Raw genomic sequence first — 144,179 nt, 5'->3', positions numbered from 1 at the left:
GAGCTCAGCCTTAATCTCGGAATCAAGACTGGCAGTCTTTACCATTTCCGCTAGCCGCCCGAAACCAGACAGAATCTGCTCCGATCCAAAGCGACACACTTCATTGGTACCGACATGAGCCACCACCTGCAGTTGGCTGCACCCTGTACTCTTCATGGCATCCGGAAGCACCCTTTCCACATCCGGAATGTCTCCCCCCGGAATGCACACACAGTGCACACTGGCTTCCTTCCCCTCCTTGGCAGCCATGTTCCTAAGGGGCCCCGTTACGCGCCTAACTTTGGAGTTCCCAACTAGCAGCAAACCAACCCTCTGTGAATGCCCAGACCTTGCGGGCCGAGAAGCTTCCTCTGGAACAGGGTGGACGACTACATCCGGCTCAGAGACATCGTCAGCGACAGATAACGCCCGAAACCTGTTCGTCAAACGAACCGGGGAGGCCCTACGATCGGCCCCACGGAAAGTTTTTCGCTGCCTGCCAGACTTTAGAATGATCTCCCACTCGACCACGGGCGAGGGGTCAACCTCAGTGCAGGCAGTACCCGGGGAGGTCACAGCAGTGGATCGATCAGAGGACACGTGGGACGTGCTCGACGTCCCTCGCATCCCCGCGTCCGATCACCTACAGTGACGCCCCTTGGCAGCAGCCTCAAGCTGTGTGACGGAAGCCAACGCAGCCTGAAGCTGTGAGCGAAGGGTCGCCACCTCAGCTCGCATCTGTACACAACAATCACACTTCCTATCTATTACTGCTCGTAAAAATATATAACAAGCGAACAGAGTACTCGCCTTAGTAGTAGCAGGAACCAGCGATGCTCTCTCAGAACAAACAGAAATCTCAGTTTTTATAAAACAAAGTATAATTACCTCTGCTATTCCCTAAAGGTCTTCAGATTAGGCTCGACCATACTCGCTCGACCCGCCCGCGCTCGGCACGGCTTACCTGAGTGCGATTTCTTGAAGCAAGCAGGCTGTGGTACAACGGGGCAGAGGCCGCCAGCTTTGTGTGTGTGCAGCTGGTGTCGCTCGTGGCATACTCCTCCCACGTGGCGGAACTGGGTGCTGGTGTCATCACTCTGCTCCATAAGAGAAAGCAGCTCGCTTTATGCAATAACACAAGTTTTCAAATGGTTTGGAGCTTCTCAATCACAAATACACCATCTCCTACATTGATTCAAATGTACAATGTGCACTTGGCCACCTAAGAAATTAGAAATCTGCCAGGAACGAAATTGACTCTATTCGGGATGAAGTTAGCTTAATGCGTCCACGAAAATCTCTTTCCCTAGTCACGTTTGAGGACGAAACACAAAACATTATTCTCGCTAAATTACTTGTAGGTAGCTTGGGAAGGATAATACTGCCACCCTTCACCTTGCAAGCGGATAAACGTCGTCATCACTATTCACTCGGGCTGAATACAAGTTAACGTCATGGGTAGATTGAGTATGATATCTCCTACAGTCCAGTCACTCCGAAAACAGGGATTTCATTTTCCTGGCTGCTGAATGTGGATGACATTATCTCAGAGGTCCTAAATCCATATTTACAGAAAAAAAAACAAAGTAAAATATTACTGCCATGTCATAATTTCTTTCTGATATACCATAAACTGATGTTTCATCACATATTTGACGCACAGTACTCATCTCTGTCAGAAAGGAACACCACTTTCAATACTTGTAAGGGCACCACATTACAATTTTGTGCAACGATGGAATTTCCACTTTGTCTTATATGAGACGCAGACTGCACTCTTTCAGTGCTCGTAGTATCTACAGTTAATTACACGTCAGTTGCCCAGCACTGTCAAAATAACGATAACACTGAAACTGGCGTTTTGCAGTTAAGGGGAGTTTCCAGTATTTTGTTGGGCACGTAGCGTGTGTTAAAGAAGAAAACTGGGTCCACAGTGATGTAAAGGTATCTCTGCATTCTCGGGCCCCCTGTTACAGTGTGTTTTCAGTTTGTGCACCTATAATAAAACAAACTGAACTGTTGGAAACTAAACGCCATCCAGCTTTCTTATTGCATCTTTGAATGGCTCTAAAATGTGACGACTCCTTTTGCAGTGTTGTCGTAACCAGTTAGTTTTTCAGAGATACCTCTCCCTTATTTCACCGCACTGCCTAATTCACACTGTAGCACTCTAAACAAATTGTTCCACCAACTATCCCTTTCATGGATCATGCTCGTCTGCATCAAATTCACACCACAAGTTTTCTGTTATCTTTGACAGCGTAAGTCATTGAATAAACCTCTGCAGCCTCGTTCTTAACTAACAAAAATGTGTTTCAGGTCTGTTTTAAAACATGTCTACTGCATGCATGGTGCTGAAATTATAGCAATCCCTTGTATACATTAGCGCCTCGGCCAGAGATAAATGAAATCTTATTAAAATGATGGGGCATTCGTCCAAACAATTTGAGTAATGTTTCGTAGATATAGTTCTTAACAGAGTCAGCAGATTTTTTTACTCTCATAAAAGTGAGTTATTAGCAATAACGATTTCGCAGTGCCCAAACATGATAAATAAAGTACGCAGTAATAGATAAGTAGCACGTTTTCCGAAATGTAACGGTCCATATATCCACCGTACATCCACATGCATTCACGGCTATGCCCTGGAAATACTGCGCGTCTTACTCTCCCGTAATTCACCGATATGTCTTTCGATCTTTAAAGTCAGTACCGCCATTTGACTGTTGTTTATTTACAGTGCTACATTTAGACTTACACAATCATGATTCCGGCTTCAAAGTGCCATTATCAAGTGTTTTAAGTCTTATACAGTGCCTAAGATGACACACTGTCTTATTTAAAATACACTACTAGACACATTGTCTATGGGTCGATATTTCTGGCAAAGCCTACTGCTTTGTTTCATCACTGAGTATACTATCTTGAGTGAATGACAGTTGGCTAACTGAGTATACCATCTTGAGTGAATGACAGTTGGCTAACTGGAAGGAACCAAGAATCGGAAGGGGGAGCCACACTGACTGTGACAAGATGCTTCAGACCGCGCGGCTACCCTGTGCGGCAATGTAAATGGACAAAAATGTCTCGCACACATTTATGCACACCGATCTACTGCCACTGAATTTAGTAATGCTTCAGAACATACACTCTGTGATGTTCTGCAGATGCGTTCCTTCATTTGTATGGTGACGGATGTGTAAGACAGTACACTTAGCCCACATCCCTATTAGTCACTAATGAAATTCTCTCCTAACCATTGTTGCATTCACTGTCCTCCGCATTTAGGATACATTCTTTGGAAGGGAGTTCCGCTTTCACACTGTCCTTTGTCTCATATTCGCAAACCCTGACCCTACAGTGGGTGACTCAACAGTGCTCGGATAGCTATGGAAGGCAGTTGGGCAATTCAGGCTTGGAATGCTCAAAAAATGGTTCAGATGGCTCTGAGCACTATGCGACTTAACTTCTGAGGTCATCAGTCGCCAAGAACTTAGAACTAATTAAACCTAACTAACCTAAGGACAACACACACATCCATGCCCGAGGCAGGATTCGAAACTGCGACCGTAGCGGTCACGCCGTTCCAGACTGAAGCGCCTTTAACCGCACGGCCACACCGGCCGGCTTGGAATGCTCAAATGAGCGTGAAGGAAGTTGAATACTGTTGCTCCCTGTGTCCAAAGCAGCTGGTAAGGTGCAATATTTTGTGGTTTACTTATTCTAGGATTGATGACAACTTTGTAAGTTAAAATGGAATGTTTAATGTCGCAATATTAGCACAAAAATACACGCTTTTACACATTTTTCAATGTGACAACAAAAAACAGCTGTCAAGATAATGGATCTCGTCAAAAAGTTAAATAATCCTAAACACAACAGTATTAAATATTAACTCTCAGAAGGTTAAATTTTAACTAGAAGTTTCTTTACAAAATTGTTCCTACACTTACTTTATGGTGTTGGTCAGTACTACGAAAATCATCCGATTCCGGTTCAAAGTTCGGTACTATTTTTAGTATAACAATCAAGTGTACAGTGCATGGTTAGCTATGTGAGAAACTGAGCAAAAGAATACCCAAGGTCGCTCGAGGTTGCAGTGGACGCAGTTGGTGAATCAAGAAGTTTATGCCTCTGCACGTAGTATTTTCCTTCAGCTGTGATGAGCTGTCTGCTATGCCACTCTCATCCGCTGAAATTCCTATAAAACTAATTTCACCTTTGTTGAATTTTCCAACAGAAACTTTCCCTATGTTCACGTTATGCAAGAGAACATGTACTCATCCCTAGCCTTAGAAAGTGGCTGTATATACACACACGGCTCGAGCAGCGTGCATACTATAATGCCCTCTCAGTTCTTGCAAGAACAATTAACTAATTGGCTGGTTTATTTCTCCACAGTTGTAGCTAAACGATGCTACAGCTGCTAATTTGTAGCTGTATGCCAGCTGCTGTGAACGCAGTGTTCACACAAATTACTCCTCTGCATCGAACAGAGCATTATGCGCTCCGTTCTGCACCTGGCACCAGTTCCGAGAAGAGTCCCATGAAATTTCTGTCTTGTCTTACTCATAGCCGAACTGTCTCTTCACCTGGGTTCTTTCGTTCTTCACGTCACAGCTTTTTTCGACCAATAGTAGCGTTCCTCTCATTTTGTGGAAACTCTCTCTACCAATCGCAAGGTCCTTACCATTAAATTGCGTCGAAACTTTGGCTCTTTTCTCATTCCTAGCGCGTTTCCGCCAATCGGACGTTGTGTGCCCGTTCCAGACGCCTAAATGCGTACATTGACTCTCTCACTTGTGTAGCACTCGCTCGACGCATGATCGAAAATGCGTCACTGGTCATGTTTCGTATCTATTTGGAATTCCGAAACGCAGTTTTCTAAAAGCTTTCTTTCCTGTCCCCCCTCAGATGGGCCCCTATACTCGCTCTCCCCGTCTCAGTCACCTGGTCGATCGTTGACTGTGCGCCTGGGACTGCCATTTAAGTGGTTTCCGTTAGCATGGCCTTGCCTCTGCTCGTCCCTCTGAAATTCCGAACGAAAACGCCTCTCACTGTTTGCTGCACCTTCTGCGCAAAGACATGCATTACATAGGAACGGTGTGTTAACTACCGTCGACTGAGTGTTATCCCTGTTTTGCATTACATACTGATAGGCCAATTTGCTCATAACCGCCGAATTAAGATAGGTATCATATTCATCTTCCTGTCGCGATGTATAAAGCTCACATGTACGGTGCAAATCTGACCTTGATTTAGTATGACACCTTATAAACTGCATTCACATCTGTCAGACTTCCATGGAACTACATGCAGCGAGCAATTCGAACAAGCGAAAAAGTCGGATGCAGGCCTCGATCATGAATGTTGTTGTTTAGTGGAAGCTGGAAAACAGAGGTTTGTGTTGCCTGCTGGAGGCGGTGGTTGTTCCCCTCGTACCGCACAACGCAGTGTGTGTGCTCTGTCCGCTGATCGAAACCCCGCTTAGCCGGCCTGAGTGGCAGAGCGGTTCTAGGCGCTACAGTCTGGAACCGCGCGACCGCTACGGTCGCAGATTCGAATCCTGCCTCGGGCATGGATGTGTGTGATTGTTGCCTTACTGACGGCGATACAACAGATTCTGGCTGTACACCCTGCGTCGGCGGTACAACCGAATTACCGACAAGCCCGAAAAGTGCCGCTGACCAGCATACATACGTTCCTGCAATTTAACGACACAGAAGGGGAATGGTTCGAATACCTGATTTAGTTCCAAGCACATTGTTAAGTTCATCGTGTTGACAGTATTGTATTGTATTGTATGTTAACCGGAGACCCAGAAACGACGGAGAGGCTCCGCCCCCGCCGCAGCTGCAGTGGTCCACAACCCCACGACGACTACCGCAGTCCACTTCACCCCTCCGTCGCCCCACACCAAACCCAGGGTTATTGTGCGGTACAGCCCCCGGTGGACCCCCCAGGGAACGTCTCACACCAGACGAGTGTAACCCCGACGTTTGCGTGGTAGAGTAATGGTGGTGTACGCGTACGTGGAGAACTTGTTTGCGCAGCAATCGCCGACATAGTGTAACTGAGGCGGAATAAGGGGAACCAGCCCGCATTCGCCGAGGCAGATGGAAAACCGCCTAAAAACCATCCACAGACCGGCCGGTTCACCGGACCTCGACACAAATCCGCAGGGCGAATTCGTGCCGGGGACCGGGCGCTTCTTCCCTCCCGGAAAGTCGCGATTTAGACCGCACGACCAACCGGGCGGGCGTGTTGACGGTACTGTAAAGTTACAATACTTCCTTTGGATTGCGGGGTCCTCAGTGTTCAGGTTAATACAGAAACAATTCCCAACCGCGTCTCCCAACGAACTCAGCTATCACCAAGTAATCTAAGTAATCGCTTCATTAACTCAGTATTATGACCAGCAAGTCCAAGTAGCTGCAGCTAGATATCAGCTATTTCGCTTGCAGAAAAATCTGGAACACACGTACCGCCAGTGGTACACAGAATTAACAGGCATCAGTAGGAAGTGTAAATTTAAGTGTAACTGTGGCAACGGGAATAGATCCTAAAGTATTCTGATCCATCATTCTTCAAGTATTGCAAATCTTAGAGCAATATGATTCGGGTGCCATAGCTACCGATAACTTTGACCAGGCCCCGATTTGTTGGGTCGAGTCGGCCCTTGCTCGCGACCGCCACCAGCAGCCACAACAAGGAGCGTGTACACAGCCACGCGCACAGCCACGTGGACATGTAAACAAGCCTGTGAATCTATTGAAGCCTCGCCCTGGAGTGGCCGAGCGGTTCTAGGTGCTACAGTATGGAGCCGCGCTGCCACTACGGTCGTAGGTTCGAATTCTGCCTCGGGCATGGATGTGTGTGATGTCCTTAGGTTAGTTAGGTTTAACTAGTTCTAAGTTCTAGGGGACTGGTGACTTCAGAAGTTAAGTCCCATAATGCCCAGAGCCATTTTTGAAGTCTTTCCCTAGACGTTTTGCTCACCATAATGGACAGGATTGCCCACCACGTAATGCAACGTGTTACGCGTGTGCGAAAAAGGTAATATCAAAGCAGTTTGTTTGTAACGGCACAAAAACGCCAATTTTGTCCGCTCCCGGAAAAACAGGCTCGTGCAAATTCAGTGATTTCAAAACCTTCATCAGATTCTGACAAAATTAAGGTTAAGTTTGTTCCACCTTCTCGCCCTATTGCTGTGCAAAGATGTTCTGACAAACCATATGACTCATTAGGAATTGCTGGTCGTCGTGTGAACTTTCAGTTAGACACAGGTGCCTCAGTAACTTTGCTTATTCATGCCACGTACGAACAGTTAGGCTCACCACACCTTTCTAAATCTAGCAGGCACCTCCCTGCTTACAATGGATAGGAAATTCCGGTGCTTGAACTGTGTAGTTTGCCTGCCACTTAAAAATCTCACACCAGGACAGTGAATTTTCTGTGTTGAAATCAAGAGACAGTGAAACATACTCGGATTAGTTACCTTTGAATTGTTTGGACTTAGCATCCAAGAGCATGTACTTTCGGTATCGGCTTTTGCACCAAAAGACAGTGTCGCTAGCTTGCTTAAAGAATTTCCTGAACTATTTTCAGAAGGAATGGCTTGGTTCAAATGGTTCAAATGCCTCTGAGCACTATGGGACTTAACATATGAGGTCATCAGCCTCCGAGAACTTAGAACTACTTAAATCTAACTAACCTAATGGACATCACACACATCCATGCCCGAGGTACGATTCGAACCTGTGACCGTAGCAGTCGCGCGGTTCTGGACTGAAGCGTCTAGAACCACTCAGCCACAGTGGCTAGCGAAGGAATGGCGAAAGATAATAACTTTGAGGCGCATGTTGCATTGAAAGACAATGCACAGCCTAAGTTTTTCTGGACACATCCCGCTCCAATTGATTTAAGAGACGAACTAGCCAGTGAATTGTGAGACTTACAGGATAATTGTGTAATTACTCCCATTCAAGCTAGTCAATGGGCAAGTCCACTCGTTTTGTTGCCTAAGCCTTCTGGTGGCATTCGCCTTTGTGTTGACTTCAAGTCTACAGTCAACCCACAGACAGTCGGAAATGGAAATGAAGTCCCATGCTTCCTTACAGAGAGTAGGGGAAAAATGCGGGAGACCTGCACCGTCGTACTAGGCAAGGTCCTAATGGAGATTGTTTTCCGTTGCCTTCGTCCGACCGTAATGGGGATGAATGATGATGATGACACAACGACACCCAGTAATATCAGGCCAGGTGAAAATCCCTGACCCGCCAGGATTCTAACCGGGGACCCTGTGCTCGGGAAGGGAGAAGGTTACCGCGAGAGCACGAGGTGCGGACCCACAGACAGTGGTTGATAACTCATCCGTTACCTCACCCTGAGGAACTCATGGACAGGCTTCATGCAGGACGTTACTTTTCTAAGATAGATTTGCGTGACGCCTACTTGCAAATTCCATTGGATGAAAAATCTCAGAAAGTCTTTGTTGTAAGTACAGACTTAGGACTGTTCAGGTATTTGCGTTTGCCCTTCGGCAGTGCTTCTGCACCAGCCATTTTTCAACGTAACTTGGAACAGCTGACTGCAAAAGTGCTATTTTGTTCAAACTACCTTGATGATATTGTCGTACACCGGAGGAACACGTTTCCAATTTCCATATTCTTTTTCGAGTGTTGTCAGAAGCAGGACTCAAGTATCATCTCGAAAAGAGTGACTTTTTTTCAAACTGAACTACAGAACTTAGGTCATGTGATAAACAGTCAGGATGTGCAACCCCTCCTCATCATTTGCTTGCAATCCGTGACCTGCCTGTTCCTGAACTGCTGACAGCACTAGACAAGATGAAGTTCTACATTCGGTTCATACCGAATGCCGCTCAGATCGCGGCTCCATTGCATCGCTTGCGTTGCAAAAATGTACCTTTTGTGTGGACTAAAGACTTTCAAGGCGCGTTTCACAAATTAAAAAAAAAATGGCTCTGAGCACAATGGGACTTAACATCTATGGTCACCAGTCCCATAGAACTTAGAACTGCTTAAACCTAACTAACCTAAGGACATCGCACAACACCAAGTCATCACGCACAAATTCAAAAATGTTTTGCTTAATGACAGATGTTTAGTACATTCTGACCCTGCCAAGCTGGTAGTTTTACAAGTCGAGCCTTCTTCCTGTGGAATCGGCACTGTGCTTTCGCACAGAATTGATACACAAGGCAGAGCTGTTGCTTTTGCCTCGTGGTTGTTAAATCAAACACAGCGCAATTATTCTCAAATTAAAAAAGAAGCTCCCGCTTCTGTGTATGGTGTGGCAAAATTCCATCATCATCTGTATGGTCGCAAGCTCTATTTAGTGACAGATCACAAGCCTTTGCACTCCTCGTTTCATCCGTCAAAGCCGGTTCCTACACGCACTGCTCAAAAACTGCAACGAGGGCTTTGTTTCTTTCGCAATATTAGTATGAAATTTGTGCAGACTTACGGCAAAGCATGGCAATGCCGACCACATATCGCCTTCCGACTAGCCCTGATTTTGATTTTGATGCATCTGCCGCATCTTGGTGCAAATCTGTGCGCAGGACTGTGAACTGTTGGAATCTTTTCCCTTGCACTACAGAAAAATAGCACAGACCACGGAAGCAGACCCAGATCTCAAGATTTTGTTGCATTACATTAGCATGTCTTGGCCCCGTTCATTGGACAGTATCCATAACTCACTTGTGCGCCGATATTTGGCACGTCGGCATAACCTTCTAGTTCAACAGGGCGTGATTGTAGTTCAAAATGACAGTAAACAGTCGCGTATGGTTATTCCCAAAGTGTTGCAAAACGACATGTTGCGACTGTTCCATCAAAGACATTAGGGAGTTGTTCGCATTAAACAGTTAGTGCGTTGGCACTATACTTGGCAGGGCACTGACGCCCATATTGAACGGATGACGTCACAGTGTCGCGCATGCGCGGAAAATCAATCGACTCCGCCACAGATTTTCTCAATTTGGCCTAAGACCACGGCCGCCTGTATTAGAGGCCGGAGGACTGAAATGTGGCAACGTTACGTTAAGGCCTACCGCATGGCTGTGGCTATAAGGTAGCGAACGGAAGCAGTTGTTTACGTACTTACGCGGTGTCTGTTTTATCTGACATTACAGTGTAATTATGCTATACTGGACTCTGCAAAAATTATAGCAAGTAGTCTTGACTACAGTCGAAGATATAACACAATGTAAGTATACAATTCTGTGAAGTTCGTAGTGTTTTTACATGTATATGTGCAGGTGTGCTACGTGATCGACTTTCGTCTACACAATTGCAACAAAAGTTCTACTATATTCTAGATATAATTTGAAAATAAAGTTTTGAATTCATAAGTTTAGTATCAGAATCGTCTCCTAAGTGATTTTGTGTTAACATTATGAATATTTTTACACATTTGATTCTATTTGTAGATTTGTGTTTCGTGATGTCCAAGCAGTAGAAAAAACCAGTCCACTCAAATTCTCATTTGCTATTTTTATATAATAGTATTTTGGTTTAAGATGTTAGCAATTTGCTGATGCCAGAAAAATGTGTTCCTGGTTGCAACAGCAACTACAAATCCAGCAAGGAAGAGGGTTACATCTCAGTGTTCAGATTCCCTACTGATTCCCTAACAGATTCATGTCTCTGTGGAAGACCACTTACTGATATCTACAAAAAGCTAGTTTCCATTATGTGTAACATATTGTTAAATAATTATACCAAACTCCAAAATGATCATTTAATATGTTCCAAGAAGGAGGGAGTTAATAGAAAATTAAAAACATTACATAACTTTTGACACAAAATTATGAAACTTCTTTCTTACCTATAACCTCAGTCCTTAAATGCTCTGATTAGTACTGGCAAGGAAGAGGTGGCCACTATGAAATAAACTTTAATGCACTGATAAATTTCAGTCAAGCTTCTTATGCAAATCCTACAGCAAGGTCCCCAGTTCATTCTGACTCAGAAAGATGTGTAGACTGTGTATGACCTGTGATTTAAAAAAGAATCTAACATACTAATGAACAATACACAAAAAACGTTCGTTAAAATTATTGTTATTATGCCACCCCCATATATAAAGGTGTGAAAGATATGCTGCAGCTGTCAGAAACTTTTATATTAGTTTGTCATTTATATTGGAAGGAACATGATAATACATTTCAAATAACAGACTGAAATAATTGCAAGTCTGCAAATAATGTTAGTAGGCACCTCACAAAATTGTTTGCTGAACTTGTATCTCCAGATCTCAGGTAAGAAACGTCATAATATACTGCTATGAAGCACATGTGAGTTATTGAAAAGTTCATCGTTGCAAGGAAACGAGAATAAAATCCGTAATTCCGACATAAAGTCGGCGTAATACTACGAGAAATTAGCTTTTCTAGGTTACTGTGTTATTTATAGGGACCAAATCTACAAAAAAAGAAAGTAATTGCATATTTATATATGAGACGTCGTCTGCATTCGACGAAATCTAAACTTCAGTCTCGGCCTAGCGGGTCACGCTAGCCGGCCTACTGACGTCACAGGCTACGACGTTGTCAGCTTGACGATTCCGGCCTTTAATACAGGCGGCCGTGCTAAGACTCAATCACCTTGGCAACAAGTGCACATTGACTTTGGAGGCCCATTTTGGAACACTCGTTGGCTCATAGTGGTAGACTCTTTCCATTTGCAGTGCCTCTGAACTCTACCATATGACGAAGCACCATTCAAGCGTTGTCCTCCATGTTTTGCATACAAGGTTTGTCAGGTATACTGGTGTCGGACATTGGACCACAGTTCACTTCACGTGATTTTGAACAGTTCTGTGAACCAAATGGCATTCGTCATCTAACAAGTGCTCCGCTTCACCCACCAGATCTGTTATGTACTTGGTTGCAGGTCCCGATGGTTTGCAGCACCGCCAAACAGAAGCACATTCGTTCATGTCATTTGCCCAGAGATTCTTCTGTTTTTAATCCCCCAGATTCACGGCCTTCGCAGCCGCCCGCTGGTGCCACTAGGGCACCCCAGGAGGAGCGCATGGACGCTGCACCCTCGCCCCCGCTCGCAGGCCCAATGGACCAGGACACTCCATCACCAGCGGCGTCATCGCCCCAGGACACGTCCTCACGCCTGGACGTGTGCCCTGCCAGCAGTTTTCCAGAGGATGTTCCTGTTCCCTCGTCGTCCTCCACAGTCACAGCTCCCTGCTCATCTCAGCTTCCAGCGTCCTCCTGCCTCCCTCCCATTGGCGTTAGCATCCTCCATACACGACAACGGTGCGGCATCTCGTGGGGGTGCGGGGGGAGGAATTTGCTGGTGTAAGCTGTCGCCAGCACACTGGTCGACAAAGATGTAGCAAGAAGATCGATAGTAGGCGTCGGATCAAGGGGGTCTGTCACGAGAGAGGCCAAAGAGACACTCGCAAGCAACACGTCGTAAACACCCTTTCGACCGCAAATATTTACATCGCCACCGTGGACCGAGGGGCTCAGTCTCAGTCACTAGCTCCGTCGCAGTCACTAGCACAGTCGCTCAGTCACTGGCGCACTAACTCGCACTCCAAATTGACGTCTGTCAGTACATTGCGACCACATTAGCGTATGTAGTGGGACTTGTACTTCATCCATAACGACATTAAAGTTTGTAATAGCTAGAATACCGATATTGTCTACAAGGGGACTATTATGGGAGAGCTCGTACCACAACACACGGACTCTCTTAAGGATAAGTAGCTTCCTGTGTATGTAAATAAAGAACCCTGTTAATACATGTGTGCAGTTATGTTGTAAGAAGAGGATACCGGCCACCAAGCAACATCGTCTCCCTTAATCCCTATGGTAAAAGGCTCTACAGTGTCGATGAGGACACTACAATGGCAACGAGGATACTACATTTTACGTTTCCATTTCCTGATATAATTCTCTCAGCATTACCTGATTTAATTCGACTACATTCCGTTATTCTTGTTCTCCTTTTTTTGACACTGTCCAATCCGTTCACTAGTTCTTCCATGTCATTTGCTGTCGCTGACAGGATTACAGATGTCATCACCGAAACCCAAAGTCCTTATTTCTTCTCCCAGAACTTTTATTCATATTCCAAATTTGTCTTTGGTTTCCTTTACTGTTTGCTCAATGTACAGATTGAGTAATATCGTTGATAGGTCACAACCCTGTCTTAGTCCCTTAACAACCACTGATTTTTTTTTTGCACCTCAACTCCTGAAAATACCGTCTGATATCTGTCAAGTTGTAGACAGTCTTTCACTTCCTCTATTTTACCCCTGCTACCTTCAGAACTTCTAGGAGAGTATGCTAATTAACAGTATCAAAAGATTTCTCTAAGTCTGCAAATGATATAAATCTACGTTTACCGATCCTTAACCTATCTTCTAAATTAAGTTGCTGGGTCAATATCGTCTCATTTCTTCATACATTTCTACAGAATCCAAACTGATCTTCCCCAACGTTGAATTCAACCAATTTTTCCATTCTTCTGTAAGAAATTCGTGTTAGTATTTTGAAACTGTGACTAATTAAACTGTGAGTTCGGTAATTTGCACACCTGACAGAAACTCACATTTTCCACACCTGTGAGGATCGTCTCATTTTTGGGTCTAGGGACCGAAAATTGAATCTAATCTAATCTAATCTAGGAAAAATAAATACTACATTCTTCTTGTAGTATGAGAGTATTGCGCCAGTGTCATACACCTTGCACACCAGATCAGCGAATTTTTTAATGCCTGTCTCTCCCAAGGCTATCAGTAGGTCTGACAGAATGTTATCTACTCCCAGGGCCTGTTTTCCACTTAGATCTTTCGGAGATTTGTTAAATCCTTCTCACAGAATCGTATCTCTCATCTCATCTTCATGTATGTCAAATTCCCTTTGTATAACATTATTTTCAAGTTCATCTCTGTTGTATAGACTGCCTATATAATCATTCAACTTTTCAGCTTTCCCTTCGTTGTTTGGACCTGGTTTACCTTTTGAGCTCTTGATACTGATACAGCTACTTTGCTTTTCTCCAAAGGTCTCTTTGATTTTCCTGTAGTTGCTATCTATTTTTTTCATAGTGAAATATACTTCCAAATTCTTACATTTGTCTTCCAGCCATTCCTGCTTAGAAAAATTTGTACTTCCTGTCAATTGAATTTTCAAACATTTATATTTCCTTTCACTTCCTTCATTTGCTGTATTTTGAAATATTCTCTTTTCATCAATCAGATTCAATATTTCTTGTGTCATACGGGGATTTTTACTAGGCATTGTCTTTTTACCTATTTGCTGCCTTCACTTTTTGATCTCTTAAAGCTACCCTTTCGTCTTCTACTGTACCCCTTTCCCTTGTTCTAGTCAACTGTTTCCTAATGCTTGCTCTGAAACTCTCAACAACCTCTGGTGCTTTCAACTTATACAGGTCCCACATCAAAAATTTCCTACCTTATTCGACAGCTTGAAAAAAGATTTGTTAAATTTATTGTGGGTACAGAATGGAGTCAAATAATAAAGTTATGGTAAATGGGCATAAAATTAAAAGCTATAAAATTACTAGAGAAAAAGTTGTATCTACAAGACTGAAGAAAATAATATAAAATATTTTAACCCAAATTTCTAATTTCCAAATATTGGATCAGGAATGACATTACACTGAATTACTGGAATGCAGTGAGCAATTAACAGATATTTTCCATTGAGACTTTCATCTTATATTGAGTTTCCAGAAAAAATAAAGAAAAAGAAGCTTGTATTAATAAAAAATAATGTTTTCTGTGATCGTTTGCTTCAGAATTAAATCTAGTACATCGACAGAAATATAAAAATTTCAAATCGAACACGTAATCATAAAAGATTTGCTACTGAGCTTGAAGAAGGAATATTTTGTTTCATGTTCCAACTGATGAAAATCTAGTATATAATTAGTATATCTACTAATACTCATTCCTTTCATAAGAAATATAAAGTACATCTATTAAAATAATATAACCTAAAAAGGAAATATGTTAATTTATTATATTTCAAAGTAGAAATTAATTCACACTACTGCTGGGTAATGGATTCATCTAGAATTACTTCAATGCAGATGTCATATCAAAGTAACAAGAATAAAAATTTATTTGTGATTAATGTTTGCTACATTTCAATAACAAAGAAAAATTGGATGGTCACTGCAAAATTTTTTAATTAGCAATTTATTAAGAGTAGAACAACAAGATGAAATTTAAAAATTGTTATTATACACAAAAGTTTTTCTTTTATTCATAGAAATTTTCGAAGTTTGTTATTAAAATAATATAAAAATATCTTAAATTAACAGCAGATGCTATTGTTAATGATTTCTATAGACAAAAATTTATATATATATATATATATAATATTTAAATTAAATGACCAATCTCACACTATAAAATATCAAAAACAGGAACAAATCAATTGCTGTTATTATATTAAATATATAAATAGACAATATAAGGATTATGTAGCTTATAGAGTGTCAACCCACAAAAAGTTTATAGAATGTATGAAAAAAGGAGTTGGATGGATAGGAAAAATTTACTCTCAAGTAGAAGAAATCAAAACTTTAACTTCTGCAGGATAATCAAGATACAATAAATCTAAAATTTGTTCTCCATGTAGAACACATTATGCAAAAAATAATAAAAAACTTTGTCATAGAGTCATTCACCAGAATAATATATAAACCCATTATTTAATAATTGCAATCCAAAACTTAAAAATCCAAGTTTCATACAAATATATTTATATAATTTATCTGGCTATGATTATCATTTATTTGGTAAAGAAATGGATTCTGATGAAAAACAAAAAGTTTTGATACCAAATAATGGAAAAAGTTGGTAAAAAGAACTGAAAATTTTAAAAGGGGATTTGTTGATTTATTTAAATTTATAGCTTCAATCCTTGATTAACTTTCTTTGAATTAAAAAAAAAGAGAAATATTTAAAAAGTTCAGAGTGTATAATGAATTTAGTTTTTAAGAAAAGAGTTTATTGTAATGATTATATTGATAATTGGGGAAATTTCAAAGAAAAAGAACTTCCACTAAAAGAAGAGTTTTATAATAAAATAAATAAATGTGATAACAGTGAAGAAGATAAGAAACATACTAAGTTAACTTGGGAGAAAATTAATATAAAAAATTGGGGACTATCATGATTTCCATTTAAAAACTAATGTTTTTGAAAATTTTAGAGAAACTTTTGTTATTGGTTATGATTTAGACTTTTTTTGTATTTTACAACTCCAGTTTAATTGTAGATAACATGTTAAAGGTGTAGAGCAATTTGATTATTTTTGCTATAGTGTAGAATACACTTTTTAAATTTACATGAATATTTGTCCTTATATATCGGATTCGTATGGTTTCTTAGTTACTTTCATGTTCAATGGATCATTTTACATGAGAAATCGTCATGATGTGGTATGAGTCATTTCAAATTCACAATGCAAATTAATTTGTATATGTATTTGAAGTCTAAACATCACCATATATGTATTTTTTTTCTTCACCCCGCCCCTGCCCCCCCAAAATGAAAACAAGAAATACAGACTGACTTAGCAATTCCTACCCACCACCTCTTACACATTACACATGACAAACATAGAAATTCTCGTACAGAATAGAAGGAGTTGTCAAGGAGAAACTTTTCAATTTATTTTCAAATTTTACCTACCTCTCTGTTAGACATTTTATATCACAGAGTAAGTTCTCAAATATTTATGTTCCAGAATTCTGCAACCCTTTCTGTGCTAAATACAACGTTAATGTTGAGTAATGGATGTCATCTTTTCTTATAGTATTGTAATTATGTACCTCATTCTACAGTTCATGTAGTGGATTGTTTACAGCAAACTTCATGAGGGAACAATATACTGTGTAGCAGTGGTCAAAATACCCAACTCCTTGAACAGATACTTACAAGATGATCAAGGTTGAGCACCACATATTATTCTTACAGCACACTTTTGGGCAATGAAGACTTTCTTTCTTAAAGATGAGTTACCCCAGAGCATTATCCCATATTCCTGAATGAAAATAAGCAAAGTATGTCAACTTAATGATTTCTCTCTCCACAAAATTTGCTATGATTATAAGCGCCAGGGTAAAATTCTCATCAGGACACCTAAGAATTTTGAAGTTTCCACCCTATATTTGATGCCATCACCTTTTGTGTTACACTAATCACTGGTGCAGTACCGCTAAAGGTGCAGAACTGAATATGATGTGTCTTTGCAGAAAACCAGTCAATGATACTCTTGAGAACTCCATTCACCATTTCTGTATCTATACTGAGAGTGAGTGCAATACTGGTGTCATCTGCAAAAAGAACTAATTCTACTTGTTGTACATTAGATGGTAGAACATTTACATATATAAGAAACAATAGTGGACCTAAGATTGAGCGTCGGGGAACCCCATAGGTGATTTCTCGCCAGTCAGAACTATGTCTCTGGGTTCTGTTGATTGAATTACTACTAAGTACAACTTTCTGCATTCTTTTGGTGAGATATGACACGATCCATTTGTTGGTTGTACCATCACTCCAGCAACACTTCAATTTATCTAGGAGTATACTATGATTCATTCAATCAAATGCCTTTGGTAAGTCACAGAAAATACCTCCCCATGTTATTTTGTTATTTAACACTTGTAATAGCTGGTATGAACATGTAAATTGCATTCTCAGTAGAGCAATCCTTTTGATACCCAAATGGCGATTTGCTGAGGATATTATTGTTGTCAAGGTGATTCTAGAATACATCAACTTTTCAAAAATTTTGGAAAATGATATCAGCAGTGAAATAGGTCGGTAGTTACTGACGTCTCTCTTATCAGCTTTCTTAAAGAGGGATTTAACAAAGGCATACTTTAGTCTCTCTGGAAAAATGCCTTGAGTTACTGATGCATCACATATTTCAGACAACAAAAGAAAACTGTGTTTTTCTAAAGGCGCCCCCCACACAAAAACATATGTTATTGTTAAAGCAAACACAGACAAAACAGCTTCAAGCACAAGATGATTAAAAGTGAACTGCCTTTCAGCATTAATTCACAAGCACACACTTTATGTACTGATCACTACAAAATCTACGTGTGTCAATGCTTTGGAACTTATTTTCTGTCTTAATATATGCAACAATCCTTCTTTTCCGACATTAGTTCTGAAAGAGTAAGCAGCTAGATTGTAATCATTTATATGTAATGTATCAAACCCTGTGGTTATGTAGTTTTCAGACAGGCACAGGATGTCTATTTTTCCCTCTAAATTTTGCAAGCAGGCAAGAAGCTCTTCTACCTTATTACTCAGTCCTGTAATATTTTGTGGAATAAGCTCACCTTATTTCCCTGTGCATTCTTGTGGGGCTCTTCTGTTATTGTGACTTCTTTCAAACAGGGTGCTTCCAACTTGATTCTAACCGAAAAAAGGTGCCCCTCTGACACTAGTACCTACAACGATCTTGCATTGTTTGACGGTAGTCCCCTGTACATTTCCCACAAGACGTTCAGCCAACCTATCATTCCCTATCCTATTTAGGTGCAGGTCATATCTAGTATGACCCCATATCCCAATTGTAGCAACAGGCACTACACTTATATCAGAATTTATTTCAGTCAGCAGTAACCAGCTCAACTCAGAGTTAACACAGCTCACAGTGGTATTAACCCAGGGCTGGTCATGGCGCTGCAGGACCTCCGTGAAATTCACATTTGTGTGTGTATTTGCTACTCATATTTTATCCAGGTTCAAATTTAAATGTTTAATTTCCTTAAATCTTTAATTTCTTGGCAGTTTATAGATTTCTATAAATTTTTGTTTTCTTCAATTTCTTTCAATTTCTGGCCAACTACAGGCCATTAAAATTGTTACACCAAGAAGAAATGCAGATGATAAACGGGTATTCATTGGACAAATATATTATACTAGAACTTTTGAGTGATCTTTAGTCGCAATTAGTTTCAAATTTTCTTCATAATGATATTTAGGAACATATATTACACAAATACAAAGAATAGGAATTTTGTTATATAGTTTTTATGATATTCATTTAAACAATGTCTACACTTTGTTCTGTAACCATCTTTTGTATATTTCTGAGAAGTAGAATTATCTATTGATTTCTCAGCCCCACAATTTTTACAAACCTTAACTTCAATTTACTTAGAAAAAAATTTATAGAGAAAATAAATATGAAAAATAAATAATTCAATAGATTAAAATAAAAACAAAAGTAAAAAATTACATTTTTAAAAATCAAATAAAAAAGACTTTATGTTTTTAAAGTTTATGATTTTTAAAAGAAATTTGGGTTTATATTTCCACAGTTTGTTTTTCTAATTTTTTTCATGCACAATATTTTATTTTCCTTTATTCAGTACAATATTTATAGTTAACTGTTTTTCAGTCATTTTCATATCAAGTTAAAATTTATTATTAACTGATTTTCCAACTCTTTCATATTTGGTTAAACTTATAATTTATTTAATTTTAATTAATTGGATTCGCTTGAATTTTTTTTAGTAGTAGATGATATTTGGGCAACACTACTCATTATAAACCGTTAAAATCATAGATTTTTGACGATTATAACAAAAAGTGGGGCAGTAGCCAGAGATGTCATCTACCGTGGAACAATCGCCTGCAGCTGGAACATGGGCTATTGAAGGGAAATCACAAAGCCCTCCTATTGGACGTATAACAAACTAATATTGTAGAAGTCATTTTCAATATATTTTATATCAGCATATGTAGGGTAAACTGCCTGTTGGCTTTTGTCTCGAGTTCTTCGGCCACCGAGCGAGGTGGCGCAGTGGTTAGACACTGGACTCGCATTCGGAAGGACGACGGTTCAATCCCGCGTCCGGCCATCCTGATTTAGGTTTTCCGTGATTTCCCTAAATCACTCCAGGCAAATGCCGGGATGGTTCCTCTGAAAGGGCACGGCCGACTTCCTTCCCCATCCTTCCCTAATCCGATGAGACCGATGACCACGCTGTCTGGTCTCCTTCCCCAAACCCACCAACAACCAACAACCAACAACCAACAGTTCTTCGGCCGAAGTTTATCTAACGATTTTACTGACGTTTCGCCAGCACGAGTGACTGGCATTGTCAAAACTTCACCCTCCACTGCCGGTGTTAAACTGGAGCCAAGCTCGCTGCCGCAGACTAATATGTATCTGACACGCTAACGTCCGAGAGTTTCTCCGCCGTCATTTCCGGTGCGGTTCTCTTCTTGCTACCTGCGACGGTCGTTCGCTGCAGTACGGGAGCTAGGATCCGTTTACCTTAAGGCTTTCCTCTTTCTTGTTGAAGCTGTTCGCGTGTTTTTGTATTTCTTCAGCTTCTCTGAACAAGCGCATGCGATAGAGATTCTCTACAGCCAGAACTTCCGTGTCGGCGAATTTTATTACGTGGTCGGTCTCACTCAGCGCGTGCTCTACCACGGCCGATTTCTTCACCTGCCCTAACCTGTAATGTCGCTTATGTTCTTTGATCCTGGTATTGACTGATCGTCCAGTCATTCCGACATAAACTTTTCCGCATGCGCATGGTATACGGTATATTCCCGACATTGCAAGTGGGTCTCTTTTCTCCTTTGCCGATCTAAGCCACTCTTTGATCTTCCTTGTTGGTTTGAAGATCGTCTTCACGCCATGTTTGCGCAATATACGGCCGATTCTGTCCGTCACTCTCGGAATGTGTGGCAGAAAGGCCGTACCCGACATTTCTTTTTCTGATTCCTTACTTCGCCGAGTGTTTGGCTCTGTTACACTTCTAATATAATTTGTGGAGTACCCAATTCTCCTGAGAACACTGTCCTGGTGTTGCATTTCGCGTCTGCGGTGCTGCGGTTCACATATTCGTCCTGCTCGCGTTACGAGCGTATTAGCCATGCCTCTTTTCTGGCTCGGGTGGTGGTTTGATAGTTTGTGCAGGTATCGGTCCGTGTGTGTCGGTTGTCGGTACACGCTGTGCCTCAGGTTTTCGCCATCCCTTGAGACCAGCACATCTAGAAATGGCAGTTTTTTGTCCTTTTCTACTTCTATGGTAAATTGTATGTCGGCATGGAGACTGTTCAAGTGTTTTAGGAAGTCACCAAACTATTCATCACCATGGCACCACACAACGAAAGTATCATCTACGTATCTGTACCACACCTTAGTTACAAGCCATTAAGAATTCACCAGCGACAATGGAGGGTGAAGCTTTGACAATGCCAGCCACTCGTGCTGGCAAAACGTCAGTAAAATCATTAGATGAACGTCGGTCGAAGAACCCGAGACAGATCTAGTTACTGGATCGGGTCTGCAGCAGCAGCAACAGCATCGGGAACCATAACCGCAGCCTGGCTGTTCCCAATGGTCTGCAGCACCCTCCTCTGTCATCATCATCATTATCAGACCAGCCTTGTGAGAACCAGCGTAAACCAGGGCTTAACAACTGGCCGGTTTTGAGCGCGAGTACTCGCGTCTGCTCAGGCAAGTGCTCGCGAGCAGGTGCAAGGTCGTTGGGAAGGGAGGGAGGGGAGGGAGGGGAAATGCGCGCGCACGTTTGAATAGGGCCACAGAGCGCCTATTGAATTCGCGCCGACTGTGTAACGTTTAAAGTTCTAAGATCAGCTCTAACAGTCACTCCGCTGGTTAAGAATCATGTCAAGTCGCCGTTGTGTAAGCCCAACCATGCTTTCGCAGTTCAACCCCCATTGGAAGGAAATGTATCTGTTTACAGAAAAAGATGTTGTTGCAAAATGTTTAGTATGTCACAAAACGCTGATTTCTTTTAGGAAATTTAATTTGCAGCGACATTATATGTCGTACCACGCGAAAGACTACGGAAGTGGAAAATGTGATGGACCAGATCGTGCACAGGGAGTTATTAAACTTAAGAGGAAGCATCCGAAGAAGATCTGGACGACGAAGAAAAATCAACTGAGGCAGCTCTCAGAGTGAGTTACAAAATTGCTTTCTTTTAGCAAAATCCCGGCGCCCCTTCACTGATGGCGATTTAATAAAAGAATGTTTGGTAGTTGCAGCGGAACATTTGTGTCCATCTCAAGTTGAACAGTTTCGAGGCCGGCCGCGGTGGTCTAGCGGTTCTGGCGCTGCAGTCCGGAACCGCGGGACTGCTACGGTCGCAGGTTCGAATCCTGCCTCGGGCATGGGTGTGTGTGATGTCCTTAGGTTAGTTAGGTTTAAGTAGTTCTAAGTTCTAGGGGACTTATGACCTAAGATGTTGAGTCCCATAGTGCTCAGAGCCATTTGAACAGTTTCGAATTGTGCCATTATCTAACATGACCATTATGCGTCGGATACAGGACATGCCAGACGACGTCCAGAGCCAGCTTGCAAATATCTGTAAAGATTTTATGGCGTATTCTCTAGCTCTGGACAAAAGTGTTGATATCACTGGAACAGCGCTGCTTGCCATATTTATTAGAGATGTTAATAGAGATCTTCAGGTGAGGGAGGAGCTCCTCGGTGTAGTAGCCATGAAGCACACTACAACCCGAGGTGATATTTTAAGTAGTGTTGAAGAAAGTGTTGAAAATATAGGATTGTCGTGGAATTCTTTAGTTTCAGTGTCTACAGACGGTGCACCAGCGATAACAGGGAAAAAATCAGGTTTCGTTGCGCTGTTGAAGGAGAAAATCCAAAAACTGACCGTGCCGAATGAAATAAGGGGTGTTCACTGTGTGATCCACCTGGAAAACTTATGTGCAAAGAGTATCACTCTATAAAATGTGATGAGTGTTGTTGTTCGTACAACCAATTATATAAGGAAGCATGGGCTAGAACACAGACAATTTAAAAGCTTTCTTGAGGATGTAGAAAGCCAGTATGGTAGCCTGCCTTATTACAGCGAGATCCGCTGGCTTAGTCGTGGCGAATTATTAAATCGATTTTTTTGCCTATTAGATGAGATAAATATGTTCATGGAAATAAATAACATGTGTGTTCCTGAATTAAAAGAGCCTTCATGGAAATGTGATCTCGCGTTCTTAGCAGATTTAACTAGCCATCTGAATGCTTTGAACATTTCACCACAAGCTAAAGATCTGCTAATTACTCATTTCATAGATCGAATACGAGCTTTTAAAATGAAATTGACACTTTGGGTGAGTATGTTGGAAACAGGAAATCTAGCTCATTTTCCTAAATTATCATCCATGCAAGATGTTCACAAAGACTGTGAACGTTATTCACGTAGTTTAGTTACCCTTAAGGAAGAATCTGATTAACGCTTTCAAGATCTAACAGCACTAGACAGTGATTTTGATCTGTTCTCCTCTCCATATTCAGCGAATATTGAAGAGATTCGTCCTGAGCTACAACTAGAAATTATTGACCTGCAGTGTGACAGAGAATACAGAGACAAATTTCAGAACAAGAAACGCCCGCTTCTCGTGGTCGTGCGGTAGCGTTCTCACTTCCCACGCCCGGGTTCCCGGGTTCGATTCCCGGTGGGGTCAGGGATTTTCTCCGCCTCGTGATGGCTGGGTGTTGTGTGCTGTCCTTAGGTTAGTTAGGTTTAAGTAGTTTTAAGTTCTAGGGGACTTATGACCACAGCAGTTGAGTCCCATAGTGCTCAGAGCCATTTGAACCATTTTTGAGAACAAGAAAAACATTTTGGAATTCTACAGACACTTCCCTCAGGATAGATTTCCTCGTTTGCACAAACTGGCGTCTACAATAATATCAATGTTCGGTTCCACGTATGTTTGTGAACAACTGTTCTCTGCAATGAAATGTAACAAGACGCGCCTGAGAAACGTATTGTCTGACCGAAATTTAAACTGCACGCTGCGCTTACAATGCACAAGAACAATTACTCCGAACATAGACGCAGTTGTAAAGGGCAAAAAGTACAAGATAACCGAGAATCCCACACTTCAGTGACACCTTTTATTGTGTAACAGTTCACAAATTAATACGAATGTAGAGGCATACTCTAAGCTAATAAAATTATGTGGCACGTGTACAATCTCCTTTATTTGTTTCATTTGTCGCAGTAATAACCCGTGAGTGATATCCCTGCAGGTGGCCGCGGATTTACATTGACTGGCGGCAGCTGTTGTGTGCCCCACGTGACTCTCCCCACTCTCCCCTCTGGTCCTGTAGTGGGGGTAGCGTGCTCGCGCTGCTCCGTGCTCGCGCCTTGCTGCTCACAGCTTGCTCCGCGAGCACGTATGTTGTGAAGCCCTGGCGTAAACGCAAGATATGTGTGTCTCAGTGCATACCGATTTGCCGACGCTCACTTTGTAGTTGAGCACTTGGCTGATTTCGGCATGGAGAAAGATCAAGTCACTGTCCTACTTGAGAGTGTCGAGAAATACATTTCATTCTAGAAACGAATGACACAAAGAATTACGCTCTGCTTCCTTGATACGCTACGTTTTATGCAGTAGCCACTCCAGAAACTCGTTGAAACTCTACCTCGGAAGGATATGCATGTCACTTGAGCTGCATTCCTCGATGAGGAAAAGATTCAACTTGTGACTAGGAAGGGTGTTTTCCCATACGAGTATGTGGATAGCATTGCGAATCTCAATGGAACCAGCTACCTGACAGAACTGCATTCTCCAGAAACTTTACACGCGATGCCACAAAGGATGCTGAGACGAGTATGCCGTGAATGTCCGGTGGGAATTCAACACCTCCACTTTCAGAGAGTGCATATCGTTTTACATGGACACCGACGTGTGCTTGCTTTCGGACATTTTCGATAAATCCTGGAGTCCATGTGTGACCACATATTCTCTGGATCCCGCCCTTTATTACACGGCACCTGGGTTGTCTTGGGACACAATGCTCAAGGAAACGAAGTGCAGCATTGAATTATTGACCGATGCTGACATGCGTCTTTTCTTTGAGCGAGGGATCCATGGGGGTCTTTGCTAATGTGTCCACAGACACGCAAAGGCAAATAGCCTGCAGATGGATGACAGGTTCAACGCATCCCTTGATTCGACTTACATAATGTATCCGGATGTAAATAGCTTATATGGGTACACCATGCAGCATTCACTGCCGATTGGTGAGTTTTGATGGGTGCCCAAAGACGAATACAAGGGATTAGGTGGAAGAATCATGGGGGAAGGGGGAGGGCTGGTATGGCAGCTGATTCTGATGTAAGGTATGTGATGGAGATCGAGCTCACATACCCTGTTACTTGGCATGATGCGCACGCTCATTTGCCACTGTGTCCAGAGCAAATAGTTCCGTGAGGAGGCTCCTCGCCAGAACTGATGACAACGCTGGGGAATAAGCACAGATATTTACCATCGTAATCTCCAGCAGTGTCTCAGCTTGGGGATGGAGCTGGTTAGAAACACCCAGGCTACCTCCTTGTTGAAGGATTATATTGATTTGAATACGGGACAGAGAGCTTCCGCGATGTGTGACTTTGAGAAAGATTTTTGGAAATTAATGGATAACTCAATTTTCTGTAAAACAATGGAGCACTTGAAGGAACGACTTGAAATTTTGATTATAACCGAATGGGATGGGCGTTATGGCGTAAGAAAATGGATTGCCAAACCAAATTTTAAGTGGGGCACCATATTCAGTTAGAAATTTGTTGCTGTGCAGACGGCGAGGACTGCAGTAGAGTTTACGAAACCTATTGTGAGAATGTGCACACTAGACCTATCCAAACTCCACATGTACTACTTTCATTGTGAGTTTGCGAAAACTCATTTCGCAGATCCTAAATTACTTTATACTGATACAGAGAGCTTCATCTATTGTGTGAAGAACTGCAATCCACATGAAGTAATGAGGTACCATGGTAATTAATTTTACACGTCCTCATCCTTATGGTATTATTTCACAGAACACGAAGGCTATTGGTCTTACGAAGAACGAGGTGAATGGATTGCCGATTGCGGAGTTTGTAGGTCTGCAATCAAAAATAAATGCGTATCGCACAGAGGAGGGCTAGGGGTGTGCGTTGAATGGCATTGGAAACCCTCTCTTTCGAAGACTATTTTTGGTGCCTGTACAGCGGTGTTTGCGATGCTGCACTGCAGCCACCACATATGGTACGTCACACCAGTATTCAGTCGAGAGGACACAAGGGGAACACTGTGCTGCAGTCTAAATTCGGTCTCTCGCCTAATGACGATAAAACGGTCATTTGTGATGAGGAGATGGAAACTCCCCCACAATCACACTACTCACTTGTAGCGAGGGAAGGGGTGAGGGACTCCGATTGAGTGGGAGTGAGAGGAAGAGAGGGAGAGAGGGAGAGTGTGTCTGCAGAGTAGTAGTATGAACCTTTTATCATAGTGATGACTAATTGTGTGTGTGTGTGTGTGTGTGTGTGTGTGTGTGTGTGTGGTGTACACATTTGTGTGTACTACACAGGGTGAGTCACCTAACGTTACCGCTGGATATATCTCCTCAAGTACTGACGAACCGATTCCACAGACCGAACGTGAGGAGACTGCCTAGTGTAATTGGTTAATACAAACCATAAAAAAATGCACGGAAGTATGTTTTTTAACACAAACCTACGTTTTTTTAAATGGAACCCCGTTAGTTTTGTTAGCACATCTGAACATATAAACAAATACGTTGTAAGTAGGCTGTTTAGGTTCTTATATTGGTAACGCCGCCACCACGTAGCGCTCTCTGTATGAAAATCGCTGGCTGTGCTGTGTGCAGTCTGTAGCCAGTTTGCATTGTTGTCAGCCATTGTAATGTTGGGCAGCTGGATGTTAACAGCACATAGCATTGCGCAGTTGGAGGTGAGCCGCCAGCAGTGGTGGATGTGGGGAGATGGCAGAGTTTTGAAATTACATATATTATGACTATTAAGGTAAATACATTGTTTGTTCTCTATTAAAATCTTTCATTTGCTAACTATCCCTATCAGTAGTTAGTGCCTTCCGTAGATTGAATCTTTTATTTAGCTGGCAGTAGTGGCGCTCGCTGTATTGCAGTAGTTCCAGTAACGAAGATTTTTGTGAGGTAAGTGATTTATGAAAGGTATAGGTTAATGTTAGTCAGGGCCATTCTTTTGTAGGGATTATTGGAAGTCAGATTGCGTTGCGCTAAACATATTGTGTGTCAGTTTAAGCACAGTCATGTATAATTGTTCTAAGGGGACGTTACATATGTCGACCCTTAGCCGAGGATACCTCACTGGAATCTTCTGATTTTTTCTTGTAGTTTGTGTAATTAGTGTAGATTTTGTTTATTGCTATTGCGTAATTGTAGAGAGAATCTCCTTTGTAGTTGCAGTCTTTCATTGTTGTACAGTAAAACAGTTGTGGCCTGCATGTAGATTTGCACCAAGTATTTAGCAGCTGCAATTAACTAAATATTATTTTCAGTGCTATGTTAATGTGTTCTCTTATTTTTGCTCTTCAAATTGTGCTTTTCTGTGTTATCGTGTGAAATATTGTGACAATAATGGCGTGTGAAAAACGTAACACTAGGCTCCAAAGTAAACTGAGAAATGACAGTGAAGACGAAAGCAGTGTGTTAACGCCACCATGTAATGAATTAACTAATGTTCAACATAGTAATTTGGTAATTGTGCATAGGGAAATGGAGCGGGCGGCAAACAATGGCGTAGGCAGTGAAACAATTAGTGAACAGGGAAGCATTATCGATCGATCGCTCGGCAACAGCTCGCCTCAGGAATCCGAAATGATAGGACACAATTTTGCAAATACTGTAGATTCAGGTTTTGGGTCCTCACCGTTTTCTCAAATGAGTCAAGACACATTTTCTGCTTGTCAAAATGTGAATGTTGCCGGTGAAAATACACTGCCAAAAAGCATAGAGAAACAGATTCCAGACACTAATACATTATTATTGCAATTAATGCAACAAATAGAACAAAATCAGAGACAAATGGGATAAAGGCTTCAAACGTTAGACACAATGGAACAAAATCAGAGACAAACACAGCAAAAGCTTCAAAAGTTAGACACAATGGAACAAAATCAGAGACAAACACAGCAAAAGTTAGACACAATGGAACAAAATCTTCAAAAGTTAGACACAATGGAACAAAATCTTCAAAAGTTAGACACCACACTTGAACAAACACGTGAAGATTTAACCACTAAGTTACGTAACATCGAATCGAAATGTCAAAAGGTCTGTAATGACGTAAAACCTATTTTCCAACCTATTTTTTCGCGTCATGAAAATGCATTACAGAATCACGAAGCAGCCATAAAAGAACTGCAAACTATTGTTCATGAAAATCATGAGATCTTGCAAGCTAAAATTGACTGAGTTGCATCTACCGATTCGGTTACGCAACTTGCAAAAACTCAGGAAAACTTAAAGGACACAGTAGATACCCTGAAAATTGGTTCAGAAAGACACATGCAGGAAATAAGTACACTATCGGAGAAAGTATCCGAACTTTTGGATCAGGTCACTAACTTATCTACAAAGGTAGATGATGATCTGAATGACACAAGACCCGTAGCCTTCACTGACACAGAAGAGTATGAACAAATAAGAAAATTCAAACATAATCAAAATAAAATCCATACACAGTACAAAAGAGAAATCCGGGAAGTACAAGATCAGTTGACGCAGGTAATACAAGAATTACATATTTCAGAGGACACTCGCGCTCCAACATGGGAAGAGGAACTTAGAAATACGGAAAAGCCACAGAATAATAACACAGGGCATTTCGGTAATTATGAAAGAAATTGGCAAGGTACACCGAATTCTGAGATGGAACCGCTGACATGACGTAACAATGACCGATATGCTATTCGCCGACACGATGATTTTGACTATAAGCTGTTCATTACTACACGTAAATTCAAAACGTTTAAGAATTCTGCCAACGACATTCATCCACAAGCGTGGCTCCATCAATTCTCTTATTGTTTCCCTCCTAACTGGTCATTGGAGCACAGATTAGAATTTATGTGTGGCTACTTAGAGAATGAACCAGCTGTAAGAATGCGATTGGTCATTCACGATTGCCACAGTGAAGGAGAATTTTACCATGCCTTCCTCTCAGCATATTGGTCTCAAGCTACACAAGACCGAGTAAGACATAGCATCATTATGATGAAACATTTCGAACAATCTGAATTTTGCAGTCTTGTGAAATATTTTGAAGACATGTTGCACAAGAATCAGTACCTGTCAAACCCATACAGCCCCTCAGAACTCATCCGCATTTGCTTAATCAAACTGCCTGAACATTTACGACATATTATTTTAGCAGGACGTTGCAAAGACGACATTGAAGCTTTTCAGGGACTGTTAAAAGAATTAGAAATTGACACAGACAGTCGCGGGATGCGAAAACAGGAAAACAATCACTACAGGTCACATCCGTCACAATTCCGTGATGACAGAAACAATAACTGGACACAACAAGCCTACTCTTACAACGTAAATCGTGACCAAAACAGACACCACTCATATGACAACCACTGGCAGAATAATAGTTACAGAGAAGATCGCATTTCCGTAGTAAGGAATATGACAGAGACAATCATAGAAACAGTCAATTTGGCAACCAGAACATTTATTATCACGGGAGACAGAATAACTTCAGACGCAACGGTCCACCGTGCAGTGACAATTCAGGGAGAAATTCTCCACCACTTAACCGACAAGAAAGAAACTACAGGAACTACTGACATGACGACAGACGATGTGATCGTAACGACAGACGTGAATTGCATCAGAACTGGCGGGATTTAAACAGAGCAGAGCCCTCTCGACAAGGCGAATTTGTAGAAGTTAGGTCTCCTAATTCCAGTAACGACGAGCGCCAACAAAGAAACAGACAATGACTCACACCGCAGGCAGCCACTTGCGCCCGCTGGCTCAGGGAAAAATAACATTGACGCTAACCTTGAGCAAAATTCCAGTATTCTTTACGGACGAATACCGCATGATAATTCCATTCAAGTTGAAACTCTGCATACAAGGAAGAGTAAAGGTTTACACCTCATTTCACATGTAAAACCATTTATTCACAGATAATCTGCTTCTTAACTTTGTCTTTGCCATAAAACTTTTCACTTCACATTTCTAGTATGCTTTGTCAGACTTAGAATCTGTTAACATGCAACAATGTTTGAAGTTAAATATCCAGTCAAGAACCAAGAGAACTTATTCAAACAGAAATTACGAATGCATTGTTATTGCGAACAGACGACACAGTGTTATTGTGTGTGTACATTCTTGCTTGTTAGTTGCACGATTATGTAACGACTATAAGGCTCACATACTTAGAACATTTACCAGTACTGCTAATGAGATTTTAATGTAACATTTTGGTGTACTTGAAAATACATTCTGAATTAAAGTACTTTCTGGGAGATACCAGATGACACAGTGGTTAGTTAATGTGACAGCTACACGATTATATCATGACATTACTAATGTGTGACACAATTTACATTGTTGCATTTGCGGAGTATCTGTTTTATATCTGCACGGTTTTTCTGAATTCTTCTGGAAAGTAAAACATGTTTTAGTAGTAATTTTTGTGGTATAGCTACAATGTGACAGCCTTTTCCATAGCACAACAATACGTTACAGCACAGTACTTTCTTCATCATGGCAATAAGCGTAATAAGTAAGATATCTATACGCAAAGCATTTCACTTTTGTTTATCATGAGGTAAGTATATTGACTTCTGCAGAACTTAGCTTTCGGAGGACAATAACTACGACACTTCCACAGAGATTATCTTACAGCAAGACGCACATTTAGCGCTACAGGACACATATTTGAGTGATTAATTTCGTACTTAAAACATTTATTTTTAAAGATTTTTGAATTACAAAGAAAGTTTTCCGTGATACATTTCATTCCATTGCTGTAATCTGTAACACCTGAGGGTACAATTACAATAATCCTCAGCGGGTACACGCCTACTTTGTGTACCATGTGTTTGGCAAGCACAAGGAGCCCTAGCTAATATGGTATTTGCTTATACAACTTTACACATCGGTACCATATTTCTCCAACACATAAATTACACAGCTATCTGATCATTTAACTGAGAGAGACAAACATTCATTTTACTACATCAGTGACAGATGTTTACGTAATTACACCGTTGGATTACTTCACACTTACGAAATTGTATTTTGTCTGTACTGTGTGAACTGTTCATATTTTTTCAGAACCATTGTGATACTATGAGAGCTTTGAATGATGTATTTGGTATGAGATATAATGACTTTTCTGGAGACTAGAAATCTACTCTGTAGGAATCAGCATGGGTTTCGAAAAAGACGGTCATGTGAAACCCAGCTCGCACTATTCGTCCACGAGACTCAGAGGGCCATAGACACGGGTTCACAGGTAGATGCCGTGTTTCTTGACTTCCGCAAGGCGTTCGATACAGTTCCCCACAGTCGTTTATTGAACAAAGTAAGAGCATATGGACTATCAGACCAATTGTGTGATTGGATTGAGGAGTTCCTAGATAACAGGACGCAGCATGTTATTCTCAATGGAGAGAAGTCTTCCGAAGTAAGAGTAATTTCAGGTGTGCCGCAGGGGAGTGTCATAGGACCGTTGCTATTCACAATATACATAAATGACCTGGTGGATGACATCGGAAGTTCACTGAGGCTTTTTGCAGATGATGCTGTGGTGTATCGAGAGGTTGTAACAATGGAAAATTGTACTGAAATGCAGGAGGATCTGCAGCGAATTGACGCATGGTGCAGGGAATGGCAACTGAATCTCAATGTAGACAAGTGTAATGTGCTGCGAATACACAGAAAGATAGATCCTTTATCATTAAGCTACAAAATAGCAGGTCAGCAACTGGAAGCAGTTAATACCATAAATTATCTGGGAGTACGCATTAGGAGTGATTTAAAATGGAATGATCATATAATGTTGATTGTCGGTAAAGCAGATGCCAGACTGAGATTCATTGGAAGAATCCTAAGGAAATGCAATCCAAAAACAAAGGAAGTAGGTTACAGTACGCTTGTTCGCCCACTGCTTGAATACTGCTCAGCAGTATGGGATCCGTACCAGATAGGGTTGATACAAGACATAGAGAAGATCCAACGGAGAGCAGCGCGCTTCGTTACAGGATCATTTAGTAATCGCGAAAGCGTTACGGAGATGATAGATAAACTCCAGTGGAAGACTCTGCAGGAGAGACGCTCAGTAGCTCGGTACGGGCTTTTGTCAAAGTTTCGAGAACATACCTTCACTGAAGAGTCAAGCAGTATATTGCTCCCTCCTACGTATATCTCGCGAAGAGACCATGAGGATAAAATCAGAGAGATTAGAGCCCACACAGAGGCATACCGACAATCCTTCTTTCCACGAACAATACGAGACTGGAATAGAAGGGAGAACCGATAGAGGTACTGAAGGTACCCTCCGCCACACACCGACAGGTGGCTTGCGGAGTATGGATGTAGATGTAGATGTAGATGTAGGTCATAATTTTTAAAGTACGTTTGAGGTAGATGACACTACTGAAATGAGCAGAGAATTTTCTTTAGGTTTTGAAATTATTGCAGAAAGCTATGACGTTTTTGAGATTTGACTGAGATGTTATGATGTTATTTTTATGACAACGATGTGTATTATGCTGCTGAGGTATGTTTATGATTAATAAGCTGATGCTATATGAGGAATTTATTATGATGAAATATTGAAGAAGTGTCGACGAATATGTATATGTGTAATAAGGTAAGGAATAATGAATAGTGGGTAGGGACTATTGACTTGTGAAAAAGGATGTTGGAAACCAAGAATCGTACTTTAATAGTTATGAAATGTGTGTAAATACGTGAACGTATCACAATGCCGGCGACAATTTTTTGGACACTGTTATATTCATAAGATTTTGTTTCTACACATTTGCAACGCAAATTCTTGACCTGTGAAATATTTTTATATGAGACTGTCACTGTAGCGGAAACTGCTGTCGTAAATATTTCAATAAGAAAGTTGAGTGACCACCTGCACGTAATACGTTTTGGGCGCCCAGCTGAGAGGTAGTCGTCTGACAAAAGAAAGCCATTAAGTGAAAAAAAAGGGAGGCTATTATCCTCACCATTGACATTCCTTTAGAGAAAACATTGCAAATGCGACACCCTCATTACTTGGAAAGATACTTACATCTGCACACCTGATTATGTCAAGCGTCTTTCTCTAGAATTGAGGGAATTTTTACTGCATTATGAAATGCCATATGGCTAATGAATGATGTTTCATGCCGTCCTTTGTACATATTTGCTCATTTTCTTTAATATCTAGTTTCTAGCTGCACTGCAGCATTGGTTAAAATAAAATTTAATATATGTACTAATATAGTTATTTTATGCCTACAGATCCAGTCAATAAGAAATTTATGATCTACTTCCAAGAAAACGAGGGCACATAAATAGGCATTTCCCTTCACAGGAATTGCATAAATAATTTCTTTACGATTTGGTAACTTATCTGCTAGTGTAAGTTCTCGTGATGCATCACTCTAGTGTTAAGATGTGACATAGGTATTAGACATGGCCATTTTAGTGTAATATTTTTTCTGCTTGAGCTATGTCATGTTTAGATATAAGTTTTGTTATTTGGTGCTGCTGTTTGCCAGGCATAATGTTACAGAATTTGACTTTGTATTACGCTGTTATGCCAGTTTTACTACGGAATTAGTTTTCTTGTTTGCTGCACAGTGCCTTATATTAGTTGTAATATTGCAATTGCTTTGCCAATTTGAATTTTTTTGTCATTGATGTTTGTGTTAATTGTTTTGTGCTGCTGCATTGCCTCGTCCCTTAGTTTAGCATCTGAGCTCAGTAGATTTAAGTTAGCTTAAGAGGGGGTAGCCTATAAGAGAATGAGTTGCGATGCATTTGAAGAAATGCACTGAGAGGCTATACGAGAAAAATACAGAAAGCATGCTTGGATAGGATTTTTTTTTGGTGGAAGAAAAGGTTGAAATAAGACGAAAGATCTATGGAATGAAGTTTTGGGATGGACTGCAGTACCAAATCTTACTCTGAAAACAAACCCTGTCCTTTCCTTTTGTGTTATCCCACTATGTGTTTGTGTACCCTTGTGTATTTGTGTTTTTCCTGTCTTTATGTGTTTAGCTGATGAGAGCTATGTTGTAGAATTTTTCTAATACTATGTTATTTACTTTGTAAAAATGTTGAGACATTATTTATTCTGTTTTGTTTTAATGCTCATGTGTGAAGTTGATGTTTCGCAAGTTATTCTGATCTTTTATGTATTTACTTATGTCATAATTCCTGTAACACTGATGTATATGTCTATTTCTATTCTTTTGTAAAGCCTGTATTACTACAAATGTTATCTGTATTGTTATGTTTATAATTATGTATTTTGTACCTTTGTCATTCTATTCTTATGTTATAAAATTGTAATTGACAGCAGTTCATCCAATTAAGTAACTTGTAAGTTCCATTTCACTGCACACGTTTCTGTTGGTCATAGTATATGGAGAAGTAGGGACTGATAGTGTTTGCACGTGTGTTAATAATTCAGCAAGGGACTGGTTAACAGCATTGCTAGTTCTAAGGACAATTAGAAAAAAAAAAACTTTGTGAGTGCACGAGTGGTGGTTTATGGACTTGCTATATTATCCGCAAGACTCTTCAATGGTGATTGTGCACCTGCACAGTCGCAACAGATGGCTGCTGACCGTCTCTACAAGGACTACAGTGGGTCTACACCTATGATGACTCACCAATACCATTATTTCTACAAGGACTACAGTGGGTCTGCACCTCTGGTGGCCCACCAGTACCATACTCTCTACCAGGACTACAGTGGGTCTGATCTGTGATGACCTACCTACCAATCTTCTTCAGAACGTCGAATGACTCTGCTGTGGGTTTGCTCTGTTGTGGCCCATTACCTGTCTGCATGTCAAGAGTCAGCACTGTCTTTCCGTTGGAAGGACAACACTACTTCTTCAAGACTGCATGGAAATCCACTACTTCTGTGTGCAATTTCTTTTACTAACGAGACATTATGAAAAACAAAAACTCTAATTCCTATTATGATGAATGATTAGGACTGTCTTTATGGTCTGTGACAAAATTTTAGCTTTTGACCCACATTGTATCAATGAGTGTGTGCATTTGATTTCTTTGTTATTGTAATTATGAAAATTTTTTTCAAATCTGTATTGGCCACTGCCCAAAAAAAATTTGTAAAATTTTTTGTGGTGAGCATGGGGACTATGTAAGTAGGCTGTTTAGGTTCTTATATTGGTAACGCCGCCACCACGTAGCGCTCTCTGTATGAAAATCGCTGGCTGTGCTGTGTGCAGTCTGTGGCCAGTTTGCATTGTTGTCAGCCATTGTAGTGTTGGGCCGCTGGATGTTAACAGCACATAGCATTGCGCAGTTGGAGGTGAGCCGCCAGCAGTGGTGGATGTGGGGAGATGGCGGAGTTTTGAAATTACATATATTATGACTATTAAGGTAAATACATTGTTTGTTCTCTATTAAAATCTTTCATTTGCTAACTATCCCTATCAGTAGTTAGTGCCTTCCGTAGATTGAATCTTTTATTTAGCTGGCAGTAGTGGCGCTCGCTGTATTGCAGCATTTCCAGTAACGAAGATTTTTGTGAGGTAAGTGATTTATGAAAGGTATAGGTTAATGTTAGTCAGGGCCATTCTTTTGTAGGGATTATTGGAAGTCAGATTGCGTTGCGCTAAAAATATTGTGTGTCAGTTTAAGCACAGTCATGTATAAATTGTTCAAAGGGGACGTTTCAACGTAATCAGTGCCGTTTGTTGCATTGTAAAATGTTAATTACATCCGAAGATACTGTAACCTAAAGTTGACGCTTGAAATCTCCGACGTTCACTTGCGTGTTGTAACAAACACGGGCCACGGTCGGCGAGCAGCATCTGCAGGGACATGTTTACGATGACGACGGTGTTTACGAGTGTGGCTGTAGTGCACTGTTGTGGTTTGGTCTAACTGTCGCGGTGTCCGCATGTAGCGCTTGCTGCTATTGTTATTCTGCATTCGTCTCCGCACGCAGACCAACTGTAGTACACCGTGTTACCAGACGTCTGTGATAGTGTAGTGTTGTAGGAACTGTGACCATGGTGTATTCGAACTTTGAAAAGGCGGAGATGATACTCATGTATGGCGAGTGTCGACGAAATGCAACTGACGCCTGCAGGGTGTATGCAGAACGGTACCCGGACAAAGAGCATCCAACGTGCCGCACATTGCAAAACATCTACCGCCAACTGTATGCAACAGGTATGGTCGTAGCACGCAAACGGGTCCGTAACAGGTCCGTCACAGGAGAAGCGGGTGCAGTTGGTGTGTTAACTGCTGTTGCCATGAATCCACACATGAGTACACGGGACATTGCGAGAGCCGGTGGACTGAGTCAAAATAGTGTCATGCGCCTACTGCATCGTCACCGCTTTCACCCATTTCATGCGTCGCTACATCAGCAATTACATGGCGATGACTTTAATCAAAGAGTGCAATTCTGTCAATGGGCATTAACACAGAATGCGTTGCAGTTCTACTTGTTTACTGATGAAGCGGGTTTCACAAACACGGGGCAGTGAATCTACGGAACATGCATTACTGGTCCGTGGACAAGCCTCGCTGGCTCAGACAGGTAGTGCGACGACAGCGACCGTGGACTGTAAATGTATGGTGCGGAATCATTGGCGACCACCTCATTGGTCCTCACTTCATTGCAGGGGCCCAAACAGCTGCAACATACATCGCGTTTCTACAGAATGATCTGCCAACGTTGCTAGAAAATGTCCCACTGGAAACGCGTCGACGTATGTGGTATCAGCATGATGGTGCACCTGCTCATTCCGCAATTAACACTAGACTGACCCTTGACAGGATGTTCGACGGGCGTTTCATAAGACGTGGAGGACGCATAAATTGGCCAGCCCGTTCTCCTGATCTTACACCTCGGAACTTCTTTCTGTGGGGTACATTAAAGGAGAATGTGTACCGTGAAGTGCCTACAACCCCAGAGGATATGAAACAAAGTATTGTGGCAGCCTGCGACGACATTACACCAAATGTACTGCGGCGTGTACGACATTCATTACGCCAGAGATTGCAGTTGTGTGCAGCAAATGATGGCCACCACATTGAACATCTATTGGCCTGATATGTCGGGACACACTCTATTCCACTCCGTAATTGAAAACGGAAACCACGTGTGTACGTGTACCTCACACCTCATGGTAATGTACATGTGCGTCAGTGAAAAAGACCAATAAAAAGGTGTTTGCATGTGGACGTAATGGGCTGTTCCAGTCTCTTCTGTACCTAAGGTCCATCACCGTTCCCTTTGGATCCCTACGTAATTCGGTGCTCTCCGATACACAAGATCGAACAGCGGAGGAGTGGTACTCAAGCGTCAACTTTAGGTTACAATATCTCCGGATGTAATTAACATTTTACAATGCAACAAAGGGCACTGATTACGTATTTGTTTATATGTTCAGATGTGCTAACAAAACTAACGGGGTTCCATTAAAAAAACGTAGGTTTGTGTTAAAAAACGTACTTCCGTGCATTTTTTTATGGTTTGTATTAACCAATTACACTAGCCCCTCTCCACACGTTCGGTCTGTGGAATCGATTTGTCAATATTTGATGTGGTTTACCAAATATATCCAGCGGTAATGTCAGGTGACTCACCCTGTATACTCGTGTATATATACACACACAGACTATGTGGAAAAAAGATAAAAAAAAGAAAAAGGAAAAAGTGTGTGTCTATATATATATGCATACCATGTGTGTTAAAAAAGTTAAAAAAGAGAAACAAAAAATATTAGAAAAGCATAAACAGAAAAAATATCTGTACATTTATTTATTTCTTCATACACACCACATGCATATATCCACGCACCATGTGCGTCTTGTAAATAGAATAGTTTTTAAGTTTTCATTTGGCACTAGCCTTTCAAGAGAGAATAGTTATTAAGTGTATATATACCTATATAGCTCCACTCCATCAGAAATGTTATTGTAAAAAGCTTTCCTATTGGGGCTTTTGAAATTAGTTTATAAGCGTGCACAGTCCATCAGAATTATGTTAAAATCTATGCTTCTGGGACTGTGGAAGTCAGTTGTAGTAAAGAAAGTATCTCCACATTAGTTTTAGCGTAGATTTATAAAAAAAAAGGTTCCAGTGCGACTTGAAAAAAAAAGTAAAAAAAAAAAATAGATATTCTCGACCAATGTTACTGGTGTAGTGTGCAAGTTAAATGTATCTTTACATTGGAATTGCAGAGTGAATTTTTACCTCAAGGATACTATATTGTACCTCAAAAACTACATTGTACCTCAATAATTATATTTTACCTCACGAACTATATTGTATTTGTGTGAACCTAATAAATGAAGAAAAAAAATTCATCATATGTCTTCATTGTTATTTACAAAAAATCTATCCCCTATTTCATTATGTATGTATGTATAAATATAAAGGCTGTGCAGGTCACAAATGACCTTATTTTTGCTGAAGCTGAGTGATATTAAGGAGACGAAGTTTAAGATGGAATATAACAAAACATATAGAATGGTTGAATGGAATTACGCCTATCGTGCAGCACGAATTGGGTTATGGGAGCAGGAGGCATTTGACCACGTCCGCTTCGGAAGATATATAGCAGACATGACTAAAATCATACTTCTTGTGCTTGACATAGCATCCGGTAAAACTGTACACTGTGAGAGTGGGAACAGGATTGAAAAAAAAAAGAAATAAATAAAAGATCACTTAGGTTGTAAGGTAAAATTTTATTTATTTTACGTCCAACTTAAAAGTAATTTTACATTTTCATAAGCTGACACAGCAACACTATTTTCCGCATCTTCTTCTCCTCCTTGATTCAATGGAGAGCAGGACACCTGTAGAATTCCGCGTCTTGAATAGCAGCAAACTTTAAGATTCGAGGCATCCATAGGATCTTCTCCTTCCCCATCAAGTAGATGATGGTATCCGTGTGGTCTAGTAACTGAAGCGACGTCACCATATCTTTATAGGGTATGCCAGGATCATCCGACTAAATTCCATGGTAGAAATGCGTTAACCACTTTCCACTCTTCCGTGTCTTACCACACTTCACACACTTGAAAGACCCCGATGCTGCAGTGTTTGCTGAGAATGTCTTTATTATTCCTGCATCTTCAGTGAACGCTACGAATGCAACATCTTTACGTATGAACTGTCTACGCTCACCATCATTGAAACCCTGAGCGTCTGCAATAATATTTACACCTCGAGACGCCATTGCGACATGCTCTGGGTATGGCGCAGCACTTATTCATTTATACAGCTTGTTGCACAACACTGGTGAGCGGGCAGTACTTGATCACACGTTCACGTAGAACTAGGGCCTTCACAGCAGTGAGTTCTGGGAAATTTGTCGAAGATTCAAATTCAGTTCGCACATCCAGGTCCAGACTTAATTATCTCGTTCTGTTTCGAGCAGTCTATTAAGATGATCGGTGAAAGCTCCTTGAACTTCCATGGACTGAGTAGACGTCCTCCTCCTTCTTCTTCAACACTTGCATAGTAAGAAGCACGGAACCTCGCATACATGTCATAAGCTAGACTGTATACATTTTCATACCATTGCAGGTGTAAATTGTCGTAGGGGTAGAATTCTGAGTTCAGGTAGACTTCGGCATTAGTTAACTTGAAGTTGTCGAACACAGTGGAATAATTTACTATATTCCCTCTTTTACCAGTGTGAAACGCAAGTATGATGAATCTAAGGGTCTCTAGCTGCGAAGAGGTTCTAATAGCCCATGTTTGTCTGTTAGCAGCCGATAGCACGTGGTACTCGAAAACCTCCCACGAGCTAAATGTTAATGATAGAAATGTACTGGAACTCAGGACTTTTAAAAGCTTCAAACACTCCTTGTCTGATACACTGATGTGAGGCATTCTCAATATTATCTTGTTGATTCTGATCACATTCTCCTCTTAAGTTCTTTGAAAATGTGGGTTATTATCCGTCGCACTCTGTACCAGAATGAGTTCCTGTTTATTGCAATTTTGTCATACGATGACATGATGGAGACCGTGGCAGTTGTTTGAAAACAGATGTTGATGGTGTTAGGACAGCAACCAGCCACAAATTTACTTTCAGTTACTTTATTCAAAGGGTACCGTTACCGGTTTCGAATCGTTGTGATTCATCCTCAGACGGTTTACACGCTTTCTTTATGACATGTGGTGTATTTTTGACAGATTAATTGTCCTAAAATATAAATAATACATAATTATAAACACGCCACACACAGATGGCTTCGTTACAGATTTTCGTTGCATGTGACTTACGTGACACGTCGGTTTGGTGTGTTTGTTTTCATAACAGATGTGAATACGTTCCCACTGCATTCTCATTGTTGCACACGTAAATTTTTCTCACTGAACACTTTAGATTTGTCACTGAGAAGATTTCTACCACGCACCACATGATTTGATACATACAAAAAGCTTACAAACATATGAGTATCAAAGATGCTATGATATATCGTAACATTTGACGATGATGTTCTACGTTTGGAAAGGATCATATATTCATTTACGCAACTGTAATGCATTTTACACTAGTACAGAGACATTGAATTTTTGAGTTGATATTGTTACATTAATTATAAAGTATATATATATATATATATATATATATATATATATATATATATATATATATGTATATATATTGCCTCATGTCCTCAAAGTAGCCCATAAGCATTTTTAGAGGTATGCATGCAGTAAGTCGCTTGTACTCTGCAACTGTTCTATCCTCCGGATCGTCTATGAACCATCCCGCATTTTCTAAACCATTCAAAACCGTGTGTGGTTCAGAGACGTATACTTTAAGAGTTGACGTTATGTCGACATTGCGTGTACGGTCGATCTCAGGCCCTTTGAGATCATTGCATATCTCTTGGAACAGGAATGCTAAAGCGTTATGTGTAAGCTTGGATTCCAGTGTATCGCTACCGTCGGTTTTCTTGAATGACCCCTCCAAATATCTGAATCTCTTGCATGAAAGCGTCAGCGCGTCTAGTTGCTGGATGACAATCCTCATTTAATCATTGTTGTTAAATGTGGTTGAAGCGTAAGGTTTGTGCGAGAAGTATTCCTGACACATAATTCGCTCATCATACTCTACTGGACTGGTTATATTGAGTGAGGACGTCTTTTTGAGGCTTCAAGCCAACTGATTTAAGGAACTCGTAGTTCGCACGTGTTATCACTTTGCGGTTCAGCAGCGAAGTGGCGTGCTTTGGGTTGCGTGCACTGGTTTTAAATCGCACGCCCATCCTGCCTTAGATGCAATCGTACAATGACTTCTTCACCACGAATGTCGACAAGTTGATTATTCTGGTCGACAATAGGCAGCTCTAAATGATCCAGTGTCTGAAAAGTCACTGGAAGGTATATTGCATTAGTAGGCGTCTCAACAAACTTATACCCTGTTGCAACTGAGGGGAAGAGTCCGTAAATAGTATGACTCAGACTGTCGTTAAGATAGGAGTTCGTTGTAAGGTTACACTCGACTCGGATTGTGCTGACGGGCAGGATGTCCACAGTCTGATCTGACTTGTAAAATTTACTTGGATTTTTCTTCAAAACCTGCCCTTTTGTGGAACCCAGTAGGCGCCCTACTGAACCTTTCTGGTTAAAGTCATTCGCTGAATTTATAGTCCTTATTTCAAATTTATTTATATTAATGATAGTACATAAGTCAATACCTTTGCCAGACTGTTTTAAGACTTCGTTTAAATTGTCGATATCGTATACCCCACTTCTATTTCCACAATGTATTTTTCACCATTAATAACCAGATGTAGTTTGTTGTTAGTCTTGGTGATATTTGGGATTCTGTTGTATGTCTCCAGTCCAATCAGTGCAATACTCCATTCACCAATGCTCCAATCAAAGGTTGGGAAGTAATTTGCACACAATACAGATGATCGTTCCTTTAACATCAAAGTGTACGACATTGCATCTGACCCTTAACCGATGAAGGAATGTTTAAAGCTCCCCCTTGTATATTCTGCTTCTTCTTCTTCTTCCTCTTTGCAAACGTCTCGAGAAACATGATGCATAGATGTCCGCATAGGTGAGTATTAAAGCCCTGGTTGCACCGAAAATTCTAGAAAACATGTCTTCTATGAGTTAAATATCTTTGTAAGGCTTCTGGCGATTGCAGGTCACCAAATGAGTCGAAATAGTAGACTATATCCGCATTTTTCATAACATAAGACACCCTGTGGGTGCACGGGCCTCCAGCAACATCCAAATTCATAATACCACACCCACCAGTTTTCCACATAGTCTTCGGTAATATATCCCTCATAAACATACAACGGAATCTTGAATTTTTTTCTAACAGACTTAAGATCAGTATTTGTGAGTGTGCCGATGTGGTAGAACAATTAATGGGCTTTTATTATTTGTGAATAGCCCAAACCCTTTCCTGTATGGTTTCAAGTATAGTCATCTGCCGATGGCTGCAGCCTCCATCGCGCGGTTATGTCTCCTTGCCCCTTCTAACTGCGCTTGGGAGTTCTTCACTGTTCGAGCAATAATAGCTGCAGCACTACCAGCGAGGGACCCTGCCACCGAGAGCGCAGAGGAATGGGAAACCCCGTTGATGCTTCATGTCGTTCGAGAACGCCAACACCGGCCATAAGACTTTGATCAGGCAGGTAAACGCTCAAAATAGACAGCACTGCGTGATACAGCACGACATTGTGTGAGTTTTCACAGACCACTTCTGTTAGTTTCATGGTAGCGAAATAGTGGACCTGAGATAGGGCACGAGGCACTCTCCGAATTGCTGGAGGGAGGCCAGATGCTGGAGGTGGAACTTTTCGTCACAGCGATCGTGCTGTACCAACTAACGGGGAACACCGAGCAAATCGTCAGGGCATGACGGTTTATCGATGGAATTTTATCGTACCTTCGTTTATCTCACGGGCTGCACGTAGACTGCGATATATAATGAACTTCTGTCGCCGGCGTTCGCGATAGCTACTGAACTTAAGAACTGTATCATCATACCCACCAGGTCAGAGGACTAAAGACTGTTAACGCTCTTGAACTTCGACTACGTAGTCCTCACACGTGTTCACCAGGCCTGTTTGAAGTCATTATTTTCAGATCGCCTGCTGACGGATCACACTTGTTTCCGGCGGTAGGAACAGTATTTATACAGCGCTGCGCGATTATCAGGACGTCGCCGTCTTGTTGTCCAACCGACTACAGGGGGCGTTGAGCTCAGTCGATTTTTATAGGGCGGATCACATGTTCTTCGGCGCAATTATGGACGGATTGGGAATCAAGCATGCGTTTGTCACGATGACCATGCACCTCTAACACGACGTGCGTTCAAAAGTGGTGGTAAGTGCGAGGTGCGCAGTCTACTGTGCTGTATCACGGGGTGCCCCCTGTCGGTCCTGTTACATGCGATATGCCTCTATGGTCTCCGCAGGGGGCTGGTAGGAGTGTCAATGCGACATCTGACTTTTCAGTGGCGCGCTGATGCTGATGATGTGGTGTTATTAGTGTGGACATGACGTATGGTGCTAGCTTGGTTACAGCGATGCAGAATGACAGCGGGAAGCGTCCTCAACCTCCGGAAGTTACGCTGCATGAATGTTGGTCGACGGTTGCGACAGGAAAGGAAGGTCAACTCACGCTGGTGTCAACCATTAAATGCTTAGATGTCACATTCCAAGCAGATGTACAGCGAACGGAGGCAGACAGGTACCATCGTATCTTGAGAATGACACGGACTTTCATCCATTTGCGACGTTTACGAACAGACTTGGTAAAGAAGGTCACCTATGTAAATGTGTATTTGGCACCAAGATCCACACACCAAGATTCACACATGCAGCTGACGTTTTACTCTTAATGAGCACAATGGTGTCGAGACTCAAGCGACGTAGGGTGCCTGTGTGATTGTGGGGCACCTACTTAAAATTCAGTTCGCAACACTCACGCTACTACAAGGCGAGGGTGGCCTCGGACTGGTGAAAGTGTATGACAGGGCTCGAGCGTTATACGTCTACATGACGTTCCGTCTGTGTCGCAGGTATTACCACAGTCTTACTAGACTGGTGACTGTAACTCTGGCACCCACATCAATGGTACAACCTATTAGCGTGCGTCATATACCCCGGACGACATCTCACTGTAAGATGTTCTATTTGAAGCTGAGTTATGTTAGGGCGGACTTCCCAGCGACTCGACCACTGACACCGCGCTACGTGTACCGCATCCTGCATCGCCGCCGCTCAAGGAATGTCATGGAAAGCAAATACCCAGATAAGAATTGGAGGAAGATGTGGTGTGTATTGCAAAACAAATATATCCCGTCCGTCGTGGTCGTACGTTATGGCTAATCGAAAGTTCACCACGAACCAGAGGAGCCAAGCGATTCATTTGGTGAGCTCCCTTTTACGCTGCAGCTGCATGACAGTCGACACAGACGAATGTCGGTTACAAGGAGAGCATAACCTGATTTCCCTAAAACTACGCTCAGTGCAAGAGGGGTCAAAATAAATGAACACATGTCACGCCTTATCTGTCAACATTCGACCATTTCTAAGAAAACAACACTCGAAGTTTAAGAGTTAATTTACGTTCCTTTTATTCCAAACGAAGTGGTGGCACAGTGGCTATCGTTGCGGCGTCAAATTTTCACGTCACGTGTTCGAAATCAGATTATTATTAGTATTATTCTTTTTTATTTATCTACCTATGCCTGTAGAAGACAACGAAACGAATGTTTTCCACTGTATATTGAAATAACTTTGTGCTTATTCTTCTAATAAATGTATGTCTGGCGAATGAATTAAAAGGAGAAAGAATAAGGAAAAATAAACAATAAATGAGTGGAAAAATTATTTCAAATTGTTACTTGTGAAATTCCGGAAGTGCATCTCGATTCATAAACAGTTGTAAGCGCCAGTTTTCGGAAACGTTATCCGTTATACGTGGTTTGCCGCGAAATTATTGCCAGCAATGTTAACGACGAAGAAATGTCGCTGTGGCAAGCCTGCCTGTGTGCGATGCAGCTGGTATTCGGAATTACCTTGTTTCGAATGTTTCTACGATCGGTGTTATCCAAGGGAATGCACCAGTTCTTCCTGAAGAATAAACGTAAGAACAAAATACTGAAATAAGAACAAAATATAAGAATATAAGAACTGAAAAAGCCTGCAACCCCTAAATACCTTACACAATGTATTACATAATACTTGTATGACTTTTATTGTGAAACCTAGTTTTAGTTTTTCAGTTATTATAACACCCTTGCATCCAATAACTTTATAAGTAACATTAATGTAGTAAACTTCTATGGATGTGGGTAGATGAATCACAAAAAATAAATAAAATAAAATCAATAAGAACAATAATCGGGTTTGGAAGACGGGACGAAAAATTTAAAAGCCGCGCTGCTAGTAGCACTATGCCAGCAGTTGAGCCGATCTAAGCACCCGCTAAGAAAAATCTAAATTATGACCAAAACTTCGATGATCGTATTCTCAGAAACGATCGAGTATCCACGGATAAGGTGAGACACGCTTTCGCTTCATAAAATTTCGGGTGTACTGCCGCAAAAATTTGACTTCTGCTTCTAATATTTCGGCTGAATACCGTCCAGCCATCTTCAGAATGAGCCGAGGTGACTGACGCTCCAGTTTTCTTTCTTTATTGTTATTTTCACACCTGATACAGGTAGGCCAGCAGCGGCATACTACGCCGCTCTTCGGCCACTGATAAGACTAGTGATACAAAGGGAGACAGTCGCAGAACAGACATGGTGGATATACAAACGTAGACCCACAAAATTAAAACACATGGAGCCATTCACGGGCGCAGTATCCAAAATAAAAACGTTCGGAAACGTGGACACGCACAGAGATGACAGAGACGACACACGCGAACGTTGTAGCACAAACGACGAAACACTGGAACACTGGAACACGAATACGACGGCACACACAAACACTAGTCGATGATCTCCGGCACTTGAAAGTTCACTATACATCTATGAGTCTGGGGACCTGCCAAAAAGGGGACAAGGTGGGGAGGAGGGAGAGCAGAGGGTGTAGGTGCCAGCAGCAGGAGAGATGGGAGGGGGAGGAAAGAAGGTAAGGAGGTTAGGGGAGGCCGGGGGGACAGGAGGGAGGGAGGAAGGGAGGTGGGAGAGAAGGGAGAGAGGGTGCCCTTGGGAAAAACACACAGGGGGTGGATGGGGGGATCAAAGTTGGTAGGAGTAGATGGAGGGGATGAGGGCATCATCAGGGAGGGTGAGTTGGTGGAAGCTACCTTGGATGAGTGTATGGAGGGTGGAGAGATGGAGAGCAGGTGGAATATGGGAATGGAGGCACAGCAGCGGAAGGGGGTGGGAGGGGATGGGAGAGACAAGTGGGTGAGGGGGATTAAGTTTGCGGGAGGTGTAGAGGAGCCGTATCCGTTCGAGAAAAATGCCTAGGTGCAGGAATGGGATGAGGTCATAGAGGATCCGTGTGGGGGATGGGAGGCAGATGCGATAGGCGAAGCGGAGTGCATGGCATTCTAGGATTTGAAGGGATTTGTAAAAGGTACGCGGGGTGGAGATCCATGTAGGGTGGGTGTATCAAAGGATAGGGCGGATGATGGATTTATAGGTGTGGACCCCATGTACGGTCAGAAAGGAGGTTGAGGAGACAGAGGCAGGAGTGTGCCTTGGCTTCTATTGTCTGGAGATGGGGGATCCAGGAGAGGCGATGGTCAAGGGTGATCCCAAGATACATGAGGATGAGAGTGAGGGTGATAGGATGGCCATAAATGGTGATATAGAAGTCGAGGGGTGGTTTTGCCTATGATGATCACCTGGGTCTTGGAAGGATATACCTTGAGCAACCACTGGTTAAACCAAGTGGTGAACTGGTCAAGATGGGATTGAAGAAGGTGTTTGGAGCTTTGTAGGATGGGGGCAAGGGCAAGGAAGATGGTGTCATCGGTGTATTGGAGAAGGTGGACATGGGGTGAAGGCGGCGGCATGCCCGCCGCATACAAAAGGTACAGAAGACGGGAGAGGACGGAACCTTGGGGCACACCGGCAGAGGGGTAGAAGGTGTGTTATGGATGGTGACATAGGAAGGACGTTGGGAAAGAAACGATCTGATCAGATGGACGTAGTTGATAGGAAGGGCGAAGGTTTGGATCCTGAAGAGGAGACCGGAATGCCATACACGGTCGTAAGCGCGTTCAAGGTCGAGGGAGAGGAAGATGGCGGAGCGACAGGAGTTGAGCTGTTCGGAGAGGAGATAAGCGAGGTGAAGGAGAAGGTCATCAGTAGAGAAGGATGGTCGAAAGCCACACTTGGTAATGGGAAGGAGGCGATGCTGGCAGAGATGCTGGTAGATGCGTCGGGTAGGACGGATTCCAGGACCTTGATGAAGACCGAGGTAAGTCTGATGGGACGGTAGGAGGAGACAGCAGATGGTGGTTTATCGGGTTTGAGGAACATCAGGATGTGGGAGGTTTTCCACAGGTCGGGGTAGAAGCTGGTGGACAAGACCACATTATAGAGTCAGGCCAGGGTGGAGAGGCAGGAGGCGGGAGCTTCATGGAGATGGCGATAGGTAACACAAACGTGACAGAGGGCAGTGCTGCATTTCATGCGGAGTGTAACGATAATATCCTGAGTTGTGATGGGGTACTGAGTTCGATGCGTGTAATGTTGTACAAGTACTGTAAGCCAGGCGCGAGTGGAGGGACAGAGGTGTCAGTTTGATCGCGGACATCAGGGAAAAGGGAATAGTCGAACTGGGGATCGTCAGGAAGGGTGAAGATATCAGAGAGGTAGGAGGGAAAGTGATTGGTCTTACTAAGGTTGTCAGGGAAGGGGCGGTCATCATGATGAAGAATGTAGTAGGGAGGGGGGGGAGGGTTTAGATCTGGTAAGGCGGCAGACGGCTGACTAGTACTTGGATGAGTTGATAGGTAGGGAAGCATTAAGATGGGTGCATGTCTGTCGCCAGTTCCGGCATTTCTTCGACATGAGCAAGATTCTGACGTGTCATTGTAGTTGCCGATGGCGTTGTAGTGTATCCCGGTCACGCATGTGGAGGAAGGCATGGTACAGACAGCGAGATTCACAGAGGAGGAGGATGGCCTGTGGGGTTAGAGTGGGACGGTGCGGGTGGATGGCGACAGTGGGGACGTGGGCCTCCATGGCCTCAGACAAGGTCTGCTGGAGAAAGGAGGCAGTGTGGGTAACATCGTCAGGGTGGTGGTAGGCGAGGGGGTTGCTATTGACCTGGATAGAGAGGATATCCTGATAGGCAGTCCAGTTGACATGGGAATAATCATGGACATACTTCAGGGGAGGGTCGATCCAGGGTTCGGGAAGGGGGTGTCGACCATCTGAAATGGTGAGGAGGACGGGGACATGGTCACTTCCAATAGGATCAAGGATGTCCACCGCTTTGCAGTCAAGGAGGCTAGGGGAGAAGAGGATGACATCGGGAGTGGTATTGGATTCAGGGCAGGTGTGCTGGGGAATGGGAACGAGGTCACCTTGGAGGGTGGAGAGGAACTGATGCCACTGCCATAACTGGGCATCAGAACAAATATGGATGTTGAGGTCATGGCAATCACAATGGAGGAGAAGGTACGGTCGATATGGGAAAGGAAGTCGAAAGGAACAGGTGCAGTGGGGTGGACATAGATGGTGACGTAGGTAATGGTAAGGCCGGGGAAAAATAGATAAAGGATCAGGTGTTCTGTGGGGTCAGGAAGGAGGGGTTGGAGATGAACAGGGATCTGGCGGTGGTGTCCAATAGCTACTCCATCATGCGCTATCGGGAGAGGACTATCAGAGTGGTGGAGGAGTTAGGGTGATGTGTGTACAGTATGCTGGGGCTGCAGAAAGGTTTTGTTTAAGAGGAAGGCATCCACATGGTGGATTTTGAGGGTGTGCATGAGGAGGTTCTTGTTGGTGGGTAGGGAGCGGATGTTGTTAAATAAGATACGGTGCTGTCGCGCCATGACAGGGATTTAGACAAGGGTGTCAAGACAGGAGAAGGTGAAGTGTGCTTGGTTGTGGGAATAGGTGGCACACGTGTTAAGCTGGATCAGGCAGCGAGGGATACCTGCTGGAGGGTGTGGGGGCGCTGGAACGGTGGACGTTCTGGAGGACGATGGTGATAAACTTGATGATATATACAAAGAGAGTAACTTGTTCTCGAAAGAACAGTTACAGTTGATGACCGTGCAGCTTTTCCCTGGAATAAATGATGACTAAATGAAAACCTCAGCTGCCGACAGGTGTTGTTGATATACCTCGATGTGGACAGCTGAAAATGTGTGCATATGTAGAATTGTGGGCAGTTGGGAATGTGAGTCTCACGGGAAGCGTGAGATTCTGTGTCATCTGTGTCCTCAGTGGCTCAGATGGATAGAGCGTCTGCCATGTAAGCAGGAGATACCGGGTTTAGGTCCAGGTCAGGGCAAACATTTTCAGCTGTCCACATCGAAGTATATCAAAAACACCTGTCGGCAGCTGAGGTTTTCAGTTAGTCATCATTTAAACCTGATGATGTCCTCGGCAGTGGGGAGGGGGGGGGGAAGAGGGAGTCGCCTGGAGGGGTGGCGACGTCCAGAGGGCAGACAGGGATGGTGACTTCAGGAGTTGCTAGGGGGGAGGGGTCGGGCCTTGCATTTCTGGGAGTAGGTGGGATGCGGGAGTTTCCAGGTGTTGCAGGATGGAGGAGACTAGAGGTAGGGACACTGCCTGAGGAAGTGTACCTGTTTGGAGTGCGGGCAGATGGGGGCCTCGCGGCATTCTGATGTTGGGTGTGCGTCGTAACGCATGCACCTCTGGCAGCAGATGGACTGAGGAGGGGAACGGGAGGGGTCGACCTTGTACCATCAATGGAACAGAAGGGCACCCTCCTTCAGGAGAAGGTCAGTGGAGGGTGTGTGCTCAGAATACACCCGCATGAGGCAGGTGGGGCCAGCCGGATTGAAAATCCGGCACACCGCATGGACGTCTAGGTAGGGATGTGCCTTAAGCTCCGCCAGCACCTCCTCCTCCATGATCGTTGGACTAAGCCGAGTGATCACGGCAGTGACGAACAGCAGGCGATGCAGGGCTTGGGGTTGGCGGGAGGGGGAAGGGGAAGGAGCAGGAGAGAGGGAGGCGTTGGGGCCAAAGTGAGTAATGGGGATTCGGGAGAAGATGTCGGAGTGAAGGGTGGGGCTAGGGGAGGTCGTGAGAATGGAGTTCTGATGGGTAGTGAGGAGGGAGATGGGAGCTCTGGGATAGTGTTGCCTTAGGAGCAGCGTAAGGTTCCGGGCCTCGAGGAGTGAGGAATCAGAATGGAACAGGAGGTATTTATAGGAGGAGGGGGAGGGGAAGAGGGAGGAGGAGGAGGAGGTGACAGAAGGGACAGGCGGATAGACATCCATGGCATCCTGGGGGGGGGGGGTGAGGACAGTGTTGGGACTTTTTGGGAGGGGGCAGGGGTGCCGCTGGGGCGCTTAACAGCGACTGAAGGGTGAGAAAAGGCGTGTGGGATGGGAACAACTGGGAGATGGCAGGAGGTGGCGGGACCGGGCGTGGGTGCTGGTGCTGGCGCCGAAGATGGGGATGGTGACAGTGATGGCGATGACAATGGCGAAGACGATGACGTAGGTGACGGCGATAGAGGGGCGTGGGTCGTGGCCCTCTGGGCCACCACCCTGGGGGAGGCTGCAGAGACGGTGGAAACAGGGTGAGGGAGAGGAGGGAAGGGATTAGAGGAGGAGGCTAAGCAGGAAGGAGCAGAGGACGGGGCTACAAAGAGCAAAGGAGAAGGGAACGTGAGAAGCGAGGGTATGGAACGAGGGGAGGGTGATTGCACACACCACGTAATTGTGGTGGTGGCGGCGGAGGGAGAGGTATATACAATGGCGGTGGTGGAGGTAGTGGTGATGGGGGTTGTCATGACTACAATGGGAAGTGAAGGAGAAGAACAGGAGAGGACTGGACAAAACTAAAGAAGTCAAAAGGAACTCAAGAAGACGGACGAAGAAGGACGAAGATGGACGAAGAAGGACGAAACGCTGACTCGGGCCGAAGCCCCATTACACTGCATTAGGCTGCCTCTGGTTGGAGGCGACCGCAGAGGCTGTTGGGCTGCTGGGCTGCTGGATCGCTCTTGGCTGAATCGCTGGCTGGCTGGATCGATGGCTGGATCGCTGGCTGGCTGGATTGCTGGCTGGCTGGTCCTGGAACATGTAACACTTCGATAAGTGGCTATGCCGTTATCGAAGGCACCGCCGGAGATGGACGCTCCAGCACTTACTCTGTCCTTTTGAAACCATAGACCGCACCACTGCGCATGCGGCCACAGACACACAAGGCGCCAGAGACGTTAATCGGCGGCGAAGACGTATGGCACATACATGGAAACAGATGTATGGCTGCGCAGTCGAACCACACCGCGATATCGATGTATCACAGCGAGCTGCAACGTCGCGGCGTCTTTGTGATTTTATTACAGAAATTGCCGGATTCCAAGAAGAGGAGAAGGCGCTGGAATCTGCAAGCTTAAAGCCCACACAGTTTTGGAGGTATGTTGACGACACGTTAGTAGTGTGGTTGTAACGCCGGAAATGCATATCCTCCTATTTCCTTCTATTGTACTATAATTTTTTTCCCTTGCTTTGTTACCTCAAGATTTGACATTTCTGTCTCTTTATATATTGTAATTGTTTTACTGTTTGTATATATATATATATATATATATATATATATATATATATATATATATATATATTTATATTTATATATTTATGCATTTATGTCGATGTATAATTGGTTGTTTTGTAAATATTATTTGTATTTTTACGCTGGGTCTTGCCTAGGGAAAGCTATGTTATCGAACGAATACGTCGATAGGTCGTGTGGAGAACCAGAGTGTTTAGGATCTTTGATAGTGTTAACTCTGTCGCGTGGAGCGCGGGCTGAGCAGAGAGAGAGTCTGGCTGGAGTAGCGAGTGGAGCAGGTGTGTTGTGTGAAGCTCCCGCGAGTTGCCGCGCTTTCGGGGTTTGGCAGCATGTAATTGCGCTCGACTTCCGATGATAGTTTCTGACATGGTGTCGCGGACGGGAAGCATTAGCTGGCGCACATCAAGAGCCCGTTTCGCCTGGTTACCGTGTCGAGAAGAAGGCGCGCCAACATCCAGCTTCTGCAACAGCGACGGCCGACAATGAGTGACTGTCGCCACCTCCTCGATCGACGGCTTCAAACCTTCAATCAACCAACAAGGAAGACTGGAAGCACGTAAAGTTTTAGAACTGTATGGCAGACCTCAGCTTTTCAAACTGTACCATTTTCGTAACTATAATTACAGCAACTTAGCGTGAACATTTGTTGCTCATTGTCCCAATTGCATTACCAAGCAGGGTCCCTTCCTTTTCCGGAATGAACCCGAGTGTCGTTGAAATTCAAACGCCAGCATTAAAGTACTATAATTCGACTTCAATGCTTTAATTTCAAAGTTCAGTTAAAGTATTCATAGCTGGCCACAGTATTTAGATTGCACAAGCACAAATTAAGAGTGCGAGTTTTGTTACCGTATCTTAGCTTACCTGTGACTGCAGCTCAGCTTGGTACGTACTAAATTTTACTATTGTTCAGAATCATTTAATTCAAGTTCAAAGTTAAATCTCTTATTTCTAAATTGCGCAGATTCAAGTAGCTTTTGAAATGATTGTTGAGGTAGTCCAAGACTAACCGTGTTTTACTGAATTTCGACGTGCTTCAGAAAGAAAGCTCACTATTAACATCAGTCGCTAAATTAACTTTCGATTTTCCTGTTTTATTAATTCTTTTGCTAAATTAAGTCAGAGTGTAGGGAAATTTATTACTTCTGACAAACTTTCAGTTTTCAAACTACACGTGTCAACCTTCAGTTGCCACACATCTAGTGCTAATTATATGTGTAATAACCTTTCTTTTTCAGTTACTATAGTAATTGTCCTTAGGACTGGCGACCGTAATTTCCCCCAAATCTCAAATATCTAATTACCGCTAGTTAATTGTTAACGTAACGGCCGCACATTTACTTTCTTTATTAACTTTACCCCTTTTCAAAATTAATTTCCACTAGTTTCATTAGCATTTTTCCTTTCAGTCAGATGTAACCCTTTCCTCCCTCTTTACCGACAGATTAACTTCGGTGACGATTGCTTTTCCCAAATTTCCATTAGATACACGCGGTTTAATTTTTCACTGTCATTAAGGTCGATAAGTGAGGGGGAGGTTACATGGTCCCATGGTGAAGACAAGTTAAAAAGATTTTTAGATCATCTGAACTCCATCCACAGACAAATTCAGTTCACGATGGAAATCGAAAAGGATTGATGCCTTCCATTTTTGGATGTGCTGGTACGGCGTAAAGATGATGGCACATGGGGACACGAGGTTTATCGAAAACCGACCCATACGGATTTATATTTACGCGCAAATACCTGCGACCATGCTTCAGAGAAGATGAGTGTACTCAGAACTCTAGTACATAGAGCACATGTAATTACTGACGAGAAGAGTCTCGAGGACGAGCTTTTACACGTGAGACGAGTTTTTGAAGCCAACGGGTACTCACAAAAGCAGATACATAAGGCGCCACAAATGAAACCGACTGGGGGTATAAGAAAATCAGAAGAAGACAAGGAAAGTTTTAAATCGATGGCTTTTCTGCCATACGTGGGAAGCCTATCGTCAAAAATAGGACGGATCCTCAGTAAGCACGAAGTGAAAGTGATGTTTCGCCGTCCACCAAAGACAGCAGCACTTCTCTTTTCCGTTAGGGATGATTTGGTGGTTCGGAAGGCTGGGGTTTACAAGATCCTCTATGAGTGCGGCCGTTCATACATCGGACAGACGAGATGCACTATCCAGGAGAGATGCACACAGCACCCCAGGCACACCCGGCTCTTACACTGGGCACTCTATGGTCTACGATAACGTCGAAATTTTAGCCTCGACTTCAACCTTCTTGGACTCAGTAGTGAAGGAATCAATTGAAATTCGCTTGGCGAAGAATTTAATTAATAGTGATAGCGAGTTCAGCTTGGACAGATCTTGGAATCCGACAATTTCTGTAATAAAATCACAAAGACGTCGCGACGGTGCAGCTCGCTGTGGTACGTCGATATCGCCGTGTGGTTCGACTGCGCAGCCATACATCTGTTTCCATGTATGTGCCATATGTCTTCGCCGCCGATTATCGTCTCTAGCGCCTTGTGTATCTGTGGCCGCATGCGCAGTGGTGCGGTCTACGGCTTTAAAGGGACGGAGCAAGTGCTGGACCGCCGTCAGTCACCTTGGCTCACTCTGAAGATGGGTGGACGGTATTCAGCCGAAATATTAGAAGAAGAAGTCAAATTTATGTGGCTGCACGTCCGTAATTTTATGGATCATTATTTGCGCCGCGAAAATATGAAGATAAACACGCTTCCGCTTATTTTGCCTCCACTTCCACTGAGAAAAGTTTGTGGGAAATCGGGTTATGGCACTTGGCGTGATCACCTCGTTGGTGTGCGGTGAGGCGGGTGAGTATTGGCTTCCCTGTTACGTACCGCCCCCCGCACCATGTCGCCCGATACTCTCTACTTCCTTCAAGAAACGTACTTTCCTATGCCTCGGATAAGCAGGATGGTAGTCAGTTACCTATATACCTACACGTCCAGGAATAAGTTGGCGTTTGGGAATTTTCTTCAGGAGGAACTTGCACAGCTGCAGAAACGTCGACGATACAGGCAAGAGTTTGCTTAATTATCTGCCACTGATATTTCCTAACCCGCCGGACAGATGTGTGCACAGGGTGTGAGATGACCAAGTAGTGAAGCCAAACTATGCTTCTTTTTAGGTCCCAGGCACAGAACTCGAGTTTTTCATAACGTGAAGGTAAGCCCGTCACGCGCTCCATCAGACGAAAGGGTCCGGCACGGAGGGGACTGCCACATCTGCTGTGAGGTTAGCTTGCTGCAAGTGCACATTCCTTGTATTGCTCTCGGTCCATAGCTCTTGTGTTACTTTTCTCTTCCCTATCAGGAATTTTCTGGAAAGTTACGCACCATTTGATGTTGGGGCTACACTTACGAGTACGCAACAAGAACTGTTTCACTTAGTGTAAGTCACAAAATATATGGCTACACTCTGCCAAATAATTAAGCTCTCGGATTTAGTTCCCCTTCGTATTTCGCTTCTGTCATGTCAATCCAGTTAAAAAAAGTGTAACGTAAAAGCGGCAACTGTCGCCAAATATAGACACGAAGTCGCAAGCTAAGAGTCGGCACGATCCCTTACTTTTTTAACTGCATTTCGGCTGTCAGATAAAGGTATCAGTCTGATGGAACTTCAAAGATAATTCGCTTCACATTTTAACCCGTCAGCAACAGGAAAAAGAATGTGCGCAACAACAGCTGGTGGCTGCGTCGAGATCACAAGAGTATACATTCTACCGCAGCCACCGGCCACACGCCGCCTCCTGCCTTCTACCAGGTGACGAGGCGAGGCGTGGCTCGGGGCTGTAAGTGTTTTTACCAGCTGTCATTTTCTTGTTTGAAGTTGCATTACCTAATACTAGATTTTGCATTTTTGAAATTAATGAACATTGTGTAAACGTTGTAAATAGATTCGCAAGGGAAAAAAGTCTAACATTTGTGACATATAGTTCGCTTTGGGTTTAACAGAGAGGATAAGGCAGTGGTGGCAGCTCGATATCTCTGCACAAAACATGTCAGGAAAGGATTGTTTCAAGGAAGATCGTTCTGGCATGAACGATTCTCAACATTCAGGAAATCTCGATAACTGATATACATCATGAATGCCGACCATTTAACCGTCGTGCGACATTTGGATTCAATAAGAAGTGTTCATAAGTCGGATTTAGGAGTACTACATGGTCCGATTCAAAGCAACAAAAACTAAACAGGTGAATGATCTTACTGCGTATTTGCTTGATCGTCATCAGTTCGCTCAGTGAGTGTTCCAATGCAATATTGTTACTGGTGATGAGTTATGATGCGTTTACGCGTTAAACTTCTTAAGATGAAATTAGCAGTTGACCCCTAACGAAAGAGATATATTCGAGCAAAGGACAGAGTCATCATAACATATTTCTCCTGGTCGCTCAAAAAGGGTGTTGTGCTCTACGAACTCCACCACAGGGATTGGTCCTGAGCAGCTAGTCTTAGTTGGCAACGTCTGAGACATCATTCGGTCGGAGTGTAGGAAAAACGACCAACGTAACTGCATCACATGTTGCTCCTACGCGATAGCAAAATCTGCTAACGTCACGAACAAAACTGTCCAGGAGGTTGTGTGGGAGTCATCCCTCACGCACTTATTCTTCTGATCTTATGCCCTCAAATGTTTACCTTTCCCTCTCCTTATCGAACAGTCATCAAGACAATTCCTTTCGGGATGAAATTAAAGATTAAACCTGGTTTAACGACATCTTCAACTCAGATCCAGTAGGTTTGTGCAGGCGTGAAATCGATAAAATACCTGAACAGTGTCAGACTGTTTTAGGTAATGTGAAAGGGAACGCAGGATGTTCCATGAGGAATGGTCAGTTTTCAGGGATAGGACACGAACGATCATTCGAGCAAAACAGGTTAGTAATCATTGGCTGCGAGGTGCATTCCTTAAGAGCTATGAGCACTACTACACTCTTGATATCGTAAGACAAATTTCTTCTACTACAAGCTCATATCTTTCCATATATTTGGAGGAGGTATAGTGGACCAGAACAAGATCAAATAGTCTGGTAGACATGGACCCTAAATTGCATACCTTAAGAGCAATGAGAATTTATTCAGTAGAAGGGATGCGCTCCGCTGCAGCAAAGATGAACAAGTGCTCATAAAGTAACCACTCTAGAGGCCATGGTTACTGGACACTTTTTCTTGTTTTGGTCCACACCACCACCTCCCAAAATATGGAAAGCAAACAGCTTAGAGTACAAGAGATTTGTTTCGCAGTATCAAAGATGGAGAAGTGCTCATAGCTCTTAAGGTATGTATTATAGAGAACATTATAACTAGACAAATGTTTGCTTCGAATGATCGTTCATGTCATATCCCTGAATAATGACCACTCGTGTTGTAAAATCCAGTATGTGGCTGCTTGCTTCTCTCTGATGATTACTCTCATGCTGAATAAACTAATGGAAAACGTTATTAAAACATGCACTGTGCTAATACACACGAAACACAACTTACTGCAATATCGTTAGGACGAAAATCTATTTTAGTAACTCAAAGTGAGCAGACCTATATATGGACGAATTAGTAAGATATTACTCACGCTGGACTTCCGAACTGTCTATGTTCACTTGTTGTCATGTGTCATACGCAAGTAAACTGGAAATGTGGTAGTTCACAAATAAAACTGCGTATTCACAATTACCAAAAATTACGTAGGCAGAAGCGGGAGGAGGACAAACCAAACGTGCAGTTTTGAAAAGTGAAGAAGTGACCAAACCTTACCTCTCAATGCTGCGGCTGTCAAGAGCAGGAACACACAATGTGTAAAATTATATCAGTGAGTCTCTCTCGCATTTCCGTAAGTAGGTTTAGGAACTAAAGTTTTGTTACTGATAATACTCAGATGCACTGACTGCCAAACAAACATCAGAAGTCAGTGTCTGTCACAGTTATTAGTGTTTCCCTGCCTTAAGCATACTGAAAAATAAAAAGATAATTCACCAGACGGGATTCATATTTTGGAGCATTCTGATGGTTATACTGCAAACATTACCACGTCTTTTGATCATTATAGACTTCAAAAATATTTTTCTCAAGCACGCTGTCATTGACACTCTCACCAAAAGATAGAAACACAAATCAATAGACAACAACACACCACTGATTGTAAAACGTGACTATCCACTAAAACCATACGCCACTACAGAAAAAATACCCTCAAAATAGAGTGAAAAAAGACAAACCAGCTAACATGAAGGAGAAGCAGTTGTCACCAGAACGTGAAACATAGAACAGAGGACGCCGCCTAGAGTACGTCATCGTTAAGCAAAACTTTCATCCAATCTATAAATACTGAAAACATGACAAAAATCATCTCCTCGTAAGTATTACAATATTATCACATACGATGCGTAGTCAATAAAAGCGAAAAGCGTCTAAGTTAAAGAGCTTTTCAACTTGCAGTAAGCTTAAGACAAAAAGAGCCAAGCTGAGTGTGGTTCCAAATTTCTATGCTGCACTTCACAGTCGGCGCAGAGCATTATTAATTTTAGTTCCTGATGGTTTCATATGAACTTCACCTGTACACTACAACAATATTCATACGAGCGTTATCGGGAAGTAGAGCGGCGGCTGTAATAGTAGGTGGTTCCCTCTCACGAACCGGTGGGAGCAGAATCATATCATGGAGTTACATACATACCCTGTACGATCACTTGTTCTTCCTCGCCTGCATATGCTGCGGGAAACATGCCCTAATACCCTTATCCATCCAAATCCCTGTTAACTTCTATACAACACTCCATCCCCTCTCAACCGACATTGGACCAGCAGAAGATTTGGTCCAGAGCTTCCCTGAACGAAACTCTCGAACATTAAAACAAACACACCGCAGGCAAGTAGTGCTGGAGAATCGGAATCTAACACAGAAATGTCAGTCTGGCATATCAGTTCTGGAGCAGGCCGGGCGTAGGTAGCAAAAAGTAGACTAATCAAACTAAACGACAAAATAAACACAAAGTAATTGGGATCCACTTGAAGAAACTTTCCTACGCCACTGCGTATAATATTCACAACATGAAACTTTAAGAACATCACTGCTGTTTTGAACATAGATGGAAGAACATCGGCCGGCCGCGGTGGTCTCGCGGTTCTAGGCGCGCAGTCCGGAACCGCGCGACTGCTACGGTCGCAGGTTCGAATCCTGCCTCGGGCATGGATGTGTGTGATGTCATTAGGTTAGTTAGGTTTAAGTAGTTCTAAGTTCTAGGGGACTAATGACCACAGTTGTTAAGTCCCGTAGTGCTCAGAGCCATTTGAACCATTTTTGAAGAACATCGAACGGGACATGCTCGAAGTCAGGGAAACGTACTTCAGAAACGAAGCGACTACTGCCCTCATGTCTAGGCGCTTGTTACTTCAGAATGACTCAGATATAAATTCACATAATGTTGGCATAGCTCGGCTAATTCACAACAGAAGGAAACACTTTATCAGCAAAACCATATCCATTTCAGACAGGATGATCTATAAGATCCTTGAGGCGTATACTAAGACTGTCATCCAAATTAGTTGTGTCTATGCTCCTACTTCCACCTCAACCGATGAAGGACTCTGACAGTTCTATGAAGATTTGACAACAGAAAAAAAAATCGCGAAATCGGTGGGGAGGGGGGGGGGGAGGGGGGGGGAAGATGATATTTTGATATTTTCCTAACGACCAACAGAAAAGTTAAGAGAAATTGAACAGAACGAGCTCTCGACAGAGATTAAAAGCAATATTAGAACAGCGGTAAAGAAAGTCAGTACATTCTAAAAACAGAAAAATTCGAGACTCAGCCTCGAAACAGAACCGCTCATACAAGAAAGGCAGAAACACTGACAGAAATGCACCCAATTACAGAGTCCTCAAGAAAAACGTGAAGAAGGCTCTCAGAAGACATCAGTGGGCTCAGAACACAAGATTGATCTTTGAGGTCACAGAAGTCAATGTGAACATAAGTCCTTCGCTCTAGTCAATCAAAAGGCAAGTTTATACCCACAACAGTCGGAACGGCTGAGGAGAAGTAGTTACTGAAAGGGAAAAAAATTAATAAAATATGGAGGACTTTCACTGGAAGCACTACAGTGAATGACCGTCAAGCCAAAGACTGCATGATGAACCACGAAAATTTGATATGACTGTGGGATCAGAAGAACTGGAACCTATGAAAGTGAAATGGAAACAGCTCTTAAACAGTTCAAGAATTGTAAGACGCCAAGAGAAGATCATATACGTGCGACATTCTTAAAATTGGGGGTGAAATGAAAGCAGGTAGTTGGGCCCAAAATAATTACTCGTAGAGTCGATTGATTGAGTAAACAATACAAGGCCAGATTTAATGATAAAATTACACAATAGTGATCCCAAGCGTAAACAGCATAACTAGTACAACACTATGACAGCAGGTTGAGAACCACTAACTTCAGTAATACAGTATCTGATAAACAAAGACTTTACTCTCTAAACAACAGCTACAGAATCCAAAATTATAACCTTTATAAATCCATAACGCAGTCATCTTGATTTATCGCCTTTATCGAACAAACAGTAATCATGGAAGTCACTGGTTTTTCGATCCAGGTTAGAACCCTTTAGATGAACACTTTTATGGCATCATTTAAGAAATACAGAAATATGTAATGAATAGTAATAGTAATAGTATGTAATGAATAGTAAATAATGTTTCCCTTCTGTTGCAGCACGCCTCAGCCGCTATCAGTACCCTGTCAGCAGCATAGCACGTGTATGTGGTGTGTTTTCCTATTACATAAACAGCATTACATGGGGTTCACCGGCACAGACCGTGCCTTCATAAACGCGGAAGGTAGACACTGGTTTCATTAACCTGCAACAGACTGGAATCAACAACATTTCATCAGCTTAATAAATAATATGCCAGCACCCGAATCGAGGTCAGAAGCGTCAGACGGCTACGAAAACTAAAAGAGATACACCGGTCTATTACTCTTCGCCTTATAAGGATACCTTTAATGTTCCTTTTAAAATACAATTGACACATTGCAAAGGAATGAGTACTATTAAACTCAGCGCCTTGTCTGCGAACCACTCATAGTACATGGTATAGATGTAGCGTTACAACAACTGTGAGCAGATCCAAGAGGCTTCTTCAGTAAACACTCAGCAGAGCCACGATACAATCACACGTCGGCTTCGTCATGCTTACATAGCCAGAAATGTAGTCATCACATCCACTGATGAAGCACTGATACTTCTGAAATCACACAGCACAAGGCACAGAGCGCACCACTTGTTCCAGGCCGCCGGCCGCGGTGGCCGAGCGCTTCTAGGTGTTCAATCCAGAACCGCGCGACTGCTACGGTCGCAGGTTCGAATCCTGCCTCGGACATGGATGTGTGTGGTCTCCTTAGGTTAGTTAGGTTTAAGTAGTTCCAAGTTCTAGGGGACTGATGACCTAAGATGTTAAGTCCCATAGTTCTCAGAGCCATGTGAACCATTTTTTTGTTCCTGGCCAGTTCTGTCGCTCCAACAGCCACACCTCGCCTCCGGCTTACCCCACTCCAGTAAACAACCACTTCACACTTTCCGACACTGATAATGTTGAGTGTTTATGGAAAAAGTTCAAGGCAATCGTAAAATGCGTTTTAGACAGGTACTTGCCAAGTAAAACTGTGAGGGACGGGAAAGACCCACCGTGGTTCAACAACAAAGTTAGGAAACTGCTGCGAAAGCAAAGAGAGCTTCACTGCAAGTTTAAACGCAGCCAAAACCTCTCAGACAAACAGAAGCTAAACGATGTCAAAGTTAGCGTAAGGAGGGCTATGCGTAAAGCGTTCAGTGAATTCGATAGTAAAACGCTATGTACCGACTGGAGAGAAAATCCTAGGAAGTTCTGGTCTTACGTTAAATCAGTAAGTGGCTCGAAACAGCATATCCAGACACTCCGGGATGATGATGGCATTGAAACAGAGGATGATACGCGTTAAACACCTTCTTCCAAAGCTGTTTCACAGAGGAATACCGCATTGCAGTTCCTTCTGTAAATCGTCGCAGAAACGAAAAAATGGCTGACATCGAAATAAGTGTCCAAAGAATAGAAAAGCAACTGGAATCACTCAAAAGAGGAAAGTCCACTGGACCTGACGGGATACCAATTTGATTCTACACAGAGTACGCGGGCCGGCCGCGGTGGTCTAGCGGTTCTGGCGCTGCAGTCCGGAACCGCGGGACTGCTACGGTCGCAGGTTCGAATCCTGCCTCGGGCATGGGTGTGTGTGATGTCCTTAGGTTAGTTAGGTTTAAGTAGTTCTAAGTTCTAGGGGACTTATGAACTAAGATGTTGAGTCCCATAGTGCTCAGAGCCAGAGTACGCGAAACAACTTGCCCCCCTTCTAACAGCCGTGTACCGCAAGTGTCTAGAGGAACGGAAGGTTCCAAATGATTGGAAAAGATCACAGGTAGTCCCAATCTTCAAGAAGGGTCGTCGAGCAGATGCGCAAAACTATAGACCTATATCTCTGACGTCGATCTGTTGTAGAATTGTAGAACATGTTTTTTGCTCGCGTATCATGTCGTTTCTGGAAACCCAGAATCTACTCTGTAGGAATCAACATGGATTCCAGAAACAGCGATCGTGTGAGACTCAACTCGCTTTATTTGTTCATGAGGCCCAGAAAATATTAGATACAGGCTCCCAGGTAGATGCTATTTTCCTTGACTTCCGGAAGGCGTTCGATACAGTTCCGCACTGTCGCCTGATAAACAAAGTAAGAGCCTACGGAACATGAGGCCAGCTGTGTGGCTGGATTGAAGAGTTTTTTGCAAACAGAACACAGCATGTTGTTCTCAATAGAGAGACGTCTACAGACGTTAAAGTAATCTCTGGTGTGCCACAGGGGAGTGTTATGGGACCATTGCTTTTCACAATATATACACTCCTAGAAATGGAAAAAAGAACACATTGACACCGGTGTGTCAGACCCACCATACTTGCTCCGGACACTGCGAGAGGGCTGCACAAGCAATGATCACACGCACAGCACAGCGGACACACCAGGAACCGCGGTGTTGGCCGTCGAATGGCGCTAGCTGCGCAGCATTTGTGCACCGCCGCCGTCAGTGTCAGCCAGTTTGCCGTGGCATACGGAGCTCCATCGCAGTCTTTAACACTGGTAGCATGCCGCGACAGCGTGGACGTGAACCGTATGTGCAGTTGACGGACTTTGAGCGAGGGCGTATAGTGGGCATGCGGGAGGCCGGGTGGACGTACCTCCGAATTGCTCAACACGTGGGGCGTGAGGTCTCCACAGTACATCGATGATGTCGCCAGTGGTCGGCGGAAGGTGCACGTGCCCGTCGGCCTGGGACCGGACCGCAGCGACGCACGGATGCACGCCAAGACCGTAGGATCCTACGCAGTGCCGTAGGGGACCGCACCGCCACTTCCCAGCAAATTAGGGACACTGTTGCTCCTGGGGTATCGGCGAGGACCATTCGCAACCGTCTCCATGAAGCTGGGCTACGGTCCCGCACACCGTTTGGCCGTCTTCCGCTCACGCCCCAACATCGTGCAGCCCGCCTCTAGTGGTGTCGCGACAGGCGTGAATGGAGGGACGAATGGAGACGTGTCGTCTTCAGCGATGAGAGTCGCTTCTGCCTTGGTGCCAATGATGGTCGTATGCGTGTTTGGCGCCGTGCAGGTGAGCGCCACAATCAGGACTGCATACGACCGAGGCACACAGGGCCAACACCCGGCATCATGGCGTGGGGAGCGATCTCCTACACTGGCCGTACACGACTGGTGATCGTTGAGGGGACACTGAATAGTGCACGGTACATCCAAACCGTCATCGAACCCATCGTTCTACCATTCCTAGACCGGCAAGGGAACTTGCTGTTCCAACAGGACAATGCACGTCCGCATGTATCCCGTGCCACCCAACGTGCTCTAGAAGGTGTAAGTCAACTACCCTGGCCAGCAAGATCTCCGGATCTGTCCCCCATTGAGCATGTTTGGGACTGGATGAAGCGTCGTCTCACGCGGTCTGCACGTCCAGCACGAACGCTGGTCCAACTGAGGCGCCAGGTGGAAATGGCATGGCAAGCCGTTCCACAGGACTACATCCAGCATCTCTACGATCGTCTCCATGGGAGAATAGCAGCCTGCATTGCTGCGAAAGGTGGATATACACTGTACTAGTGCCGACATTGTGCATGCTCTGTTTCCTGTGTCTATGTGCCTGTGGTTCTGTCAGTGTGATCATGTGATGTATCTGACCCCAGGAATGTGTCAATAAAGTTTCCCCTTCCTGGTACAATGAATTCACGGTGTTCTTATTTCAATTTCCAGGAGTGTATAAATGATCTAGTAGATAGTGTCGGAAGTTCCATGCGGCTTTTCGCAGATGATGCTGTAATATACAGAGAAGTTGCAGCATTAGAAAATTGTAGCGAAATGCAGGAAGATCTGCAGCGGAGAGGCACTTGGTGCAGGGAGTGGCAATGACCCTTAACATAGACAGATGTAATGTATTGCGAATACATAGAAAGAAGTATCCTTTATTGTATGATTATATGATAGCGGAACTAGCATTGGTAGCAGTTACTTCTGTAAAATATCTGGGAGTATGCGTGCGGAACGATTGGAAGTGGAATGATCATATGAAATTATTTGTTGGTAAGGCGGTTACCAGGTTGAGATTCATAGGGAGAGTGCTTAGAAAATGTAGTCCAACAACAAAGGAGGTGGCTTACAAAACACTCGTTCGACCTATACTTGAGTATTGCTCATCAGTGTTGGATCCGTACCAGATCGGGTTGACGGAGGAGTTAGAGAAGATCCAAAGAAAAGCGGCGCGTTTCGTCACAGGGTTATTTGGTAAGCGTGATAGCGTTACGGAGATGTTTAGCAAACTCAAGTAGCAGACTCTGCAAGAGAGGCGCTCTGTATCGCGGTGTAGCTTGCTGTCCAGGTTTCGAGAGGGTGCGTTTCTGGATGAGGTATCGAATGTATTGCTTCCCCCTACTTATACCTTCCGAGGAGATCACGAATGTAAAATTAGAGAGATTCGAGCGCGCACAGAGGCTTTCCGGCAGTCGTTCTTCCCGCGAACCATACGCGATTGGAACAGAAAAGGGAGGTAATGACAGTGGCACGTAAAGTGCCCTCCGCCACACACCGTTGGGTGGCTTGCGGAGTATAAATGTGGATGTAGATGTAGATGTAGCTGATCCCTGTGTCAGAGAACCTCCGGCACTTCCCAGCCCTGAGAGAAGGCATTGCCATTCGATCGACTGTCGGTAAGTGCTGACACGGGACAGGGGAAATATGAACAAGCACTCCTAATTCTATTAAATATATGTCACTAGGAAAAGAATATCACAGAGGTATCGGAAAATGCAGAAGTCATCCTCTTCTTCAAAAATTTTAACAACACAAACGTCCATTAGTCTTTTATGCGTATTTCACAAGCTGCTAACAAAAGTCATTACGAAGCGCCTGAGTCAGATAGCTGACTTTTACCATCACCTAGTACAGGCTGAATTCAGAAAATGATCAGAACTGTTGACCATATCCAAAAGTACGCACTCTGATAGAAAAATGTACTGGGTGTAGCATTCTGCCTTAGCTGCCTTCATAGACACCAGATGGCGCTCTACATGATCGAAAAATAGGCAGTACTGAGGACGTTGAACAGAGCCAGCACGCAATAGATCAGTGTAATGTGTGGGGTGCAGGAGTGCTGATGTTACTCACAAACTGTTGAGTAATTCTTTCACACACGTGAAAACGGCTGACAAACCTGCATAACTTGTTGCTACTACGGCATAAAACACCCTGCTGATATCAGAAACAAAACTATTCGAGAGTTTGCTTGAGAAATCATCCCTCACGCACTTATTTTTCTGATCTTACTCTCTCAAATGTTTACCTTTGTCACACCTTATCGAATGAGCTCCAAGAAAATTCCTTCCAAAAAGAAATTGTATTTTAAATATTTAACTCAGAATCAGTAGGTCTATACAGGCGTGGAACAGGTAAACTACCTGAACATTTGTAGACTGTTGTAGATAATGTGAAAGAAAATACAACGTGTCTCATGAGGAAAGGTCAGTATTCAGTGACATGACAGGAGAGAACATTCGAAGCAAGAAAGACTAGTAATCATGAGCTTTATACGCTGAGGCGGCAAACGTCATGGGGTACTTCCTAATATCCCATATTTATTTATGCAGTTACTTCAGGCAGACTTGCTTGTCTGTTAGCACTGACAACTCTGAGCAAACGCCGCTGCACTCAGTCGTTAAGTGAACGCCTAAGGCCATTGTGTTGTCCGTGATGAGATATAATGCCTGAAATTTGTTATTCTCGGCACACTCTTGACACTATGTATCTCGGAATATTGAATTCCTTAACGATTTCCGGAATGGAATGTCGCATGCGTCTATATCCAGCTACCAATTCGCGTTAAAAGTCTCTTAATTCCCGTCGGGCTCCCAATACCACGTCGGATACTTTTTCATATGAATCACCTGAGCACAAGTGACGCCTTCGCCAATGAACTGCCCTTGTACATCTTGTGTACACGATACTTCTGCCATATAAATTCGTGCATATCGCTATCCCACGATTTTGGTCACCTCAGTGTAATGCACAGCTTAAGTGCTATAGGCACTTGTTCATCTTTGATACCGTGAAACGAATCTCCGCCGTTGAAATCTCTTTGCTTTACATCTTTGTAGAGGTGGTAGTATGGACCAAAGCAAGAAAAAAAGCACATTAAGCATGGGCTCTAGAGTGCATACCTTAAGGGCTACGGGCACTTGTTCATCTTCGCTACTGTGGGACACATCTGTTTTACTGAATAAGAGCTAAAAAAATGGTTCAAATGGCTCTGAGCACTATGGGACTTAACATCTATGGTCATCAGTCCCCTAGAACTTAGAACTACTTAAACCGAACTAACCTAAGGACAGCACACAACAGCCAGCCATCACGAGGCAGAGAAAATCCCTGACCCCGCCGGGAATCGAACCCGGGAACCCGTGCGTGGGAAGCGAGAACGCTACCGCACGACCACGACATGCGGGCGAATAAGAGCTCATAGCTCTTAAAGTATGTAGGCTATTTCAGAGCCCCTGTCTACTTGACCTTATTTTCCGTTTTTTATGCTTACTACCTCCTCCCTATATATGGTAAGCAAAGTGCTTGCGGTAGAAACATTTGTTTTTCACTGTCGAAGATGAAGTGCTCACAGCTCTTAAGCTATGCACTTTAGTGCCCATTATTACTAGTACTATTGCTTCGAATAATCGTTCTTATCATATCCCTGTATACTGACCATTCCTCATGCGACGTGCCGTATTTTCTTTCATATTATCTAAAACAGTCTGACAATGTTCAGATATAATCCTTGAAATTTTATGAGAGTAAAGAGTATTCATGAAGTTTCGGGATTACATCCGACTGCAATCCCGAAACTTCATGGAATGCTAAGGTAACTTACCGAGTCCACACCTTTGGAAACCTACTGGTTTGAACTGCATTTTCGTTCCGAAAGAAATTTTCTGGACGGTTGTTGGAGAAAGAGCATGAAAGGTTAATATTTTAGGGCGTAAGAACAGAATAAGTGAGCGAGGAATGGCTTCACAAACAATCTCCTGGATAGTTTGTTTGTGGCGTAGCAGAATGTATTATCACGCAGCAGCTTTGTTGGTCGTGTTTCTCGTTATGCGACCGGAAAGGTGCGTCAGTTATCGGCAACTAATACCAACTGCGATGGGCACACCAGTCGGGTGGCTTTCGTAGAGCGCAACACGCTCTGTCAGCCACCAGATGAAATATACTATGACTGATGACGTTCAAGCAAATATTGAGTAATAGGCACCTGTTTAGGTTTTGTTGCTTTGAATCAGAGCATGCAGTACTACTAAATTCGACTTCTGAACGATTCCTGTTGAATGTAAGTGTCACACGACGATTAAATGTTGCCAGTTCATCACATACATCATTTATCAAGACCTCCAATATTGAAAACCCCTCATTCCAGGATGATCTTCCTTGAAATAAGCAAATCCTCTTCTGGCGTGTTTTGCCTGAAAGCACTCGCCCCACACACAATTCAAAGGCTTCGAACTGCCCCCACTGCTTTCAGCTCTCTACTAAACGCAAAGCGAAAAATATTTTGCAAATGATGGAAGTTTTCCTCTTGCGATTCTGTTTTACAACGCTTACACAACGTTCATAAGTTTCAAGTATTCAAAATCCAATATGGAACTGCCGCCTAAATAATGCGATCCGTCTGGCGGCGCAGGGAGGAGTATTTGCACTCAAAAGCCTATCACAATAATGTTATCATTTTTATTCACAGTGGGATGAAATGAAATACGTTGTTTCAAATTAATTATAGGTTTATTTACAGAATATACAAACTTGGCATGCAATCTCTTGCAATATATCTGTAATTAATGTCAAATTGTTGGTCATCGTCCTCTTCTTTATGTTCCTCATTCCTCTGTAGTTTCGTCGCTATCATTTTCACCTGGAGGTAAAGACGGTGTGCTTCCGACCATTAGACTAATTGCATCTTGCGACAATGCATTGGTGTGCTACAACTTATGTATCGGCCTGAACTTAATAATATTGAGCCGCGGCGCTCGTTACTGGCGCACCAGTCTCTTGGATGTCCATTATCGATCCTTCGATGATTCCTATCTTTGCTTCCTTCGTTTTCCGCATTCGCGGGGCGAGTGGCAGTTGACGTTTTCTGGGGCTACCTGCTGAGGCGCCGCGAGGCACCAGGTGGAAGCAACCACGTATATGTGGAGTTGGTTGTACGCGGTCTGCCGTTTCAGCATGGAGGATATGTGTTGGCTGCCTGCCTGTCTGCTCTCCTGATTTTGCTCGCAGTGCCTTGCGATCGCCTAGCTTGGGTTGCTGCCTGGTGTATCCTACACGAGCCATACGTCCAGCAGAAGTTAAGGTGCCTTGTGTTTCTTTAAAGAAAAGAAGCAGATGTATAAGACCTTTTGTAACCAATTTTGGTGGCCTCTTAAGTGTGGCCTTCGCGTTTACACTGCCTTTGGGGAGAGCTAATTCTTAAAAATAGTTGGGGTTCCCTGTCCTTTATACTCTTTTGGGGGTTTTATTTGTATTTTCTCTTTGGGGTTCCTTCCTTGTGCTTGGTTAAATGTTTACTTGTATAACGGGAAGTGACTCCTGGTTAAAACTCGGAGCCGGCCGCGGTGGTCTAGCGGTTCTGGCGCTGCAGTCCGGAACCGCGGGATTGCTACGGTCGCAGGTTCGAATCCTGCCTCGGGCATGGGTGTGTGTGATGTCCTTAGGTTAGTTAGGTTTAAGTAGTTCTAAGTTCTAGGGGACTTATGACCTAAGATGTTGAGTCCCATAGTGCTCAGAGCCATCTTAACTCTAAAACTCGGAGAGGTGTTTGATGTTACTGCCACTTCCGGCATTTGTCTTTTCAATTACGTGTTGTCATCCCTTCGAGCGACCTCGTTAATTAATGCTTGTTTATGTGTACTTAAGTTTGAATTGGCCATGTGAATTAATATTTTGGAGCGCAGTATAGCACTAAGGCAAGAACATTGTATACCACCTTGTCCCCTGGTGTAGTACCTTAATTTTCAGTGGCACAAGTTATCTCCACTACCGGTTTTACTGATGTGCTCCCTTCAAAATCTTGTTTTGTATAAGTTTGCCCCATGTGTGTCTGGGAACACAGAGATGAGCTTTAGTGTGACTTCAGTGCTAGGCAGTTAATGGAATCTTCATTTTGGCTTGGTTTCCACTGACAAGTTTGAGTGGAGCGTAGTTATTCATTTAATTACTGTAAGTTTGTTTATTTAATGGGGAGCAAGACATTTAAAGACTGTTGGTATTAACTCCCCTAGTTGCGGGCTGTTGCTAATTCGTTCCAAATGGCCTACTACTTATTCAATGGCAAGGCTGTTGATTAGTTGGTTACTGGGAGTACAAATTCAGTCTATTTATTTGTTACCGAAATTGTTGAAGTGTCTGTGTCGTGATTCAATCACTAGCACCGTGTTTGAGCTAATTTGATATAAACCTTACATTGCCTCCTTAAAATTTGTTGCCAGCAGAAACCCTTAAGACAACTAAGTTTTGTCACTGCTTATGTTAATCTTTACTGGGAGCAATATTTCATGTAGTTAAATTTTGTCTTAAAATGTGTATTTCTCTGATGTGATAAACGAGTGGTAAAAGAAAAACGCAAAGGGGGCTGGTCCTTCCCATTGTGTCCAGTTAGTAAAACGTATCAAATATATAGTATATTTTCGTTACAATCCACACTTTAAAATTTACGAGTAAAATTTATTCTGTATTGCGTGCATGCTAGATGCGAGCCACAGCTGCTTCCTCCAGCAATTCTCCTGTAGGTAGAATTGCTTTTTATACATCTTTAGCACCATTCATTAAAACTTCGTATAGAGTTGGTGACACAGGATACAGGCAATGCAAATATGTATACATTTTCGCAGATTCTCCTGTAGGTAGAATTGCTTTTTATACATCTTTAGCACCATTCATTAAAACTTCGTATAGAGTTGGTGACACAGGATACAGGCAATGCAAATATGTATACATTTTCGCAGATTCACGAGCAAAGACATCAAATTTCTGAGTATCAAAGCTGTTGCCACTCGAAATCTCTTCCAGATCACTTTGAATCGTTTGATTAAATATACATTGAGGAGAAGAGCAACTCCTTGATAGATACCTGAGTAGTAGGACAAAGTATGTGCTACCCCACATTCCATTGTTGCCAGATGTATCCAAGATGGCGGCGGTGACCTCATCCAAGATGGCGTCGTGTAGACTTGGCAACAGTGCATGATGTCATCCAAGATGGCGCATCTTGGCAGGAAGTTTGAATTTTGGCAGGAAGATGGTCAATTGGGCTCTGTCCACTAACTTAACCCTGCAGAAAAAAAATTTGCAGGAAATTCAAACTCCAGCAGGATAATGCATCACTCTACGGAAATGGCTGGAAAAAAGACAAATTGGGCTATGTCCACTAACATAACCCCAAACCCCCTAGAAAATGGCAGCAAGTTCAGATTCCAACAGGATAATGTGTCACTCCTAAGAAAATCGCTGGAAGATAACTCACTTGATATTTCGCTACTAATCTAAGAAAATCGTGGGAAGAAGGTCCATTCAGCTACCTCCAATAACCTGAGTCACCAGACCACCACCTCTTCCTACGAATTGGCACCAACTTTTAATTTTGGAGGCAAACAAAATTAAATTCCCATATCTCTACTAGGCTAACAAAATGGCGCGAAAGAAAAGACACTTGTACTAACCTATGTCACAAGACAGCCACCACCTCCTAAGGATTCGTGGGAAAATGACTTGGACATAACACTTTATTTAAGCAATTCCATGCAGGTGTGTTCACCACAAAGTCAGGACTCCAACTGACTTAGTACACATCGCCACCACCAGAGAGCGCTCTCATCTGTGATATAATCCAATATGGCGACACCCAGTGTATTCACCACTAGGTCTGGACTCCAACTGACTTAGTGCACAGCGCCACTGATAGAGTACGCCACTGTGATGTCAGATCATGACGCAAGTACTGTTATTCAAGATGGCAGCACCCAGTGTGTCCACCACCAAGAGGTCCAGAGTCTACTTCACATTGATGACACCAGAGTACCACCATCACGTCAGAACATGACGAATGTACCATTATTCAAGATGGCTGCACCCAGTGTATCCACCAGATTGTACACTTGGCCTACCTCCACTAACCTAACTCCATCCCCAATAAAAATCGCGCGAAGTTCAAATTACAACATGATAATGCGTCACACCTAAGCAAATCGCGGGAAGATAGGTCACTTGCGATTTCGCTACCAACCTAAGAAAATTTTCGCAAAGAAAGTATACTTGTACTAACCTTATCCACCCGACTGCCACCTCCTCCTAGAAACCAGCGCCAAGTTTGAATTCGGGCAGTAAAGAAAGGTCACTTCTGCATTCGCTACCAACGTAAGAAAACAGCTGCAAACGAAGCTCTCCACCACCACTAACCTAAGTCAGCATTCCGCCACCTCTTCCTAGGGGTGGGTGGTAAAAGGACTCAGCCTGGACTGGGCTGATGGGGAGAGGAATGAGTGTACTTCATTTATTTTCGAGCAGTTTACTACTCCTACATAACTCATGTATAAGGCTCTACACACACGCTTGCTAATTGTAAACCGTCAAAAATAACGCATTGCACAGCCTACAGACATGCGAACCACTCCTAAATATTGCAATATATTTACGTCGAGATAGCAAAACAAATCTTAAATAATAGTAATAATAATAATAATAATACATCAAAAACACTTTGCTTGGTAATCGTCAGCTCTCGAAGTCATACACCATTCATTATTTAAACAATTGAAGGCAGTACCACAACCAAGTGTATTCGCCACTGAGTCCATAGCCCAACTGACTTAGTTCATATCGATGCCACTAGAGGACACTGTAGCGACCTAAGTACCTTAATCTAAGATGGCGCCACCTAGTGTGTTCACCACGAACTCCAGACCCCAAATATCTTAGTACATTTCGTCGCCGCCAAAGGGCGCCACCGTGACACCAGCTGAACACGCAAGTACAGTTATGCTTGATGGCGGCGAACAGTGTGTTCTCCACGAGGTCTAGCACTCAGTACCACCAGCAGAGAACGCTGTCGTCCTTTTTGTGATGTAAACCAAGATGGTGAGGGAAAAAGACCCAGTCTCTTCTGGGCTACTGGGGGGAGTAAGGATGGAGTGAGGTGGCGGCACCTCCCATTCGTACGTAACACTTGAGAAATTCCTATCCAAATACGTGTTCACCTACACACACGTACTGATGTGACTGGGCGGGAGCGCAACCGTGAGCTTCCGCCGAACGCAGGCCAAAGTTGTATATAGCCACTGTTAATGTCTGGCCGTTTATTTACAGAGCGCGCACTCCAAGTAGAGCCGCGCACCGTGGCGTTCCTCTATACCGTCTCTCTGCGGTCCGTCGAAGACCCTGCAGAATTCCGTTCCACAATGGCAGAACCTGCTTTCTCCTTAGCGATTCTAAAGCTGTCGCCACACGGACCGTGCATCCGAACGTTGAGCGTTGAGCATGCCGAGTTTCTGACGTCATAGCGTGGAATAGGACGCTCGTGAGTCCTTCCGAATGTGCAGAGCAATAGCTCGCATGTCAGATATTCTGAGCGTGCGTCTGAGCGTTGACCAATGACATGGCACAATGCCACCGACGTCACAAGCACGCCGTCTCCCTTCAGTACAGAGTTGTGAGGCTCCATATTGGCATTCATTTCGAGCCTATATGTATATACTGTATGTCGTTTCTGAGCATCAGCAAATTGAGAATCACTGCAAAACCCATTGTTAACTGTGGGATTCGTTCCCATAAAATAATGAGAAACATCATATTCGTGGCAAAATAATTATTTTAACTTGCGTGTCATGAGAGTAGGCAATTTGAAGGCAGTGACACACTGAAGATCCACCCAAACCGCATTGTTCTTGGTACAATTTGTTATAATTAAATTTCAATTAGTAACATATCTACGATTAAGGTTTTCAGCAAGAGGTAACAAAATATGATTAGTGACACAACTTGTGATGTTGGTTTAGCATAATGAGTAGCGTTTCTATCGTGAAATTAGTTGATGGTGGGAGAGGTGGTTCGCGTTTTAACACTAACAAATTTTTTTTCCTAACATTTGCGTTTTTATAAGGTTCTAATACATTACTATTAGTTTAATATAAGTATATACTATAATATTTGATGTTATGTAAATATAAGTTCACCTTTTCTTGAGGGATGACACTGTTCGATTGGCTTAATCTACAGGACAGCTTGCGCTACTTGTATAAAGATATTTTGATCCTTTTTCTTTTACACTTCGAAATTCACATGTCGCAAAGATTCTGCTACTGGGTAGGAAAAGTGATCAAGTAAGACTGACCTTGGGGTTTTACTAAAATGTGGGAAAGATGAAATAATGTTTATCTTATGCGGAGAAGTATTCCAAATTTGTAACGCACTGCTTGTAATGGAACTTTTATAAGCCTGTGTCTTTATTGATTGGACATGGTACTTCCCTTTACGTGGACGATGGAGGAAATGTGCGTTTAAAAAAACGTGGGTATTTTACGCGCGCCCATTGAGTAAACAGTGTGATTTACGAACTAGAAACATACCTCAACTGCCGCTGGAGTGCATTGCGTTCGCGTATACCACGTTGGGGCCCACGTACAGTATGCACAAGTCGCATCGTTCCCGAGCGTTCAGCAGCACGTTGAGCTTCGCACGCTCAACGTTACCGTTCGACAGCACGGTCCGTGTGCCGACGGCTTAATGGGCCCTGCGTCGCGTTTGACTCACGCTTCACCGCGCTTACCTACATATTACCGCGAAGTGAGGCAGCCGCATCTCGGCTCCCGTGCGCGTCGTCGAACACCGGTGAAAGTTGCATTCCATGCATCGCTCACCCCAGTCTCATATGCCAGGAATCTGCAGGTGCCACTTGTTTCTACCACTGAAGGCAGGGCGTGTTGACACTCACACACCTTTAACCATACTTAACCAACCAGCAAGGCTCTCACACGCCGCAAAATGTCTACCTGACGACTCGCCATCTAACACATCCTCAACATTATTCTTCCCTCACACCGCTCTTTAAAAAAGTAACTCGCAAGTCAACCTCTCGGAAATTGTATAATGCCCCATAAATACTAACGCTCCCTTTCCAGTTGTCTCAGGTTGTGTGCACGGAAATTCTTCCCACAACAGAAAGTGTTTACGAAAATAACATCGAATCCCCTCATGCCAACGCTCCCAACGTTGTACCATTCTAGTTCTCAACATACGCAGATGCTCCCGCCTATGTCCCACCACAATCAATCGAGTATTCTGATTCGCTCAAGTCGAATTTACGTGGCCATTTTGTGATGCAGCCGGTATCGTAGCACGATCAACTTTTTCTTTCCGAGGCTTTCTATGCTTATTTCGCACAAATCGCTACAGTTAAACATTCAATTTTGCCTACACATTATTAAATACATACCATATTAACAAGAATGTTCGAATAGTGGAAGACAATTACCAGTGTAACTAAAATTAAATATTGCGATTGCTGCTACATTCTGACACCGGGCAATGTACAGTTAATGTCTCCGCTTGACGACTGCTCCTCAGTATCTATAGCGCATGTAACTTTCCATGTAAAAAATCGATCACCGTTATTTATGTACTCAATCTATACGTCCCTCACGATAGGACACAAAGTGATCCTCTCTAGTCATCCCATAACATAAACAATAATAACTTGGCTCTGAGCACTATGCGACTCAACTTCTGAGGTCATTAGTCGCCTAGAACTTAGAACTAATTAAACCTAACTAACCTAAGGACATCACACACATCGATGCCCGAGGCAGGATTCCAACCTGCGACCGTAGCGGTAACGCGGTTCTAGACTGAAGCGCCTTTAACCGCACGGCCACACCGGCCGGCAAACAATAATAACTTTACAATGCATTATATACATATTCCACATAGTGTAAACCACACTAACATTAAAATACAAAATATGCACATTCTACACAAAGAGCGCAGTTATCTTTAATATCTGCACAGCACCAGACAAAATTATCTTATGCCTACAGTCATACTGACTACATGTCACGATGCTCCCCCACTCCTAGTGGAGCACTGACATCCTGTTCTTTCTTTCTACAGACGATACACTCAACGGTAATAAATTATTTTACACTGATCACCATTTTACACCGACAACCAAACATGGCAATGTTGTCCACAGGTCATCAAATACATACCACACTTGCACGAATATTGGAACGTCAAACCGATCTCCAACCAGGGAATATACCACCGAGTACCGTCTCGATCTAGTAAACATGCAATTTATACCTCTCACCATACCAAATCACCCCCTTTCAATCAGTGAACCGAAGTCAATCTCAGAAATGATGTACAAGGAGAGGGGCGTCTCCCCGCGGCACAAACGCGTTACGGTTTCCGCTTTCATGCTCTAATTTCTACAGACATCTCCAGACCCGTCGAATACAAGAACACCCATATTTTCGCTATAATATTATACCATTTTAGCTGTACTTCTCGATATCAAGCACCAGGCAGCATCCTACCGATCACTCACCCAACATACGTCTGAACATATAGACTGGGAATTATTTCTTTACAGAAACCAAAATTCAGCTAAATGGTGCCTGCTCGAGACAGCTCAATAACTAGAAACAAACAGGCAACCCCATCTCGTATAAAATCGGCGAATTCTGAAAGTCATTCTGATGACCAAGCGGTATGTGACCGCTATTTGCAACTCCCTCACACTGCGAGATATTTATCCAGTATGTTTGGTATTCTGTCTAGATATCATATCAGAGGCTCTGATCCACGACCTCTCACAGAAAACTAGACATCACACAATGTGAATCATACTCTTACGGCGGATAGTGTAACACTATATCATTTTTAAATAAAACACACTGACAACACAAGGAAACCAGTAGAGTTTGGCAGCCTTGTCCAGAGTTTCCAAACTACCGTCCGAAAGTGATTCATGACCTCTACATTTAAAGTCCTACGCCACCGTGACGGAATAGATGATGACTCTGCGTTCCATTTTGAGTTATTCGTAATTTTGCACTCATGTACGCGATCGCTGTTTAGCTGCTAGGAACCCCCACGAGTTGTCACCCACGCAAAAACTTCTACCCCAACACAAACAAGCTATGTCACTCAATGATTATGTGGTAACCAATGGGTGGTTGTGATGGAAAAGACAACGTCGATCCACTGTATCATTAAGCAACAAACTTGATAGTGCGGAGAATTTTACACTAATTTCAACACTGACCACTGATGTGACAGCATGGCTCCCAATTACAGTATCACAGCTAAACCGCCCCTTTTACATCAGTTTGCGAGTATGATTGCCAATGTGAATAGATTAGTGTGCAGTACGTCCATTCATTGTTAATTCTCGAACACATACGTGATCAAAGTATACGAGAGAATGCTCTACGTATTTGTAAACACTTCGAGCATAGTGTTAAATTTACGATCTATCTCTCAGCGTATGGGAGTCACAGAGCATTCTCCCTATCTTAGGATAAAACACCAACTACACACAGTCATTGACCAACTCACTCTGCAGCACCATTAGAGAATTAATCTCCAAGCGATCATAAGAAGAGCGCTACACTCCATGTCTCGTGAATGAATATAGCTTTCCAAGTCCCAACACATCCAAGTGCAGGAGATTTCCCGAGATGTGACCGTGTCGAGGAGCTTAGCACTCCTTATCGATGCATAATAACAGATTTCAAAGTGCCGTAATGTAATACCATACAGTTAAGAAGAAGAAGGAAAGACTTTTTTTATACGCAATGGAGTTCGAGACGAACTGAGCTGGGCACAGTTTTACCCAAACCAACGAAGCTATCAACTCTAAATCATAGTTCTAGAGTCTAGGACCTGTGCCTGGAAGGTATTGGTAAGATAGAGAACGTAAACACACACACACTGCTAAGACTACAACGTTCTGCACTTATAAACGAGCTATAATGTTAGATCGAGTACCTTTCCAGCCTATCAGACATACATCCTTCTTCACAGTTTCTCTACTCTGAACTAGCTTATCGAATAGCAAAACATTTGCTTTGCGTGATACGATGGCAATATAACTTTGCGGACATATATAGCGTCCACTGTTCACATCCGATCACCGTTCAGAAATTATACCATGCGTGCATAAGCCCTACATAAAATTATTGTTACTAGATACGGATACATCCTACAAGGAAACAGATAAAAGCGTAGCAGCAGCGTCCGACATGTGAAATTGACAAGTGATTCCATGGAATCAAAATGGATCACAGAGTCATCATCTATTCCGTCACGGTGGCATAGGAATTTAAATGTAGAGATCATGAATCACTTTCGGACGGTAGTTTGGAAACTCTGGACAAGGCTGCCAAACTCTACTGGTTTCCTTGTGTTGTCAATGTGTTTTATTTAAAAATGATATAGTGTTACTCTATCCGCAGTAAGAGTATGATTCACATTGTGTGATGTCTAGTTTTCTGTGAGAGGTCGTGGATCAGAGCCTCTGATATGATATCTAGACAGAATACCAAACATACTGGATAAATATCTCGCAGTGTGAGGGAGTTGCAAATAGCGGTCACATACCGCTTGGTCATCAGAATGACTTTCAGAATTCGCCGATTTTATACGATATGGGATTGCCTGTTTGTTTCTAGTTATTGAGCTGTCTCGAGCAGGCACCATTTAGCTGAATTTTGGTTTCTGTAAAGAAATAATTCCCAGTCTATATGTTCAGACGTATGTTGGGTGAGTGATCGGTAGGATGCTGCCTGTTGCTTGATATCGAGAAGTACAGCTAAAATGGTATAATATTACAGCGAAAATATGGGTGTTCTTGTATTCGACGGGTCTGGAGATGTCTGTAGAAATTAGAGCATGAAAGCGGAAACCGTAACGCGTTTGTGCCACGGGGAGACGCCCCTCTCCTTGCACATCATTTCTGAGATTGACTTCGGTTCACTGATTGAAAGGGGGTGATTTGGTATGGTGAGAGGTATAAATTGCATGTTTACTAGATCGAGACGGTACTCGGTGGTATATTCCCTGGTTGGAGATCGGTTTGACGTTCCAATATTCGTGCAAGTGTGGTATGTATTTGATGACCTGTGGACAACATTGCCATGTTTAGTTGCTGTAAAATGGTGATCAGTGTAAAATAATTTATTACCGTTGAGTGTATCGTCTGTAGAAAGAAAGAACAGGATGTCAGTGCTCCACTAGGAGTGGGGGAGCATCGTGACATATAGTCAGTGTGACTGTGGGCATAAGATAATTTTGTCGGGTCCTGTGCAGATATAAAATATGTAACAGTTCTGACACTAAATGTAACTGTGTTTTCTCTTTTGATGCTAGTCAATTGTCAGGATGAGCATTCTAAAGCATTATGTCAGGGAGAAAATACTAGATAAATTAATTTTTCTCTCTTAACAACATGTGGGCAAGGTGGGTTCTTCCTTGGCTCGGTTATGAGGTAGAATGAAACAGCATTTTTACATAAGATAACTTTTATTGCAAGTTGCGTACAATGGTTTTCTTACTGGATTGTACTGGCTCGGAGAGCGGCAGCTGTGCCGTTTGCGAAGCCTTCTGCTGCGGCAGCGGCGGCGGCGGCGGCGTCTGATTACGCGTGGCGGTGTGTATCTCGTGTTGCCGTCTCGCCCAGCTGACCGGAGACGCGAAGTGCGAGGTGGCCCGTTTAATTATTGCGAGCGAAGTCGTGCATCGGGTGGTGATACCTTGGATGTGGCGTCCCAGTGTTTCTCTTCTCTAAGCGGCCGCGTGTGTTGTGCGTCGGCCAACGGAGCGGCGCGGCGGGGGAAGGCCAGTGTCCCGGACTCGAACAACGGACTCCCGCTTGCCAGTCTTCGGCTGTCAGATCTTCATCCCAGCTCACAGGTGACTGCTGATGTGAGGCCGTCTCCTTCCCGTCCTCACGAGTCACCCGGGTAAGTAAAAATGAGACCTCAAATACCTTTTAACTTCTGTCTTCTGGCGCCGCGGCTGCTGCTTGCTATTCCATTACAGCGGTGGACTTGGTGCGTCTGTGCATGATGTAGTCTCTTCTTGCATGACGGTCTTCAGCACCGAAACTGTCTGAAAACCACTGCTACGCTTCTTCACTTCTTCGTCTTCTTCGTCTCTCGTCTTCATCTCTCGTATTTATTCACTTCAGTTCACTGGAGGTGAACGACTTCACGGTCATTGCCTCGTCTGTCACGTTGAAAAGCTTCTCGAAGAATCTTCTTAACGTCGGTCATTGGCTCTTGGAATGTAGGCGAGGGCCTTTGCTCACATGTGAAAACTGAGAAACACGTGAGCCGGTCGGGCGATGCCCTGACGGCTGAATCGACAGCGTCCGCTTATGTGGAACTTGCTGACTTCACGGTCATTGTCTCTTCTGCTCTGCTGTTCTGCCCGCTGTTTGCCAGTATGTAACTCTCTAAACTAAACCAAGTTTTTCATTTATATTCTAATTTCAACTTCACTTTGATTTCACTAATTTATTTACTTAAGTACCACTCAACATTCCTCCACACTTCACACGGAAAAAGCACTAACACAAGCAACGAAAACTCTCGACTTAGAAGATTACACACGCTTCACAGTAAGTATGTTGAAAATACTTTATCACTTTACTAAAGCACTGTACGCTCATGTATCACATAGTTCACACACAATTAGTTGTAATAAGTGTAACAAATTTTGATGACAATGAATAAACAAAAAATAGATTTTTCACTTAGAAAATTACACAGCAACACCTGTTTAATCTACCCTATATTAATGCAAGAATATCTATTCTACAGTATTGTTTATTTTAACATGAGACTGTTAGTAAAGACTGAAGTACAATAAACAAAATTAATACACTACTGCTCAAAAGTAACCACTGAAGCACACCAGTTAAGAGTATGGTACCCAGTTAACAGGGATTTGATGAAGTGGTATTACATTTGGTGTCAGAGAAAAAACCCTTGGGTCAATATGAGGTGTGAATGACAGTCACTAAAGGTCTACAGTATTTTTTAATGTGTGAAAGGATGGAGGTTTGCATAGCAGTCGTAATATTTTCTTTATTTACAAGTGTATTTTCTCTCATGATTTTAAGAGTTTTTCGAAAATATTTAAACACCTTTTTCATTCAGTGTAGTAAGATTGTGTAACTAATAGTTTGTAAAATGATGACACGAAATCGCACAAAGTCAGAGTCAGCACCACAAGCGGTTTCTACTGAGGAAGCTATTCAGAGCTTAGTTCATCAGATATCACAGCTTATAAGTGATAATAATGCATTATTTAAACAGTTGAGTGAGATTAGGCAAACCAGTTCAATCCCTCCCACCACAGATTCCTCACCAGCAGCTTTGGTAACTCCTTTTTCAGGAAAACCTGGCGAGGACATAACAGCCTTTTTTGATGATTTAGTAGCAGCTGCAAAGTTAGGATCATGGTCAGATGAACAGCTCTTACAAATGACAAAGTTAAGATTGCTAGGAGAGGCTAAAGCACAAATATTATACCATGATGAATTACGGAATGCTCGAACATTTGAGGAATTGAAGAAAGGATTACTTAAACGTTTTCAAAAACAGAACAGCTGTAGATTTTATAGGGAAAAATTAAACACTATCACTCAGACGCAAAACGAGTCATTTAGAAAGGTTTGTACATAGGATTAGAAAATTTAATATTAACACCTATCAGTTGACAACTAGTGATGAAGCAAATAAAGTTATTTTACAAGAGGCAGAAGATAGAGGTCTGGATACATTTTTACGTGGGTTACCTCCTGAAACGTCCCGTCGTGTCAGGGCAGAGTTTCCTAAAAATCTAGCGGAAGCTGTATCTGTGGCGATGGCTTTCGAAGAAATAGACATTGCCACCAGATACAAGGAGAAGCGAAATGTATTGTCAGCAGGAGTACGATGTTTTAGGTACGATCGACAGGGACATATAGCAAAAAACTGCAGACAACCTCAATGCACTAATTGTCAAAGAATAGGTCACACATTAAAGGAATGCAGGTCTAAGAAAGTTTATGGAAATAGAAATCAGTTAAACTCAAACGGGAATCTCGGAACCGACGCCAGGCGTTCCCAATAAAATTTCATGCCTTTAAGGTGAATGTGAAGGCGGAATACTGGTTATCTGCTACCATACAGGATAAAGAGGCAAGGATACTGGTGGATACAGGCGCAAACGTATCAATAGTGAGTAATGAATGCATTGGAGAAAAGAAGTATGACCCTCCAAGGTATAGATTGAGTGGGGTAGGAGGAGGTACAGTGAAGTAATTAGGATGTACATCACTGATTTTCTATATTCACGGTGTACAATTTCAAGAAGATGTGGAAGTGGTAACAAAGGTAACTGACGGGTACGACGCGATCCTAGGGTTGGATTTCCTGAATAAACATCACGCTAAAATCGACCTCAGAGAGCAAACGGTAGAACTTAGCGGAATATTGTTTCAGCTAGGTGACACCGCTGCAAAGGGCCCGCTACCGCAAGATTTTCCTAACCGGAAGGCGAAATCAACTACACTGCGTGCAACGTCCTCGAAGGTTGATTCCATCTGGCTCAGGAAAACTTCTCTGGATGACCGTTGACCCCGAGGTACCTACAGATACAGTGTGTCTAATAGAGCCATTAGAGGAAAATGAGGAATTAGATGTATCACGTTGTTTTGCACGTAGAAGTGTTGTATGGGTTCAAGACGTTGAGGGAGAAAGAAATATAACTGCGCTGTTTGTGTAGAATGTGCATATTTTGTATTTTAAAGTTAGTGTGGCTTACACTATGTGGATTATGTATATAATGCATTGTAAAGTTATTATTGTTTATGTTATGGGATGACTAGAGAGGATGACTTTGTGTCCTGTCGTGAGGGACGTATAGATTGAGTACATGGATAACGGTGATCGATTTTTTACATGAAAAATTATATGCGCTATAGATACTGAGGCGCAGTCGTCAAGCGGAGACAACTGTTCATTGTCCAGTGTCACAATGTAACGTTAATCGTAATATTTAATTTTAGTTACACTGGTAATTGTCTTCCTCTATTCCAATATTCTTGTTAATATGGTACGTATTTGATAATGTGCAGGCGATTTTGAATATTTAACTGTCAGTGCAATTTAGCGATCTGTGCAAAATAAGCACAGAATGCCGTGGAAAGAGAACGTGGATCTTGCTTCGATACCTGCTGCATCACTAGTTCGGAGGGTAAATTCGACGTGAGCGTTTCAGAATGCTCGATTGATTGTGGTGTGTTACAGGCGGGAGCATTTGCATAAGTAGAGAGCTGGAATGGTACCACTTTGGGAGCATTGGGAAGAGTGGATTCGATGTTATTTTCGTAAACAAGTTCTGTTATGGGAAGAATTTCCGTGCACAAAACCTGAGACATCTAGAAAGCGAGCGTTAAGTATTTATGGGGCATTATACAATTTCCGAGAGGTTGACTTGTGAGTTACTTTTTGAATGAGCGGTGTGAGGTAAGAATAATGTTGAGGATGTTCTAGATGGCGAGTCGTCAGGTAGACATTTTGCGGCGTGTGAGAGCCTTGCTGGGTGGTTAAGTATGGTTAAAGGTGTGTGTGTGTCCACACGTCCTGCCTTCAGTGGTAGAGACAAATGGTACCTGGAAATGCCTGGCACACGAGACTAACGTGGGCGATGCTTGGAATGCAACTTTCACGGGTGTTCGACGACGCGCACGGGAGCTGACATGCGGCTGCCGCACTTCGCGGTAGTATGTATCTAAGCGCGGTGAAGCGTGAGTCAAACATGACGTAGCGCCCGTTAGAATAGCTAAGGAGAAAGCAGGCACTGCTTTTGTGGAACGGAATTCTGTAGCGTCTTCGTCGGACCGCAGGTAGAGAGACGGTTTGAGGTACACCGATCGCGCGTGACTCTGCTTGGAGTGTGCGCTCTGTAAATAAACGCCCGCTCACTAACGGGCCTATATACAACTTTGGCCTGCGTTCAGCTGCAGCTGGCGCTTGTGCTCCCGCCAGATCACATCAGCACATATGTGTAGGTGAACACGTATTTGGATAGGTGTTTCTCAGGTGTTACATATGAATGTGAGGTGCCGCCACCTCATGCTTGGAAGCCGAGCGGGGCTGTGTGCGGTTTGACGTCTGAGGGATACGTCACTTTTCGCTACCTGCTGTGTACTCAATGCACAGGGGTTCTGTGGACTGTGCTTGCGTGCGTTACTTGCAGTATTTCGGGAGCGGGTCCGTAGGCCTTGACATGCGTTATTTGAACAGTTTACGAGCACTTAGCGTGTCTACACATCATTGTGGTGTATTATTTAGGAGCAGTTTGGAGGTCTGCACTGAAATTATTTCTTAAAATTAGGAGTTTTTTGCATGTCTGCTGACTGTGTATTGTGACGCCAAGCACATTAGGGTGGATGTTTTGTATCAGTGTGATGGATATACTCTATGATTAAATAAGCTGTTTGAAAATAAATAGAGCGCACTCCATCCTTACTCACCCCACTTAAGTAAGTTGTTTGAAAATAAATAGAGTGCATTCCAGCCTTATTCTCCCCAGCAGCCCACAACAGGCTGGGTCATTATCCTTCACCATCTTGGTTTACATCAAATAAAGGACGTCAGCGTTCTCTGCTCGTGGTACTGAATACTAGACCTCGTGGAGAACACACTGTTTGCCGTCATCATAGATAATTGCACTTGCGTGATCAGCTGGTGTCACGGTGGCGCCCTCTGGCGGCGACGAAATGTACTAAGACATTTGGGATCTGGGGCTCGTGATGAACACACTAGGTGGCCCCATCTTAGATTAAGGTACTTGGGTCACTACAGTGTCCTCTAGTGGCACGGATATGAACTAAGTCACTATTATTATTATTATTATTATTACTATTATTTAAGATTTGTTTGGCTATCTCGACGTAAATGTATTGCATTATTTAGGAGTGATTTCCATGTCTGTAGACTGTGTAATGCATTATTTTTGATGGTTTACAATTAGCAAGCCTGTGTGTAGAGCCTTATACATGAGTTATGTAGGAGTATGGGGTGGGAGGGGGGGAGTATTGGGGATGGGGTTAGGTTAGTGGAGGTAGGCCAAGTGTACAATCTGGTGGATACACTGGGTGCAGCCATCTTGAATAATGGTACATTCGTCATGTTCTGACGTGAAGGTGGTGCTCTCTGGTATCATCGATGTGAAGTAGACTCTGGATCTCTTGGTGGTGGACACACTGGGTGCTGCCATCTTGAATAACGGTACTTACATCATGATCTGACGTCATGGTGGCGTCCTCTATCGTTGCGCTGTGTAGTAAGTCAGTTGGAGTCCTGACTTTGAGGTGAACACTCCTGCATGGAATTGCTTAAACGAAGTGTTACGTCCAAGTCCTTTTCCCATGAGTCCTTAGGAGGTGGTGGCTGTCCGGTGACTGAGGTTAGTACAAGTGCCTTTTCTTTCGCGCCATTTTGTTAGTTAAAAGTTGGTGCCAGTTGGTAGGAACAGGTGGCGGTTGGGTGACTTAGGTTAGTTGAGGTAGGCCAAGTGAGCTATTTTCATGCGTTTTTCTTTGCTTAGTAGAGATACGAGCTGTGTGGTGCATTGTCCTGTTGGAATTCAAAATTGATGCAAGTTCGTAGGGGGAATTGGCGATCGGGTGACTTGGGTTATTGCAGGTATCCCAATTTACCTTCTCCCCGCGATTTTCTTAGATTAGCAGCGAAACATCAAGGGACTTATCTTCCAGCAATTTTCTTAGGAGTGACGCATTATCCTGTTGAAATTTGAAGTTCCGCCATTTTCTAGCGGGTTGGGGGTTAGTTTAGTGGATGTAGCCCCTATTGGTCTATTTTACCACCATTTTCATGGTGTGATGCATTATCCTGCTGGTATTTTAATTTCCCACCAATTTTTTTCTAGAGGGTTAGCCCAATTGTCCTGTCTTCCCGCCAAAATTCAAATGTGCCACCAAAATCCGCCATCTTGGATGATGTCATGCACTGTTGCCAAGTCTACACGACGCCATCTTGGATGACGTCATCGCCACCATCTTGGATACATCTGGCAACAATGGAATGTGGGGTAGCACATACTTTGTCCTACTACTTACCTGCTGTGGTAATTGCTGAGTTTTTGACGCTTGCTGCAGTGACTTACTTCTTGGAATGTTTTAAGAGGTCGTCCCATGTTTGGTGTATGTGCTGCAGACCAGTAAGGCAGTTCAATCGAAGACCTAAGCTATTGTTCATTTATTTGTAGGAGACGTTGGAGTTTTCGAATAGCAGTTGTTCATTTTGTCATTAATTCACTTTTGAAATATCTCAAAGCATGACGTAAAGCAGCTGTTTGATCAGCTGGACAGTTTAACATTTGTGCAACTTTTTCTTTCATGAACGAAAACGCCTTATCCAATTTCTTCCCTTTAAATTGCTTCAAAATATCGTATGAAGCTCTTCTGGTAAATTTCTTGACTGTTCCCAAAGAATCTACAACAGAATAAACGTAAAATTGGTATACAGCAGTATTTTAGCTTATGTAATATCTCACTTTGTATGGACAAAAGCAAAATGGTGGTTGAGGTCAGACAATGTTATTGTGTTAAGCAATTATCGTCGGTCTAAATTTCATGCCTCTAAAGGAAATGCAGCTCGGCAACTTAGCAAAATACATTGAAATATCAAGATTTTGAGGTAAAACCAATACCCACCGAAATACTGCCCAGAAACCTACAATTTAAACAATAATGATGTAAGATTCGAGAAGATTCTGGAAATGGCCACCCTTGACGTCGGTGCACTAGGTTTAGCATTGCAGACTTTGCTGGAGGTTTCGACAAAGCACTTCCAATCTTAAGCTCTTGTGGAAACAGTTCTGCACACTTTTTCCACAAATTGTGCTTTGGATAACACACGAAAATTAACACTTGGTACTTTATCATGAACATCATTTTATGTTGCCTACAATTTGGCACTAAACTTCACTACTACTCTCAGTCAATCAAGCGTAATGACTGAGAAGTGCTTGGTGCAGAGCACTCTGGAGATTTGCATGCTTAGTCATTTGACAGCAACCGAATGTTGCATCGAAATCAGACTTTCCGGTATTTACTACATTGGAAAGGTTTTATCATCAAACGAGTTGTTTCCGCGGTAGTTTTATAAACATTTTATGAGACACTTTTGTTTTCTCTATCGAGTGTAATACAATTTGTTACCACAAGGTGTACAGTTCTACCTCCAGCTCAGCAAAGCTGTATGTGCTCTACCAAGACCGCAACGTCACTCCAGTTTAATTAACCGTTTTGTAATGATCCTTCTTAAACTTTAAGCATCCTACGTTTCTTTCAGTGTATCCAGGAACCATTCCCTAAAGTTTCGGTTCATAAGCAATAAAACATTCCACTGTACCAACAACTATGTCCTGCAGTTTAAAATCTGGTTTTCAGATCTCTGTCTTACAATTATAAATTATTTCTGAAACCTTTCGGTTTCCTCAGGTCTCTTTACACAAAACCCTTCTGTTATTGTTTCTAAACCTAGTGTTACCAATGTTTAAATGGCGTTCTATACATAATTCTACAAGGCGGCTTTCTTTCTTAGTTCTTTCCGCAGTCTACATGCTCCTACTATTTTCACTTTTCTTCCATCCCCTGCTATCGAATTCTAGTCGTCCATGATATTGAATATTCATCTCAGTTAACTGTCTGAATAATTTCCTCTAAGGAAGAAGGAAGGTTAGTCTTTAAAGTCCCGTCGATAACGGGAACATTAGAGGTGAGGAACACGCTTGGATTATGGAACCACCCTGGCAGTTTCTTTTATCTCATATATTGTTTTACATCGTACATTTTTCCAATCACTTCATAGTATTGAATATAATAAATCGTTCAGTATGCTGTTCATAGTAAATTACCGCCATCCCTATTTGTTCATTTACTGTTAGGCATACTCCTGCATTACCCCTGTTTTATTAACACATTCTTATTAAAATGAGCAGATAAAAGAAAACGAGACTTATGGATGGAAAGTAAGTAAACTATTTATTATTCCAAAGGAATTACCATACTGTTAAAACATTTATTCCACTATGAGACAAGACGGTCTTTGCCCTCACGGAAAAATGTTTGTGCTGTTTAGAGAACCATGGCTGTACCCTACGTGCACCCCTTCGTCCGAAAGAAATTGATCGCCACGAATCTTATTTCGAATATCTAACAATATGGAGACTGTATGGAGAGAGATCGGGACTGTGTGGTGGATATGTAAGGGCTTCCCAGCGTAACTTATGCAACAGAGTCAAAACAATCAGGCCACCACGTGCGTGGGCATTATCCTGCAACAAAATGATACCATCAACAACATTCCTGAGCTTTTTGACTTGATGGTGTGCTTAAATCTTTGCAAAGGGTCAACGTATTGCTGTGCACTAATTGTAATTGTGGCCCGATGTTCCAGGAAGTAAAAGAAAAAAATGGTAACCATGTCCTTCCTGGAGCTGGCGTGCCTGTTGTATCGACTACGCTGCAGAAGTTACACTGGGAATCCAGTACACATCCACCACACAGTCCCGATCCCTCCCCACACGATTTCCTTATTTTTAGAGCCTGGAGGAAAGACATTCATGGCCGTCGATTTGATTCGGAGATCAGGTGTACGCCTGGGTACAATCACAGTTCCATAGGCAAGCATAAACATTTTTGCATGAAGGCATTGAGTGTCTTGTCTCACAGTGGGATAAACGTATTAGCAGTTATGGCGATCACTTTTGAAATATATAGCTTACTTACTTTTCGTCCCTCTGTCTCGTTTTTATTTGATTTTCCCTTAAACACCACTTTCTTGTCTGTCTGTTTGGTACCTATTTTGCTATTGATTTTCAACTAACTTGCCCACAAATTAAAGATTTGAAACTTTAAACATTGTTCAGAACTGGATACCATTGCAATATTAACTCATTTTCCTATCGGTATGTTCAATAGGAGTGAGAGTTGGGGTGAAAAAAGAAGTTGGTAATGCCTAACAGCTCAACTACCATACAGTACCGGCCTGTTATGTGAGTCAATTGGAATGTATTCCTAACGATAAGCCAGCGGACAGGCGTGGCTGAAGGGAGAAAGGGAGGAAGAGGAGATTTAAAAAGAGAAGGGGAGTGGGAGATGTGTGCAATATACGTGCATATATGGGTGAGGCCGTGCATAAAATTATAGCATTTACATAATTAACTATATAAATAAAAGATATAATCTCATCAAAGTATTTTAAAACCGTTGAGAAACTTCACACGTGACTAAAAGGAACAAAATAATTGTTAAAATAAAAATAAATTTGCAGTAGAGCACACGAAAAAGTATAAAATAATTTCTCTTAGCCCTGTACAGATTCCTAACCTCAAACAGAAGCTACTGAAAATTTGTGCTTGTGAACTCTGTAAAGCTGTTACAATGCTTGTAACACTGATGAGAAAACTTAGGGTACATGCAACAGACTATAGTTAGGAGGTTAACAACTCACACCTCAGCTGTGTATTGTTACTCATTACAATTGTTACAAGTATTGTCACAGCTATTAAAAATTAATAGACACAAATTTTGACGACTGTCTGTATGGTTTAGGAATTTGTATAGGGCTAGGAAATATTATTTTATACTTATTTGTCTGATTTAAGAACTTGATATACTAAAAATTTATTTTAATTTAAATAATTATTCAACTCCGCTGTACCGGTCCCAAGCCCGGGGCCTCATTATGCAAGTGATGAGGAAGGAGGAGGGGGAGGAGTAACAACCTCGTTTTAAAAACCAGAGTTCACCTGGCCCGGGTGATAGTACTCTGTCAGGGCCCCTTTGCTAGGGTTACAGCGAAGACCTCAACGGTAGTGAAGGTGGAGAGAACGAATCTCGGTACGGTGGAACTAGCGGAAGAGGCACATAATACAATAAATCCATCTTGCGTCTGACTTGTAACAAGCGGCACTGTGGTCTGCGTCTGTTCACCAGAGGTGCGGCCGTAATACAAATTCTGGAACTAACCACTCCAGTCTTAACCACTGAGCTTTTCTGAGCTCAACCCTTTGATTCTAAGTACTATTATGGAGCGTTTTAGTAATTACAAAATTACCCCAGGTGGTAACAAATCCTCCGCCATCAGTGGCGCAACTAGTCTATCGCATTCTGGGGAGACTAGGCTGAAACGCTATATCCCAAACCAGAGGAAATCGAAGTCTTTTGACCGACTCATGCCCAAGGTCGAAACATTTTTTGGAACTATCAATATTAACTCTCTTTTGACACCAGGAAAACTATAAATTAGGAGACACACTAAAAGAACAAAATATCAAAATTTTAGCCCTGCAAGAAACAAGGTTGCCTGATGAGAATACCATGGATTTTGGAAACTACCGATTGTTTAAAAGTAAAACAGACAAAAGAATTCTTAAAAACACTCCGCATCTGGGTGTTGCATTCGCAATTTCGCAAGACATTCTTGGCTCCGTAATCGAAGTAAATCCAGTAAACAACAGACTAATGACAATTTCCATGAAATGTGCAAATAAAATGTACTGTTTAATTAACGCACACATGCCTATCAACCAGGAGAATAAAACAAATCCAGAAAAAGTAAATAAGTCATGGGAAGTGTTAGAGAATACAGTCTCCAAAATTCCTCAAAATTATGTAAAGATTTTAATGGGTGATTTTAATGCACAGTTAGGGAAACAGAGAAAATTTAGAAAAACGGTCGGTGAATTCCCTGCACATAAATGGACCAATCAAAATGGAAAGAGGCTGGTAGAATTTTGCAGAAATTTCAATCTCAAAATTATGTCAAGTCATTTTAAGAAAAAACCTTCAAAACAAAAGACATGGCGATCACCTAACAAGGACATAGGTGAATTCCAAATTGACCATATTGCAATCTCGTATCCATGTCACAAAGAAATTTTAAATGTTCAAGTTCGTAAAGGCGCCAATATTGACTCAGACCATTACTTAACCCGTGTGAAACTAAAGCTAAAACCCCAAAATTTCAACAAAAGGACACCATTAATCCCCAAATTTGACACCAGTAAAATCCAACCATCATTATTAGCAGACGAATTTGACAAAACAAGTGCACAAAATTGGGAACAACTCAAACACAAGATTATCAAAACAGCTCAAGATCAAATTCCTTTACGAAAACACAAGAAACATGCTTGGTGGAATGAAAACTGTGATCATGCAATCAAAGCCAGACAAGAGACATTTAAAGCATGGAATAGCAACAAGACAGAAGACACATATGATACATTCCTGACAACTAGAAAAGACACTTCAAAACTAATTAGACAAACAAAAAGACAATATGAGAATAGTCAACTCTTAGAAATTGAAGAAGATTTTCAGAAATACAATACCAGAAATTTTTATAAAACTTTTAAAACCAAAATAAAGGGGTACCAACCCCAGAATCTTTGCTTCAAGAAGGAAAATGGACAGTTGGCTCTTAACAACCAAGAAAATTGCAAAGAACTTTTTAAATATTTTAAGAATCTTCTAAATTGCCCCGAGCCCACAGAAAGATTTCCACCAAAAATTCCCCAACAATGCAATCCAGTTTCACTTGCACCAAATGAAGAGGAAATCATTAAAGAAATTCATAGGTTGAAAAACAACAAAGCATCTGGTGAAGATGGAATTGTTGCAGAACTTTTAAAGGCAGCTGGTCCAAAAACCGTTAAAGAAATTACTTCAATCATGCAAAACATTTGGCAAACTGAAAAAATTCCTGATGAATGGAAAACCGCCTTGATTCACCCACTTCATAAGAAGGGAGACAAAACTGATGTTAATAATTACAGAGGAATTTCTCTTCTTCCAGTCACATACAAAATCCTCTCTCAATGTCTTCTGAACCGAGCACAACAACAACTTGAATGGAAAATTGGCGAATATCAAGCAGGTTTCAGGCCAAATAGATCTTGCCCAGAACAGATTTTAGTCCTCAAACTAATTCTCAGACATCAAAAAATTTACAATAAAAAACTAGTTTGTACCTTTGTAGATTTTAGAAAGGCTTATGACTCAGTGGATCGTGAATCTCTTTTCCAAATTGTGAAAGAACAAGGCCTGGATCCTAAAACCACGGCAATTATCAGAGACACGCTAACTGGTACAAAATCAGAAGTAAAGTTCAGAGGAGAAATTTCAGAACCCTTTGAAATAAAAACAGGCGTGAGGCAAGGTGATGGACTCTCTCCGTTGCTATTTAACTGCGTTCTAGAAAAAGTAATACAAGAGTGGCGCGAACGAAAATTGGAGTTCAAAATTGACCAACCAGTGAAATTAGGACGAACAAATATTCGAATAGACTGTTTGGCCTTTGCAGACGACTTGGTTATTCTAACGCAGGACATCCAAATTGCTCAGAAACAAATAGAAATTCTTAAAGAAACAGCAGAAAGAGTAGGTCTCCAAATCTCATTTGAAAAAACACAGTATATGACTAGCAACAAACTGGCACCCAAACTTTTGGAAACTAAGTATGGAAAAATCAAAAGAGTTTCGCAATTCAAATATTTAGGTGAAACAATCTCAGAGACTGGTCTAGAAAAAATTGGAAATGAAATTCGTTGTCAAAAGATGGAGACAGCTTTTAGACTTACAAAAGACATCTACAACAAAAAATGTCTCTCGAGGTACTCTAAATTGAGACATTACAACACGGTCATAAAACCAGAGTGCCTTTATGGGGCTGAAACGCTAATTTTAAACAGAAAAAAGGACATTCAAGAAATCCAAAAAAGAGAAAGAAAAGTAATCAGAAAAATTCTAGGTCCAAAATATACTGAAGAAGGAACATACAGGCTAAGAGCAAATAGTGAAATTCAACAATACACCAGCATATATTCGGATATGAAAAAACGCAGATTAAAATTTTATGGGCATATTAAAAGAATGGATGCTACCAGACTAACTAAACAAGTAGTGGAATTCTACGAAAATCGAAGTAAAGCTAAATTTGAGACAATAAAATGGATTGCTGCTATAAAAGAGGACATGAAAGAGGCAGATATAAAACAAGATGAAATTCAAGACAGAAAATTATTTAGGCAAAAAATTCATGACTGGGTAGTTGGTCAAGCTGAAAAACCAAAGAAAACTGGAACCACATGGTCTGATGAAAGGAAAAGAGCTCATTCCGAGAGAATGAAAACAATTTGGGCAGAGAGAAAGTCTAAAAGAAAATAACTGAATGCCCCGTGATTGTACTTCGCGTGGTCCAGTAGGGCCCAAACGTGAATAATAATAATAATAATTATTCTGTACTTATCACCCTTTACTTACCTGACCAGAAGTCCTGTTCTTCTTGCCATCTCACTTTACTAATTCCGACTAGTACATTTAGCTAAAATTTATCAATTTCCCTTTCTGTCCAGTTTTTATTTGGTCATTTTCTGGCTCTTCTGTCAGATCGGTACAAATGTTGCATTTTATTTTAAGCTAACTTCCAAATAAGTTAGAAACTTAAATTTTAAACATAGCTCAGAACTGGCTGGCAATGGACGATCTGGGTCTGTGGAAGGCCGGGATCTATAAAACTCCTTGCCAGTGTGGAAAACCTTACATCGGTCAGACGACACACACAGTACATGAAAGGTGCGTTGAACTCGAACGCCACACTCGCCTTTCGCAGCCCGGTAAGTCGGCCGTAGCTGAGCACTGTATTACCACAGAACACGCTATGGATTTTTCTGCCACGAAAATCTTGGCCCCAGCGAAAACTTTCTGGGATCCAGTAATTAAAGAATCTGTGGAGATACGCCTAACGCAAAATGTGGCGAGATGGGGGGCAGCACACCAATTGAAACTCGACAGTGTGTTCCTCGAACTACTCCATCACACTTCAGGCCTTGCGAAATGGCGCAATACCTTGTTCAAAAGTGCGACTACCGTCGGGAAGCATGATCGTTATGAAAGGGTGTACGTGGTCTGCAACCAGTGTACGATGGTCCTTGACCATCATGGTACCTTGCACGAGCTCCACTGGATCTATGCATGCCCACGTGAACGTTCCCCAAAGTATAATAGAGCCGCCGCTAGCTTGTGTCCGTCCCACAGTACAGGTATCAAGAAGGTATTCCACTGGAAGACGACGGATTCGAGAACCCCCCCACCCCCCCACCAACGGCATGATGAAGAAGGTATCGGGATAGATCAGACCATACAATGCTCTGTCACTGCGCCAACGTCCAGTGCCGATGGTCGGGTGCGCATTTCCGTCGTAGTTTCCGATGTCGTGGTTGAACATTGCCACATGCATGGGTCGTCGGCAGCGGAGGCCCATCGTTAGAAGTGTTCGGTGCACTGTGTGTTCAGATACACTTGTGGTCCGCCCAACATTAAAGTCTGATGTTAGTTCCGCCACAGTTTACTGACTAGCCTGTCACATTCGACATCTGTAATGAGGGGTGGCCGTCCAACCCCACGACATATCGACGTGGTTTCTCCTTCGTTTCGCCACTACTGCAGCGAGGCTATTCCTCACTACTAGCAGGAGACTACATTAAGAACTGTTGATTGGCGACTCCATGCAGTGCTGTGTGCACAACGACCACAGGTTGTGGTGTCACCGCCAGACACCACACTTGCTAGGTGGTAGCCTTTAAATCGGCCGCGGTCCGCTAGTATACGTCGGACCCGCGTGTCGCCACTGTCAGTGATTGCAGACCGAGCGCCGCCACACGGCAGGTCTAGTGAGACGTCCTAGCACTCGTCCCAGTTGTTCAGCCGACTTTGCTAGCGAAGCTACACTGACAAATACGCTCTCATTTGCCGAGACGATAGTTAGCATAGCCTTCAGCTACGTCATTTGCTACGACCTAGCAAGGCGCCATTACCAGTTTATAATGAGATTGTACTTATGTATCGTCAAGAGCGATGTACACCAATTATGGATTAAAGGTAAGTATTGCATCAACTACGTACTTTATTTGCTATTATAAATTCCCATAACTGTTCCAGACCTCACGCCAGTCTGCGTGAGCTTAAACGCGTGCATTTCGGCCTCCTCTAGCTACACGGTGTTGACTCTTCTGCCAACATAACACATGGCGACGAGTGTAAAAACGGTCTTCTTCTTTATACTTGCTTAAATTCCTTGTGTCATGGCTTCGCCACAATCTCCAGATGTACTGTCCGAATTTTATCGCTTGCAGAATCAGCAGACGCAGGCCTTGCTGGATGCCCTTGGACAGCTCGTCCAGGGTCAACGTGCACTGCAAAACAATGCGGCAGCCGCCGCTTCACCGCTACCGCAGCCACAACACGCAGTTGCACCACCTTTTCGTCCTTTTGATGCGGCACTGGAAAGCTGGGCGGAGTGGTCACGCCAATTTGGATTCCATCTCGCCGCCTACAGAATTCAAGGTATTCAGCGGCAGCCTTTTTTGCTTTCTTGTGTAGGGGTGCAGACGTACCGTGTGATAGTGAAATTATTTCCCCGACGCGACGTAGCAACTCTGTCCTACGAAGAAATTTTGTCTGCATTTGATGCCTATTTCAAAGAATCAGTCAATTTAGTTGCAAAAAGGTATACCTTCTTTCGTACAAAACGTACGGCCGGTCAGACTAATAGGGAGTGGGTTGCAACTTTGCAAGGCCTTACAAGGGATTGTGCTTTTGTGTGTGAATGTGGACTCCCTTATTCAGATACTATGGTGCGTGATGCAATTTCACAGAACGTTTCTGATGTCCGTATAAGGGAACAGATTTTGAAACTAGTCAATCCCTCCCTTCATCAAGTGATGGACATATTGGATAGGCAGGACACACTTGACTTTGCTCAGGAATCATTTGAAACTTCGCCTCCCGTGTGTCACGTTAACCAGCCTGCCGGGCGAGCTGCGCGGAACAGTAAACAGCCCTCGCGCTCGTCCGTGCATCCACGTGTCGCGCGCCAGCATGCACATGCAGTGAAATCATGCCCGTGGTGTGCTACTTGACATTTGCGTGAGAATTGCCCGTCACGCCAGGCTATTTGCTTTTTCTGTAATAAAAAAGGACATGTTCAGAGTGTTTACCAGAAAAAGCTCTGAACAGATACTCACAACCATTCCAGGCCCTTTGCTTCACGCCGGAATCGAACCAAGACTACTCAGGCTCGTGAACCTTCGCCCATGGACATTCATGTAGTTCATTCCACTCTGGCCAGTGCCACTCTCTCTAACAGTGACTGTGTTCGTCCCAGAAATAGTGTGCGTCAACATCACAGGATATCCCGTCAAGTCGCACATGAGTCTGTACCAGAGTCAGTTCACGTTGCACGAGACAGTCGCTCTTGTCGTCAGCAGGACAATAAACTTTTTGTAGACTTGGACATTCATGGCACAGTGATCCCATTCCAGCTCGATACTGGAGCTGCAGTTTCATTGATCAATAAAGACACGAACAAACAACTGGGCGCACCTCCGTTGCATGCCGCAAATGTTAAGTTAAATAGTTATTCAGGACAAACTATCCCTGTGTTAGGACAGTGCAGATTTCTTGCAACATACAAGGGACAAACAAAACTTGTGTCATTTTACGTCCTTCGCTCTTCTTCTGCAGTGAACTTGTTTGGTTTAGATTTATTTCAGTTGTTTAACTTGTCTATCGTAAATCAGGTCCTATCAGTGAACCAGACTGTGCCTTCAGCCAGTGTTTCTCGTCTATGTGAAGAATTTGCAGACATTTTTGCACCGGGCCTTGGTTGCACTAAGAACTATGAAGCACATTTGGAACTGAAAGTAAACACACAACCGAAATTTTTCAGAGCGCGGAATGTTCCCCACGCATTGCATGATGAGGTCGCAAGAACATTACACGATTTAGAATCACAAGGTGTAATTGAACGTGTGCAGACTTCTCTCTGGGCTTCACCCTGAGTCATTTTGCAAAAACCTCCCGGAAAGTTGAGACTTTGCGTGGACTTCATGGCAACAGTGAATCCACAACTAGTGACTGCAACTTTTCCTTTACCCCGCCCGGAAGATCTTTTTGACAAACTGTGCCCGGGTAAATGTCTTTCGAAGTTGGATCTAGCAGATGCGCACTTGCAAATACCTGTGGACGAAGAATCCCAGCGCGTTTTGGTGGTTAACACGCATCTTGGTTTGTACCGATTCAAAAGACTGCCATTCGGGTGTGCATCCGCCCCTGCATTGTTTCAGCAATATCTACAAACTGTTTGTGCGTCGGTCCCTACTGCAGCAAACTATCTGGACGATATTGTGATCTCCGGAAAGACGGGAGAAGAACATTTAGCCAATCTCAGAACATTATTTCAGGTCTTGCGACAAAATGATCTTCGCTTGCGGAAGGACAAATGTGTGTTTTTTGCTCGTGATTTGCCATCTCTGGGACATGTACTCAATGCCCAAGGCATACATCCCAGTCCCGAGCACCTCCGTGCCATACAAGACTTGCCTTCGCCGCAGAATTTGAAGCAGCTACAGGGTGTGCTGGGAAAAATTAATTATTATCATAAGTATGTGCGCCACGACTCTTCCATTTCAGTTCCGCTTCATCGCTTACGCCGTAAAGGTGTTCCGTTCGTCTAGACGACGGAATGCGAACGCGCCTTTCGCCAGTTGAAATCGGCGTTGTTTTCTAATACTTGCCTTACGCCATTCGATCCCCGGAAGCCCCTTTTGTTGATGGTAGATGCATCGGATTTCGGGATCGGTGCTGTGCTTGCGCACAAAGATGGTTCGCATGATCGCCCTATTGCCTTTGCGTCCAAATTGCTCTCGTCTGCGCAAAGAAATTATTCACAGATCGAGAAAGAAGCTTTGGCTCTCGTATTTGGTGTTACAAAGTTTCATGATTTCTTGTATGGTCGTCACTTTACCATCATCACAGACCACAAACCTTTGACGTCGCTTTTTCATCCGAACAAGCCTGTACCTCCACGTACAGCGCAGAAATTCATTCGCTGGTCTATTTTCCTCTCACAGTACCGCTACGATATCTGGTATCGGTCCACTGCTAAGCACGGAAACGCCGATGCGTTGTCCCGTTTGCCTGTTGCTGACGACAGAGCATTCGATTACTCCGAACTTGCTTGCATGTTCATTGATGCGGAAACCGATAACGTGGTCGAATCGTTTCCGATTGACTTTCGTCCTGTAGCTACAGCCACAGCTGCTGACCCTGTCCTTGCTACCGTTTTGCGTTTTGTTGCTACGCAATGGCCCTTGTCAAAGTCACGGATCGAGGATCCGTTGGTTCGCCGATTTTTTGCTCACAAGGAGAGACTTTTTGTTCGACGTGGTGTTTTGCTGTTGCGTTCTGATAATGATCAGTCCAGGGTCGTGGTCCCACGTTCGTTACAGTCCTCTGTCTTAAAGCTTCTCCACCAAGGACATTGGGGTATAGTGCGGACGAAACAACTTGCTCGTCGGCACTGTACTTGGTTCGGAATCGATGCTGCGATTACGAATATGTGCTCTTCTTGCATGGCGTGTGCCGACCAACAATCCGCACCACCGTGGAAATTCTTTGCATGGCCAAAAGCCACTTCCCCTTGGCAACGCTGACACATCGATTTTGCTGGTCCATTCTGGAATGCTCGATGGTTGGTTGTTGTCGATTCCTTCAGTAATTTTCCTTTTGTTGTCCGGATGTTTTCCACGACGTCTTCTGCCACAATCCAAGCGTCGTCCGCTATCTTTTGCATTGAAGTTCTTCCACAGACTATTGTTTCCGACAATGGCCCACTATTCATGTCCGCAGAATTTCAGTCATTCTGCAAGGCCAATGGTATTCAACATCTGACGTCCGCGCCGTTTTCGCCTCAGTCATACGGTGCCGCTGAACGATTGGTCCGGACTTTTAAGTGCCAGATGTTGAAGTTGAAAGAGTCGCATTCTCGGGAGGACGCGTTATTGCTCTTTTTGTCCTCGTATCGCTCTCAGCCCCGCGATGGTCGCTCGCCGGCTGAGTTGCTTCATGGTCGCCCTCATCGCACCTTGATGTCTTCGTTACATCCGCCGCATCAGGTTCCTGTGCAGCGGCAGACACCTGCTTTTGCCCCAGGCGACGTTGTATACTATCGCAACTATCGAGGTTCACGGCGTTGGCTCGCAGGGCGCATTCTTCGCTGCCTCGGGCGCGCTATGTATATGGTTTTGGGGGCCTCTGGTGAGGTACGCCGGCATCTCAATCAGTTGCGCCTCTGTCGTCGCACGGGTTCTGCCGCTCCCCGTCTGCTTTCAGCGATGGTGCTGTCCGGTGAACGCCCTGGGGACCCATCTACTGGCTCGCTTCATCCCCAGGTGTTACCGACGCTGCCTTCCATTTTGCCCCATGGCGGCGCGCCGCCGCCGCCGCCTGTTCTTCCGCCGGCGCCGCCCGCAGTGGACGTTTTGCTGCAGCCGCCCAGCGCCTCCCTGGGTCACGCGCCGCCGATCGCTTCCCGTGACCGGTTGTCCTCCGACATGGAACTCTTGCCCGCTCCGGACCATCTGTCGTCTTCGCCCGTCGGGTGCTCCGACTCGATGGAGGTCGACCCTTCGGCCCCTCCTGACTATCTACGGGCGCATACACCGCATGTTGGCGTGCACCCTGGACTAGGCTTTCAGGCGTTTCCTAGCTCCCCTCGGACCGAATGGCCGGGTGCCGGTGGCACAGCCTCGCCTGTTGTTAGGCTCCCCACCTCGTCGCATACGTCCACAAGGGGTCCTCCCCACGGCGGGCGGAAGCCTTATAACACAACCGTTCGCCGATTTGCGGGGGAGGAATGTGGTGTCACCGCCAGACACCACACTTGCTAGGTGGTAGCCTTTAAATCGGCCGCGGTCCGCTAGTATACGTCGGACCCGCGTGTCGCCACTGTCAGTGATTGCAGACCGAGCGCCGCCACACGGCAGGTCTAGTGAGACGTCCTAGCACTCGTCCCAGTTGTACAGCCGACTTTACTAGCGAAGCTACACTGACAAATACGCTCTCATTTGCCGAGACGATAGTTAGCATAGCCTTCAGCTACATCATTTGCTACGACCTAGCAAGGCGCCATTATCAGTTTATATTGAGATTGTACTTATGTATCGTCAAGAGCGATGTACACCAGTTATGGATTAAAGTTAAGTATTACATCAACTACGTACTTTATTTGCTATTATAAATTCCCATAACTGTTCCAGACCTCACGCCAGTCTGCGTGAGCTTAAACGCGTGCATTTCGGCCTCCTCTAGCTACACGGTGTTGGCTCTTCTGCCAACATAACACAGGTATCAAGTTATCAATAACCAAAACTGAGAAGCGATCACAATAACTTCGCTCGATCAACTAGTATCAAGATAACAGCGTCGCAGTCCACTGTCCCGCCGTCTGGAAAAGAGGTTCCAAACGCGTCTGCCCTATTATACCAAATGTAAGCAAACACATCGATTGATTTACCTGATTTAGCTGCTTTGAATGCATGTTGACGTGGGCTAAGGTCATAAAGTTCTCTTTGTGGCTGTGGGCGGCAGCAGAGGAACTGTTTTTCGGTTTTGAAAGGTCTTAAGTGGCTGTTTTTTTAATTAGTATAGTGCTGACTGCCTTCCACGACTTGGACCGAAAGAGCAAGACAACTGAATCGCATATGGACTCTGGACGTCCAGGAGAGAGACCTACGATCTTGCAGTGAGATACGTTCCGGGAAACTTTGTCTGGATTTGTGCACTTGTGCAAAAAGTGTGATTATCGGAAAAATTACTGAAGTGCTACTTTGGATCATATCGTATCCTTTGTCGATTGTTGGGAGTGGTATAGTACCAGCCTAGTGCGTTACCGTGTCGATCCATGGGTCAGATTCTTGCACTACACAGAGACGTTATGTCGATGGCACGGCACCTGAATACTTCCTTGTTACCTGCATCATTAGATTCTAAAAATGACTATGGTCCCATCGGACATTACTACATAAAACAGTGCCCATAGACTCAGGCTTTGAGCTGAACTCCGTTCAGGCTATAATGGGACGCATCTTGCACTACGAAACCCGGATTAGGATCAATCACTTCCCCACATCTCGCGTAACTTTCCATCGAGTTGTGAGACAAGGATTCCCGCTATCGATGACATGACATGCGTTAGGCATTGAACCACTTCTAATCCCGAGGGCTTCGTGCTACTCCGTCAGACACATGAAGTTCAGGTATATGCTGACGATGACAGCGTCGTCCCTAGTAGAAGGCAGAACTTCTTCTTATGCAACAACTCATACAGGAATATGAAGGAGACAGCAGCGCCATCCTAAATAGGAAAAAATTAGCCCAGTTACAGATGGCCCATGAACAAGATGTGCACCAATCGAACTGGCTCTCCAATATCACACTCCCTAAGCAACTGGGTTGTAGGTCTCAGACACCTCCAAGGATACGTAATACAAAAACTTGATGAATAAAATTCAATCCTTCTGGACAACCTTATGGAAGCACCGACTACAGCGTTTTCACATATTGCAAGTGGCCCATTTCATTAACACCTTTCCTTTGCCCAAGCTCCACTAAGAAGCATGATCTTACTCCATCCCTATGAACACAGTGAAACAAATGTTGGCAACCGCTTTTTTGGCAATATAGTCATCTAACATATTTAAGTTATCCTGCCCAACGACAGTCATACTCATTCGCGACGGCTGTTTGGATTTTCGCAGTCCTCTAGCCAATTTCAGTAGAATCCCCGTCGCATTATGTGCAGTCGTATTTCATTATGGCACGCTACGTGGGAGGGGAATCCTTCAACAGTTGCACAGGTTTTATGTACCAAGAAGCATTTGTACATCCACCAATACACGCACATTACATGACTTACCCATCAACTAACTGGAGCAGAGCTAGATGGAATATTCAGGAAAAATTCCTACTGACAGAAGTCAAATCCACAGTGTTGTAGACTCAGGTGAAAAAAGTCAAAGGATACCTCCTAATATCGTGTACGGCCACTTTTGCCCAACGTAGTGCAACAAATCAACGTGGCGTTGACTCAACAAGTTGTTGGGAGTCCCCTGCAGAAATATTGAAACCATGCTGCCTCTACAGCCGCCCGTAATTGCGAAAGTGTTGTGGGTGTAGGACTTTGTGCACGAGCTGACCTTTCGATTATGCCCCACAAATATTCAGTGGGATTTATGTCGGGCATTCTTGGTGGCCAAATCACTCGCTCGAACCGTCCAGAATGTTCTTGAAATCAATCGCGAACGATTGTGACCAGGTGGCATGATATCGTTGCTTCAGATCACGAAGCCCATGAATCGCTGCAAATGGTCTCCAAGTAGTCGAACATAACCATTTCCGGTCAATGATCGGTTCAGTTGGACGAGAGGAACCAGTCCATACCATGTAAACACAGCCTGCAGCATACGGAGCCACCACCAGCTTGCTCAGTGCCTTAAGACGACTTGGGGCCGTGGCTTCGGGGGGTCTGCGCAATCTCCAACCCTACCGTCAGCTCTTACCAAATGAAATCTGGACTCATCGGACCAGGCCACGGTTTTCCAGCCCTCTAGTGTCTAACACATATTCTACATCTACATCTACATTTATACTCCGCAAGCCACCCACGGTGTGTGGCGGAGGGCACTTTACGTGCCACTGTCATTACCTCCCTTTCCTGTTCCAGTCGCGTATGGTTCGCGGGAAGAACGACTGTCTGAAAGCCTCTGTGCGCGCTCTAATCTCTCTAATTTTACATTCGTGATCTCCTCGGGAGGTATAAGTAGGGGGAAGCAATATATTCGATACCTCATCCAGAAACGCACCCTCTCGAAACCTGGCGAGCAAGCTACACCGCGAAGCAGAGCGCCTCTCTTGCAGAGTCCGCCACTTGAGTTTGTTAAACATCTGCGTAACGCTATCACGGTTACCAAATAACCCTGTGACGAAACGCGCCGCTCTTCTTTGAATCTTCTCTATCTCCTCCGTCAACCCGATCTGGTACGGATCCCACACTGATGAGCAATACTCAAGTATAGGTCGAACGAGTGTTTTGTAAGCCACCTCCTTTGTTGATGGACTACATTTTCTAAGGACTCTCCCAATGAATCTCAACCTGGTACCCGCCTTACCAACAATTAATTTTATATGATCATTCCACTTCAAATCGTTCCGCACGCATACTCCCAGATATTTTACAGAAGTAACTGCTACCAGTGTTTGTTCCGCTATCATATAATCATACAATAAAGGATCCTTCTTTCTATGTATTCGCAATACATTACATTTGTCTATGTTAAGGGTCAGTTGCCACTCCCTGCACCAAGTGCCTATCCGCTGCAGATCTTCCTGCATTTCGCTACAATTTTCTAATGCTGCAACTTCTCTGTATACTACAGCATCATCCGCGAAAAGCCGCATGGAACTTCCGACACTATCTACTAGGTCATTTATATATATTGTGAAAAGCAATGGTCCCATAACACTCCCCTGTGGCACACCAGAGGTTACTTTAACGTCTGTAGACGTCTCTCCGTTGATAACAACATGCTGCGTTCTGTTTGCTAAAAACTCTTCAATCCAGCCACACAGCTGGTCTGATATTCCGTAGGCTCTTACTTTGTTTATCAGGCGACAGTGCGGAACTGTATCGAACGCCTTCCGGAAGTCAAGAAAAATAGCATCTACCTGGGAGCCTGTATCTAATATTTTCTGGGTCTCATGTACAAATAAAGCGAGTTGGGTCTCACACGATCGCTGTTTCCGGAATCCATGTTGATTCCTACATAGTAGATTCTGAGTTTCCAAAAACGACATGATATTCGAGCAAAAAACATGTTCTAAAATTCTACAACAGATCGACGTCAGAGATATAGGTCTATAGTTTTGCGCATCTGCTCGACGACCCTTCTTGAAGACTGGGACTACCTGTGCTCTTTTCCAATCATTTGGAACCTTCCGTTCCTCTAGAGACTTGCGGTACACGGCTGTTAGAAGGGGGGCAAGTTCTTTCGCGTACTCTGTGTAGAATCGAATTGGTATCCCGTCAGATCCAGTGGACTTTCCTCTGTTGAGTGATTCCAGTTGCTTTTCTATTCCTTGGACATTTATTTCGATGTCAGCCATTTTTTCGTTTGTGCGAGGATTTAGAGAAGGAACTGCAGTGCGGTCTTCCTCTGTGAAACAGCTTTGGAAAAAGGTGTTTAGTATTTCAGCTTTACGCTTGTCATCCTCTGTTTCAATGCCATCATCATCCCGGAGTGTCTGGATATGCTGTTTCGAGCCACTTACTGATTTAACGTAAGACCAGAACTTCCTAGGATTTTCTGTCAAGTCGGTACATAGAATTTTACTTTCGAATTCACCGAACGCTTCACGCATAGCCCTCCTTACGCTAACTTTGACATCGTTTAGCTTCTGTTTGTCTGAGAGGTTTTGGCTGCGTTTAAACTTGCAGTGAAGCTCTCTTTGCTTTCGCAGTAGCTTCCTAACTTTGTTGTTGTACCACGGTGGGTTTTTCCCGTCCCTCACAGTTTTACTCGGCACGTACCTGTCTAAAACGCATTTTACGATTGCCTTGAACTTTTTCCATAAACACTCAACACTGTCAGTGTCGGAACAGAAATTTTCGTTTTGATCTGTTAGGTAGTCTGAAATCTGCCTTCTATTACTCTTGCTAAACAGATAAACCTTCCGCCCTTTTTTTATATTCCTATTAACTTCCAAATTCAGGGATGCTGCAACGGCCTTATGATCACTGATTCCCTGTTCTGCACTTACAGAGTCGAAAAGTTCGGGTCTGTTTGTTACCAGTAGGTCCAAGATGTTATCTCCACGAGTCGGTTCTCTGTTTAATTGCTCGAGGTAATTTTCGGATAGTGCACTCAGTATAATGTCACTCGATGCTCTGTCCCTACCACCCGTCCTAAACATCTGAGTGTCCCAGTCTATATCTGGTAAATTGAAATCTCCACCTAAGACTATAACATGCTGAGAAAATTTATGTGAAATGTATTCCAAATTTTCTCTCAGTTGTTCTGCCACTAATGCTGCTGAGTCGGGGGGTCGGTAAAAGGAGCCAATTATTAACCTAGCTCGGTTGTTGAGTGTAACCTCCACCCATAATAATTCACAGGAACTATCCACTTCTACTTCACTACAGGATAAACTACTACTAACAGCGACGAACACTCCACCACCGGTTGCATGCAATCTATCCTTTCTAAACACCGTCTGTACCTTTGTAAAAATTTCGGCAGAATTTATCTCTGGCTTCAGCCAGCTTTCTGTACCTATAACGATTTCAGCTTCAGTGCTTTCTATCAGCGCTTGAAGTTCCGGTACTTTACCAACGCAGCTTCGACAGTTTACAACTACAATACCGATTGCTGCTTGGTCCCCGCATGTTCTGACTTTGCCCCGCACCCGTTGAGGCTGTTGCCCTTTCTGTACTTGCCCGAGGCCATCTAACCTAAAAAACCGCCCAGCCCACGCCACACAACCCCTGCTACCCGTGTAGCCGCTTGTTGCGTGTAGTGGACTCCTGACCTATCCAGCGGAACCCGAAACCCCACCACCCTATGGCGCAAGTCGAGGAATCTGCAGCCCACAAGGTCGCAGAACCGTCTCAGCCTCTGATTCAGACCCTCCACTCGGCTCTGTACCAAAGGTCCGCAGTCAGTCCTGTCGACGATGCTGCAGATGGTGAGCTCTGCTTTCATCCCGCTAGCGAGACTGGCAGTCTTCACCAAATCAGATAGCCGCCGGAAGCCAGAGAGGATTTCCTCCGATCCATAGCGACACACATCATTGGTGCCGACATGAGCGACCACCCGCAGATGGGTGCACCCTGTACCCTTCATGGCATCCGGAAGGACCCTTTCCACATCTGGAATGACTCCCCCCGGTATGCACACGGAGTGCACTTTGGTCTTCTTCCCCTCCCTTGCTGCCATATCCCTAAGGGGCCCCATTACGCGCCTGACGTTGGAGCTCCCAACTACCAGTAAGCCCACCCTCTGCGACCGCCCGGATCTTGCAGACTGAGGGGCAACCTCTGGAACAGGACAGGCAGCCATGTCAGGCCGAAGATCAGTATCAGCCTGAGTATCAGCCAGAGACAGAGCCTGAAACCGGTTCGTCAGACAAACTGGAGAGGCCTTCCGTTCAGCCCTCCGGAATGTCTTTCGCCCCCTGCCACACCTTGAGACGACCTCCCACTCTACCACAGGTGAGGGATCAGCCTCAATGCGGGCAGTATCCCGGGCAACCACAGTCGTAGCCCGATCGGGGGATGCGTGGGACGAGCTGGCCGTCCCCGACAAACTCCCATCCGGACCCCCACAGTGATGCCCATTGGCAACAGCCTCAAGCTGTGTGACCGAAGCCAACACTGCCTGAAGCTGGGAGCGAAGGGATGCCAACTCAGCCTGCATCCGAACACAGCAGTTGCAGTCCCTATCCATGCTAAAAACTTGTGCAAAGAACGTCTGAACTAATCTACACAGAGCGCAAACAAATCGACACAAAATTTAAACGGTTATTAAAATACGAGATTGCCTAGTAAATGCAGTAACTTGTGCACTGCTGACACACTGCTCGGCGGCGGAAGGAGACTACGCGAATTTACACTATTCAGGTACTAAAACGCGATGCTACAACTCTCAAATACTATAATACGCACGAAATTTATGAATTTAACAATGCAAGTACCAAAAACACGCAAATAAATTAAGAATTAAACTATGTAACAAATGAGTGAGCTAGGAGTATACGAGTTGCTGCTGCAGCTGCTTATCCAACGGCGGCAGGGAGCACACTGACTGTGACCAACCGACACTGGCCGTTCAAAACAAAAACATAAGACAGACGACTACGCGAATTTACACTATTCAGGTACTAAAACGCGATGCTACAACTCTCAAATACTATAATACGCACGAAATTTATGATTTAAAGAATGCAAGTAACAAAAACACGCAAAGAAATTAAGAATTAAACTATGTAACAAATGAATGAGCTAGGAGTATACGAGTTGCTGCTGCAGCTGCTTATCCAACGGCGGCAGGGAGCCCAAGAGAGGCACTGCAGGCGGCGTCGTGCTGCTCGCAAAGGCACTCGCGTCGGTCTTCTGCTGCCACAGTCCATTATCGCCAAATTTCACTGCACAGTACTAACGGATACGTTCGTCAAACGTCCCACATTGATTTCAGCGGTTACTTCACGCAGTGATGCTTGTCTGTTAGCACTGACATCTGTACGCAAACGCCATTGCTCTCACTGGGTAAGTGAAGGCCGTCGGCAAATGCGTTGACCGTGCTGAGAGGTAATGCATGAAATTTGGTGTTTTCGGCACACGCTTACATCTCGAAATATTAAGTTCCCTAATGATTTCCGAAATGGAATGTCCGATGCGTATAGCTCCGATTACTATTCCGCATTCAAAGTCTGTTCATTCCCATGGTGCGGATATAATCATGTAGGAAACCTTTTCACACGAATCACCTGAGTACAAATGACAGCTCTTCCAAAGCACTGCCCATTTCTGCCTTGTGTACGCGATAATACCACCATTTGTTCAAAATGATTCAAATGACTCTGAGCACTATGGGACTTAACTTCTGAGGTCATCAGTCCCCTAGAACTTACAACTACTTAAACCTAACTAACCTAAGGACACCACACACATTCATGCTCGAGGCGGGATTCGAACCTGCGACCGCGTGGTTCCAGACTGAAGCGCCTAGAACCGCTCGGCCACACCGCCCGGGGATCAGTGTATGTAATCTATGGGAAGGTTCCAACTAGAGGTAACACCAAGTCTGCGCTGCAGAAATGTCAGATTCGTTTGTCCAGACAAACATGCAGTTTGGTTTTGGATAAGGATGAATTAGCCTGTAATTCCCATAACGAGCCCTACCACCGTCAACTTGAAAGTCATGTTCCAACTGAACTGGTACCTGTTACCATGGCCGAAACACCGGCCGTATATTTGGTACGTGACTCATTTCACTCACTACTCGATAACCGCTGCTGCTCCGGACAGATTGGATTTTCAGTCTTATCTGCAACAGCAACACTGAAATAATAATAATTATAACAATAATAATACCAATAATAGCGTGACGAAGCAGTTAGCATCTCTGGCTGTCTTTCAGCGGGTCACCAGTTCCCGACAACCATCAATTATTTGTTATTTAGTATTTATCGTTCTGGAAGGTTCTCAGATTTTGTTTGTTTGTAATTTTGGTATATTTTTGTATAATTTTATGTGTGTGTAAAAACAGTACTCTCCGTCCAAGGCTTCAGTGCCGTCCTGGCTGTACGCTGGAGTTCGTAATAAACGTGCTTTCAGTGGTAAGTGTGGTAATTCACTGACGACCTTGCTTTCGGATTTGTATATGAATATGGTTACGACGTGGTGGTATGTTGCGAGCTATCCCAAGATTTCTGTCAATGGGTGTCAGTGGGTATTGCCTATTTGAATATCTCCTGTCTCCACTATTTCGTTTCTCGAAGTTATCTACTCGTCCTCTATTGTACACTCTTCCTTCTCTTTGAGTGAATCGTAAGCTAGTCCTCACTTCGATAGTGTCAACAATCGTCTTTGAATTTATCCAGCTCCTGTGCTGTTAATTTTCGGTCTTTCTGAAGTTTCTTCAGTTTTAATCTACAGTTCATAACCACATCTGACCGTGGAAATGTTTTGCGGCTTAAAATCGTGTTCCGAAATCTCTACCTTATCATTATGTATTCTATCTAAAAGCTTCCCGTTTATACAGATATTTTCCAGGTGTACTGAATTATTAACTATTATTGTAATATAAAAAATTTCGTCTAAATAAGTACAGAAAGAAGGTGCGCTGGCTCAGATTCATGTAACATCACAGTGGGAAATTCCGGGATCTCGTGTACTCAGGAACGGCACCATTGGCCTGATGTGATCAGAACTGTGGAAAACGTAGGCTGATATAACTCAGTACGTATTCAGTCTTCATCATAACAAACTGATAATGCAGTTCAGTGTTTACGACAGTGGACTCATATTCGGGAGGAGTGGTGTTCAGTTTGTAGCCCTGATAGCCTAAATGTCGAAGAAACATTAAGATCTAACCTTCCGCATTCCCTGCATGAAATATATGTACAGGGTTATTACAAATGATTGAAGCGATTTCACAGCTGTACAATAACTTTATTATTTGAGATATTTTCACAATGCTTTGCACACACATACTAAAACTCAAAAAGTTTTTTTAGGCATTCACAAATGTTCGATATGTGCCACTTTAGTGATTCGGCAGACATCAAGCCGATAATCGAGTTCCTCTCACACTTGGCGCAGCATGTCCCCGTCAATGAGTTCGAAAGCATCGTTCATACGAGCTCGCAGTTTGTAACGCCGGAAATGTATATCCTCCTATTTCCATCTATTGTATTATAATTTTTTTTCCTTGCTTTGTTACCTAAAGATATGACATTTCTGTCTCTTTATATATTGTAATTGTTTTACTGTTTGTATATATATATATATATATGCATTTATGTTTGTTTGTTTCGTAAATATTATTTGTATTTTTACGCTGGGTCTTGCCTAGGGAAAACTGCTATCGAACGATTACATCGATAGGTCGTGTGAAGAATCAAAGTGTGTAGGATCTTTGGTAGTGTTAACTCTGCCGCGTGGAGCGCGGGCTGAGCAGAGAGAGTCTGGTTGGAGTAGCGAGTGGAGCAGGTGTGTTGTGTGAAGCTCCCGCGAGTTGATGCGCTTTCGGGGTTTGGCAGCATGTAATTGCGCTCGACTTGCGATGATAGTTTCTGACATGGTGTCGCGGACGGGAAGCATTAGCTGGCGCACATCAAGAGCCCGTTTCGTCTGGTGACCGTGTCGAGAAGAAGGCGCGCCAACATCCAGCTTCTGCAACAGCGACGGCCGACAATGAGTGACTGTCGCCACCTCCTCGATCGACGGCTTCAAACCTTCAATCAACCAACAAGGAAGACTGGAAGCACGTAAAGTTTTAGAACTGTATGGCAGACCTCAGCTTTTCAAACTTTTAAAATTATTGCATCACAAAATTACAGCAACTTAGCATGAACGTTTGTTCGTCATTGTCCCAATTGCATTACCAAGCAGGGTCCCTTCCTTTTCCGGAATGAACCCGAGTGTCGTTGAAATGCAAACGCCAGCGTCATTCCACTTCACTACTTTAATTTCAAAGTTCAGTTAAAGTATTCATAGCTGGCTACAATATTCAGATTACACAAGCACAAATTAAGAGTGCGAGTTTTGTTACCGTATTTTAGCTTACCTGTGACTGCAGCTCAGCTTGGTACGTACTAAATTTTACTATTGTTAATTGTTCAGAATCATTTAATTCAAGTTCAAAGTTAAATCTCTTATTTCTAAATTGCGTAGATTCAAGTAGCTTTTGAAATGATTGTTGAGGTAGTCCAAGACTAACCGTATTTTACTGAATTTCGATGTGCTTCAGAAAGAAAGCTCACTATTAACTTCAGTCACTAAATTAACTTTCGATTTTCCGGTTTTATTAATTCTTTTGCTAAATTAAGTCGGAGTGTAGGGAAATTTATTACTTCTGACAAACTTTCAGTTTTCACACTACACCTGTCAACCTTCAGTTGCCACGCTTCTAGTGCTAATTATATGTGTAATAACCTTTCTTTTTCAGTTACTATAGTAATTGTCCTTAGAACTGGCGACCGTAATTTCCCCCAAATCTCAAATATCTAATTACCGCTAGTTAATTGTTAACGCAACGGCCGCACATTTACTTTCTTTATTAACTTTACCCCTTTTCAAAATTAATTTCCACTAGTTTCATTTGCATTTTTCCTTTCATTTAGATGTAACTCTTTCCTCCCTCTTTACCGACAGTTTAACTTCGGTGACGATTGCTTTTCCCAAATTTCCATTAGATACACGCGGTTTAATTTTTCACTGTCATTAAGGTCGATAAGTGAGGGGGAGGTTACACGTGGCGACCTGGTGACAGGACCATCTTCGGATCTGAGGTTGTTCTGGACACGAATTTTGTATTGTGCAAATCTCGTAACAAAGTACTGGTTACGTACAGGCCGTTACGTAGCGAGAATAAGTAGTGGGAGTAATCCTAATTATATTTGAGATTTGGCATTTATATTGAAAATTATTAAAATGAGTGAAGGCAACAATTGCCAAAATTTGGTAGACTTGGATACGGAACAATCGGTCGAACAGTGGGAAACGCGCACCGCGGTACCCATTGTTCAGGGGCAGGCGGCTAGCATGAAAGACGCGACCGCCGAAACGCAACAAAGAGCAGAAATGGAATTCCAAACTTTAGAAAATGTTTCGGAATCGGAAGTGAAAATCAAATCTGAATCCCTTGATGACGAATACGGGGGGACAATTAAAGAGGAAGCCGCTACGGAAGTAAAACCGGTAGTTTCCGGGAATTTAACTGATTTATTGAATGTTTTGATTAACGAAATCAAGAGTCAATCGGCCAAGCAAGAAGATCAGGCTGCCAAGCAAGAAGCTCAGTCTGAAATAATTGAACGGATGCTAGACAATCAGAACAAAGCTATTAACGTTGTTAACAACAATGTTGGAGTTGTTAACACAAAAGTTGATAAAATCAAAGAAGATATTGTTGTAATTAATACCGAAATCGGTAATCTTTAACAGGAAATGATAGGCGTTCAGGAGGAAATTGCGAGCATAAATACTCGTTTTTATTCCGAAATTAGCAGAATCGAGAAAAGTGTAGGAGAATCAGTTGCTCCGATCATCGAGAACAAGGTGACGGAACAAATTCAATTAGTGAAAAAAGAGGATCAAAAGAAGGTGGAAACTTTAAAGGCTTTAGTATCCGAAGTAGATGTCAAAGTGACGAAGCAGGCTAATACCTGCGAAGAGAAAAAAAGGGAAGTAGAAACGCTTGCGACAACCACTTGCCAAGTAATTACGAGAGTGTCGGAATTAGAAAAGAAACTTGACGAAAAACAGAGCTATGTGCCAATCTATGCACATAGTTGGGAATTGTTGACGAAAGAGGAGCGGTTCGACCCCTTGAAAAAAGGCGGTATACACGCGACGGATTTCATTAAGAATTGTGAAAGAGTTTTACCCAGATCATGGACTAATGAGAGAAAAATTAATGCGATTATTGATGTGTTGGCTGGTGATGCCAAGCGTTGGGGCTTAAACCTCAACATTACGAACCTGACTTTTGACGAGTTTAAAAATTTGTTTCTGGCTGAATACTGGTCAGAGCAAAAACAGCAAAGTTTCTGGCGCGAATTTGTCGTATCGAGGCCTTTCGATGCGAATTCGCGCGGTTCGATGAAGGAGTTTTGTGAGGGCTGGATCCGCAAGTTGGAATATTTGCGTGATCGCCGCACGGAATCCGAAATAGTCTGCGAACTCTATAAAAAGCTTCCAGATGATACAAAATGCTACGTAGGAAGCAATTACAGGACAATCAATGATTTCCTGGAAAGAGTTGAGGGCGAGGACAATTGGAGGAATAATCGCGACAGTGGTAGAGACCGTGGTAACAACAACGGGTACCACAACATCGATAACTATGGAAATAATGCATACCGCAATCTTGGCAGCAATAACAATAATGGTTCGGACCGTAATAACAATCGGTACAATGCAAATAATAACAGGAATGACGGAAACCAGTATCATACTAACGTGATACGGGCTTCGCAGAATAGTAATAACGCCAGAGGGTGTGATCAGCCGCCTCAGCAGCATCCGGGGAGCGTATCTGCTGGGACGAGACAGGGAAACCATTAGCCGCGCCGGTGAGGGGCCGACCGGGCGTGGAGAAATTTTGGCGGCCCAATAACAGGAGAAAACCCAGGTGTCGTCGTTATGAAAATTCCGTATGGAATAATCAACGGCGGGAGAGTGTGCCAGTGTTAAGAGAAAGGAGTGCGCCCACAAGTAGTAGATCAGCTGTATACACGGCAGTAGGAAGTACATTCACTGTCAGTGAGAACAATTTAAGTAGTGTTCCGGAAATCGATTATAAAGTGGCAGCTGTAATACCCACAGCGGAACTGGAGATTGAGTTTAAGAATGATTCGCAAGTGTTGAGAGAAGATCAGATGTCGGATAAAACGTCCGTCATCGAGCGAGGGGATGCAGAGAGGGATGAGGTCTGGTTAAGGCAGTTCGGTCGCTTATACGACGAACTAAGAGATTATAGGTGTCTGTATGGGAGAAGCGTTTATGGAGAGCGCGGGCAGGATTTGCCGCGTCTCGTCCCGCAGGAAGATAGTGTTTGTGAAATGATAGAAAGTTCTGGCCCTAACCGGCAGACTTTGCCAGAAACAGTTGATGTTAATGGGGAGCACGAGCAAGATTCGTCGTGTTTCGTCCCGCAGGAGTTAGATGTTGAAGTAGTAACGGAAAGTTCTGGCCCTAACCGGCAGACCTTACCGAAAGTTGTAGTGGTAGAAGTAGCCGACCCATCCGACGCAAACCTCCAGTTTAAACATTGCGAGAGTATTAAGGAGAAAAATTACGAAAATTTTAGTGATAGCCGGACACGATTGGTAGAAAAGCACGTAGATTACAGCGTGTATGAGGTTAGAGCTGACGTTATACGGTCAGACGGTAGCAGTGTGGGTTGCGCAGAGACAGAGGAAGTAATTGCAGATACTACTGGGCACATTTCTCAAGGTAGATTGGCAGATGAGATCAATCTGACTAAAGAGGAATCAACGAAGGTGACAATTAGTGCATTGATAGCAAAGCAACACTCACTAGTTGACGAGTTAGAGGAAAAGGTTTCGGTATTGGAGGCGAAGCTACGGACTAAGCCTCAGGACAAACGTGTTGAAATTAAAACTGTATGTGAACAGAGGCTGAAAAAGCCGCCAGATAAGCCGGATTTAGGATCAAAGCCGGATGGTTTTTTCTGGAATGACCTGGATATAGACGAGGATTTGCTGTGGGAAAATAAAGAAACAGTCGAGGACAAGTGTAGACAGATAGTAGTGTCTGTTAATATGCACGACCTACAACTAAACGTGTTGATTGACACCGGTGCAGAATTGAGTGCTGTACCTGGGAAAATATTTCAGTTACTGAAAGACAGACCTGGCATCGTAGTTATGCCAGTACCAGGAGTGAAAATTATCGGTGCTACTGGGATGGCCAGTAAACCGGCCACAAAACAGATTTTTGTCCACTTCGAGATATATGGGGCACGATTTGAACAAGAGTTTGTCGTCGTGCCAGACTTAACTACGGAAGTAATTATCGCGTTAGATTGGCTATTAAAGTACTGTGCAGTGATTAACTGCGAAAGCAAAACTTTGACATGTATGTCACTAGATAAAACAATGGTAGTTGGTTTTGACGAGGCCGGGGACGGTGTGCATAGGCAATACCAGCCTATACACATTGTTAACTGGCCGGATGACATTGACGTAGGAATGAATTTGAACTGCCGTAACGTGAGAAATTTCGGAATTGACAAAAGTGTAGAAAGTGAATTGGAAGAGATAATCAAGTTCCCTCCACGGATTGACATTTATATTGGTGTGAAAAAAGATCGTTTGCGAGAAGTAATGAAGCTAAAAGCTGATGCTCGCGTACGTCGTCTTGACGCTAAAGCGCGTTTTGCTAAGTTTGCAATCGGAGACTTAGTACTTGTAAAAGCTCATGAGAAATCGAGCGAGATAGACCATGAAATCTCTAAATTTAAGTTTGTTTATAATGGACCATATAAAGTCATTGGTATACCTCACACAAATGCTTATTGCTTAGAGTATCCAAGCTCTGGAAAGCTATTAGGATACGGAACATTGTAGATCTGAAATTGTACCAACCAAGGATTGATTAATACCACAGATAGGGTAATTTGTACAGTATGTAAATATAGAGTGTAAGATTTAAGGATGTGCCATGTTGCGATGCTTTTGCCTGACCTAGAGGTCATTAAAGAAGTTGTAATTAATAAGTAATTAATTTTGATTAATCAATTTAATTTTAATCAATTTAATCTTGATTAATCAATTAAAAAATCCAAGCTGCTAGTTTACGTTTTCAGCTGAGTCACAGTAGATTAAGCAATGTAAATATGATTTTGTAACTAGCTGTAAGATTTCATGAATGTGTGTTTTACTAGTCATTGCCGATGCACTTAGACGCTGTTTTAAGTTTCAGGCTAGTACATGCGTGTGATGATGGACAGTGTTGAGTTATCCACTGTGATAGTATTGAGGGACTCCTTGAGATTACTCAGGAGTGAGTTTTTCCTAAAGAATTCAGTGAAACGGACGTTCTGGAAATGCCGTTACACAGGCGAGTGAGATCAAGCGTGCCGCACAGGCGGGCGCAACAGTACTGGCGAGGCGGAGCCGCTGTAGGCTTTTGTGCCGCTGTCGGCTCTTGTGCCGCTGTCGGCATTCTTTGTACTTGCAAGTAGGGAAGGCGGAGTTGTTTTTCTTCCCGGACAGCTGATGTAAAAAAATTCTGTTGTCAATATTTATATTTTTGTCGATCTGCTGTATATTATTTTCTTGTTTAGCGTTAAGTGCACACTCATGACGAGAATATTAATTATGAAAAGTTAATATAAAATACATATTCTATGCAATTAATAATTAATTTGCGTATTTTAATCTACCTGTTTTTATGACCATGTACTCTGATTAATTTTGTAAATAGTATTCTATTTCTTGATAGTGTTACGAATTTTGACGATATTGTAATAACTAAACGGATTTCTATGTTTTCTATGAAATTTTAATATGTTGTCAACCTGTTTTATTTTGTGCAAGATGACAGAGTGGAATAAGATTAGGAGTGTCTCCACTCAATTCTTATGGTCTGAAAATTGATTTATGGTTAATTAGACGAATGCTAAATTTTGTTGATGTTTGAGCATATGCATTTCCGCTGTTTCTTTTTTGGGACTTTTCTGAGTCTGTTTACGTTACACGAACATCCTCAGATAATGTGGGGCACGTGTAACGCCGGAAATGTATATCCTCCTATTTCCATCTATTGTACTATAATTTTTTTCCTTGCTTTGTTACCTAAAGATATGACATTTCTGTCTCTTTATATATTGTAATTGTTTTACTGTTTGTATATATATATATATATATATATATATATATATATTTATGTTTGTTTGTTTCGTAAATATTATTTGTATTTTTACGCTGGGTCTTGCCTAGGGAAAACTGCTATCGAACGATTACATCGAAAGGTCGTGTGAAGAATCAAAGTGTGTAGGATCTTTGATAGTATTAACTCTGCCGCGTGGAGCGCGGGCTGAGCAGAGAGAGTCTGGTTGGAGTAGCGAGTGGAGCAGGTGTGTTGTGTGAAGCTCCTGCGAGTTGCCGCACTTTCGGGGTTTGGCAGCATGTAATTGCGCTCGACTTGCGATGATAGTTTCTGACATGGTGTCGCGGACGGGAAGCATTAGCTGGCGCACATCAAGAGCCCGTTTCGTCTGGTGACCGTGTCGAGAAGAAGGCGCGCCAACATCCAGCTTCTGCAACAGCGACGGCCGACAATGAGTGACTGTCGCCACCTCCTCGATCGACGGCTTCAAACCTTCAATCAACCAACAAGGAAGACTGGAAGCACGTAAAGTTTTAGACTGTATGGCAGACCTCAGCTTTTCAAACTTTTAAAATTATTGCATCACAAAATTACAGCAACTTAGCATGAACGTTTGTTCGTCATTGTCCCAATTGCATTACCAAGCAGTGTCCCTTCCTTTTCCAGAATGAACCCGAGTGTCGTTGAAATGCAAACGCCAGCATCACTACTTTAATTTCAAAGTTCAGTTAAAGTATTCATAGCTGGCTACAATAGTCAGATTACACAAGCACAAATTAAGAGTGCGAGTTTTGCTACCGTATTTTAGCTTACCTGTGACTGCAGCTCAGCTTGGTACGTACTAAATTTTACTATTGTTAATTGTTCAGAATCATTTAATTCAAGTTCAAAGTTAAATCTCTTATTTCTAAATTGCGTAGATTCAAGTAGCTTTTGAAATGATTGTTGAGGTAGTCCAAGACTAACCGTATTTTACTGAATTTCGATGTGCTTCAGAAAGAAAGCTCACTATTAACTTCAGTCACTAAATTAACTTTCGATTTTCCGGTTTTATTAATTCTTTTGCTAAATTAAGTCGGAGTGTAGGGAAATTTATTACTTCTGACAAACTTTCAGTTTTCACACTACACCTGTCAACCTTCAGTTGCCACGCTTCTAGTGCTAATTATATGTGTAATAACCTTTCTTTTTCAGTTACTATAGTAATTTTCCTTAGGACTGGCGACCGTAATTTCCCCCAAATCTCAAATATCTAATTACCGCTAGTTAATTGTTCACGTAACGGCCGCACATTTACTTTCTTTATTAACTTTACCCCTTTTCAAAATTAATTTCCACTAGTTTCCTGCCTCTTTACCGACAGTTTAACTTCGGTGACGATTGCTTTTCCCAAATTTCCATTAGGTACACGCGGTTTAATTTTTCACTGTCATTAAGGTCGATAAGTGAGGGTGAGGTTACAAGTTCTGGCACGTTTCTTGGTAGAGGAGGTTTAAACACTGAATCTTTCACATAACCCCACAGAAAGAGATCGCATGGGGTTAAGTCGGGATATCGTGGAGGCCATGACATGAATTGCTGATCATGATCTCCACCACGACCGATCCATCTGTTTTCCAATCTCCTGTTTAAGAAATGCCAAACATCATGATGGAAGTGCGGTGGAGCACCATACTGTTGAAAGATGAAGTCGGCGCTGTCGGTCTCCAGTTGTGACATGAGCCAATTTTCCAGCATGTCCAGATACACGCGTCCTGTAACGTTTTTTTCGCAGAAGAAAAAGGGGCCGTAAACTTTAAACCGCGAGATTGCACAAAACACGTTAACTTTTGGTGAATTGCGAATTTGCTGCACAAATGCGTGAGGATTCTCTACCGCCCAGATTCGCACATTGTGTCTGTTCACTTCACCATTAAGAAAAAATGTTGCTTCATCACTGAAAACAAGTTTCGCACTGAACGCATCCTTTTCCATGAGCCGTTGCAACCGCGCCGAAAATTCAAAGCGTTTGACTTTGTCATCGGGTGTCAGGACTTGTAGCAATTGTAAACGGTAAGGCTTCTGCTTTAGCCTTTTCCGTAAGATTTTCCAAACCGTCGGCTGTGGTACGTTTAGCTCCCTGCTTGCTTTATTCGTCGACTTCCGCGGGCTACGCGTGAAACTTGCCCGCACGCGTTCAACCGTTTCTTCGCTCACTGCAGGCCGACCCGTTGATTTCCTCTTACACAGGCATCTAGAAGCTTTAAACTGCGCATACCATCGCCGAATGGAGTTAGCAGTTGATGGATCTTTGTTGAACTTCGTCCTGAAGTGTCGTTGCACTGTTATGACTGACTGATATGAGTGCATTTCAAGCACGACATACGCTTTCTCGGCTCCTGTCGCCAGTTTGTCTCACTGCGCTCTCGAGCGCTCTGGCGGCAGAAACCTGAAGTGCGGCTTCAGCCGAACAAAACTTTATAAGTTTTTCTACGTATTTGTAGTGTGTCGTGACCATATGTCAATGAATGGAGCTACAGTGAATTTATGAAATCGCTTCAGTCATTTGTAATAGCCCTGTATTTCCTGCGAAGATAATGGAATGATGACCTGCTCCTCTTCTTCTGTGGCCCCCCGTCAACCATCTGAATGTGGTAGTATGGTTCAACAATGAAGTATAAGTTTCTTCCAAGCGGCACACTAAGGCTACCTAATTTAAATAACCTTTATCTGTAGTCGTACCATTACCTAGACGGCTAATGTTAGGGATTAAAGTGACCAATGCGGTACGCCCCAATGACTACCAAAATGATACTTCAACAACTATTCGTTCAAACTCAATCGTAGATTACTTGTAGGAATAAATTTTTGTAGGCTCGAGGTATGTGGACAGTGGGGCATTGTTACCACACAACAGGAAATTATATGTAATTTTGACAATAATGAAGGCTGCAATATTTGGTTCAAATGTTAATTATGATCAGTATGAACCAAGGTACATTTAGGTTTTATAGCAGTGTCCATATATGATGAGAAAGATAACCCGTTAGAACATTCTGTAGTAGTTCTGGGTGACGATACCGATTTCTAATATTTAAAGCTTTGAAATTAGGTCCGATATACGACCAGAGTGCAATATTTTAACATTGAGCGACGATTTACTGCTCCTTCTAAACAACCTGCGCTGCCACACATAAAATGACTGCCACAGATCTCATATCCCAGGCTGCGTGAATGAGAAGAGCTTGCCCCAGCTAGCGATATAAGGTTTCTTCCACTTCAGTAATTATTTTGGCCCTCTAATTCGTGGCTGAACACTTATATAAATCGAAACAAAATCGATACACAAACTTTGGATAGAACAGCGGTTTATTCCTCATCAAAAAGTCCCGAATCTGTCGCCTGATTTCATATTCATTAGTTACTTCTCGGCTCACCCTTTGCTTCTGGCCTTTCGTGGCCGTCCACGCGCACGTCACGGCACATGGCGTAACACGATACGCAAAGTCGGGGGTTGTTTTCCACAGTTGACAGCGTGTGTGATGTTTCTGTAGTCTAGTGCATACAGATATGTAGCACAAATACAAAATTATATTGCATACGCGACTTTTAATCATGTGGAGCTGCATGTTTTCCAGTAAATTCTTAATTGTTGTCTCCATGGTGATTACTTTTCTATATTGTTATTTCATTAACTTTCGTCCCATAAGGGAGGGCGTGTGTTGTTAGTGCTACAGTCGTGCTCAAAAGTATCCGAACGACCTGAAATGCATTTCGCCTGATTCGCATACAACCCTCATAACGCAGCTGTCTAGCAGGTCATCTAATCGCCCCTCGGTATAGTCGTTTCACTACTGAAAATTGTTCCAACAAATCACCACTAGATAACATTGCTCTGTATCGCAATAACTCAAGATGTAAAGTAATACCACGATACTACTAATATCAGGGAACACCTTATCACAGATAAGACTGTCCTTAAGGCTTGTACGCTCACATTTATTACAATAAATGACATACCTGAAATGTTCCCACTCTCATTATTAGGTCAGATAGGTAATGCACGTAGTATGTTCGTCGTATTCATGACTTCTTCTATCAAAGTAACATACCGTACATATTATTTAACACAAAATGACATTAAAAATTTAATTTATTCAGGAGCTGCTAGTTGAGAATATGTATGAACTTCAAATGACACGACGAACCGCCTCGTTCTGCATATGGATTCAAACCCAGGTCAGGCAGACTAAGCAAAGATTTCGTGACTGGCGGAAACTAACCGTCATTCTTGACTAGGCATACTTAGAGTAGTGATATACCTCGATTTTAGACACTATCGGTTAGGAAATATAAACTTTAAATTACATAACGTAAACATTTTTAACGGAGCGAATTCCTACCCATCATTTGTTGTCCCTGTTAGCGAACTACGAGAGATGTTAAATATTGCTTCTTCACAAGTACCTTACTTGAAATGCCGTGAGGTAAAGCTTTGTGTTGGAGAGGGATTAGAACCCAGAACCTAATCGGATTGTTATCGAAGATCAATCAACTGTGACATATCGGATTTTCTCGGCAGTAGCAAGATGTTTTAACTGAAATTTTTTCCTTCCCGTGACTCCAACCTGACACATATCGCTGTTATATTCTAGAGAAAATGAACGTTAAATATGGGTTTGTACATCAGCACCGACATGTGAGCATGTTTGGACTAGAAATCGTATGACGAAGAGTTCAGTGCTGACTGGTAATCGTACCCCACACACATCGTTGTTGACAACACACAAAGAGACGTCAGCCACCAAATTTTTCTCCACCAGCACCTCGGAATAACATCCTTGAACTTTCAGTGATCTCGCAAATAGTTCTGTCTCACTGGATGTCAAAAATGTCAGATATCGGTAGTGTCGACAACGAATGAAAATACATTAAAAATCAGAATTATTATCCACCAGCACATAGGTGTTCTCAGGCTAGAGCTTGATAATACATAATGAAAACTTTAGTGGTGGGCCAGGATTCGAACCCATTCACGCGCAATATGTGAAGATGTTGAGGAATCTGCAGTTTTGAACAAACAACAAATTGTAGTCAAGCTGTATTGTCACGAAGTGATCAATTTCCGCGTTAAGGGCGATCTGAGTTGCATTCCTAGTTCAGAACCATTTTTATCGACATACAGAAACTCAAATAAAAGATGGAATAAGTGTCCTGTGACCTTACATATCGTTTGTTTCGTCACTAGAAATAAATAACTAGTATAAGACAGGTTACTGGTGATAGAGTTTCTACCTGTCGCCACTCCTGACTTTATTGTGGTTCAACATAATGTCTACTTGGTATAGAAGGAATATAATGTTTAATGTGAATTTCAGATCTCAATGCCATTATACCTTCTTCACTTGGCGTAGCCAGGAGAGAATAGTATCAGTCTCTCCCTATCAGCCGGCCGGGGTGGCCGAGCGGTTCTAGGCGCTACAGTCTGGAACCGCGCGACCGCTACGGTCGCAGGTTCGAATCCGGCCTCGGGCATGAATGTGTGTGATGTCCTTAGGTTAGTTAGGTTTAAGTAGTTCTAAGTTCTAGGGGACTGATGACCTTAGAAGTTAAGTCCCATAGTGCTCAGAGCCATTTGAACCATTTTGAACCATCTCCCTATAAAAAATCATCGGTAGAAGTCGGAAACGAACCCACACCATGAGTATTTGAAGTTATCATCAATCCAACAGACCACCAAATCTTCTTCTCTTGGGCACATTTTTCTGTTGTAACACTGTTGCGCCACACTGGATGAGAATTGTGACACACAGGCTCCCTGTAGTGGTTTGCAGCATGTTCAGTACATCCATTTACTTGGTTGACCGAATCGCCATGAAGTAGCAGCCTCGGATACCCAGTGCCAACATTCGACTCTATTTTATAATCAGCGAAATAAAATCACGTAACTGCCACCTCCACAGAACTGCCAACAGTGTAGGATGCAGAAAGTTAAATAGGAAGTGTTCCTGTCCACTTGAGCTACTCTACTGCGCTATCTGTTTGTTGAAAACGTCATGCAATGCAAAAGAAAAGCTGTAACTGTCGGTCTCTCAGAAGTCTACATCCGGCCATATGCATTATCTCACAACACTGTAGAATGCGGAAGTTCTCGAGGAATTGTTGTTGACTTCTGGAGATGCAGTAGCTATGGTTCAGTTAGTAGTGTAACGGTAAGTGTAGTGCACCATAGAAAATACGTTGCGAGTGGAAGAAGGGCCAACTACTGCGACATTTTGTTCTTTTGAGGTTTAATAGCCGGCCAGGCAACAGATGCATCTCGAAACTTTTCTATTATGTATGGGGAGAGCGCATTCTGCCAAAATACGTCAGCAAAGTTTTTTCTACATTAGCTGTCGTGTGGTAGTAGCATTTTATTCTTCTTCAAACAGTGTTTGACAACTTTAACTGAGAACAAGTTCTCTACATGTAATCAGTAAACTGCATGTGCATTGTCATAGCCGGCCGGGGTGGCCGAGCGGTTCTAGGCGCTATGGTCTGGAATGACGCGACCGCTACCGTAGCAGGTTCGCCTCCTGCCTCGCGCATGGCTGTGTGTGACGTCCTTAGGTTAGTTAGGTTTAAGTAGTTCTAAGTTATAGGGGATTGATGACCTAAGCAGTTAAATCCCGTAGCGCTCAGAGCTATTTGAACCTTTGTCAGACTGTTATAGATAACATCAGAAAATTCGCATATATCGTTGATGAATAATTTCTCTCGCATGTCTACTATCGTTTAAACAACACTAAAAGAAACCCTACGAAAATTGTGCACTGTATTATAAGAAATGAAATAAAACTACCCATGATAACCTTACGGCGAAAGTCTGTTTTAATAAAGCTGAGTATCTGTACACAAGCGTGCCTCTATCGGACCGAATTATTAAAATACTACTCACTTAGATTTCGATTGGGTCTGTGTTTAGTTGGTATGCTGTGTCATACTCAAGAATTATGCAAATGTAGCATATCATAAATAAAGTTATGTATTCCTAGAAAACCAAAATTTGCTTGTCAGCAACAGAAGGAGACATTACCTACTGTGCAGTATTGTAAGTTTTTCACCATTGCACTATGAGCCGAAAGTATTTTCTTGCGTTTTCCTTATCTATGTTTTGTCTGACTGCCTGTAGCACTTTCACATAAGGGATAAAACATTACACTCAGTGAGACTGGAACTGCGCACCACTACAGACGCATTTTCACAAGTCAGCGTGTTACCACAGCGCCAGCGAAGCATTATGTGTCTTGTGTGCCTATTACTACGCCAATAGCGACTAGAACTCGTAAACCGCTATTTAAACGACAAGATTAGTTGCGATTTGCACGTGCAACGAATTTCCTGGGCTGAAAACCGTATATTTACAACCTTTTGTTACACTTCAAGCGATAACAACTCAGATTATTTAATGGAAATGACAGGAAAAATCAAGTGAACTTTGAGGCTTAATTCTGTGCACACCAGGAAGTAACTCATCGATCACAGAGTTTCCAAACATACCTCGCCTTGTTGCCAAATCTCAGTTATCGTACCAGCAGGAAGAAGACGAACCAATGTGTTGCTACAGAGGTCTGGGAAGTGACGCGGGGGCCACGGCCTGGAATACGTGATGCGTCTGATTCGCATTTCTGTAACTAGGTATAGGGACTGGAGGATAGTTACTGATAATACTCAGTCCTGACTGCAAACTAAGGATCATAAATCAGTAGCTCTCGTAGTTGTTTTTACATTTCTTTCGTAAGTGTACTCAAAACTAAGAAACTCATTCATGAACGTTTACGTGCATGGCCGATAGTCGAGCAGAACAAACAAATAAAAATAAAAAGGAATGTTTGTGTGTGTGTGTGTGTGTGTGTGTGTGTGTGTGTGTGTGTGTGTGTGTGTGTGTGTGGGTGTGGGTGTGTGTATGTGTGTGTGTGTGTGTGTGTGTGTGTGTGAGAGAGAGAGAGAGAGAGAAAGAGAGAGAGCGAAGAGGGAGAGAGGGAAAGAAAGTGAGAGAGTGAGAGGTAGAGATAAATATAAAAAACAATGAGAGAGACAGTAAATAATTCTTGTAAAGAAATTGCATCATTGTATGTAAAGAAATCTTACATTAAAATGACACGTTCCACATAATTAGGAAATGTCGTATTCACGAGCTATGGAACAAATATTATACGAATCAAATCTAATCTAACCTAATCATATTGCTGACTAGCCATGAAGAGTCATTAATTACTGACATTTTTGAGAATATCAGTAACCAAATCTAAACTTGAAAATAAAAGACCACAGTTTTTTTAATAAAACGGGACCCCTATCAAGACCCTGTCGCCTCTGTTAACTAACCACGAAAGATGTCAGATATACTTCCATTCAGAAGTAACAAAGTGTGCATGCATTTAAAGATGAAGCGCATGATGTGAAGTTCTGTGACGGAGATATGAACCCAACAAGCTATCGCATTGTTAACTAAGTGAAGTCTAATGTTATGTATCGGTTTTTCTTACCAGCTGCTAGGTGTTTGAATCTAAAGTAAGGATAAAAATTTTTGTGCCTGAGTAACAATCGAAGCGCACACCTACTGTCCTTCTTTATCATCCACGAATATAGCTTAAGTATCAATTGGTTACTCACCAACAGTAACATGTGTGCGTGTGTGACCAGAAATAACAACACCTATTGCGAATTTTGGCGACACATGAACAGACATTAAAAATGCATGTTAATTTTCACTAGCAGGCCAGTGTGCACGTGATAGGGTTTGAAATGAAATGATGAATATTTTTGTACTGGATCAGTACTCGGACCCACATACTTACCCTAGAGAAGATTGCAGTCTTGGGAAAAGGAACGAAATGGCTGAACTATACTGTTCCGAGAGATTCAGATCCTCGAGAGAGGAAGTACGAATTCAAATCACAGTCCAGCACAAAATTTTTCGACTTGTGTAGTTCAATCAAATACAAGTAAAATAAGAGCCCTAAATGGCTATCGGCTCATCAAATAAAATAAAACTTTCTAATGTAAGTAAGTTTGCGCTGGCGACAATATTTCTGTTTGCCATCACTTCCGCCTATGTCATTTCCCAACGTAAACCGGCTCTGCCCAGTTGGTAATCAAGGAGCGTGATGTTTAATGCGGATTTTGAATTATAACGTCTTCCTCTTGAGTTTACCAGAGGTAAAGTAAATCTGTTTGTGCCTCTCAAAAGCAAATGCCTGAACCCACGCATTGCACCTGTGATAGTTCGTTCCACCAGACCATTGTGGCCACATTTCCCAGCCGTTTGAGAGTGCTGTAACAGATCATATGCTTAGCTTACAAAGTTAGTCACGGTGGAAAAAATACGAGTCTGTTAAAGGGTTAAGTAGAAGCAAGATTCTGACGTGGACCTTATGCTGTTCTCATGTCAACAGGATGTAAAGACTCTTTTAGGCATCATATCCTCGATGTGAAACCATTTGAAACTTTCACTAATTCAGCAAATGTCTTAGTTCGAGAAAATCCACTGTGAAGTGTGAAGGTACCTGATAATTCGATAATTACCGTCATTATTACTATCATTTTCTTCATACCGCTGCTGGAACACATGTGCTTGAACATCATTTAACGCCTTTTGGTCATTATAGAAGTATTTGCCCAAGAACAGATTCTTTCCCTGTCTACGGAATTCTTTTCGTGTTAATATCAAAAATCAGCAATTACTCGTAGATAACATTAAAACTGAAGTAATTGATGAAGGCGTCACTTGATAACAAAAACGCGCTGTTTTTCTTCATTTACTTGCGCCTAGAAATGGCTGTCGAATATTGCCAAACCTAAAGCCAAGGGATCTTACTGCCTTCCGATATACGTCGCTGTCAGTTCTTCCATATGATTTGGTCGGCGTGACCTGTTTCATGTTGTGTATGACGGAGAATGTTTTAGGAAATCAATTGTATTCCTTGACAATAAACAGAAGGATTTTGATTCTAAGCTATCAAAGTTCAAAATTTTCTCAGTATTAGTTCAAATTTAATATTCGCTTCTGTAATGTGGGAAAGTATTTCACAGTTGCAAAACCCACATCCGACCCATTGACCTTTCAGTTAGTCGCTGACCATAAATTCTAGCTCAGAGTGACACCAGTTGCAGTAACCTAATGTAGCGAAGACTGCCAGTGCTCTTTCTCACCGGAAAATAGGCAATTAACCCATTGGGCTCCATAAGTACACTGTAACAGTGATACCTGTGTGTATGCAATGCATACGGATTTTAGAATTTAGTGGTGCTCTCTCTTCCACTTCTGTATACAATATGCCTGATCTAAACGGGTCCTTTACCATTACAGGCCCTGGGGAATGCAACATCATACTGACAAAAGTAATGTGCTTATACTGACAACCTCACTGTTCATTTTACCTGGTTTTGTAATCATTTAAATGAAACAACATGACCTTTCAGTGGGAGACATTTCGTCCCCCTTTTCCTTCTTTGAAATTTGTCAGTAAGCGTTTTGCCTTCCAACCAGCAAAATACGGCATAGTACGGCAGGTAAACGATTCACAAAGCACGATTTATTGCCGTTAAGACGATTTCGTTAAACATTGTCGTAGCTGAAGGTATTTAGTTTTTTCTTAAATCGTCTTATGCAGCAACGTTCACAGATATCTCAAATAGGAAAAGCTCTTTATCCAGGTACGAAAGTTGTAAAACAAACTTTCCATAGCTTGTGTCAGTTTGATCTGTTCGTCTGATAGCACTGCATAAGTATTTTGTCCAAGAGGTATCACAAGTAGTGTTCCTGTAGCTGTGGGAATCATTCTTTGAAAACGAATTTAACACCAATGGCTACAGTACTGCTAAATATTCAAAATGATTATCAATGTAAGACTGAGTTCATTTACAAACTGAGGTGTATTTATAATATTGAAGCTAGACTGTGTATCCTTGTCTTCCTTGAGTGGGCATTGGAAGGCGTTTACACACACATATACAATACTATGAATACTTCGAACGCTATATTTGACGTTGCTCCCATAAACTAATTTTGTTTTTTTAATTCTTCTGGGTCTTCAGTGTGCAATATGTGTTGTAGATACAGTCTTAGACAAAAAACTTGACCGCCGAGTCTTTCATGTGGACAATACAGTCGTGCTCCCCTCATAATTCTATGTCTGGCAATATGCTCGATCTAGCAACATTGTAGACTATGGCACTTCCTGGAGCAAGTCTTGACTGCAGTTTGAGTACATCAGTCTTGACTACGACTGTAGTCTTGAGGTAAAACACAAGACTAGCTAATACGACATCTGGCAACACAAAGCACACGTTGACAATACTTTTATCATCCCTTTCCTCTCGGTGCTGAAGCTATGAGTGTAATTCAAGCGAATCTACAATATATTTCGCTTTCTGTCACACTGGTAATAACAGTTTGGTTCAACACTATTTTAGCGAAAAATTTCTTGGCCAGACATCTGCCTCCGGACACCACATGTGTATGAGTTCTCTGGGACCCGTTTGCTGCCTACCGGCGGGGCCTGAGGCACTACGCTGCCTCGCCTTCTGCCGACAACGTCTGCTCCACTCCTCACTCTCGACGGTGTAACATGCTTTAATGTTGTTGAGTGGTGACCCATAAAATCTGTCTACGATTTGTGTTTCACACTCGACAGCAATGGAGGCACAAAACTGTTTTTATTTGATGAGTATTTTATTACACTAGTATGCAATACATCAATGAGGCACAGAATTAATTTCATTGTTCCTGCTCCAGTGGACCATAATTAAAGTGTCACATCCTGTTATTTTTCCTTTCACAGGAGATTCTTAAAATAATTTATTTTAATTTATTTTCGTCATGGATTCATATGTTTAAGTCAAGGCACAGAGAGTAAATGGAATGGAATGTGTTTGGTATCTTTCATTGAGTCCCTATGGTAAATGGATACAAAACATTGTGTCAATACCTTTCAGAACCTGCTCTACAGCTACTCAGGCAAATTGCTTATTTTGCGATCCATACACTAATTAATGGAGAAGTGAACACAGTTCATAAGTGATACTTAAAATATTCAATTTGATACAGGGCGACAAAATTCCCCATATTTGAAGCTACGCAGAGAAAAAGTAAGTTGCTAGAGCCCCTGTTAGCAAATGTCTGCAGATAGTTCCTAACTGCTACTGTGGAAATGTAGCATAGAGTCCCTATAGTAATCAAGAGGTTCATTTCCTTCATACTCATCACCCTGGCATGTGAGTCTTAAGTGAAGAACAATATTGAGATTCGTATCAGTGACGGTCGATTCGAATTTCTTCAGAGACACTTGTATTGTGAAGTAGCTTAGCAGTCAGAAAGCTGAGATCTATGACCATTAACACAACTTGTTGTGTCGAGCTACCAAGAGGACTTGATGTGTAAGGTTTTTCTTCCGATTTTGTTGCAGAATTTTTTCTGGAAATTCGCAGCTCCATGAAATAAATCAGAAAAAAAGCTCACACACGCTGATCCGTGCCACGGTTAGAACTGACGACTCATTGAGCTGGTGCAAAACGAGATACGGGCGGGGGCACGGGGCTACAGACACGCTTCTGCTAGCACGCCACTCTCATCATGGTTTTGGTTGCCCAGCCTCATAACGCATCGTGAACGATAATAGAAGTTGTCACTTATGTGAAGAATCTCATTTCTTTAGCCAAAACAATTGAATTTTCTATCTCAGTGTCTAGTAGTTATATAGCATGAGTCATTCAAAGGGAAAGGGAATATCAAGTGAATTTACTGAGTCAGTTCAGTACCATACGTGGAAGTGATTGCACTGTCACACTGTTGCCAAATTTTTGTGACGATGTTGCCAATTCTCACTTGAGCTAGGAACAGCTCTGTAGCAGTATGCGAGGAGAATCCTGTGCTCGTGTCATTGGAGGATACGGAGAGGAGGCGTGGGGTTTGGTTAATATGCAGCGTTTTCTCCTACCAGTTGCGTCAAACATTCAGGTGTAGAAACTGCCATCACGACTACAGTTTCCCACAAAATATATACGAATAAAACACTTACCTTGTTACTTTGTGACAAATGTTATTTCTCTACAATAAAAAGTCTTTGGATATCAGCTTTGCCCAACTGTCACGAAAAGTAAGATAACAAACACTTTGTACCTCTAAATCGATTGCATCTATGTGCAGTCATGTGATCGTACAAGTAAAATATCATTAATTGCACGAGAATGTAGAAAAATGTTGGTCGGAATTGAAACTATAAGAAACACACTTCACTAATTATTCTGTGCCACGTAATGATCAATACACTTGAAAATTTAAAAGAGAAGAAACTAAAAATTATGCCCATTAAGACAGAAGCTAAAGTGCAGATGCGGGCACTTTGCAGATCTGCCCTTTTTCATCTTCAGATCTATACAAATAATGTATACTAACCAGCGTATTCATTGCTTTCCTAATGTTTCCCTCTTGTTTAGTCTTCTAATGATGAACTGGATCCACGCCCATGAGTCTGATTGTTTCTTTGTATCCTTCCATCTACTATCTTTGTGTGTTATTGCTCGGTGTTCAAGAAGCAAATTGTTGTGCCTGCTCCCACGAGGTATTAGAACGAGGTCGCAAAAAGGCTAACGAAGTATAATCAAAATACATTGAGACGCCAGTTTGTCTGTCGTCATGGTGTTAAGTCGACAGAAATACTTGGGTACTATTACCTGCATCACCAGGATACCATTGTTGTCTTCTCTTACTGAGATTTTCCTATTACCCTGAACACAAGACGCCGAGATAAATGTGTATATTTTCCGTGACGAAACATCCCACATTCCATTCATCCTGATCTATTCGTTACGTGTATCAGTCAGCAATGAGTGATAGGAAAGTTGTTGTGAGGTGACGAATAACAATAGCAAAGGTAGTAGTAACAAATCAGTAATCAAGCAGTTTTACTGCATAAAGACAATTGTTAACGATTAAAAAAATAACCAAAAAAGGATGAGTGTTTAACTGGTGCACTGCATAGGTGTTATTACCAATTTGTTACTGAATTCTGTTCTGGTTCTTAGCAGAGGGAAAAGAGAGAACCCTGTAGCCATACATATAGCTAGTACGAGATATTACCTATCAACTGTTCTTGCTTTATATCACGAGACGAAGATGACATCACCGAGCTGATATTTGAAATACATTTAAGTTTTCTCTCTCTGTCTCTCTTTCTCTATTTTTCTTTTTCTTTAATTTTTTGAGGAAAGCATCAAGAAGTGAGAGTAATAAGCAAGTAGGCATATAATCGATCTAAAGTTATTTTCATCGGGTTATATAACGCAAAAATACACCTTTGGAGTGTATTATTGCGTAATTCCAATTATTGATAGTCTATTCGTGAGCTTGCGTGCATTCAGTGGGGTGAAACCTATCACATAAGCAAGTAAAACACAAATATTTCTTGCACCACGCGCAACACACAAACGAAATCTCGCTGCACTGACGTATTGTCTGATGTATTCCTTGGAAAACATATCTGATTCACGTTGCTAAATACAGCTGTATCACATATCAATGTGGATGCCTACCAAGTGTATAAAAATATATCTTGAAATACACAGAAAGGCACAAAGGGGTATTCGACTGAAACATAGCCACGAACAAGATTCTAACTAGGGTCGACACAATCGTCGTCTACCACCTTGACAACTCGAACGGTGACAGTGCTCGACCGGTTACTTACGTTTACTGGTATCAAAGCTACAGCATGAAAACACAAAAATGTTAATAACCTGAAGCTCATTAACTTGGGAACCCATAGTAAAGTAAAGCAGTCATCAGTTAAAAGACTGGTTGGAACACCGCAGTGCTGTAATAGGCACGGTCCTGTTGGAGGTGGTATGCCGTTGCTTTCCACCGACCTTCGAGTTGACTTGCCTGGACAGTTAATAGGGGAACCTATAGTTTAACGTGGCTTTCGGACCACAGTGCAACTCGGCATTTTTGACATCAACGAACACTGCCCGAGGGCATATAAGTGTAAAATGGGAGATAAAATCTGCTGGACTGATCAGGGATCGAACCCGAGACCTTCGTATTCGTAGCCTTGCTGTTTATCACATTGCAGCCATGTAGCAACCACTGTTGCTTCTGCTTGATATTAAAATTAAGGATCTCTTGTTTGTGCGCAGGCACTTGCGCGTCCCTGCACCAAACTAAAGAGAACTGAATTGAATGTAGTGCCTTCAAGTTGGCATAAATAGAAAAGGAGAAAAATTAAGCAACATAAATGGTCTCTCTTTGATGCCCCAATCTTCATTGCAATTATGGGTCTTATGAGAGAAAACGTACACTGGGACGTCATGTTGTTTTATTTAAATGATTACAAAATCAGGTAAAACGAACAGTGAGGTTGTCAGTAAAAGCACATTACTGTAGTCAGGTGTCCAGTTAGATTGTCGCTCAGGCACAAACATTTTTATCCTTACTTTAGATTCAAACACCTAGTAGCTGGTAAGAAAAACCGATACATAACATTTGATTTTACTTAGTTAACAATCCGATAACTTGTTTGGTTTGTATCTCCGTCACAGAATTTCACATCATGCGCTTCGCCTTTAAATGCATGCACACTTTGTTACTTCTGAATGGAGGAATATCAGTCAACTTTCGTGATTAGTTAACGGAGACGAAAGGGACTTGATAGGAGTCCCGGTTTATTAAAAAAAATCTGTGGTCTTTTATTTTAAGTTTAGATTTGGTCACTGATATTGGCGAAAATGTCGGTAAATCATGACTCTTCATGGCTAGTCAGCAATATCATTAGATTAGATTAGATTAATATTTGTTCCATAGATCATGAATACGACATTTTGTAATTATGTGGAACGTGTCATTTTGATGAAAGATTTCTTTCACACCATGATGCAATTTCTTTACAACAATTATTTACTCTCTCTCTCATTCTTCTTTACATTTATGTTTATCTCTGTCTCTCTCTTTCTCACTCTCTCTCTCTCTCTCTCTCTCTCTCTCTCTCTTCCTCTCTTTCTCTCTCTCTCTCTCTCTCTCTCTCTCGCACACACACACACACACAAAGAAACATTCTGTTTTATTTTTATTTGTTTTGTTGTGCTTGACTATGGGCCAGGCACGTAAACGTCCATGAACGAGTTTCTTAGTTTTGAGTACACTTACGGAAGAAATATAAAAATAGCTATGAGAGTTACTGATTTATGATGCTTAGTTTGCAGTCAGTCAAATGGCTATGAGCACTATGGGACTTAACATCTGAGGCCAACAGGTCGCTAGAACGTAGAACTACTTAAACCTAACTGACCTAAGGACATCACACACATCCATGCCCAAGGGAGGATTCGAACCAGCAATCGCAGCAATCGCGCGGTTCCAGACTGGAGTGCCTAGAACCGCTCGTCCACCGTGGCCGGCTGCAGCCAGTTCTGAGTATTATTAGTAACTACGCTCCAGTCCCTAAACCTAGTTACAGAAATGCGAATCAGACGCATCACGTATTCCAGGCCGTGCCTACCACGTGTTTGAGATACCAGCTATGGTCACTTCCCAGACCTCTGTAGGAAAACATCGGTTCGTCCTCTTCCTGCTGGTACTGTAACTGAGATTTGGCAACAACGCAAGCTATGTTTGGCAAATCTATGATCGATGACTTACTTCCTGTTGTGCACGGAAATAAGCCTCAAAACTCACTTGATTTTCCTGTCATTTCCATTGAATAATCTGAGTTATTATCGCTCGAGGTGTAACAAAATATTGTAAATTTACGGTTCTCAGCCCAGGAAACTCGTTGCACATGGAAATCGCAACTAGTGTTGTCCTTCAAATAGCGGTTTACGAATTACAGTCACTATTGGCCTAGTAATTGGAATCAGAGATACGTACCTCTGTGCTAGCTGTGTGGTAACGTCCTGTTCTGTAAAAAAAGCGTGTGTTCTGGTTCGTGATTCCAGTTTCGCTGACTGCAACGTTTTTATCCCTTCTGTGAATGAGCTACAAGCAGTCTGATGAAACATTGATAAGGAAAACACAAGAAAATACTTTCGGCTCATAGTGCAATGGTGAAAAACTTACAATGCTGCACAATAGGTAATGCCTCCTTCCGTTGCTGACAAGCAAATTGTGGGTTTCTAGGACTACGTAACTTTATTTAGGAAATACTACATTTGCATACCTCTTGAGTATGACACAGCATACCAATTAAACACAGACCCAATCGAAATCTAAGTGAGCAGTATTTTACTAATTCGGTCCGATAGAGGCACGCTTGTGTACAGATACTCAGCTTTATTAAAACAGACTTTCGCCGTAAGGTTATCATGGGTAGTTTTATTTCATTTCTTATAATACAGTGCACAATTTTCGTAGGGTTGTTTTAGTGTTATTTAAACAACAGTACACATGAGAGAGAAATTAATCGTCAACGATATATGCGAATTTTCTGATGTTATCTATAACAGTCCGACAATGTACATGCAACTTGAAACTTCCTGGCAGATTAAAACCGTGTGCCGGACCGTGACTTGAACTCGGGACCTTTACGTTTCGCGGGCAAGTGCTCCACCATTTGAGCTACCCAAGCACGACTCACCCCCCGTCCTAACAGCTTTACTTCTGCCAGTATCTCGCCTCCTACCTTCCAAACATTACAGAAGCTCTCCTGCGAACACAGTTATAATCTGCCAGAAAGTTTCATATCAGCGTACACTCCGCTGAAGAGTGAAAATCTCATTCTGGAAACATCCCCCAGGCTGTGGCTAAGCCATGTCTCCGCAATATCCTTTCTTTCAGGAGTGCTATTTCTGCAAGGTACGCAGGAGAGCTTCTTTAAAGTTTGGAAGGTAGGAGACGAGATCTGGCAGAAGTAAAACTGTGAGGAAGGAGCGTGAGTCGTGCTTGGGTAGCTCAGTTGGTAGAGCACTTGCCCGCGAAAGGCAAAGGTCCCGAGTTCGAGTCTCGGTCCGGCACACAGTTTTAATCTGCCAGGATGTTTCATATCAGCGCACACTTCGCTCCAGAGTGAAAATCTCATTCTGGAAATATCCCCTAGGCTGTGGCTAAGCCATGTCTCCGCAATATCCTTTCTTTCAGGAGCGCTAGTTCTGCAAGGTTCGCAGGAGAGCTTCTGTAAAGTTCGGAAGGTAGGAGGCGAGGTACTGGCAGAAGGAAAGCTGTGAGGACGGGGCGTGAGTCGTGCTTTGGTAGCTCAGGTGGTAGAGCACTTGCCCACGAAAGGCAAAGTTCCCGAGTTCGAGTCTCGGTCCGGCACACAGTTTTAATCTGCCAGGAAGTTTCATATCAGCGCACACTCCGCTGCAGAGTGAAAATCTCCTTCTGGAAACATCTCCCAGGCTGTGGCTAAGCCATGTCTCCGCAATATCCTTTCTTTCAGGAGTGCTATTTCTGCAAGGTTAAGAGGAGAGTTTCTGTAAAGTTTGGAAGGTAGGAGACGAGATAATGGCAGAAGTAAGGCTGTGAGGACGGGGCGTGAGTCGTGCTTGGGTAGCTCAGATGCAGTCGGCTTTTGGCGGCCGTGGCGTGCCGACCTCCGGCGTGTGCTGTGCGCTGCGGTCTGCTGCGCTCCGCCTGTTGCAGTAGTCTGCTACGTTATTTCAGACTCTTGATGGATTCATATTAGAAAGAGAGATGGATCAGCCTAATAGAAGATACACATTGAAATTTGCTTTTTGACCAGAAAGGGCAGAGACCGAATTCGTTCTAAACTGAGACATGGCTAGAGGAGGTTGTGAAAATTTCGTTTGAGGATATTATAGGTATTCACCTTTCAGTTGCGTGTAACATCGTGTATGTTAAGCTTAAAAACACGGAACTGTGTGACAAAATTGTTGAATCTAGTGGCGGAACATTTAAGTTCAAACATCGCGATGGCAGTATTAGTGAAGTTCGTGTTGCGCATGCTGGCTTTGGATTAAGGACTGTCCGTATCTTTGAGCTACCATTTGAAATCACCGCTCAGCAGATCAATACGTTGATAGCTCCTTATGGGAGAATAATTAGCAATTTTGCAGAAAAGTGGTCTCCTGCTCACAAGTTCCCCGTCTTGAATGGTATCAGGTCAGTTGATTTACACAAACGCATACCCTCGTATATAAATGTTTGTCGTTATCGGGCTATAGTAATGTACAATGGGCAGCCAAGAACCTGCGCGTCTTGCGGCGGTACAGGCCATGTCCGCTCGCCATGTATGCAACGCCGAGTGGCCCAGCTACCTGCGGGCGAAGCAGTGAGACCCGCAGCCATGTCAACGTTGCCTTTCACTTACGTAGCGGCAGCCGCTGGACGACTCCATACAAGTCACACTCCTGACGCTACTCAGGATGTTGCAGCTCGCGACAATGAAGTGATAATGGAAGTTAGTGACTCGACGGTGACAACACAACCAAAGAGTCAAGAAAAAGAACCAAATAACTCTGTTCCAATAGAACAAACCCCTGAACTGATTATAGTCATTCAGAATGAGCAGTCTCCAGAAAACAACAAGGAAGCCGACCCATCACTTGCCAGCGAACAGGACCGAGCGCAAGAAACCCAAGAGGCAATGCAAAACGTTGAAACCTCCCCAAGAGTCAGTCCTCAGAGGAAACATATTGTGGGGCGGCGAGTGAGTACTGCAAATTGCTTGTGAAATAAAGTTTGTTATTTAAACGTGGGAAAAACACTGCACTTCCCGGCTTTTGGAATGTTGTATAATGCTGTCTTTCGCCGTTCTCAACACAGGCTCTCTCTTTGCTTTTTGGCACCCAGAAAGTGATTTAACGAAACGTGGAGCCTGTAATGAGAGTTCCTAGTGCCCACTTAACCTGAGAATATTATTATAGCTGCAGCTTATAGCTCTGAAGAAGTAGGAGATTGTTCGGGATTTCTAATCAAAAACAATTTTCCAAAATAGTTGAGTATATTCTGAAATTCACTGATAACATCACAATTATCCCAACAGCCTAACAAACAGAGCAGTTCAGAGTCTAATTCGCTGATGCAGCTATAAATGTCCGAATTGAATGTCAAAAGAATGCTCGCCAAAATTTGATGAGAAAATCTCATCAAACGCCACGCTAAAATTGATTGGTAGAATGTCTGTCCCGCGACGGCACGTGAAAATACAACAACACGCAAACTGAAGCTAGATAATGAAAATCATTCCAAAAATAATCCTTCATTTGAAATGTTTTCACAGTTACGCGTATACATCGTAACTCAATACGGCACCCGAGGCAGTTTGTAGCAGCGCTACCGTAGCGAAGCGACTCCCGACACAGCTGACGTGCTATTCAGCGTCTGGAGAGAACTGGGGCCTTCCTTACTCGCGCAGTGCTCTTATATATATAGCCTCGGTGCGGACGGCTAAGAGACGCCGGCTCTAACTTGGCTCTCACGACTGGCCGCTGGGCTAGTAACGCACCACTTCAAGTTACATAATAATTTACAGCTTCTCTTGCTGATGGCTTATGAAGCTGTTAATTTAATCGTGCATTTAGCATGCAGGTAAGTATTTATACTAAAATTATGACGTGGCTAAGTTAAATATCTTGGGCGAGAGAAATAATTAAGTTACGCTGCACGCAGCAAATGAGCTCTGAACTGGTCCTTTTGAGATCCGCTATCGCTATAATTTTATAGGTATTCGAAAGAAACTTTTCACATCTTCATAGTCATAGCGGACCTCCAACCTATTTAAATCTAAACATCCTAGTCTTATTCATTAGCCTACTTAATCTATCTTGCTTCCTTCAGTTTTGAGATGAAAACCAGAAAATCATGAATTTCCACTAAAGTCTTAACCTGTGAAATCCAAAGTATTGTTTTTATTAAATCATTATGAAAGATGAGTCTAAATATAAATTTTGAAGTCTCTAGCTCCTTTCTGTTGCGCCAATTATTTTTTTAGAAAAACGTCCAAATTACAAAAATGGCTAAAGTTATCGAACTGATATTTAATACACATTAATTTAGTATTATTCCTTACATGCTGGAAAAGTTTCAGATCATTTGCTTGAATTTTAAGGTATTGCGCAACATTTATGACGTCAGAGCTAGTTACAGCAGACTGGCTGGCACACAATGGAAACTGATGTGAATTTACTACAGCGTGAGTAGGCTGCTTCCCTACATCACCCTCTACTTAAATTTTTTGTTTATGAATGTTAATGAATGAGAAAAAAATTTAATTACAAGATGGGAAGCAAGAGTACAATTTAACTCCCTATAAAAATCAAAATTGAAATATAAACATGTAGAAACATTAAAGAAAACTGATTATCTACATTAATTATTTAAGTTGTGGGCATGTTCACTGCCTTTTGAACAATGTCATTACTCAAAATTTTAAGCAAAGTCAATGAAATATTTTGGCATACATATTGCCTTAGACCAACAAACACATAATAATTGAAAAATTATGAAAATCTTAGACCCATTAAATACATTAAATACACTTTTACATACACAAATTCAAAGAAAATAACATGATACATAAACAGATGATTATCTCTTAGCAGTCTTTTCTAAACCTGAAAGTTCACAAATAATTTTTACACACGTGGTTGTAGCCGCTTTGGCTGGCGTCCTACACTTCCATTCACAAGGGTAGAGGAGGGGAAGTTGCTATGGTGTGCGTCCTTCACGTTCTCTCTAACTTACATGGGGAAAAGGGGAGGGTCACTGTGAGTTGTGTCCAAGTCACTCCACCCTTTCACGCAGCTACCAGGCTGCCATTATCTGGTTTGTCCTGTAGAACAAACAAAAGAGTGCCTCAGACTCTGTTCACTTAATATCTAAGGGTGGGTCACAATGAAATGGGGATATATACATTTTAACTTCCAATATATTACTGGAACAAAGTTAACAGAACTTTTTTTTCAACATTACTCTTGCGGTTACTTAAATGTCATAAAATCGGTAAATAAATGGCTCAAAACGCCGTTAGTCACGTACTAGAGAAAATCTATGCTCATGGCATACAATCATGAATCCTATTTAACGTCAATTTATTATTTCTGGGCCGGAACACTGAACCAATGCTCGGTACATTCCTGACATTTGTATATTAAGCACTTAACTGAATCATCTTTGATTATCTTATTCTTAGAGACAGTATGAGTATGATTAGTGGTTGTTTTCTCAGCTTCTTTGTATATGTAACTTTTGGTAATAGTACAGTCCTGAGTGTTCAAAACACACTACGTTTAGTTGCCTACAAAGTCCACTTATTGGTCCTCTGCTGTTGTCAGTTCCACATCTGCAATTAGGATCTTACTTACTTTGAAGTGTATTTATGCTGAGCTAAAATTACTGTTTCACGTCTGCTATTATGTTTCTTATTTATATTGCTAGTGTATGTACTTATTTACCACTCACTCTATTAATATTTAAAGCATAGGATAGCACATTTATTTCATATTCATAGTGTATTGCGGCTGATTAGTTTGCTCACGTGGCAATCCATTTCCACTCGATCGGATGCTGAAACCTCAGGTAGTCTCTCTCTCGGACCTACCACTAAAGTGCATCAAATAATTATGGACGAGCGTAATGCTAAATTCCTTAAACCTATAGGACACCATGAGCTGCTCTGTCTCATCTAACATAAGGGTACCTATGGTCGCATTCACGCTTCCAACTCATAACCTCAATACGCGTAGGTGTATCCTGTCACACACTACACTAAAATAATGGCCAGCTCCAACCTTATAAATACTTCAGGGACGTGTCCTTCACGACTCAACCACAAACACTGCTCACTTCTATTACACTGCCTTTCCTTGCTACATCAGGTGAGTTTAAACTTACAACTTATCTGCATATTTTTCATAACACTTAGCAATCTCTTTCTTATTATTTATTAGTTAGCTCTAATGTATCCACTAGGTTTCATTACCACTTCAGATTCTGCTTGTACACGAATTCCTACATCTTTTTAAATTACTGTTGATGGACCATTTCCAACCAAACAACACTTTGTACTTACTATATTACCAGGGTACTACACATAATTGTTACTCAAATACATTTGTATCTTAATTACATCATACTTCTCTATTGTTTGTCACTATTCAGTTTATCACATTAGGTATCTTTCTTCACTGATCGGTAGATAGAATGGTAACATAACTCCTGGCCTGATAGTCATGACAGAAAAATTTCATGTCTGAAAGAAGAGATCTAAATTTTGATGGATAGGAAAGATGAAGAATGAGTGAGACCTGAAAGGGAAAGAAGATCTCACACAGCTGGGACTGCACAGCTGCCACACTGTGTAGAGGTTACAGAACAACCTCCTCCCTACAGCCTTCATTGGCTGAATGCTGTCTTAATAGACGTATCGGAAAATTTAATGTATGAAAGAAGAGGTCGAAATTTTTGAGGACAGGAAAGAGGAAGAATGAGTGAGACCTGAAAGGGAAAGAAGATCTCACACAGCTGGGACTGCACAGCTGCCACACTGTGTAGAGGTTACAGAACAACCTCCTCCCTACAGCATTCATTGGCTGCCTATGAATTTCTTTAGGTCAATCACGTTCCTTAGACCTAATGGCTTCTTACTTTTAGGGTACTCTAGCCTATATGCATTGGCATGTGGTTTTCCTATGATCCTAAAAGGTCCTTGGTATACGAACATGAATTTCTTTGTTTCTGCATTTACCTTCTTGGATTTTTCTTTGGTTTTAACCAGGACTAATTGACCTATTTCAAAGCTAGTAGGTACAGCTTTTGCGTCATGCCGCTTCTTCCTTTCCAACGCTCTTTTTCTCATATTAGCCCTAGCCTTTAGTTTCTTTTCGTCTGTGGATATTTGCGTTAGAATAGGGAATTCTACCATATCTGCTATCACATTGTGAGGTTCTTGGCCAAACATCAATTCGCAAGGTGCAAAACCAGTTGCATCATGTCTTAAGTTGTTAATTACATTCTCAAAATACTTAATGTGCTCTGCCCAACTTGAGTGTTTTCGAGCACAATAAGTTCTACAAAGCCTATTCAATTCCCTCATAATACGTTCACTCATATTTCCTTGGGGAAAATACGCAGATATTTTCAGATGTTTCACGCCGGCCTTATCTAGACATTCCTTAAATCTATCAGAAGTAAACTGAGGCCCATTGTCTGACAGCAAATTCTTCGGAACGCCAACGTTCACGAAGAAATCCTTTTCCAACTTTTCAACCAATGTTTTTGCATTCGCTCTTTTAATCGGGTATAGTTTAACATATTTACTGAATCCATCCACAACAACAAATACATGGGTACAACCACCTCTCGAAACAGGAAGAGGGCCAAACAAATCACAAGCCAGTAATTCTAGGGTTTCAGTGGGCTCTACTGAATGCATATCCCCTTGTATTCTGCTGTTAGCAGCACGGACCTTCTGGCACACTACGCACGATGCTAAACGCTTGGCCACACGGCGGTACATGTTGTCAAACACAACCTTTTCCTTTAATTTTGCAATGCACTTCTTTGCACCGTAGTGCCCATACCTCAGGTGTACATAGTCGATTAGCAAGTCTACATGTTGTGAGGGAAAGCACAGCTTCCACTCAGAAACACCTATCTTTTTCCTCCTAAACAGAATACCTTTATGCAAACAATAGTATTGTGAAACCTTAGGATAGTTCGCATTTCCTAAATAGCTCTTCACTAATTTCAGTTGGTCATCTGCATTCTGCTCACGTCTCAAGTTCTTAATCACTCTCTTTAATGCACCTTCTTCCTTTACTTCGTGCAATGCAAACATTCGGACTTCATTTAGGTCTGTTGCGGTAATCCCCGCGTCATCACAGAGCTCCGCACTTCTAGATAACCCATCAGCTACCAGATTGTCTTTCCCTTGAATATATCTAACCTCAAGATCAAACTGCTGGAGATACAATGACCATCTTACCAACCGAGAATTCCTCAACTTACAGGTTTTTAAAAAGGTCAACGCCTTATGGTCACTGTAAACAATTATCTTGTGACCTAATAAATACTGCTCAAACTTCTGTACCCCAAATACAATTGCTAATGCTTCCAGTTCGGAGATGCCATAATTTCTCTCTGCTGCCTGTAAAGATCGACTTGCGAAAGCTATAGTCTTGTGCACTTCTTGCTCGTTCTCTATTTCTACCTGGAATATTTCCACAGCTATACCATAGCCACTAGCATCAACAGACATACAGAATGGCTTTTCAAAATCAGGATGATGTAAAATTGGACTATTAATTAAAGATTGTTTAAGCACCTCAAACGCCTGTTGACATTCTGCTGTCCAAACCCAAGGGGTATTCTTTTTCAGCAGGAGGTGAAGACAGGGAGCATTAAAAGCCTGGTCACTAACAAAACGCCTATAGAAGCCGAAAAGACCGAACATTGATCTCACTGCTTCTTGTTTCTGGGAGCCTCAAATTTTTCAATGACTGCTAGCTTGCCTGGGTCAGGCAGAATACCTTTTCCACTTATCCTATATCCCAAGAAACCTAATTCCTCTTTAACGCACTCTGTCTTTTCAATCTTTAGTTTCATGCCACCTCTCTCAATAGCTTCTAACACTTCCTCTAATAAAGCTATGTGTTCTTCCCAGGTAGGAGTTGCTATTAACAGATCATCTACGTAGACTGTTATTTTATTACTTAAAGCTGGTCCTAAAACATGGCACATCACACGTACGAAGGCACAAACAGAGATATTAAGTCCGAAAGGTACCACACGGTATTGGTAACAAACTCCTTCGTACAAGAAAGCTGTGTACTTCCTTGAACTTTCCGCCAGTGGCAAATTCCAATATCCACACGTGATGTCCATAGAAGTTAAGAATTTTACTCCCCGGAATTTTTGCAATAATTCGTCCATATTCTGCGGTCTATCACTTTCCCTAACCACTATTTCATTTAACCAACGAGCGTCCAAGACCAATCTGACACTCCCGTCTCTTTTTGGTACAACAACAAGAGGATTATTGTACTCACTGACCGCTTTCTCAATCACACCCCACTCCAGCATTCTCTGTATTTCCTTTCGAACCGCCTCCTTCCTAGCTACATGTATTTGGTATGGCTTCCTGAAAAACACTTGGCCGGGTTTCACTTTTAATTGACATTCATAACCTTTGACTATGCCAGGTCGATCTGAAAATACCTTATGATGCCTTTTTAGAACCTGTCTCAGTTCTTCCTTCTGATTGTCTGAAATCTTATCTATTTCCTGCAATTTAGCTTCTATTTTGTCCAAAATAATTGCTTCTTCTTCTTCTGTGTTCAACTTACTGTTACTAAGATTAACACCTTCGTCCCAATACCTCCTATTTTTCAGAACTCGTATAGGCAGCTCCCAAGTTTCATGATCAGTTACTACATGCTTATCACTAAAAGGTACTATAATTACTCCGGTTATTGGTAAGACCATTTTTAATTGGCTGTTCTCAAAGTCCACAACACTCTGATATTTTGACAAGAAATCTATGCCAATTAAAACCTCAATACTGAGATTGTTTACAATTAAACATGGATGATCTATTAAATTACCATTAATGTTAAAGGGTAGTAAAGCTTCTTGCTTTACCGTTTTTGAAACCTTGCCAGTAGCACCAATTATTCTTAGTCCTGATACCCTCATTACCGTAAGCTTGTCTTTACCAGGTAATGCATCAAAGAAGGACTGAGATATTGCACTCACCTCACTTCCACTGTCTAAGAGACAACGTACATTGATGCCCAACATATTCACTATTATTATAGGGTGGCTTATTCTAGGTTGTACAGGTGGTTCCTCAAATTCATCTAGTAGTTCCTTTTGGATTTGTCTCCAACTAAAGTGATTGACATCTGTCTTCATTACCTTTAGGTCACAGTGTGTAGTGGTTTCCTGAATTATATTTTCAGCTGCCTTTTCCAGTCTGTCTATTAATTTTAAATCGAAACACCTCACGACTTCATTACATTTAGTTTGCTGAACATAACCCAAATTACTGTAGTCTGAGCGATTCTGCGTCTCCAGACCGGGCATAGCACTAGTTACAGCTAAACCACTTTCACCATTATCGTCGGTTTCCTTCTCAAGTGACAACTGGTCACAGCTACTGGGTTCATCGACCCTCAACAGCCTACCCTCTACATTCTCACTTATCTCCTGTCCTAAGTCTATTAGTACATTATCAACATCCTGCACAGGCACTTTAGATAAGAGCACATCATCCTCATCGTAAATATAAGCATGAATTTCTTCTGCTTCTTCACCTGTCAATTCAATATTTTGTAGCTCTTCCCTATTGTTACACTGCTGCGCCTTCTCTTTCTCTTCCCACTTAGAAAGCGTTTCTAACACGGTATCTATCAAATACTGTGAGTGATCTAATATTTCTGTTGTATCTTTAGATGCTACCGACTCTTCATCCACATGTTCAGTTTGAGTATTCTGATCTGTCTTACCAATTCCCTTAACTACTGGCTTAGGAAAAGTAACCGCCTGGTGAGCGCCAGTGTCCTCATAGACGGGAACTAGTTTTCCTGCCTCGGCCTATTGCTGTTTTCTTTAGTTTCATTATAATTGACTGGCACTGCATTGCTTTCCGTACTGTTGTTTACATGCATATTTCTGTTCGGAACAAAATTATTATCTCTTGGACGCCATTGTTGGTTCTGATAATTATTTCCCCAATTCCTACCTCTCTTAGGATGGCGAATACCTACTGTTCTGATGTTTACATTACCATTTTGCTCATTCCTAAAATTACTATTATTGTTAATGGCATTTCTGTTATTACGTGCCTGCTCCTCATTGGCAGCAACACGTTCTACACGTTCCAAATATTCAATGAAACGATCAAGATTGTCTCTAGGGGCTGATATAATTCTGGTTTGCCAATACCATGGCAGTTTGGCTTCAAGCCCTAGTATAATCATTTCTGGCTTTAGCTTTTCCGACAAATGTGACAAACGTGAGATCCATGACCTAGCAAACTCTTTAATTGATTCCTTGCCTGCACCGAAGCGTTTTCCACTCCAAAATTCTCTTAACACTTCATTTTGCTTATTGCTAGACCAATATTCATTAATGAAAGATGTTTTAAACTCCGCTAAAGTTTTACACTTCAACATAACATCAGCGGACCAACGCAAGGCGTCACCTGCTAAATGGCTTTTAATAAATGAGATTTTCTCTCTTTCAGACCAAGTTGGTGGAATCACATCTTCAAAATCGTTCCAGAAATCCAGCGGGTGGATATTATTATCTGGATCAAAACGCAAGAACTGCCGACACCCGATAAAAGCGGCGTTTGCAGCTACAACTTGTTGTATGTTACCATTACCAGAAGTTACTGAAGCTACTTTACTCTCAATGTTAGCAATGTTAGTACTGATATTTTCTACTTTCATTTCAACATTATCTACTCTTTGTACAATATGAGTAGTATCACTTTTGATTGCATCTATGTCTGCTTGACATATGTTTACTTTTATGTTAACATCTTTAAATCTGTCTGAGCAAAGTTCAGATTCCGCCTCGATCTTTTCTGTTAACTTGTGCTCCAGCTTCGCATCTTCCATTTGGAAGTCTTTGCGAACCTCAGCAACTTCGGATTTAACTGTTTTATATATTTCAGAAAATTGTTGAGCAACCTTTTTCTTCATA

The sequence above is a fragment of the Schistocerca cancellata genome, chromosome 4 (genome assembly GCF_023864275.1).
Source record: "Schistocerca cancellata isolate TAMUIC-IGC-003103 chromosome 4, iqSchCanc2.1, whole genome shotgun sequence".
Classification (NCBI taxonomy): Eukaryota; Metazoa; Arthropoda; class Insecta; order Orthoptera; family Acrididae; genus Schistocerca; species Schistocerca cancellata.
The sequence above is the reverse complement of the archived record's forward strand: the minus strand, read 5'-3'. Positions refer to the sequence as shown.